This window comes from Aythya fuligula, chromosome 3 (genome assembly GCF_009819795.1).
Source record: "Aythya fuligula isolate bAytFul2 chromosome 3, bAytFul2.pri, whole genome shotgun sequence".
Lineage (NCBI taxonomy): Eukaryota > Metazoa > Chordata > Aves > Anseriformes > Anatidae > Aythya > Aythya fuligula.
The window spans coordinates 58,731,640-58,875,818 of record NC_045561.1 but is presented as its reverse complement, the minus strand read 5'-3'; the positions used below and the strand labels follow the sequence as shown (position 1 = coordinate 58,875,818).

Sequence of the window (144,179 nt, the reverse complement as noted above, 5' to 3'; positions counted from 1 at the left end):
ATGTCCTGAGAACGTAGACTATAGATTGTCACCATTTGGTCATGGTAGATGCTGAAAAATCCTTCAAATCACACTGCAGAGGGGAGTTTTGTCAGCTTTTAATTGCTGTGACTTTTTTTTTTTTTTTTTTTTTTAATGAGAAACACAGCTTTCCCCTAACTCTTCCTACCCTTGTTCTTTTTTAATGTTGAGACCTAAATGTGATGTGTTCAGCACAGCCTGGGCAGGACAATGATAAAGTAAAATGGCACGTCAGGTTTTCTTGCCTTTTGCTTCCTTCTGTCTTCCATATGGCTCTCACACAAAGCTCCCGTGGGTCTTTGGGCTTTTCCAGTTCTCTCAGTTCAGCTGAATTAATGAGTGGCTGAGTGCAGTCCTGGCTGCTTGCGTGGGCTGTCACGATGTGCACACCATTTGCAGTGTCACCGCTTTGCATCAGATGCGCTGTTTGTGTGACTTATCTCAGAAGCTGTGGGACTGATTTTATTCCAGCTCATAGAGGGGAATTCCTACTGGCTTTCTGGCTGCTGGGGCAGCGCTGCAAACTTCATCTAGCAAGGGCAGGCGAGGCTAAAGGTGGGCTTAGAACATAGCTGCAGGGACTTGTCATTTGGCAAGCACTCGTCTCTTCGTAATGAAGAGCATTAATCTCCCAGGATTTCACTGTACATCTCTTATAGACTCTCTCTTTTCTTGTCATTTACACTGCTTTTCTTTCTGACCCCCCTTGGCTCTCAACACTCCTTTAGTGATGCACACAATGGCAGAGATTAAGCTTAAATTCCACCCAGTGATTGCTGCTGCCACTTTTAATTTTTACATGCTTCCAAACTTCAGTTCTTCTCTTTTAGAGCAAAGCCCAAAGCACCTCGCAGTAAAATTTTCGGTCAGCAGATCTGGGGCACCTTGGAACAAGGAGCAGAAGGAATGTGTTGCTGTTCCCACCACCCACTCAGCTCTGGCTGAGTTCAATATTAAAATGCTGCTCAAAACAGAAGGAGCCAGTTAGCACAAGAAACTCGCAGAAGCTACTCATTAGCTCAGGACTCCCAGGCCAGCTTCCAGCCAAACGGCTGGAAGTGAATCTTACAGGATGAATTCTCCATGTTTACGATCTTGCTTGAAAAAGGTTCGATCAGAGGTTTTTATGGGCACGGAGCAGGGAAGTGTTTCATAATGTGGAGCCCTCAAAGCCTAGCACATCACAGCTGTTAAACACTAACCCAAAACTAATCCAAACGAACCGGGCAAACCTCTGTGACCTGAAAGAAGGGAGAGCCATGAGCAAGCATTTTGTTGTTTCTCATTCTGCACTGGCTTGGGGCCTGCCAACAGAGGTTTAATTTTGAGGGCAAAGTGCTGTCTCCAGCCTTTTTCTGTTCGGGGGCCATGAATCATCCAGCCTCAAAGCAGCATGAAGTCTCTGTATCGACACACTGCCTCCCTCTTGCTTAACCCGTCTCCAAACAAGAAAGAAAAGTAAAGGGCGAGAAGATGCTCTGTAAGGAGCCACAGACCATGGCAACATCAGCAATCTTCAGCTTGCACCAAAATGAAATCTTCTGCTAAGGGGAAGGACAGGAAACCTAATAACTTGGACTCACAGTGAAATCAGCAGTGGATGAAGTTATACAGCGCTTCGGGCCACACTTATTTAGGGATCTAAATGTGGGTCTAGGTGCCTAACCTCAGGCATAAAGACACAGCTCAGACTATAAGCAAGCTCCAACTCATTTTTTATTTAGATAGCAGCTTGCTTATTGTAAAGCCTATGCTCAGTCTTACATTTATAAATAAAACCCCAATAAAACAGTAACTCGGTTGCTACTGAACAGCTCAATACAGCAAGCTAAAAATATCCTCCAATCAATCTAGGGTAGAAAGATTTGTGAAGTTACTTAACTTGCCTATTTTTTTTTCTTCAAAATGAAGTTTTACTTGCTGCTGTCATTCACAAACCCTGCATGTATCAGAGGCAAGATATTTACTGAAATAATCAGGTACATGGACAAGTGAAAAATAGAATAAGACAGTTTAAGGTAAGATGAATTGTACTGCAACTAGCTAGGATATGTGTTTTTAAACATGAAAATGAGATATTACATCTTGGATTTAAAAGTACATCACACATGGTTAAGTTTCAGTATTTAGTGTTTTTATCAATGAATTTATTATGAAAAGGAAATGGTGTGGTAATGAAAACTGGTGTTAATGAAAAGCCTAGAAGTACCATCACTGCAAATGGGAATATCAAATAAAAGAACTTGGCTGAACCTTTAGACTGGGATTACAGAGTGGGAGAGAATTTAATAGGGACTGATAGCATTACAAACTAGATTTGCCATTACAAGATTGCCATTACTAGATTGCCATTACAAACTAGAGATTTATCATGAGGAAAGGAGAGAAGAAGAAATGTGTGATGATCAATCACAGTCCTTTAGGTACTGGTAAAAAAAAAAAAATAAATAAAATAAAAAAAATCTAAAACCTACCAGATTAAATATTGCCACTGCATATAAACAAGTATTAACTCCATTGTACAAGCAGCCATTACAGTCCCTGTGGGAAACCGATTGCAACTCTGGTTACCTCATTTGGAAAAGAAACAACCAAAACAACCAAAGCCACGAACTCCAGCAGCTGTAGGTGCAGAGGAGGGTCACTCAGAAGGTCAGGGACTTTCTGTTATTTTGTGGGAGACTGGAAAGAGCTTGACTGTTCAGTCTGCCAGAGCAAAGTTAGGAAGAGACTAGAGAGGCTGCTTTTGTGCAAAGTAGAGCTGGGGGTTAGTGCAGTACAGCATGAGGAGCTAAGATCAAGGGTCTCCATGCCACAAAACCAAATGGGCACAGCTCTCCATGGAAAAATCTAAGATGGGATTTTGGAGAAAGTTTGCATCCTTCTGGATATAACTAAAGTGGCTTAGAAACTGGGCAAGCATCCACATCATTTTTAATATAGAACAAGATAGATTTATGAATAGGTTTATGCAGCGTGATCGCCAGAGATAGCAGGGGTCTGGATTTGATGACTCAGAGGTGACACAGACTTGCAGCGTACTGCGTGTTCCTCCTATATTACAGGGCTAGAGGGGGTCAATTTATTTTTTTATTTGCTAGCAAAACACCTATTACAAGCCATGCAGTAGACTGTCCGGGAAGAATAGGAAAAAAAGCATGCACCCACCAGCTCTGCTCTCTCAAGAGACTTAGAATAAATGGTGTGGGATTACAAGGGAATAGACTGAAGCTTGTCAGCAGGCAAGGTCCTTTGAACATTCCTCAAAGCCATCTTCCTCCTCAGAAGTTGGTTTGAATATCTAGATTTATTTTAAAGCTGCTTTGCTCCAAGTAACTGAGATTCTCTCCTCTTTATTTTTAAACTTTATCCTGGATTCAGAAAATGCACATTACTGAACCATCTGTATTATTCTCCTACCACTGCTAGATTCCAGGAATTTGGGGTTCTTCTGACTTTTTTTCTCCAGTAAAGCTAGTGCCTTTACCCATCCTTTTTCTATCAAATAAAGTAGATATCTTAATAAAATGCACCTGAACTGAACCTGACTATGGCAAGGAGCAGGGGAGGGAAGTTCACAAAGCAGAAAAATATTCGCTTTCCACAAGGTTTCTCCATTGTGGTGTGTCCTTGCCACCAAACTGCTTCTTTTCTCATTGCAAGCTGAAGATACATATTTACATTTTTATTTATTTATTTATTTTTTCTCAGTGTTAGTGGAGGGGTAAATGACCCTATCCTCTGCTTTCTGGTTAACCCAGTGATACCTTCCTGACACCTGAGTGTCATTCTTTCCACTGTCTCCCCCTAAAAAGGATGCCAAGATATGAAGGAAGAAACTAAGAAGGACTTTGCCATGTGTGGGAAGTGTAGTGGTGGTGAGCAGTATGTTCCAGTGAAAGCTTGACTTGGTGCTGAAATATTTCTCAGTGTACACGTGAAAGGTGTCTCTTGATGCAGAGCCTTCTTGAACAAAGGTGCTTAGCCAGCCACCTGAGACATTTCTTTGGTCATGTCCATGCTGGAGTTGCAGCAGAGGCCTACTTGAGCTAGGATGAAGTTGCTCAACAGCACCTTGCTCAACAGCAGGGCTCCAGTTTAGGCAATGCTGTGCTTATGCAATCTAACTCATTCAGGAGGATCTGTAGCCCATGATGAGCTCCTTGTTACTGCAGCTAAGCTGCTATCAGTCACGGCACAGTTGGAGCAGTGACTGTGTTACAGACATTTTCTTTGTTTGCAAAGCGTGATAAAGTTAGGCCCACAGCTGGTGCGGGGAGGCTGCAGCATGGAGCCTCTAACCCCCTCTGAATTTCTGATTGATGGAAGGGCAATATACTTGCACTGCTTGCTAATGTCTGCTCCTGTGATGCCATATAACAATAAATTGAGTTCTGCATCTTCTAGTTGATAAAAGTTGTTTATCTCCAGCTGAGATGTTGGACTTGATTTATATTAGACTGCTTTTTCTATTTCTAAAGTTATCTACAAGACAAACCACCCAGGGAAAGGAAAAAAAAGCTTCCCCCCCCCCCCCCCCCCCCCCCCTTTTTTGTTTGTTTCTTTTAAGGTCTTCCTCACTGCCTCTTTATACAAATGCTGGAGAATGGACTCAATTAGGTTTGTACTGTAACCCAAATTTTAATGTGTGTTCCATCAAAGGTCATTGAACACAAGACTGCAAGAACACATGGTTAGGTAAGGCCTTACAGCATTTCTTAAGGAGGTTTGGTTACCTTCCCACAGGCTTTTACTGATGGACTACAGCACTGACACCAGTTAAATGTTCCTGGGGCAGTTCTCTGATCCTGAAACCAAAAGGTTTACACTTTGAAATTCTCCTGCCTTGTCACCATGGATGCTTCCATTGAACATGTCTGTTGGCAATGGTTCTTGGCCTATGTGAACTGCCAGACCACACCTGGGAACCCTTTGGGGAGTGTTGATGGACACAGAAAAACCCAGGCAGTCATCAGGGGAGATGGCTTAGTGCCCAGTTTTAGTATTGATGAGTTGCTATTATTGACATAACCTACCTCCTGCATTGACAGAGATTTCGTAATCTCTCAGGGTCATCCTACTTCCTTCTCTCCACTATTATCACAAAAAAGCATTCCCTATTACCAGACCTAAATAGTGTAAAGTTAGCAAGAACAACTTTCCAAACTGAACTTCATTAGTATTTTTATTTATTTATTTATTTATTTTTCTCTGTAGATCTCCTTTACTAAACCTCCTATTGCTCAAATTTCCTTGTATTTAATTTGACTTAGCTTCAAGTGCAAAATCCAGGCCTGGACATGGTGCTCCAGGCAACCCTTTGCCAGCATTCTTCATAATGGAGGAAACTCCTTCCCTGTTTCATAATATGTATCATTTCTGTAACACTTCCCAAAAGGAGAGTTGTCTTCCTTCTGCTAGACTGCTGTATCTCTACCCTTTTGTAGCCCCTGTAAACCCAGCTCTTTCACTGACACACAGCTGTCTAGCTGATTGTTATCCCTGTTGATTTGCTTTGTAATAGCTTGCCAGGAATAGTGCCTTCACATTTCATTTGAGGCGAAGATGGGCTGAATTCATCTTGTTGATATTGGACAACTACATTGCCAGATCATTTTCATTTTCAGATCTTCCACAGCTTTTGCCACCCTATAGCTGATCATTAACCAGGTTACAGTTCTTCTTTAAGTAAGTAATTAAAATATAGAGTAGAATGAACAGAGGAGAGACTCACAAGGAGTCACACTCAAAATGTCTTCCCACTCTGTCTCTCTGAGTGCGAACTGCTTTTATGATGTTTTAATCTAGACCTGATTTCCTAAGGTAGCTGTGGAAAGGTGTGCCAGACAACCCTGGAATTCGTCCCCTAGCCCAGGCATGTTGTAAAAGCAAAGTATATTCTTATCTTTTTCACTGGGTATGCATCCCAACCTGGAAAGAAAATCCTTTTCCTGCACAAGTTTCTTCCTGCAGGGAAGAGGCAATCTGGATGTGCAGTTACTAGTTCCAAATGTTCATCCTGGTAGACACCTTAGAGAATGTTTATTTGGGAATTTCAGTTAATACATGTTGTGTTATCTGCCACGGGATACAGTTTCTCATTGCAGAAGATAGCTGGTTTGTGTTTTCTGTATGTAGTAATGTTGTGGTTGGAGCTGTGATCCTCTGAAGATCAATCTTTTCTAAATTACAAACTTTGCTTGCCCAAACAGGTAACATTTGTAAGCAGGGGTAATATCTTATATGAAATTGGCTGATATAGCTCCTTTATAAAATAAATTATTACTATAACAGTAAAAAGAAAGGAAGAAAAGAAATTGTTTTCGTGCTATTATGGTAATGACTGCATTAGAAATGCATACAAAGAGCATCTCAGTGACTTAAGCAATTGCTCATGTAAACTGCTAGCTCTCACATTACTTTTATGGCTTTTCTCTTTTCTATGCAGTGCTTCTCAAAGTGCTCTAACCCTCTTTATCTGAGCATAGAACCTGGGGCCTTTTCCCCTGCAGTAGAAGGACTGTGAACACTATGTTCACCCTCCCAGGAAGGAAAAGGCAGGCTGCTTGTGACCATTGGATGCTCACTCCAAGTAGAAACCTGTTCTGTTAGCAATGACTCTCACAGGGAGATACACTTTCAGTTTTTCCATTTGCCCTCTAGTTGTCTGTCTGCATTTGAGAAGACCACAAGAAAACACGAGGTCAGTGACCAAGGAAGAGGTTGGCTTGTAGCCTGGTTTGCATGTCACTTAAGCCGTTTAGGATGCGATGTTTTCTCTGATAAACTGGATAGATGGCTCAGAATGAGAAATGGGGCCAACTGAAAATCTGAGGCCATGTAAGAGGCAAGTGGACATTGAAACATTAGTCCACCTCACAGCAAAATCAGTGCAGCATATCTTGACAGGACATTTTCCATATGCTTGTTGTTTATGGGATATACTTAGTACACTAATTGTTCAATACATGCACACCCCTGGGATCTGTTTACTACATAACTGAGACTCAGAGAGAGAGTGTTTATATGCAGCTGCTCTCCAGTGTATAAATCACCTTGATTAAAATATCTGTCACCTTGACAAAAATGTATGGACCTGGTTCTTAGAAACTATGGAGTGCTGAGTGTGTGTTGACATTCTTTGGACAAGGCTTTAGTCCATGTTGCTTTGACAAGATTAAATGACAGGAAGAGATTCTTTGCCTATTTCTGTTCTTCTGCCAGCTTGCAGATCTCAGTACACAGCGTGTACTATTTTTGTTCTTGGGATGTGGTACAAACTTAACAAAACTACTAATAACTGCAGTTCACAAAGCTCACTTCCATGCTGTGATGTAGAAGGTGCTATATTATTTCTTTCATCAATTAAACCAGAAAACATAGATTTAAGGGTTGCTAGAAGGCAGGCTTAAACCAACAAAAGCCAAATTGCAATCAAGACATGCATTTTAACTCATTCATGGTTCAAGACTCACACTTAGAGCACTCAAGATGCAATTATGAGATGTTATAATGTAACTTAATCCCCTTTTATTGTTCAGCCACTATGCTGTGACAAAAGTTACATTTTACAATCTATTTATACTATGTGTATATATATATTTTTTTTATTTTATTTTTTCTTTTTCAAAGGGAAGGGCTGGAAGGGCTGTCTCTCTTGTTGGAGAGTTTGGCTTGTCTAGAGTTCTTTATATGGCTACAGTTGAAAAACATTTTCAATTTGGAGCTGTGTGCAAGTGACAGTCTTCTGACACATGCAGTCTTTCTTTCCCATCTAGTCAAGGGTCCCCTCATCATAATGACATACTTCTGTGTACATTGTCTTCTTTAAAGATACTTGTCAAGAATTTACATGTGCTCACACTGGTGCTCTTGATACTGTGCCTGTCTTGCAAGTTAGAGCAGTTTCAATTGTTTGGAAGAATAGTGTTTATGCTCCCTGAATTTTTAACTGATTGATCCTCCGAGCTGTAGGCAGTTTATGGAGGTCCTTGCTAGTCAAATCCAGCTTCTGGTGTCTTGCTCTTTCTTCTTGTAAAAAACATATGAAAGGACTATGAAACTGGATTTCTCAGTAAGATGGGAAAGGAGATGATCAGCATTTAAATACCATAACATACATTCACATGAAAGTTCGTGTACTTCTGTACACTGTCCTGTACATAGTGGTGCAACATTCAGCATGAGGTTTTGTATGGTCCTTCAACTGTGCTGGAGTAGACTGCACATTTCAAACCCTACCTTAAAATGCTGGACCTTGTTCTGTTTGTTGAAATTCCCAGCCCATCACTCCAAATCCCATTTGGAGTGACTGAAGCAGAACTACCCCATTCCTTTCCCTCTGCTTCCAGGAGTTTTGCACCTCCAGCCTTGCATGACTAGGGCTTTGCAGCCCTAAAAAAAGAAACAGCCAAGAGGTCCTGCTGGGCAGGGAGTGGCATGGAGGAGGTTGGAAACTGTTGCTTATGATTCCTTCCAGTACAAGAACAGGGGACACCAGGGAGAGACAGAAAACTGCAGGTTCAAATGGCTCAGAAGGGAGCCTTCCACACAGTTCACATGGAAATGAACGTGTGAAAGGGATGTGCTGAAAGGTTGCCCATGACATGCTGATGGGTTGCTTGGGCCTGAAAAGCAATCACAAATCTGCGGCAGAAAAATCCAGCAAGGACTCCTACTTGTAATCATAGTACTTGAGAATATCTGGCTCAGGGAAGTTCCTAAACCACAAATTATTGAGCTTAGAGAGGTATTCTGGAGAAACTTTGGTATAGGTTTATCTTGTTATATACTTCTCCCATTTGCTGATATCTTCTAGCACAATGGATGCAGAGGTAGATCCAAAAGCACAATGATTAACTAGTGGCATCAGTAGCTGATTGGGTATGATGATTTTAAAGGTACAAAGTTCAGTTTTGGGAAAAATTAAAAAACAAACAAAAGAAGAGATAAAAGGAATGGGAAAAACTCTCCCCATTGCCCAACCATGAACAGTGATGAGGTCTGGGTTGATAGTCCTCCATATGGACTACCCCCAGAACTGCAGAAGTCGAGGATGAAGGTAACAAGGAAAAGATGTGCCTTTTCACTACAGCTGTATGTTTTCATCAGGACCTGCCCAGGAACACATTCCTGATAATGCTTCAATTAGTGCTGACTGCGCTGTGCTGATCAGATGCAAATTTTGCACACTGATCAGTTGTTAAGCTTCTGTGCACATACACTACTGCAGCAAGCAGGACCTCAGCATTAGTAGTGCTAAGGCCCAAAGGTGTCTTGAGCACTGGCCAAAACGTGGTGTGGAGCAGGAGGGAGGATGAGCACCCAGAGGAGCACTAGCAAGCAAAATGGCAGCAAACAAGGAGATGTCTCTTTGAAGCAAAACAGTGTTCCTGGTTTTCAGATACCAAATAACATTTCAAGGAGAGAGAGAGAAAAACATGTTGTTTTACAGTACTTATGTTATAAGTTGCCCCCTTAATTAATTTTCAGAGAGCATTGCATTAATAATAGAAAGGAATTTATTGAGTAAGCAACAGCAAGCAAAACAGCGCTGGGCGGCCGGGGAGTCTCGGCTCCACCAACGGCGCGCACCTCATCCCCCCCCACGGTCCCTTTTTATATCTTGGTGATTTCAGGATTACGCAGCACATCCTGGTGTATTCTGCGACTGCGCGCGCTGTTGCTAGGGGGTCGTCTCTGTCCCTCTGGTGGTCGTGAAGATGAAGGCCGTAGTCTTCCTCAGCGTTGTGGTTCAACTTCTTTCTTTATTTGGTCATGTTGGCCCAGCGTGAGACAGGAAGGCAGGATGTTGATACACTAGTTTAACAACTTATCAGGAGATGGTTACATGAACTTTGCAGCAGTGGTTTTTTAACAAAAGAGGCTACTGAGATGCAGAAGGAGAGAAGGGGAGGGGGTTCTCTATTTTGTTACGTTAAGCAAAAGAATTTTCATAGTGTCTAGCAAAGCATTATACAGCTCCTTACTTCAGCAGGGAGTTTTCACAACTCCTGTTCCTCAAACAGAACTCCTTGTTTTTATAATACAAAAGACAATGAACAAACATTTATTGTGTATTACACTTAAAGGTATTAAATAAAAGAAAAAATGCACAGGCAAGAAAGGTACATTGAACAAGATTCATTTAAACTACAGTGTATATACTGAACATACATATAATAAAGAATTAACAATCTTAAGAATGAGTTTGCCTATTAATCTGAGATCAAATTAAATGCCCCTGGTTTTCTCTTGCAGAAAGACAATTGGTTTCAGAGCAATTCAAAAAGGAATAAAAAAGTTGGAGTCTTCTATTTTCTTACTGACTGTGCCAACATGAAAAAATCTAGCCAGGCCAACTTGACATTATGCACCATTTGAGCTCCTAGATATTGTTTTATCAAGTGTTTATAATTTCATATTGAAAAGGCTGAGTTTCTGTTACACAAGTGGTACCAGGTGCTTAAAAATAAAATACTTCATCTTTTTAGCCCTATCTCAGGGCTGATGAATTTGAATATTTTTTTAAACAGCAGAAAGGACAGATTCTCACCTTTCTAGACCTTGTGTATTTTCATTCTCCCTGAAGCTTTCTCTGCAACAAACTACGTATACTAAGTATGCTGAAGTCAAAGAGAGAATCAGTGACCTGATCCAAGTGGATGCCTGCCTGTGTTTACCATCTATGTCTGGTTTTACCTTGTGTGAATGTAACACATAATAATATTTGTCTTAGTACAGGTTACAGATAAACAGAGACAAGCTTTTGGGACTAACAGGGTCAATGAGATGCAGGAACACACACCTACATTTGTGATATGCATAAACTATATTTTAAAATACTGTTTTGATGTCTTGGTTTTACAGATTTCACACACTACAATAAAGAAAAGGGGCAAAGATATCTACTTAATTTCTTAAGAATGGTAGCCTTTGGGATTCCTTGACAATTATATCTAAGTCAGGTGAAGGGTTTTATCACAGCTCAGTGGTATGAGCTGACAGTTTAAGAATAAGCACAGCAGACTAAAGAATCAAGATCCTGGCATTCTTCTGAGTCCTGAGAAATAATAAAGGCAGGGGGAGTATATTTTAACAGGAATAGTGGTAGAAACAGTGGAAATATATATGTGTGTATATATATATATAATTATTTTCTATGTGTTTAAGACAGGATTTTCAAGTATATATGAGGAACTATTGCAAGAATATAGATACATGAGTATATGAGTTACAGAAGTAGTACAGCATGTAGGCAGATAAATTCTACACCTGGCCCTTCTGCTTGTTTGTTCTTGTTTTGACAGCTCCCACAACAGTTGCAGAAGACATTTAAAAATATTAGTATACAGAATCAAGGTGAAATATTAATTCTTTGCTCCAAAGCTGGACAGAGACACTGATAGGAATACATTAACTCCAGTCTTCTTCCAAGCAATGAAGCAGCTGGAAGCTGTGACACACATGAAAGGACAGAACATGGTATATTGAAGAAATTTGTGCTATCTCATGTTTGGAAATAACCAGTCTTTAGCTACTTTTGGACCCAAATTTTGTTGTAGGATTTTCTTTGTTTTCCATCCCGTTCTGTGAGTGGCATTTATACCTGTTACCATGTCCAATACTGCAACACAGCTGAATCTTTTGAAAACCCTTCAGATGGCAATAACTAAATCAATAATGTGACCTAAGAAAAACCATAGGTCAGATACTGAGTCCTGAATACACAGCTCTGAATAGGATTTAGGGGTCACAGTGAGCAAACAATTCAACATGAAATTCCAGAGTGGTGCTGAAGCAGAAAGCGCTTAAGACGCTCTTTGGATATGAAAGCAAAGAAGTAGCACACCCTAGTAGGATGTAATTTTACCTCAGTACATAGTGTTGGTGAGCCCAGCATCAGAAAAACAGGCTGGGATTCATCAGCACTAGCTTAGAAGAGATTTTTCTCATCCGGAAATAGATACGTGAGCTGGGAGAAGATGACTTATCTGCTAGCAGAAAGTGATTGCAAAGGGAACCTCTCAGAGCTTTGTAGCCTGGTGAGATGAGTCCCATCTTTGCTGTTCATGCTTTGCTTGCAGGGTGTTGAGAGGTTGGAGGCTGGTCAGAAGAGGGCCATGAAATGATTTAAGAGCAAGAGAGTTATAGTTACAGGCTCAATCTGTTCAGTTTATCAGAAGGAAAGTTGGAAGTGACAAGATTAGAGTGTATATTGAGGACAGAAAGTACGGACCCCGAAAGGTTCTTCATTTTAACAGACAAAGGCATAAAAGGAATAAATGGCTGCAAGCTCAAGCTTGTTAAATACAAATGAGAAACTAAGAACATTCATTGCTTGTAATCAATGGGAAACAAATTACCAGGATTGGTAGTGGATTCTTAATTTTCAGATAACTTCAAATTATGACTGCGTGGAAGATATACTTTAGGAGAACACAAGTTATTGGGCTTAATACAATCAAGAACTCTTCATTTGCTGTTGCTAATAGGAGCATTAAATCTTTTCAGTCACTGGGGTTCCAGGATGATACACTATCTACAGATCTTACTCTCATTTCTTTTTATTCAAAACACAAAATGTAATTTTGTTGTTTGTTTGTTTTTCCAACAATGACTGCAGGAAGGAAATGTCTGGGAAACTACAGTATAATAAATAAATAAATAAATAGCACATATAAAATGCATTTTCAAATGTGGCTCTACTTCCCCTCAAGAGGCTTGAATCTAATATTTGTTCCAAGCTGAGGATTTCAAGTCCTTCAGCAAAATTCATGCTAATAGATCCCATAGCTTTGGATTCTGCCTCCACCACCCTGACATACTCAAGAATGTCATATTTAAACAGCAAACACAAGAGTAATTCCCATTATTATTCCAAGTGAATGAACTGCCTCAGAACCAGCAGAACTAATGTAGATGCTGTTATATGTATTTATTTACTGCAGTACTTTGTTTCATCACCACACTAAACTTGCATTTTCCCTCTACCCATGCCACAATAACCCTGAAGTCCCTCAGGTCCTTGCCTGGCTTCCCCCACATTATCTCTAATTTCCCTCTTCCTTTGGACACAGAATAGCCAAAGAGTACTCTGTGTGGTCCATCCTCCCATATCCACAGTACTCTTATATCTCGGTTGTGTCCCTTTCTCTGTGCATGGGTTGACATCACGCATGTGCCTACTGACCAGGCAGCCAGTATGCGTGATGGATTTGTTCTCACCAGGTTGCTGGCAATAATGCTTAGACTCACTCTGCAGCCTTTCCCTCTTTGCAGGGCATTAATTTAGATCTCTCATCTGGCCTGCCACAGACTTTCATGAAATTTGTAGGAAATTCTTTGTCATTGATATCTTACCTTTCTGTCACGCTGGGCTGTAGTCAGCACATGATGGAAGGATGGGCCGAGACAGCAAGATCGCATAAACTGTATTCCCCTGGGAAACCAGACCGAAAACACATAAGGTATGTGTTACAGAACACACTGCCTTAACTTTTCTGGCCTGTAAATGTGTTTAAAACATAAATCTGCCATGGGAAATATGCAAGTCAGTGAGAAGCAGAACAGAGTGCACAGAATGAGTCCAGGATGATACACTTAGTGTCTGTACTTCCAGAAAGTTAACTCTGCTTCTTTCCATTGACAAGTACTTCTTAAATATTGATTTCCTTAGAGTAATAACATATTTCATACACCATTAGATATTACAAAAATTCCTAGAAATTCCTAGAAAGGATTTCAGAAGCTTCATTCTTCCACCATTTATAATCTGAAAATAGTTATCAAACTTTTCTTTCAAAAGGCTCAAAAATCTGAGTTAAATATAGGGTTATGTGAAATATATTCTTCTTTTCTTTATTGTTGTATTTTTTCCTGGGTATCTTATGTGCATTTTTGTCATCAGCAGGACATATGAACGTAACTGAACATGGAGCAAGTGATAAGATCAGGCCCAAAATCTGCAATGCTGGTAGCTTCTATTCTAAAATTAGAGTTGGAGACAATAAGAGCCTTTGTACAGTCTTTGTACACTCATTTAAATCAAATGTAAAGTAACACTGTTTCAGCTGGACTGAGTTACTACTAGTTGCTCTAAGAATATGTGAAGTATTAAGAATGCAAATAGTAACAATGAAGTCAAAGATACGAAAGTCTGCAGTAGGCTGCATGAAGAACAACTTTACATCAGGAAAATGGCTTTGGCAGACCAACTTTTGCAAATTTCTCTGAAAAATGATTGTTAAAGATGTTAAAGTACAGATAATGAACGCCACTGTGAAGTCCACTTTGGAAGTAATTAAGCCGATGTGCCCTGAAGTTCTTGGAGGAGGGGATAATGAAGCAGAACCTAGAAAACCTAGATAACTGATATAAATGTAACTTGGATTTGAACTGATAAAAAATAATTACCACAGTGTATAAATAAGCCAACTTTCTAGTCTCCTACACAGACTAGATGGCATAAAGGACTATGTAGAGCCAACTAATTTAATTTAGGTATTTCATATTTGCTTCCATATTTTTACATGGCTGTATTTTTTAAAAAACTGTTGTCATGGAAATAAAGATATGTATATATATTTTTTTCATTTTATTTGATTTTTGACAGGCAATTTTATTTTTTTTTAACTAGAATTGTTCTCTCTCTGCCCAATGACCATTTCTTTCCTCTGTCAAACTCATTTTAAGTAGCTAGCAGGGCAAAAATATTGCATGCTAGTGAAAATGGGTACAATCTCTAACACAGCTGGCATGCTAGCTGATGTTTTCCTAAGAAAACATTACTCTCTGAGGAGAAAAACAGATTATTTATTTATTTATTATACAGGTCCTTTCTATATTGCACATCCTGAGGAATTATGACTTTTTAAATGCTTATCTGTTCTTCTTTATATGATTCAAAAGAAGACATTTGATTGTTCCTGCTTCTGTTGGCTGAGCTAAGGGCTAAAATAAGGAATAAAGAACAGGTACAGAAGAATTTTAAGAGGCTCTACCTACCTGTGAATATACACTCAGCACTGCTCTCTTTTCTAGGTAGACACTAACGAGAAATGTTGGAACAATCACCTGTCCTGCCAAGAATTTTCTGCGAAGTCAGATTAAGTCTAAAGGGCGTGATCTGCCATGCTCTCAGCTCTTCTGAGAAGAAAAAAGAAGTTTAAAAGGATACAGCTGTAGAAGAATTAGTCAAAAACAAGTGACAGATTTGTTCTGGGATCAAGAAGAGCTATACCAATTGGTTACATGAACTAAAACAGCCCCATCAGGAGCCTACATGAATGCTTAAAACCATTTCCTATGAATGAAGCAGAGTAGGACCTTTGGCCTGGGTCTCCAATATCCAAGGAGCAACTTCAAATGACTGGGATGATTTTCCCTGTCAGCCTGTTTGGGAAAAGGCAAGAAGCTGACACCAGATCCACCAAAGTATTTAGGCTTTCAGCTCTCACTCAGAAGCTCAATAAACTGCAAGGGTGATTGCAAAATCTTGGCCCCAGGGTAGGAATAACCCAGTGTACTAGTATGAGCTGGGGCTAACTGGTTTGGAAGGCAGCTAAGCAGAAAAAGACATGGAAGACCAGGTGGACAACCAATTGACCATGCACCAGCAATACACCTTTGCAGCAAGGATGGCCATCAGCCTCCCAGGTTGCCTTAGGAGGAACATTTCCAAAGGGTCAAGGGAGATGATCTTTCTCCTCTGTACAACACAGTGAGATAGATGTGGAGTGCTGCGATCAGGTCTTGGTTCCCTGGTACAAGAGAGACATGAACATACTCAAAAGAGTACAGTGAAGGGCCGTGAAGATGATGAAGGGACTGTAGCATGTGACAGGCAAAGAGAGGCTGAGAGAGCTGGGACTGTCCAGCCTGGATAAGGAAAAACACAAGGAAATCTTAATAATGTGTATAAATACCTGATGAAAAAAATTATAAATAAATAAAAATTATGGAGCCTGTCTCTTTTCGATGGTGCCCAGTAACAAGACAGAAGGCAATGGGCATGAATTGAAACAGGAAATTTAATTTAAATTGAGATTTTTTAAAATTTTATTTATTTATTTATTTATTTATTTATTTATTTTTACCATAAGGATGGCCAAATACTGGCACAAGTTGCCCAGAAAAATCGATGAGTCTCCCTTCTTGGAGATATTCAAAACCCAACCAGACATGACTCAGTGTAACCTACTCTAGGTGGCCCTTCTGGAACAGGGAGACAATTCCTATTCTGGAGGCACTGGGTAGCCGGTGATCACGATCTTCTCTCCTGGCATATTTTTAGTGTTCCATAGTAAGTAAACTAAAATATAGTTTAAGCAATTTTCTGTTCATTTTTAACATCATTTCCCTCTGCCTTTATCTTGGCTACCACAGATTTTCATGTGGAACTTTTCAGTCAACACCAATTAGACAGATCTCAAGCAGGGAAGCCGCGTTAGGCCTTCACCTGTGATGTGAAAGCATTATATAGACTAAGAGCTGACAGTCCTCCCTTGGGAAAATGTGAAAATTGGGCTTAGAGCCTCAGTTTAAACTTGGATTTTGCTTGTTAAGTTCCCAGCAGGTCAGTGATTCAGTATATGCACTCAGATAACCACAGACAAGATATCTTGAAAATGACACCTTGTTACTTGCAGAGTGGAAAACATGGGATGAACTATTAACTTTCCTTCTCCTTCTTCTTCCTATTATTAGCTTAACTAGCTCATTTCTAACTCCTGTACCTATCAAAGGAAGAAGAAAAAATAACAATACTTATGTTCTGCATTACCATTGCTGTGACATGTTCCAAGCACATTCATGGACCAGGTAACCTAGTTAAAGTCTGGTGATAGACTGCATTCAGATGCTTCACAGTCCTTCACAATGCACAAGCAACCTTTTCCATTGGCTCGCCATATACAAGCTGGTGCAAAACCAATAGCAAATAATTTTTAAAAGATGAGAAAGCTTGCACCGCTCAGTGTGTTTTGTTTTCTGTTCTGTTGGTGAGGGATGTGCATCTCCCTCTCATTGATTAATGTTTATTTTTACCTTTGCAGGGACAGCCCAGGGAGTGCAGTCATCCTTCTTCACCACACAAAGCATTTGCCCCCTGTCTGCATTTCACGTTAATTTTAATTTACCTGGCTTCTGCTATGATGCAGATCAGGGGCTTGAGCCCCTGATGCAGGTGCTCAAGCAAAAATCACCCGGAGCCACATTTGGCAGCATGCCTGAGTCCCCATGCAGGTATGGGGAGAGGTGGCTGAGGTGACAGGAGGCACAGCACAAGCATGTCCTGATACTGGGGAAAGTCAACAGAACATTTTTGAGGATCACGTAGCATATATGCAAACATATAGGTCAGGGCTGCTTGTATAAACAGTGAGGCAGTCCCCAGAATGTTGTTTTAAAATGCCTTTGATTTAAACAAGACTAGCACATAGAATCATAGAATCGGGATCATAGGATCATAGAATCATAGAATCATGAAATCACGGTTTGGGTTGGTAGGGACTTAAAGCCCAACCAGCTCCACCCCCCTTCCATGGGCAAGGACACCTCCCACCAGACCAGATTGCCCAAAGCTCCATCCAGCCTGACCTTGAACACCTCCAGGGATGGGGCATCCACAGCTTCTCTGAGCAACCTGTGCCAGTGCCTCACCACACCTGAGTAAATAACTTCTTCCAAATATCTAATCTCAATCTACTATCTATTAGTTTAAAGCCATTTCCCTGTCCTATCTCTACACCCCCTGATGCAGGGTCCCTCCCCAGCTTTCCTGTAGGCCCCCTTTAGCTACAGAAAGGCCTCTATAAGATCTCCACAGAGCCTTCTCTTCTCCAGGCTGAACAACCCCAACTCCCTCAGCCTCTCTTTTTGTAAGAGAGGCACTCCAGCCCCTTGATCATCTTTGTGGCCCTCCTCTGGACTCATTCTAATAGGTCCATGTCCTTCTTGTGCTGGGCACCTCAGAGCTGAACATGGGACTCCAGGTGGGGTCTCATGAGAGCAGAGCAGAGGGGGGAATCACCTCCCTTGACCTGATGACCATGCTCCCTTGATCTTGCTGGTCACATGCTGGGTTCCTTTGAAATATTATGATTTCTGCAGACAACTCATTTGGTTATCTCCAATTTTCCTCCATTGCCTTGCAGGCTAAATCTCTCTTTTGTTGAAAAGTTACAGACCAGATTTTCAAGCAGCTACTTGATTCTGTCAGAAAGGCTTCTTACAAACAAACAAAAATCAAAACTCAGGAAGACTATCAGAGGAGGAGCTTCATGCCTTCTTAAAGAGAGACAGATCAGGAAATTCCTTCTATGGCAAATTCAACTGGATATTTGTTCACAGAGAAACTCATGTTCATCCCCTTCTAAGTCCTACCTTGAACTTGCAGGACTGTATTCCTTAATTCTATTCCATTGCTCCCCTTCTTTTCAAACTCTTGTTTTTGATAAACTGTGTTTATGAAAAAGAAAGTGCAAGCTAGAGCTCAATGAATAATGAAAAGAACTGAATTGAATATATTTTATTTAAACTTTTTTGGGGAAAAAATCCTTCTGTAAGTTGTGAAAGTAATAAAAAATGAATAATGTAGGGAAAAAATATCATTCAAGGCATTGAGTGACTTATTTGAGAAATGGTATTCAATAATTCTTAGGGAAAATAAAAACCACCTCACATGCCAGGCTTCTAACCTGACATACTTCGGCTTTCCTCATAGTAATCAAATCTTTAGATGCTGAATTTGAGACTGCAAGTGGGTAATACACCAATGGGCAAAAAGACATGTTGGTAATGACTACTGTGGGAGGTAATTCTAGGAAAATGAGGCCCCATGCTCCTTGAAGGTGATCATTTCTTTTATTTGCCACAATTTTATTATCTTGTGTACTCTCAGAGCATTATACAGAGTCGTCTTCTGTATCTCTGTCCCCTGTATACTTGTGAAATGATCTGGGAAATCCTAAACTTTGTGGCAGCCTTTGGAAAAATCTCCCACTTTGAATTCTTCTTAGTTTAGTATTACGGGCTCTTGACAGACTGAGGGCAGACTTCCTGGAGCTTGACAGAGCAGGAATGCTTATTTAAGTGTACTTGAAGATTCTGTGTTTTGAAGTCTTAATCTCCCTGAATGTCAGTTTTTTATCTGTAAAATATGCTCAACGGCCCTTCCTTTCTGCAGTCCTTTTCTGTTGTCTACTAAAACTGCAATGTCTTGAGGACAAGGATTGTCTCTTTTCTATTTATTTGTCTATCACCAAGTGCAATGCAGCCTCTGGATGCTGTCATAAGACATTTTAACAGGGTATTACCAGACTGAACTCCTAGACAATGCAATGAAAATTATTATTACCCATCATAAACCTGACAATATTACAAAATAAAATGGTGTAGACTGGAATATGACATTGGCCTTTGAATAAACACTTGAGATTTGATGATTGACTTCAAGAAAAGGCTTAGTACGGAACTTGCAACAGACAATGCAGTGGAGCTGTCTATCTGATGTATTTTGATATGAAACTAGTTAATCCCCTGATACTCATTTCTTGTTTTGCTTGTTGATGCATGAGGACAAGATTCAGAGTGTATATGGCTGCTCATCTCTCCTAGATTTCCTTTTCAGTCCTCTACAAAGGATCCTTGTCAAAACTAGGTACAGTTGCTAGCAGCAGGTTGACTGCACTTAAAAGCACATAGTCAGCAAAACCTTTTTACCAAATACATGTGCAACAAGCTTTTCTGGGGATTAATTAGAGCATTTTCAGACCAGGGCTTTAGTGTTGCTAATCAGTGCTGCCCCATTCACCCAACTCATTCTTGAGAAAGGGCTGCAGCCTTAGCTATGGACCAAGCCTTATTACCATTCACAACACTAACCCCCAGATTAATTTTCTCTTTGTTTTCTCATGCACTTAGCTACCTTTCAAACTCAGCATCCTAGCTTAGAGTCTAAAAGCACCTTCCTGACATCAGAGTGCTCTCCAGGGCAACTGCCCACTGGGTCTCTGGGCAAAGAGATCCTTTGGGTGAGCTACAAGAGGGAATTTTGCATGTACCTTAGCACAGAGACATAATATTTCATTACTTCTGATGTTTTCTTTTATATAACCTTCATATGTTTTCTTTTACATAACTTTCTCATGTTTTCTTTTGAATTTTTCTTGCTTGAAACATGACAGATATTTTCTTGGTAGACCCTTGGAGGCCCATAGAGAGGCGAATTTGATTGTGGTCACTGCTGTTGGCTGAAATCTAATTCTCTTTGCAAATCCTGTTATTTCATATCTACTTCTGAAGTGAGAGGCAGATTCTCAGAGGAAGACCAAAATCTTCAAGGGGGGCAGTTGTATGCCATTAAGCAATAAAAATAGTGCAAACTTCTTAACTGTTTTGTTTGGTTGGTTTTTATTGATGTTTAAAGCAATTACAGCACTGTCTTGCTATCCCCTGTGCCAATGTGATGCAATGTGTGTTGCTCCATAGGCAGGTTGCTGTAGCTAATTTTCTCTAGCATTTTTCTTTGGCACCAACAGCATCCCTCATTAGTTTCTTTATTAGTACATTTAAATACCTTCTTAGCACCATTAAGTCGGAAATGGCTTTATTCTTCGTTCAGCAGTATTTGTGTTCAACATATTTTCTCAGCACTCCCTACAAGGTTCCTTACAACAGATGTTATGACGCACTTGAAGGAACGTGAACCAAATTGTAGGTAATGGTCCGTGCTTATTTGTTTTGTGTAAACTGTGGTTTCTATAGCTACTGTACATCTGCTTCATGCCATTTGCTGATCATTTTCTGTAGCTGTCTCAGTCTAGATATTTAAAGCATGCTGTACTGATAATGCTCAGCACAGCAATCTGATAATGGCTTGACATGTGAACCAAGTTACAAATTTGGAAACATGTTTGAAAACAGCTGTTAAGTCTACATAGTAATTGTCTATCTACTACAGGCAAAATGGTCATCTCACCAAAAATCGTAGCACATGGAGGTCAGGTCTCAGCAAAGGACTCAAAAATTGAGAGCAATTATGCAAGGTCTCAAGCTGGTGCCTAAACAGGGCTCCTAGCATGGGAAGCCAAAGGCAGAGACAGCAAATCTCTCTGTAGACTGTTCTTCTACCAAAACAAAAAGACATCCCTAGCTGAGGCATATAGTCCTGCTGGGGTCAGTGGAATTACTTGAGACATGCCCCAAGGATAAATTTGACTCTGTTTTTCTACTGAAGTGTTTTCTTCTAGCATACAGTAGTGGCATCCCAGCCTTTCAAACTTTGCCTTTATTAAAGGAGTACCTTTTCTGTACTAAATGCTCTACTTCTCTCTCTTTGACATTGAAAATTTGGCTTAAACTACTGGTGGTAAAGAATGACATTGAGGGCTTTGTTAATTTTCTCTCTCTTTTTTTTTTTTTTTTTAATTTTTCCTTCCTCGTGCCAGCCTCTACCAGGCATCCTAGCTACTTTTTCTGGTTTAGGTAGGTTAGTGTGAGTTCATTTTTCTAAGTGTATAGTGGAGGCAAAAAAGCTGAGTATATCCATCCTGCCTTTATACCTTGCTTTTAAGAGGAAGTTGGGCTTATGTGATCTGTTTTTTCAGGTGCTTTATAATTTTTCACGTCAGCTAATTTCATCTGTATTTGACCAAAACGGTACAGATTTCAAAAGTACTACATGTCTACAGATTACCTCTCTTGGCTCTTTTTCCCCCTATAAAACACCCAGATTAGTTCCTCCACTGACAGAAAGGCTGTAACACTCCCAATGCTATGCACCACTGCAACGCTGTGGTATTGACAGCTGAGAATCCACCTGGCAGACAATTTCTGGGAACAGGACTGCTGAAATACTGCCATACACGAGCCTGCTGGTTTGGGATAGTGCTAAATGTTACCTTACTTTCCCAGGTAAAACTTTGGGTGTTCTATTCATTCTCAGCATTTTGTGTGTGTTTTTTTTTTTTTTTTTTTTTCCAATGAATTTTAAGGTATTAAAGACCTTTTCCAATCTTTACAGCAACACAAGAAAACCTGAATCAGTTACAGAGTGCAAAAGTTTCTTTATATGAGTTTAATAAGCTTATTAATTTATATTATGATGAGAAGGCACCCAGCACATTAATTGCCTTCAGCAACTGTCATGTAATAACTGGCTGGGTTTTATTAGTTCATAATACTGGTCCTTCTGTCATAATCTGACATTATTGATTTTCTACATAAAATGAATAAAAACAAATGTTCCTTGCTCTCCTTTCTCTCCTCCTAGAATTTCAGATGCTCTCTGTATTTTCTTTCAGCTCTGTCAGAGCTCATGGAAAACACAGTTTGTGGGGAAGCGGAAAATGTTTGTTGTGTATCACAGAATCATAGAATGGTTTGGGTTGGAAAGGACCTTTCTGAGATGTTATAGCTCCAAAATAAATGACAAATTACATCCAGAATACAAAGAGAAATCAGATTCTTTAGGAAGTGTGTGAAATTTGGCAAGAAGAAAATCTTACAAAGATGCCACTTGTATGGTAGAAAGAGTTTGATGGAATTAATTATGCACATTTTAATCATGGAAACATGAGTTTAAGCTAAACATAGGTTAAGCAAGAGAAGTCCATCTGGCTTTGCACCCAAGTTAGAAGCATTTAGACCTGTGCTACCTGTTTAGTGCATCACCATGGGCCATGGTTTGCACGGCTGCAGTGATGATCGTGGCAGGGTTTTTCTCCATTTTGCTCAGAAGTTTAATTTTTCACGCAGGAGAAGTTTCTCTGGCTCTTCTCCAGCAGCTTGTACCATTGATGTGGCAATAAGGCGTGTGACAGGCTTGCTTGTCATGCTGCCAGCAGGAGCTGCATGAATGAGGCATCCCCCAGGGAGAGAAAGGGACGCCGGGTGCTGCAGGAGGGAGATAAAACTCTTTGCTCCTGGGAGCAGCCAAGTGCCACCACAGGGCACAGCGGGGTAGTTCCTGCAACAGCAGCAGGAATGGGTAGGAAATGTGTCACAACTCACTCTCAGCTGCTTTTTGTTTGCTCAGGTGTTTGGTACAGATAGGTCCAGCTGTGCTGGCCATGGTGCTGCTGGTTGCCCCCCTCAAAAAGCAGATGGGCACCAAGGCAAAGGCAACTTTCTTAGAGGAGTCATTGAGCACAGTCAGTGACGGGGCTGTTCTCCAAACTCTCCCTGGACCGATTATTGTCCTGTTTGCTGCTCAAGACAAAGTGTGTTAAATGTAACCCATTTGCTCTTGTCAGCCACTATGTAGTTCAATATGGCAGACTGCAGAAGGGGGCGGGTGAAGCCGATAAAATGGTATTTGCTGCATGAGGTAGCAACATTGACTCAGATGCATGGATCAGATTTAATACTCAGTCTTTCATTTTCCTCCTCCCTTAGCAGCATTGCTTCTAATCATAATATATCGTTGGTTATCCCAATATGAAAAGGTGCTAAATGAGGCAATGATTATTATTATTATTATTATTATTTCTTGGATGCATAGAAAATCCTGGCTATCATAGGTATGAATGAATAAAATGCATCATGATGCTAAAGAAGCACAACCTGATTTTATGTCTCTCTTTAAACCAGAATATAGAAAAAAAAAAAAGTTTTTTATATAAACAAAGATAATTCAAATATTTGAAGCAAAAGTTTTCTTCCGTGTACATCACTGATGGATTTAAAGGAATCACAAGGTACTTGCTTGCTGAAATTCCTGACCTCGCTGAAAAAGCATGTCAGTCTAATTTTTTTTTTCATTTCTATTTTTTATAATACCCTACAGGGTATATAATTACAGTTTTATAGAAAAAGCATCCAGGCTATCAGTTATATGTTAACCAATGTTTCAAGAAAAAAGACTATATTGCATTTATATAAATCTCTTCTTCCAGTACTGAGCTAACTCTCACATTTTCCCTGCAGCCAGAGAGACAATGATCCAAAGCGTGAATAGACTTAAATGCATTTACTTCAAGCAAAGGGTTATGACCTGGTTTAACTATATCCTGGAGACTAGTTTGACTGGCAAACATGTCAGAATTTGTAGGGTTGGTGTTTTAATCCTCCAGGCCTTTCAGTGATATCTGATATTATATTCACTTCTTCAGGGCTAATAAATGCCACAGTGGATGATTACCTTTAAATATTATAGCTGTTGAAAGTAAATTATTGATGGGCTTTACCTCATTTCATTGAAGACAGCTTTTACTTACATTACATTGAAAAATAAATAAAATAACAGATGGATCAGATAATCTATCTTCTTATCAATGGAAAAAAAAGGTATAACTGGAGCTGTAGATACTTAATTTGTATGTGTATGCTAAACTGAATTATAAAGCTATTTTTGACAATTTCTCTTTATTCTGGTATTTGATTTTTCAAAGAAATCAATATATTTTTTGTTTCTAGAAAGTAAAATGGCCAGACATACATTGGTGAATCATTTTATGAATTAAATTTGTAAACTGCAAGTAGGTGTTGCATAGCTTAGTATTAAAATGTGTGCTTTCTGGTGCAAATTAGGCAATTTCTTGAAGAGGGTGATTTTTCTTCTCACTGTATATTTGGAAGAGTGTAAATACTGGAAACACATGCATATTTCTACACACAGAAATACCGAAGAAAGGAAAAATCTCTTTCTTACTGTTAAAAAGAAAAAAAAAAAATGGTTTGAGGCAGTCAGGAGCTCTACCTTTGCCTAAATTAAGAATACAGAAAAGGAGCCAAAAACACTTGTTCTGGAAGGAGAGTGAAGTAGCCACCTACATGGTTGGCTGCAGGAGGAAACCTTAGGCTACCTGTAGTGAGACAGTGAAGTGCTTCAAAGTGGTGCTCAAAACCAACTTATGTACTGAGCAGAAAACACACCCAGTGAGAAAACAAGGAAAGAGAGAATCTTCCCTCTTTGGAGCTTATGCCCCTGACTCAGAGATAGAGAAAAATGTGTCTCTTCATTGAGGATTTACACACCACAAACCTTCCTTTCTAGCAAGCACAATGCTTGGCCACACACAGTGTTGGGCAAATCCCTTGCTCTCTTGCAGCGACTGGGGGTTACAGCATATAGCTCAGGGGTCAGCATGCAGCAGTATGGGCTTTGCATAAAACTGATGGGGAAGCCTTGGGAGGGCACTGAGCTCTCCATCAGCAGTGCCATTGGGACATCCCACGAACCTGGCATCCTTTCTTTCAGTGCCAAATCTCTCTGAAACTCTTCACACTCTCTACCATAAATTGGGACTCAGAGCCAGAGCATCCTAGGACACAATTCTAATGTCTGCTAATCTGGGAGAGTGCAATTCATTATTTTAGTACCAGAAGCACTTAGCACAGCATGGAGAATCAAGAATTATGTTTCTGTATTTCAGATACTTACTCTGCATGAATTGTCCTACAAGGAAAAGCAGGAATCCCAATAGATGAAGAGATTTTCCCCTTCCTTTGCCCCTCCAGTGCAATCATACGCTGCCTCTCCTCTTTGAAGGATGCAAGGCTTGCACTCTGTGATTCCTTGCCTTACTGAGGCAAGGGTTTCTGCTCCCCAAACCTACCCTCTGCCTCAGTCAGTCACTCCATGGGAAAACCTCTTGGCTTCAAAGGGTGCAGAAGATTGAGAAGCACGTGAGAAATGCTGAACTGTTAAATCACTTAGTTTCTTTATTCACCCTTGCAGCCTCATTAGATATAATCTAGATTTTTTTCGGGGGGGGAGGGGGGGGGGGGGAGGGGGGGGAGATAGTGGTGGTTGTTTTTCTGAAGCAAACCACTTAGCCCTCTCTTTAAGGAAACATCTACAAACAATTGGCAGAACTTTTCACCCCACTCCAGGACAGAGTATTTGGGTATAAAACACACCAAGATTGTCTCTCTTCATTCATGATGGCCTTTTAACATCACCCTAGCAGGCACTGAACACTGTTCAACCTCCTTCTCACACCCAGGCAGTGTAACAAACCACTGTCATCATGCAGCCAGACCTTTCAGTTGCTACATGGAAGTCACTGGAGTGCGGGGCCAAAGGACAACCCCATGATGAGGAGATACCACATTTATGGTAATGCTGCATTTTACAAAGCTAGGGATTGTGATGCTGTTCTCAAACAGGGGTCTGAGACTTCGAGAGCACCTGCTTCCTCCTTAGCACTTCTCCTGTTACAACATTATATATGGAGAGAAATTGTTGGTCCATCTGTCTGCCTCCCTTCCTGGTTGATACAGGGATGGACAGGCCTTGCACCTGGACCAGTGGCCACAGGGCTTGGTGTCAGGCACTTTCACTGAAAATAAGTATGTGGCAGCTGCAGGAGGAGCAGCCAGAGGAGGCCTGGTGAAACAATGGGGCAGTGTGTGTATGGGCAGTCTGCTCCAGCAGGAGCCACCCCAGGCAGGATGGGCACTGGCCATTCCGTACCTTCTCTTGGCCTGGGAGCAAGCACTGTTCACTGGACCAAAGCCTTTAGCAGTGTAAATGTAGCCACAGAAGGAAATGGTTCAGATGCTCATAGATGCCCTCAGAAGGTGCCCATCCCTGTTGATATGACAGGAAGCCTAGAATAGCCAGTGGATAACAAAGATGCCAGAAGTCGTTGAATAAATATTGGCTCCCACATCCCTTCTGGGTGCACTGCCTGCATAGAAAAGCAGGCACAATCGCTGTGAAAAACCTGATTGAAAGCGAGTAGAAATTGCCTCTCCATTTTTTGACTGCTGATGGACAATTTGTAGGCAGTTGTGCCAGATTCTCAGAATAATCTACCCGAGGTTGTGCATTATTAAAATAATTAATCAGACAACTAAACAGCTTTTAAAATTTATTTCCTGTGATATATTTCTTCTTCTGGTATTATAGGCAATTACCTTCTAGAAAGAGAGTAATATAAGCCATGGTGCCTCCGGACACCTTTTTCCCACCATTTACTTGCTGTAAGAGATCAGTTATGCACATCACCAGCAAGGCTTGCAGTTCCTCATATGCATATTGTACTTTCTTAGACATGTCTGCTCTGCTCTCTTCCTTCTGTTTCCTCAGATGTTAGAAACAACAAGATCATATCCCACCTCACAGTCTCAAGGCAGGTAAAAATAACAGCTGCCCTGCCTTCTGGGGACAGATCAGGACACCATTATCTCACATTTCTTCCCTTTTCTTGTGTATCAGTACAAGCCCAAGTGCTCCTACTCCCATCTTCAACACACACAAAATTGTTGAAATATTTTTCAGAATCACAGTACTGATTTTATGTATTTCTCAATAACTACAGAAAGAGGCAACCCTTTCAGGGTTTGACATTTCTTTTAACACAGAAGCCCAGGCCTTGTCTCTGTGAGTAGCAGCTCTCAGTTAAGGTTGCAGAGTACTCAAAGGAGGGCAAAAAGAAGCAAGGAACTGCACTCAAGCCTGGAAGCTGATGCTTCCCTTTGGGCAACATCCTATCCATTAACCATTCTCAGTGGTTTCTGGCTCTTGTTGCCTTCTGCAGGTGCTCTGGCAAGCCACCGTGGGTCAGCTGGTCGCTTGTGTGCCAGCAAGGGGCTTGGAGAAACCTGATGGGGAGCATTGCCACACTCAGCAAGGTCCATCAGCTGTGTCTTGTCTCATACAATTCCTCCTGGCATTGCAGAGCAGACTGCTTGCACAAAATGATACTATTTGGCCAAAAAATGAGATGGAGGGGCACAGTTATGCACTCATGTCTGAGCATGAGGGACGGAGGATATAGAACACGTGAGTGCAGGAAAGCACTTGGTGCTAAGCACGTTTTCCTAAGGCTACTGAATCAGACCAAAGCAGCTATATCTAGCTCAGATAATTTGAACAATGAAATTCTGAGCAACTCTCTCCAGTCTTCCTAGAAAATAGTCTTCTGGTCACTTCCTCAGCTATTGCTTTCTATTTATGAGTACATGTTCTTTTGATGAATAATTCAGCAGTTACATTTATTTCAGAGTATTAGACTCCCAGAGGTGTTCAGATGTCCTTTCTCAAATTCCCAGAGCAACCTAAGGAATTCCCTTGGGTCTACTCCTCTTTAACATCTCTGCTCCAAAATTTAATACATGAATGACTTTAAGATTGTAAAAAAAATAATAGCAGATATAATATCTTCAAGCTTGGAAGGATCAAGTTTTTTAATCTATATTATTGGATTCCCTATCAAAGTATTATTTTTGCTCTTGATTTTTCTGACTTGTATTAGTTATATTGGACTTTTTACCCTACAGCTGCTTTATTTTTGCTTTAGTATCTCATTTGAAATGGTTAGTCTTTGAATCATCAGGCTGTTCATGAAACCACACGAAAAGGGTAGCTAGACTGTAATTCTCAGTCTGAATGAGGAGACTAAGCCATTATCAGGTAGTAATAAACTTCTCATTAGGAAACTGATTTTGCGGTTTACTTCTCCCCAGTAGACTCCCCAAGTCTAGCTTTGCTACTGTTCTTGGTCTTTCCAAGGAGGATAATGTCTTACCTTATATAAAACAGGTTAATAGTGAAATACATCCAAAATAACCTGCAGAAGGGAACTCATCACCCAACAAAACATGATGCAGTGATTGAAGAACAGAGCTCTCCTACAATGGTCTGAAGTTTACCACTGTGCCACTTTCTATTGAAAGAGACTGCAGTATTACATCCAAGTTTGGAGACTCTGGAGAGGAGACATCTCCAAACTCTATTTCTCCAGTCAGAAGCATGGACAGGATAAAATCATGCTTGTTCTCTTCTCTGCGAGATCTGCCTGTAGATTTATTTAGTACGAGATGGAGCAGAAGCAGTGCCTATTATTAAGGTGGCTTAATAGTTTGGTGAGCATCCTGCTCAGTGACTGTACAGCAAATCTTTTCTGGGCACTTCTGTCACTGCTGAGAAATGAGTGATGCCACCAGAAGGAGTGGTTTGCCTTTATGTGAAGACTGCTTTGTTGGCTTGGCTGGAAGAGATGATAATAAAATACGCATAACACACCCTGAGAAACACAATATATGGGCCTTATGCTGCAGCAGCAGGATCACCTTACTCCTGCAAAGAGTATAGAAAAGTGTCAGAGGATGTAAGAGGCTACAGATCAAACTTGCTCCATGAGCTACCACAAGAGTGAGAGCAATATTGTACAGAAGATCTTCATCCACTGCACCAGCAGCAGTCAGTGTCAGCTGTAGGACAGGCAGCAGGGCTCCTGTAGGCTGGGATTGGGTATTTCCATTGTCTGAACCAACCCTGTGCTGGAAGCTGTGAGCTTTTGTGGGGGAATTAAAGATAAATTTCTGTGTCTAAAAGCACTCAGAAGAAAAAGGTGAACTGTGAGTCTTCAGCCTATGTTATAAGGAAAGCAGAATAAAATCTACGTAACCCTTAGTTGAGATTTCTCTGACTTAAACTGCCTGCAATACTATAATTTGGGTTTATGAGTATAAGAAATATCCTCTGTGTTATTTTTCACCCCAAAGCAGTTTGTTGTGCAAGGCAATGCTGCTCCCTCGTTAGAAACACGTAGGGGGGCAGTGACAGGTCACACTAAATAAAACTCGGCAGGATTTTGTACTTGGAGTATGATTTACTCTGAGTTTCCCTCATCATCTGCATCAGAAAACGCATGAAATTTCTTCTTTTGTACATATTCAAACTGGCCATAAATTTTTATGGCTAAGTTTACTGATCTTATACAAATGATACCAACAGAAGAACAAAGAGCACTGGTTCTTCTATCAGAGGTGACTCATGTTAGCTAGCAATTTATCATGGGATCTTCTGCAGGCCTATTTTTGGTCTGTTCTCTACACACAACCTTATTGAGGGCTCCCAGGTGTTCTTGCTCAGAGCAATGTGATATTGTGGGGATTGCCCTGAAACAAGGGAATGTGCTCATTAAAAATGATTTCTGGTATTAAACTAAGACAACTGGCAGTGAAAACATCTCCTTGTTTTGACCCTTTTCCTCTTTGTGGAAGTAGGATGCACAAATGTATTTCAGAGTAAGGATAGCATGTTCTTAGAAAGAATGAGTGGAGCCTGGAGGGAGAGGAAGAATTTTGTTTGTGTGTGTTTTCTTCAAGATATATATATATACCTATCTGCATAACTGAAATTGCCTATTAATACTCAGTTTGCTCTGGAGAAATTTTCATTTGTGAGTACACAAGAGGAATTGACATCGACTAATCAAATCAATAAAATGCAGCATCTCTCTGGGTGGATTAAGATGTAATTAAAATGGGATTTCTCTTTTAAAACTATTCCTTATAAATATGTGTCTTCAGATGGTAAAACTCAGCATAAATTGGGCTGGGATATAAAATTCTCTCCTCAGGATACCAGATTAAGAGGTTGAAGTAAATGATTTTTTTTTATAAGGTTTCATTTTACTTTTACATTATTGTACTAAATTTGATTAACTTTTCCAAGCATAATTAAATAAAGTGGATGTTCCATCATGTGCCACAAATTTCAGTACTAAATGAGGAAATTCATGCACCGTATATGTTATTTAACTGTTAAAATACAGATGTTACAGGCAAATAAATGAAAAGAGATCATTTCATGGTTACAAAGGCATATTAGATGTTCCAGCTGCTTGTTTTTATGTCTCTAGGCTCTACCCTTGAAACATGAGGCGTGGTCTGTCTTGAGGCTGGACTATTCAGTTTGAAACTCAGAGACAGCTGCATGTGATAAAGTTGTAAAAATATTTTCAGCAGTTTATCTCCCACCCAGGTTTTAAATGGGAATTACTGTCTCTATTTATTTAATTGCTTTGAAATATTTTAGTCAATAGAAATGACCAAAAAACTTGCTAACAAACAAAAAATGCTAAAGCAAGACAATTACTGCTAACTTTCTCTGTTTTTCCCTTTCTTCTGGTGTACTTCTCACAGGGAAGCATTAAGAAAAAAAAAAAAAAAAAAGAAAAAAAAAAAAGAAAAAAAAAAAAAAGGAAAACCTGAAAATTCCTCTCTGGAAGCTTTTTAAAAGGGAAGTTATGAATGTTTTATATCAGGTATTATGGTATATCAGGTATATTTATATGAGGGTATTATGTTGTTTCCTCAGGAGGCTAGGTCTCAATGCGTACCTTTCAAAGCTCTGTAGGTTAGTTACCTGCTTCCGCATTTGCTGTTTTCATGATCATAATGTCCCCTTTACTAGCCATGAGGCAATGAGTGACAAGGAGAGTAATGTCTTTGGCTGTAAGAGCATCTCCCTTAGAGACTATTATATTTGCAAATGAAGTGATCTTTCTGTCACCAGTATTATTATTTTTTTTAATCTTGCTGGTGATCACCCTGAGAAGTCTTTACGGAAAACTCTCATTTCCATTCTAAAGGTCTTCTTGCTCTAGTCATTAAATTATTAATTTAATTTAATTTAATTATTAAAGTTATTATTAAACTATATTTATTAAGTTGTTAAATTAATAATTATATTATTGAGTTATTAAGTTAGTAAATTACATTAAAACATATATATATTTATACATATATATATATAAACTAATGAATCCCGTTTTCTCCCTGAATGTCTGTCATTCACTCTTTCTCTATACGTTTACAAAATTCAAAGTGGTTTTACATCAAATGTCCAGACACCTTATGCATCAGTCAGAAATAGGAAGAATACTTCTTCTTCACATTTTTTTTTTTCTTTTTAATATTTTATACCTGGCTACACTGGGACTGATACCACAGCTCTTTGTCAAGCAAAAGAACTGTGAGTGAACAGAGCTCTGAGTGGAAGCAGAGGCACCTGTGGCCAAGGACTCATCTCCTAACAGTTCCCTCTGGAAAACTGAAGGCTGCCCTTGCTTGGCTCCATGCAATCCCAGCAGACGGCTCTCTGCATCATGTGAGAACTAATTGGGCAGCACAGTCTCCAGATCCCATTCCTTCCCACTTCTCTTACTTTAGTCTCTGTGCTGATATCTTTATTATCAAAACAACACTGATGTTGGAGAGGGCTGGCACAGATTTTGGCCATGGTATTTCCAACATGTGTCAGTCAATAAGGCATAAGAAGTGAATTGCTTTAAATACATCCTGGATACAACTGTGATCACGGACCAGGAATGTTGGGGAGAGGTGAAGGCTTAAGTGTCAGGTCTTGCTGTTCTGAATATGACAGGTAAAAAGTAATTTGATATTACTGTTCAAACTTTAATAGTCTTCGTTAAACTTCAGAGTTAACATCCCCAGCTATTAATGAGAATAGCTCCCATCTCTTAGAATTACATCCAGGGAACTCCAGGCCACCCTGCATTTGCAGATGATCTCTGTAACTGTAGAGGAAAGGTATTAATGGAAGCTAATTCATTAACTAAATCATGTAAGCTAATTACGTGGGAGCTTGAAAGGATCTGTGGAACTCCATATTGTGGTTGCATTACTTCACTGAACATTGAACTCTGACTTGTGCATACAGGCTTAGGGCACTAGACTATAGGCAGCTCTTACAGAAAAAGGGAGAAGAAATTTATCACATTTCACAATTATCTTTCCTTTAATGATAAGTTTTGGTTTGTCAAAAAACTTGTACAAAAATACATATAAATTTCATATGTATATAAATAACAATACAGCTTTTACAGTTTCATTTATTAAGTGCTTTAGAAATACTACCAGTGAACAACTCCATTAGGAAATGCTAATGAAACACGAACTGTCCATTACATACTTCACCACTTAAGAAGGTTTTTGTGCATTGTTTTGGAACTGAAGGTGGTGTTTGTTCTAGACTTTTTCTTTCACAGTGACATGAGATGTTGTTTTGACAGTGTATAGCACTAAAGTACGCATGCATATGGCCTATAGGACTGCTGGAAAAGTCCTCACTAAAGACTTTACATTCACAGAATCTATGTAGTGTATGATCTGTCAGTTCAGTGTAGCTATTGAACTAACCCAAATGCTTTCCTCTCTGTGTCAGGACCAGGAAGAGAAGTTCTTACTGAAGCCACCCTGCAGAAGGGATAAGTGCCTTTACTCCACACGATCCCACAGCACAGGCCTCCTACTTAAGTGTTCAGGCCATCCCTCCAAAAGACAGCAAAAAAGATGTGTCTGTAGGAGTGGGCCTGGGCCAAGAATTGAGTCCCAGGGATGAATTTTCAAGAGAGCAACTTCATAAGCAGGGGCACACAGTCGCTGCAATTGCAGTTTGCCTATGTCTTCAGCTCACAGACACAAAAATCTCCCAAATGCATTAGATGTCCTCTAAGACACAGTTGTGTCCTGTGATTATTTCAGTCTTTCCTAAAAATATGCTTGTGTGTGTGTAATTATGCATGTGATATATAAATTTAAAACATATATATGGAAAGCAAATTAGCATTTATGTTGTAATTTGATGAGCAAATCATATTCACCTCAGTGGTGGAATTTTTAAGGATATTTAGCCATACATAGTACAAGAAGATGACTCTTAGGAATTAATGGGGCCTTTGGGTGATATAAATGTCTAAAAATTTAACATAAATTACATCATTAGAGGAGTACTGTAATTTCATTTTACTAAGAAAGTACTAACAATTGGGTTTAGTATTAGCATTAAATAGTATTAAGAATATTTTCTAGTGATGACTCAGAAGAATTATGAGCTAAATTAAGATCTGCTCTCACAGAACAGAAAATGATCTCAGTTGCCTGTTCTCTCCAAGTCTTCCCCCCTCATGAATTAAGAAACATCACTGATGTGAGGTAATCATAAGCAGAGTATGCTTGAACTATTTGAAGATAATTGAGCTACAGCGTCCAAGGAAAGCACATCTATCTGTTTTCCTTTGGAGTGGATTCAAAATTTACCAAGCACCACTATGAAAGGGAAAGCCAGACCCTACCTCCTGCTGCTATGTTAAGGCTCATTTACTTGGAAAAACAATGCATTGCTTTGTGCGTGTGTCATTCTGAAATTCAGGGCAAGCCTATGTGGCTGGCCAGGAGTACGAAGAGTTTGCTCAGGTATCGGACGTGCCTTTCTGAGCTGCTACCCACCTTCAGACACCTCACGCCCAACTCCCACTGGAGCCTATTATAGCTCCACAGCCAGAAGCAGACCTTGGGAGCTCCAGCTCCTTTGAGGAGGGTAACGCAAGGTGGCTTGCTGGAAAAAAGGGAAGAGACGGAGCAGGTGTGCACCTGCCTCGCTCAAAAGCCTGGTTGCAAGAGCTGCTGTGCACTCGGAAGAGCTCAGCTCCTGTGGAGGATAAATATTTGTTACAGCTAACAGACATCTGCATAAAATTAGCACATTTGGAAGCATGTGAAAGAAAATAAATGAAGGAGAAACACCGTACTGTTTACATTACTTTGATACAAATACTTCACTGCAGACTAGCTACAGCCCTTCAGACTTAACAGTCCAGAGCATCCCACAGAGGTTTCTACAAGGTCTTCTTGCACAGATATTTTTATCAATTTTTTTAAAAGAGGTAAGCTCACGACCCCATTCACTGCTTCACTACTCTGTGGGGATCTGGCTCTGAGCAAAGGTGCTGTGATGACTGAAGGACTGGGCATACATACCTCAGGGAACTGTCTCTCTTTCCAGAGGGGTGGTGGAGTCTGCTCCTTGGAGACCTTCAAGAGCCACGTGGGCCTGGGCAGCCTACTCTGTGTACCTACTCAGGTGTCCCTGTTTGGGCAGGGGCTGGAGCAGGTGGCCTCCAAAGGGGCCTGCCAACCTCGGCCCTTCTGGGGTTCTGGGATTCTGTTACCAGAAAAGACAGCATAGCTTAACAGAGCAGGGGTTGATGATATTCAGAGGACTCCTGCAGAAAGTGTATTTCTGGAGCAATTGAAAGTACCTGGCGTGTTCTCATCCTCTTCGACTAAAGTCTTTTAACAGCTGCAATCTCAGTCAATAGATAGGGATTCGTTAAAATTATTTCTATATGAGAGTTTTGTCCTTCATTAGGCTTTTCTATATTTTCTTGAAGAACTGTTAGGACAAGAAAGAAGGCTTTGTTGTTGCTGCTCTTGCAAGAGGCAGCATCTCCAGCAGGGTAAATTCTCTCACAAGGAGTTCTGCAACGCCACAACCAGACTTCTCATGTGCATAACATTGCGTTTAAAGCCAGCTCATGTTTCTCTACATTAAACCATAGGGTTTCCCTGGTTTAGTAAGCAGTATTTAGCTGTCTGAGGAATTCTTAGGCCCGTCTCAAAGTATCTCATTTAAAAATCTCTTTCCTGGCAGAGCGCTATTATAATGTTGAGTGCTTTGTGCCGAGAAGGTGTTATTTACTTCATGCTAAGAACTGAAGGAGGATGCCTGGGTGTTGGGGGGTTTGTTACACTATCCCAAATGCACTGGTTTTGTTAAAACAGTAAGTGTACTGAGCAGCTAACAAGAAAGTGTGGTGCACTGCTTTGCATAGCGCTACCATTATTTATTTTGCAGCAACATTTGGATGCTCCTGACAGAGATCTGCAACCCAATGTGCCAGGCAATATAGAAATACGGAACAAAGCTAACCTCTACCCCAAAAAGCTCACAGTAAAAATGACAGCATGCTTCCGAACATATTTTTCTCAGAGCATTTAGAACGCCTACCTACTACTACTTTATAGAATTTTATTACTGAGTCAAAAAGTTATGATAATTTTTGCAGTATTAACAAGTCTCACTTTGCAATATCCATTAGCAAAAATGAAGCTGCAAATGAAATGAAAAGTGTAGTGCCTTTTCTCTCCCTTTTTCAATGGCAATCTTATGTTGTAGTACTTTGTGCCACCAAAAAAGAAGAAAATAAAAAAAAAAAAAAAGGACTGTTGATGGGATTGATGGGCTAAAGGAAGCTCTGAGAGGAACCTAGTGAAAATAATACCATGGAACATTTCCCCTGTCACCACTAGAGATCTGCCTCTCTGAGCAAACTCAAAATATCTCTGCCAAGAGTGATATACCCCCAGGGCTCAAGAACATACCTCCAAATCTTCCATTCTCCTCGTTGGAGTGCCCCAGGTCCCCCTAAGAGTCAGACATTTTTATAGTTTTGGAATAAGGACAGAGCTCCAGCCCTCCCATGTAATCACTCCTTTTGATGTCCCTTCACCTGTACAAAACAGCCACAAAGTCAGGATTACTGGCTGAAAGAGGATCACTGACATTGCAGAGAGACCCTCCAGGATCTGAAGTCATTGCTTCGCCACAAATGGGCAGTGTGACAGCTCCGGGTGATGGAAGGCCATGGAGCCGTGACACAACTTCTGGCACCTCTGTTCTGGCGGCTCTTGAGAGCTGAGAAGCATTGGCCTAATGCAGAGTCCTCTCCTTTACTGCCCAGCACATAGGTGGTGCAGTATTAGGGCAACTCTGCATCTTGAAGTCACCTCTGTGCACAGGGGTACCTGAAAACCAAGACCAACCCTTTCCAGGTATACAACCAAAATGTTACACCCAGATAAAGCGCTAACCATGCTAATACCCTTCCACGAAGCATAACTACTTGCATAGAGTATACCTGTTCTCCTACTGCTGAATGGTATTTTTTCCTGCTAATTATCCTTTGTTTGTTTTGACAAGAAAATGCAAGAATATCCCAGTCCCTTGTTCTTTTTCTCTGAAGGCATACAATCAGACGGAACTACACAGATTTTAAAGAGAAAAAAAATGTCAAAATATTGGCAGCATCTCCATGCTGAAGAAGCAATAAAACCCAAGTGGAGGCAAGGGAGTATTTTGTGCTAAACTATTCACCCAGGATAGGCTTCTGTCTGACTGTTTTACAAGTTATGAATTCTAAAGCTACTCATAAGATGTAATAGATGCTAAAAATTGCTGTGCTAACCTGCACTATCATTCCTGTTATCAAAAGTATTTATTACAAAATTTAACTGCAATAATGAGCTCTAAGGCATTAGACTTATTTCATTAAAAATAAAAAAATAAAAAAATACAGTGACCAGAATGTAAATAGCTTTTGTTTACCATTATTTCTAGAAGTCTGATCATAAGATAAAACTGAAATATTAATTTCCAACGAGAACTGCATGTCCATCCCTACCTGTGTATAGGGAGTATGTGTTTTCATGCATATATTTAATCTAGAAAGAAGTTATAAATTTTAAAATGTATCATATAAATCTAAGTATATATATATATGTACTTGTACATAGATATATAAATTGAAAATGTATAAAATTAATTTTATTTATTTGTGTGCTCATGAGGTGAAAAACAAAAGACCATGGGGATGTTTTTCCCTTTTCTTTTAAAGGCAGTAAGAGCAATTCCCAAGACAATGAAGTTGTCTGCACATCTCCCCTTGCACTCCTCATACACCTAAAGAGATTGCAAAGCTCGGATCAGCACATGCTGAGTTTTGGCTGATGCAGAAGAACACTAAAGCAACCCTGAGGTTCAAATGTTGCGTGTCCAGGGAGGCAAGGGGATGAAGTTCATGTCTTTTGTATCTGGATGGTGATCTGTTCCACTCCCCCAGAACAAGGCAGGCTTGGGCAGTGCAGTCTGCTGTGAGAAGCTGCAGTCACAGGCGGGAGGAAGCCCTCTGTGAGCAATACCACGGCACCAGCAATAAAATGAGGGGAGAAGTGGCTGACTGGCAGTTTTGGGTTAGAGAGTTCCTGTCTCCTACATCCTGAGATAAGGATTTGGCAGGTCGGGAGAGTGGTTTTGTACGGTGGGAGGAGGGGGGGATTCAGCCTGTAGGAGATGACAGCACCCACACCTGAGTGCTCTGGATATGGCCTGGCATATCTCAAGGCTCAGCACTGAAGGAAACCCTCGGAAAGGGCCTAAATCTGAAGCAAAACTCATGTTTTACTGTTGAACGAGTTTGTCCTGAGAGCTGGCTTGATCCTACCACCGGGGTGCTGCTGGAGTGCTGCTGCTGCTCTGAGGAGCAGCAGGGATGTCTGCGGCGGCGTGAGCTTAAGAAGGATGCAGGGGGAGTGGAGTTGTTTACTCTGAAGCAATTTAAGACCTTACTTAGTTGGTATGATTTTTGCTCTGTATTTCTTCACTGCTTCTAAACAACTATTTTCCTGTGGGCCTCACCAAATTTATGCACAGTTTATGTTCTACTTCATGATGCAAAAGAAAATTTTAAGACTATTATATTCCTTTGGAAAGATGAACATTTAGGACTAAATCAAAGAGAAGAAAGTGTCTTAAACAACTTTTTCTTTGCAGACAAAAGGTTTTTTGCACAGGAGACAAAACTCTCCAAGCAGCAGGCGTTCCAAGGGATATTACTTTGGATATTGCAAATATCATTTGGAAAGGATAACACCTCCAGGATTTAGGAAATATATAAAACTAGTCAACCTTCTGCTTTAAGTACTAGGTGCTTTAATTTGCTTCTCTCCAAAACATGAGGCAAGGCAGTGCAGACGCTGTCCCTCAGACAGGGTACACGCTCCCCTCGGGAGGGAAGGAGGGAACAACAACTGCTTAAGGCATTGCTGGAAGGCACAGAGTGCACCACAAAGATAATGGAAAGAAAATGTGTAGCACATCCTGGTATCGATATCTGCTGGTGAGCTGGATTAAATGTTGATATGTGAACTAGCTGTGGCTCCAATAATACTCTGAATAAACCTAAGTAACCTGAAACTTCTGAAAGAAACTGCACCTTCCTCTGCTGCAGAATCTTTACCATTGCCACGTCATTCAGCTGACATTACACTAGGTTTTTGGCTCTGCCACGTTTCTCTCAAACCGTTTGTTCTGTCAAAGATCTCTTTTCTACTTCTCCCCTCCGAATGGCAAAATAATGTAAAACAATACTGGGAGGGTCCTGAGCAGCTCCTCTGGAGCATCCACGTGGCTCCAAGCACTGCATGCAGCCCCAGCACGTCAGTGTTAATGATGTCCAATGTATAATGAAGAAAAATATATTTCTAAGATAAAATTTTCTTGAATTCTCATCACTAATGCAACTGGTAACTATTATGATTTAAAGATGAGACACTTTTTTGTCTGTTAATTTGACTTTTGCTGTTTGTTTTTTGATTTTGATTTTCTTTCAGTTGTCGTTTGCTCCAGTTTTCCTTCTGAATCAAAAGGCAAACATAGTTTTCTGTGAACTATTGGACAATTTGTATATGAACAAACCTAGAACTGCTGCCAGGAAGCAGGCGTTTTGCCCCTGTATCGAAAATGTTTCGGATATCCTATATGCTGTATCAACTGCTAAATGATGGGGACGTTTTGTAGTGACTAATACTCAGTTTTGAGTTTTTTTTCTTAGTGGTTAAAACAATGATCTAGCCAGTGGAAGTACCGGTATCACCTGCTCTAAGCTGGTGCACCGCAGCATCATGTGTTTGAAATAGGTCAAATCAATTCATGTTGCTCATTGTCATTTATCAAATGCTATCTGCTATCTCTGTGATTTTCATCAGAAAAATTGCTAAAACTACAAAATCTAGAGCGCTTTATTAAGAACAACAGTAACCCCTACTGGATTGTGACTGTCTCCCTGGAAACCTATGGAATAAAACACCTTGCACTGCTCTGTGGGAAGGCATAGCCTGCATAGCTACCAGGAGAAACAAGTCATTCTTCCGTTTGCAATAAATTTCAGTGTCATCATATCCTGGATTAAATTGGAAATCCTGCTGAATTTACACTTGAGCTTGCTGAAAGACATCTGTTCCTTCTAAATTCAAATTTAGAGCCTTTTTTTTTTTTTTTTTTTTTTTTTTTTTTTTTTATTTACAGATAAAACCAGGCTTATGCCAGCTAGTTTGTTTCTGTGTTAACACTGACAAGCACGAGGATGTGTTTCTTTATGTGCCTGAAAAAAAGTGCCTTCACATGTGATTATTAATCTAAACAGAGCACCACAACCTGCTGAATGCCTGTCTGACACTCATCTGAGCCCTTGTAGAGTTTATGGGGAACTATAGGAGGTTTTGGGGAGGAGACACCAGAGCCGAGCTGCTGTAAGCTATTGTGCTAGAAGTCTCCCGATCCACTTAAAACAGCACACACACCCATACCGCAAATTCAGCACTCAGTTTCTTTCTGCATGCGTAGGGTTTCTGACAAATGAAGACTGCATAAGCGGAGCTATTTTTGGTGCCATTTTACTATCCCGGGTGTCAGAAAAGTTTGAGTACTGTTTCAGCATATTTATTTTTTTTTTCTAGACTATTTTCTCAAACTGAAATCTTCTTTTGCCTCTGGGCTTCCACAGGAGTTTTCTGGTATGCTGGAAAACCAAATAGAAAGGGGCAGACAGGAAAAGAGAAAGCCATGTGCAAGATAACAACAGATATCACCTACTAACTTTGTGACAAACCTTCAATATTTGATTTTCTTTATTTTATTTGACTTGTTTCATAGGAATTGTACCTTTGCTTACAGAGGCAAAGTAATCAAGCTTGGCACAATAGAGAGGTGATGGAAAAAAGGGTATTTGAATCACAGATGATTAAAAAAGTGAGCTGGAGAAGAGAGAGGATATTTTGCATAGAGGTGTTATGGAGATCTCAATTAAACCAAGAAGCAATAAAGAGCAAAGACTGGGGGATTTAAAAAGCTCTTACATGTATTTATAGCATCTCTTGAGTATATACCGGACACATGCATTTTCACACTTTTTTTGTTTTTTTTTTCCCACTTTCAGTTCAATTCACCTTAAAGAAACAACCAAACAACGTGATTTTCTGAAAGGTGTTCCAACTGCTTTTGAAAACAAAGCCCCTTAAACTACCTTGAAAGCCGAATCCCAATCACTTTAGAAAATGCTTTAGAAAACCTTGGCTGCTTAACCCTGATCTGTGCCAAATTCAGTGCCAGTGCTAGTGTAAATCCCCAGCGCTTGTCAGGGGCATACTTACCCCATGTGGACACTTTGATTCCCTTTGCAATGTGTGTGGAAAACTAGGCACCTAACCTAGCCAACAGAAAATACTGAAGATATTGGTGTGGCTCGGACTTTACTCCGCTGTTGTCTCGATTTACATCATATATATATTTATATATGAAAAATATGCATGCATGTATAAATAAAATGAGAATTCTTGTTTTTGATGTTTAAGAGCTCTCGATCTTCTTCAGGCTAACAAAAACACACATTCCTGAAAACACAGAAACAAAAGCACTGGGTAAAACCACTGGCTTAAAGGGACTCCATTTTTTATCTACAGGATTTGGCTACTATTTGTTCTTAAGCTGTTTAAGAGAATGAGTGAAGACACCTACCTGAGGATGAAAAAACAACTGTCAATACAGTAAGTATTTCTCTTTCCTTCTTCAAAACAATCTTATTATGTTGTTCAAATGCCCCAAAGTGGTGTCAGTCCAGGATCACTTACAGCACTCTTGAAAGGAATGGTATTTTTTATTATTTTGATATTTCACTTGCTTTTACTCAATGCTCTTACATTGCCAGCATGAAGTATACCCTGGATTCTGTTAAAATGTCTATGTGACATTTGATAATGTCAATTTGACAAATGAGTTCTTTATTGCATAAATGCCCACAATTTCATGCAAAGCTACTGCAGGGTATTCCACATATGAAATTTATACTGGAACAAATGGAGTAGCTAAAGTAGGCTGTGGACAGATATTAAGACAACAGCCTGAAGATAAAATCTAGGATAGATCAGCCCATTCCTACTAAAACTGAACATCCTCCCCTGTTTGGTGTCCCAAACAATGTGAAAAAACAGCAACAGCATGCAGCTTAAATACACGGCTAACCAAGTCATCAGGTATACTACTGGGACAGCCCCCAGAAATTGCTCCATCCTGCTAAAATTTCAGACATCTGCAATAGCTATCTATGACAAGATGAAATGACATCTGCCCCCTTGAATTTCCACGTAGTCACAGTCCAAGTACTTACATTAAAAGAAGTTGCAAGAAGAAAATAGTTTGCCACCAGAATGCTTTTTTTTTTCTTTTCTCTGAAATTTTCTATTCATTCTCTGTTTTCATTCATCCTCTATTTCAGCAACACTTTTCTTTAATACTTCCATCACAGTAAGAAAATGCATGACAACAATAAGAGTGCCTCAACGTTTCACTATGTAAATAGACATTTGAAGACTTCAAAATACACAATTTGATATAGTCATTAAAAACTAAAAATCCATTACTGTTAAATTTAGAATCTGCAATGAACTTGAAAAACAGTAATGCATATACAAAAAAGAAAAAGCTATCAAATCATGTCCAAAAATAACAAGAATGGTTAAATCACAACTCCTTAAATTCACTGACGAAATTTCTTTCTAGAGAAAGTAATCATACTGCCTAGGTGGAAGTTGCTTTTTCACTATTGTGTCATGCAAATTCACAGTACAATAATCACTTTGACCTATAGAGAAAACACTTAGCAAAGACCTCAATATCTATGAGGACTTACAATAATTAAATCAACACTGATAACATATAACATTAATAAGCAATCTGATAGACATTTTATTTTATTGAGGTATCATTTTTTAATTATGAAGTAAAAGTTCAATCTGAAAAACTCACAACAGTTTCTTGCATATCTAAAATGTCTAGAATAGCGAAACATTCTAGAACACTAGTTGGATTTCAAAACTTTTCATCACTGTATGCACTGAAACAACATTGCTAATTTATTCAGATGCTTTCATGCATAATTACAGGAAATCACGAATCTGTTCTGTTATTTTGTTAGTCTGTTATCAGAAAGGAAAAGCTATCTAATGAATACTTTGAAAAATATAAGTAATTGCAAGTATTAGATTATTAACTGAAATACAAATAGTGTCTAAAGTACCATTTTAATTCTAATTCTCTTAATAGTTCCCTATTTCTATTTAGGATAAGATTGGGAATGCACAGCCTGATTTCAAGCTTTGCCTACACTACAGATGACTTCTGGCATAGCAAGGTTTTCCAAGGATGCAACGACATGAAAATTGTAACGCCGTTGAGAAAGCAAAATTCATTTTTAAGGACATACTTATACTGCAGACCTATATTCCACTTTGAAAAGCTGGTGATTTTTTTTTCCTCCAAGCTGGGAGAGGAGTGCTATTTGGTTTGTTGTGTCGGTACAAGGCACCACTTTTCTGCTACTGCTAAATTGACTCAAGAAACCAGAGGAATGCATTTAATTCTGCATCAGTAAAGGACCCTTGCCACCCACATGGTTTGTTTCTCTTCTTTAAGCATGTATGAGATATCCAGTAAATGTCATACTCCCCAAACAGACTGTCTTTCCCTCTGCTTTGGTGGGCTTTCATTTAAGTCAAGAGCTTTGCAACCAGCAAGCAGCACATTTATGAAAACAGAGCATGGAGCTGAGGGCCTCATTTAATCATTATTAAATCAGCAGAAACTGAATTAAATGCAATCTTCTATTATAACCCCCCAAAACACCTGCCTTGCAAATATTATAGGACGTGACTCCACCTGTTAGCAAAAACTCTATTTATAGCAACAGGAAGAAATTAGAGCCATACCCATAAACCATGACCATAACATAAAAGATACAGATTTTTCCTGTCGATAGTGTTCTGATTTTCAGTGCTGATATCTCTCTTTCCTTTATAAGCCTCTCCATTCAACTGTCTCTTAAAGAATATAAATGCCATTTGGAAGCTTGAAACCGAAATGTTTTTCTTACCAAATGCTATTTTCCTTCATCATATGCTGAGAATGAATGGTTCTTCTTGAACATTCAGCTGCTAAAGAAAAGGTTATCACTCTGTCCACCTCGACAAAGGCTCTTTTTCATGCTAAGACATAAAGGGAAATGAAGATGCAAAACCATAAATACAGGTGCAGTCAGACTGATTTTTCCACCTGCGCAGATTCATGATACTCCTTTTAATGGATTTCTTGGGAAAATGAGGCAAAAAAAAAGGAAATTATGTAGATGCACAAAGAACAGAGTATACCACAGGGAAAATGCTGGTAGAATAATGAGAGTTGGGATCTTGGCACAGTCATCTTGTGAATATTTTGTCACGCCTGTCTTCAGTGACATCTCAGTCAACAACTGCATATGGGTCTGAACAGGCAGCTTCACAAGCTACCATGTCGCTGGGGATTGCCACTGGTTATTAAAAGGTAAATTACCCAGCATAAAGGTTTAAAGTAGTTGCACAAAGCTTCAAAGTACTTTTTGTGTGTAAAAATTATTGGCAATATTACGGCTTGCTAAGAGTAAAAAACATCAGGTGATCTAACACTGAACTACCTTGGGTAAAGAAACATTTAGGGAATTTTCTGTTTCTTACTTGGCAACTGGGCGTATAGAAAATATTTACATATGATACATTAAAACAACCTCAATTCCTTGTGTTACTTCTCTAAGAAAGTTTTAAGCTCATTACAACAAAAACTAGTTTCAAGAGAGCAGTTGACCCTTTGACAATCCATCGTTCTTGCTTCTTAGCTGCATTGCCTTCCCTTCAGATTTACCCACTCCTTTGTTTTACTCGAAACGTCAATGACAACTATGTCATGCAGAACTTTGGGGTTTTATGTATACAAAACACATTTTAGAGGCATTTAGTACTGCACGTGTTTTATTGAAGAATGAATGAATAAAACAGCCTGGCCAATTAAGCTGCTCTGGAAATAGTAATCAATTGAAGTTTTAGGTGTCAAAGCAGAATAAAATATGCTTCAGAAGAACCCTTAAACTAATGATATTTTAAATTAAATAGTTTTCAACCAAGCTCTGAAGCACTTTGGGAGCTACTTTTTATATGTCTTCTTAGTACCACTGTAACTATTTCGTAATAGGAAAGGAAAACAAATTTCAAGCACTGGTTATAGAAGGGGATTTAAGACCAAATGCATTATACAAAGCACCAAAGCATTCACTGTCAGTCAAACACTGTAAGAGAATGTCATCCATCACAATATTCACACATGCTAACTGTTATATCCTAACAAACGCACATATAAGCAAATGGAAAAAATAGTTTAAAGTCTCCATCACCAGGTCTCTAATTAAAGTCTATTACAATGAGGTTCCATGATACAAAAATAATAATAATCTTTAGAATAATAGGTGTGGTACAAGAGTTACACTTCTTCACTATACAAATACTCAGTCCAGTGGTGACAGACTGTGATTCAAGTCGTTGCCTATCCTTACACGGTTCTATAAATGCATGTCTGTTACATTAACACATTACAGACCATAGGTTTTCGCTGCAGTTACTTGAAAGCATCTGTTAAGAAAACAAACAAACACGAAATTGCCCAAGAAATGTCTTTGTTTGTACATATTTTACCTATAACGTTAGAGGAGCATCTTAAGCAATGATGACACTCCTCTCCTCTTGGCACTGTATAGATGAGTGTAAATTGGTAATCTCCAAAATGACCAATACAACACAGCACACTGCATAGCTATTGTAAACTCTACCTTTTTGTATAAACTACTGGATGTATGCTAAGTATGAACAGTTTGCATAGTTGCACAGTAATAATTATTCACACCAGGCTCTTTTACACTATTCTTTAAATATGTGCAGCTAACATTCAGGCCAGCAGTTTGCTTTTAAGAATCCACAAACTTAAATTCATATGCTGTTATTCAGGTATTGCTCATACATTTAAATACAGCAGGAGGAATAGGCTATTGTTGAACACACATTAATTGTAGAATACACTGATTTATCAAAATATTGATTGTACTTAATGTTCTTTTTTACTTTCAAGGGCAAATGTACAAAAGCACATTGAAAAAAAAATGCTGGTATTGAATAAAGCCCATTTAAAGAAATAGAAAATTAGTCTAAACCAACTTGTGCTACTTGTTTTGACAATATCTGAAGTTACAAGGAGAGAAAAATGCATTTGAATAATACTGATGCCCCAGATAGATTATATTTCTTCTGATTCCTTAAGGACTATTTTATATTTATGAGCTCTTACCAAAGGCATATATCTATGACAAAACTGTCATTTTTGAAAATGAAGGAAAGTTGCTGCTAATTCATAAAATTTTAGAGATGCTTAAGAGCTTCCATTAACAATGACCATAGAAAAAGCTCCACCAATATAGTGACAGATACCAATTTACATTACACTTTCACATTCGGTGTATTTTTTTTCATTAAAAATCTAAGAATGTATTAGGAAAAATGCATTAATTACTAACGGCCATTGGAAGGTTCTTGCTAACCTTTCAATATGCCTTCAGAATTAGTTAGTAAATGATGCATTTCTGAAGTTTGTCTTTGCATGCTTCATATATTTACATGAAAAAGCATTCCCAAGCAAGTAATAAGCATGAGAAATTACACAATACTTAAACATACCTGTTAGAAGTTTTAAGATAAATGCAAAGTTCCATCGAATTACTGAATGTAGTCACTACAGGATCGCACCGAGAGTTTAAAATCAAACAGCAAGAACTTAATTTACTAAGTGCTGCACTGACTTATGAGTCTGAAGCTCACTGACTACACGACTGAGCTGCATTTAATTTAGTTCAGGACCTGCAAGCATATCTTTTATAACAAACACCTCCATTCCGGTACAATTTTCTTTAGCTTGCAAACTCTGCAATTTAATTTGAATGTTTTTAAATTTGGTAGAGAAGAGCTTATGTAAATTCTATTAGCTTGTACCTTCCCAGCTAGATAGACACTAGCATCTGTCTCGACGTTTTGCAGTTGTTTCGGGAGAGCAGACTGGGGCTTTTGTGCCACGTGGAACTACTCTCGCCGTTGATCAGTGTAATTCTTAAAGCCTATTTCACAAAATTGTCATAAATATTTATGTCTCTAAGCTACATGTTCATACAAAATTTTATTCGGATTACTACCGTAGGGCTATTACTCCAGAGAGTCTAAAGTTATTAACATTCTTAGATGTCCGTACATTTCTCATTAAACAGCAAACTTCAACACAAGTTCTTGTAAGACTGTTTATTGAATTTAATGGTTCAGACGGAGTCTAGATGCAGCTTATATAGAAAAAAAAATGTCTTTTCAGGTAAACTGCAATCAAAAATAACTTAGTATAAAATACTAAGAGACTAACTGAGATTGTAGATTTCCTAACATGTAAAACTATAAAGTATTTGTGCATGCTCACTATTTGATTTCCTTTGTTGTTACAGAGGACTTGTTAAAAGGAGTTTCTTTGTTTTTCTGAGACTCAGTGTAAGTCTATGAAATGGAATCATCGTCATCACAATTCAGATATACAAGACCAAAACTGGCACAGAAGATCGAAATCTTTTTTCCCAAAAAGTTGAGGCAGCTTTTGTTGAATGGTATCTGTGTGTGTATGCATATATATATGTATATATAACATAAACTCTGGTGGCTTTGGAGCATCACAGAGAGAATTCTTTTTTTCTTTTGAGATCTTGGAAAAAGCTTCCCACAAGTACCAACGAAAACAGGTAAGGAGGAAGAGAAGTAGCAGCTTGTTTCTTACATACAGCCCAACACCATGCGCAGCTGCCCAGCATCTCAGAACGAAGAGAGAAGGGTAATGAACATCATGTGGAGGCATATCCCCCTCGTGTTGCAAGCACGTCTGAGATTTCTCTGGGGAGAGGGAAGCAAGCACAAGGGTAAAGCATCAGTCTACGTTTCATGCATAGCTACTGTGCGTTGCCCCGCTTCCGCGGCGCTCTGTCAGACATCCGAGTTGGAGCTGAGGTTTGTTAACCTGGGGTCGGCATTGATTTCGTATCTGTAGTGATATCCCTCCATGTGATCCCTACAGGCATCTCGGATGTTGTGCATCCACTTTTTGATTCCTTTTCGGTTCAAGTACAAAACCAGGAGAAAGATGGCCCCGATGAGAGCCAAGACTATCCCTAAGAAGACGTAGGAAGTCTGTAGCTGGGAAGGCAGGTCTATGGGCACGGAGCAGTTCAGGTCTGAGGCATTGATCTTCAGCAGGGCTTTGCCCTGCATCTTCTCGGGGTGGGCGCAGGTCAGGGCCTCCTTGCCCTCGACCTGGTCGCTCTCCTTGAGCCAGGCCACCAGGTCCTCGATGGCGCAGTCGCAGACCCAGGCGTTGCGGCCGAAGCCGATGCGCCGCAGGGCGGGCAGCCCGCGCCACTGGGCCAGGGTCCCGTTCCTCAGCACGCCCAGCGAGTTGTCGCTGAGGTTGAGGCTCTGCAGCTGGCCCAGCCCCTGGAAGGAGACGTTCCGCAGCCCCACCAGCGAGTTGTTGCTGAGGTCCAGGTGCCGCAGGGCGGGCAGGGCGCCGAACATGCCGGCGGGCAGCAGCAGCAGCCCGTTATCGGCCAGCTCCAGGCGGCTGAGGTTGCGCAGGGCCCCTGCCTGCAGCAGGGCGGCCAGCCCCAGCAGGGCTCCCTGGTCGCGCAGAGCCCCGCGGAGGGCCAGCTCCTCCAGCGGGCTGCCGCCTTGGCCGAAAGCCTGCGGGCTGAGGGACGCCAGCGGGTTGCCGCTGAGGTCCAGCTGCCGCAGGGAGGGCAGAGCCGAGAGGGCGCCGGCCTCCACCACCCGCAGGTGGTTGCCGCTGAGGTTGAGGGCGCCCAGCTCGGCCAGGCGCTGGGCGGCGAAGGCGCCGGCGGGCAGGCGGCGCAGCGGGTTGCCGGTGATGAAGAGGTTGCGCACGTAGGGCGGCAGGTCGGGCGGCACCTCCGTCAGGTTGCCGTTCACGCACTTCACCGTCTTGGCCGCCTCCGAGCACTCGCAGCCGGCCGGGCAGCCGCCGGGCTGCTGAGCCGAGCCGCAGCCCAGCAGGACGTGCAGCAGCAGCCCCAGGCACAGCGCCCCGCCGCGCTCGGCTTCGCGCCCCGACATCGCTCCGACTCCGGCTCCTGCTCCGGTTCCGACACCGGCGGGCGGCGGCGGCCCGGCCCGCGACGGGACCTTCCCCTCCGGGCGCATTCGGCTCCGGCCGGCGAGGAGAGGAGAGGCGAGGCGAAGCCGGCTCCGCTCCGCGGACCTGCGGCGGGGAAGGAAAGGCAGAGGGCAGCGCGGAGCCGCACGCCCCCCGCCGCCCCGTGCCTCGCCCGCCGCCCCCGACACGTGGCCGGCCCCGGCTCCGACCCCGCGGCTCTGCCCGTCCACGGCTCACGGCGGGGCGCAGGGCGAGACCCCGCTCCCCGTCCGGGGGCCCCGCGTCCTGGGGCTCCCCGTCCCCGGGCTGCCCGCCCCGGGTCTCCCTGTCTTGGGTCCGCCCGTCCCCGCACTCCCCGTCCCGGGGCTCCCCGCCGCGGGGCTCCCCGCTCCCGGCTCGCCCCGACTGCCGGTGCCGGAGCCCCGTCCCTCACCTCCCGCCGCCGCGTCCGGAGCCAACTCCACCGCCGCCGCCGCCGCCTGCCCCCCGGCCCCGCCGCCAACTCCTTGCCCACCCTCGCCGCGCCTGGCCCTGCCTCCGCTGCCAGGAGAAACCAAGCGCCGCCCCGGCCGGGGGGAGCCCACACCGCGCCCGCCCCACGCGGCCGGCACCGCCGCTCGCCCGGCCCCAGCCCCCGGTCCCCGCTCCTCTGCCCCGCTCCTGCCCCGGGGCGGCCCGAGCCGGGCACCCGGCGGCACGGAGGGGCCCGCTCGGAGCCCCGCTCCCCTCGGTCCCCCCGGCTGCGGTGGTGCGGCCGGAGGTTTACCTGGCCGCCGAGCGGAGCCCGGGGGGCCCGCGGCCCCGTGCCGTCGAGGGGCAGGGATTGGGGTGCCTGCGGGGAAGGGGCGATGCCTGCCGGGGAGACCGGTTGTGGGGAGGAAAGTGAAATAAAAAGGGGCAGCAGTACCGCCAAAATGTCCCGAACAAGCCCCAAAACTAAACGGAGATAAAGCTGGCGGGACCTTTCGAGGCCCTGGAACAAAGGAATAAACCGGAGTGGCAAAGGGACAGCTTGACACTGAAATATAAGTTATACTGTGCTAAGGCAAAAGCCTCAATACCCAGCCACGTGGGAAACACCATTTCCCCCCCCCCCCCCCTATATATCAGAGTTATCTTCCTTCTGCTTTCCTGGCCAGCTAGATTCCCTGCGTGGCCTCTCTGTTCTTTGTTTTTTGTCTTCTTTCAGAGTTCCTCCAGCAGGTCCCCCATGATCTGTGGAACAACCAGCTAAAGCCCCAAGTCTGCAGGACCGCTCTCCCCTGGTGGCATGGGGGTCCCACCAGACTGGGGTGTGTTGGATGGGAAGGTCCCAGGGAAAATGAAATAGGGAACAGCAGAAGTGATGGGGATGCAAGGCGGGGTCTTGGAGTCACGAGTGATCCCAGAAGTTTGGGAAGTTGCTGCCTGGATGTGTAGTTACAAAAGCAGTGGCACTACACTGCATGAGTTTTTAGTTTATTAAAGGGAATGTGAGTTCTGGATCCAAATGGCTGTAGTAGTATAAAGCTTAGAGAAGTGGATAGGTAGAGAGCGTCTGTGTTTTGTAAGAGAGGCATGCTTCTCTAGAACACTTTGGAAGTGGAAGTTAGAACACTTTGGAAGACTTAAAAGAAAAAAATAAAGTTGGCCTGTTAGACAACAGTGGAATTTGGTGGCCAGTAAGAAGTTTCCAGGAGTTTCCTGAAAGAAGATAGCCTGTAAAATAGTTAACAAAAAATATTAACAATTCTGAGGTCACACATAGAAAAAATACTTACTGCGTGTACCCATATTTTTTTTTTTTTTGATAAAACGTTTAGATACAATGTCAATTTTAATGTAATAATGCAAAGAACAAAAATACAGATCATACTGTGCTGACCAAAATTGTTCTTGTGGTGCTTCATGAGTGTCTAGATGCATCTGCGTCTCTGAATAGAGTGTTAGCTCCTCATGCAAGGAACTCCTTGTTCCATGTTTGTCAGTGCTGCTGTAATGCAAATAATAAATAACAAGGATTTTCCTATTAGCCAGTGCTGAATTGCACCTGCTAACCCTGCTTATGTTTGCAAGAAGAAAAACACTTTTTAATCTGCTCTGTTCTCTTCTTGTTTACATAAAACAGCTTTTCTCTGATGTGTACTCTAAGAAGGAAACTGCTTTCTGGTGAATACAGTTTTATTGAGAGGATTTCCTGGATGTGTTTACAATCTGTGCTTGGAAAGAGAAGAAGGAAAAAAATATAATAATAATAAAAATATATATATATATACATGTTATGATTGATTGATTTGGGAATTTGCATTGCACAGCCCATAGAATCTCATCTCTCTCTCTCTTTTTTTTTTTTTTTTTTTTGAATAAAGCTTATGCAAAAATTTGTACTGAGATAAACACAGTATTTGAAAAGACACAGTCTGGACTAGACTCAAACTGGAAGACAGTTTACCACAAGCAAATTGTTCCTGTGTCTTTTATTCCTCTGGGTTGGCTGAGAAGCTTCTGTTAACAGGAAAAATCAGTACTCCAGTATTTCAGCTCCCCCAGCCTGAAAATGTGATGCCTGCCTAAAGGAGTGCAGAGAGTTGTAGAGAGAACTGGCAATAACTGATAGGAAAATTTATGCTTCTTCTGTGAAGTGTTTCTACATTGCCTCTACAGTGCTTGAAGATACTCATAGGAAGTGGCCTTGGAAGGGTGGTGTTTGTGGTGTGCTAAAGTTTATACACCAAATGAGCAATAGCACAGGGACCAGAATTCTTTTCTTTTACCAAAAATATCTTCCCACAAGAAAAGGAAGAACAAGCTGCAAGTTCCATCTGCTTCCTCACATGGAGAGATCCAGCAGGTCCTCCAAAGGATACCTTCTGTTTCCCTTGGGACTCGGCTTCATTTGAAGAAACATCATCAGAATACTTAAAATGGTGCCGTAAAAATACTTAAGCAACCAAATTCTACCTTGAATTCTTTCGTGAATGCTTTATTCCGTACTCACATGCTACACACATAAACATTTATGTTCTGTTTGTCTTAAGTGTTAAGGTACACTTAAATTTATATGGTAGATTTATATGGTAGTTATTGGTTTTTATATAAATTGAAACAATACAGAATACAATCTTCACATTCTTTTTAACTAGCACTTAGTTCCAGACACAAAAACACCCTGCCCTAATGATCTGGTGACCTACTCTGGTTTTCACTGTCTATATGACAAATGCAGGATAAATCCTACGATTATTTTTGCTTCTCTGTGGAAATCATTCAGTCATTAGTCACTATACAAGATAAAACCATGTTTGTATTTTCTTACATACTGTTCATTTTTATGTTGAAGAAACTAGAAGCCAGTCTTATACAAACAATGTCAATTTTTAATACATTGAAAGCGTATATTAAATTTTCCTGGTACTATATGAAAAAAGATTTCAGCTATAAGTAACGTTTTTGTCTTAAAACATAAGTAAATTGGGAATCTCTAATAATGCACTCTTATGAGTTCTGGGGACTCCGGCATCCTTTAGGTGGAGATGGAAGGGATGATAGCAGACAAAGTGTCCTCACCTGAATATAAGCAACACCAAAAATTGTTAAGAGTTATAGAGATACAGCTCACCCCATCAGTTTCCACAAAGCCCATCTCTACTCCTAGTAGTGGTAGTAGTTTCTCAAATGAGGATGAATCTATGGAGACTCACCATCAGTGAAGCCGGCCACCTGAGCTGGGGTCAAGTATTCACTAAGAAAAAAGACCTAGGAGGAGAAGTCGCTGGGATCCAGGCTCTGCTGTTGTGTGCACATCCCTCTGTCCTACTCTGGCTCTGCATGACACACTCTTCCATGTTTGGCAGAGTACAACTGAGAATTCAACATGCTTAAACGGGTCAGGGTAAACGTTCAGTCTTGCTTTATTCTTCCCTTACTGAGGAATGATGCAGGCCATTTACTTTCTAACTTCCTTTGATATATTGCTATATGTATTTAAGAACGGTATTTTTTTTTTCGTTATGGTGTATATGAGTGGGCTTCAGCTGGCATGTTGGTGTATTGGTCATGTCCACCTGGGATGTGGGCAGAGCAGGTTGTCTGCTGGATCAGTGCCCCTCTGCACTGCAGTGACTGCCTTGCTGCACACAAGCACTCTCAGCAGACACTGAGAGCTCAAAATCCCATTTCTTGGGCCAACTTTGTCACAGTTACAGTATGTGAGGGAGGCACCTGGTTGGGTCAAAATGCTGGGCTCCAGCTCCCATCTGCTGCAGATATCTAGGAGACTGGAAGATGGCATAGGTTAGGGCATTTGCAGCTGGGGACAGGAAAGGAGAGCTGAACTCTGTTCTCTCCTGGCTCTGACAAGCAGAGCCCCAGTCTGCAAGAAATCTGGGCCGAAGTGTTCCTCTGGGCCTGCTCGCTACCCACCTGTGGGCAAGAAACACAGGGCAGGAAAACATGGCTGTGCAGGCCCACGTTTTCACAGCTGTGGGGTGCTGCAGAGTTCCCCCATTTGCCCTGGTTTTCTGGTGATCAGTAACAAAAAATGGCATAGAAAAGGCTCAGCAGGTTTGGGAACACAGTGGGTTTGATTCCCCACCATCTTCTGCGTTGTGTTGCTGTCTGTGCTCTGGCAAGGTGAATGCAAAGGGCAGCCTGGCTGAGTTAGGACTCGCCTCCCCTTAGTGACAAGCATGACTGAAAAATCATACTTGTATGCAAGTATGCAGGATTTAAAAGCCTGGTGAATCAGTTCCCGACCTCTTTTCCTCTGTGAACATTGATCCTTTGCGACCTGTCTCTGGCCACTGTGAGGTCTCTAAGCTCTTGAGGTGTGTAAGTTCCTCGTCTACTGAGCTCTTTTGCTTTGCCTTCCCAGCCTTCTCCTGCTTTATCTCAATTCCTCGCATCTTAGGGTTTCCTACGCCTGTGTTATGAAAGGAATGTGTATTTAGGAACTGGAAGGGAATGAGACCAGGAAGACAGCAAGACAGCGTTGTTTTTTCACTCTGCATTTGTATAGTGCATTCAGACAGCTAGGAAGGAAGATGATACTTTCCCTTCCCTCCAGCACCAGCGACTCCACCTGAAATACTGCATTCCATTCTGGCATCCTCCAACTAGAAAAATTACAAGAAAGAGTGAAGAAAGAAAGAAAAGAGCAGTAAAAGTGATTCAGAGGCTAGATGTATGCTGACTTATGTGGAGAGACTAAATTAACTTTAAAAAGCTTGCACAAGCAAAAGGCCATGGAAGATATCTCTGTCAGAAAGCAGACTGTAAAACTGAGTGAAGAAGGGAGTTGCTTATAGTTAGTTATTCAAGGTAGGGATGATGGGATAAAATGCAGAAAAGAAAACTGCATGACTGGTATAAAATAAGCTTGCCTACATTACAGAGCTGTCTCCTAGCATACTGTGCTACTGGTATTCTATGTTAATTAATTTTAAAAAGTACTTCAGAATTAATTATACAATCTCTGTGCTATATTCAACTGAATAAACCCGTGAAGACATGACCAGTACATACCGGTGTTTCTGCCACGCTGGGAAAGAGTCTTAAAGACCATACCAGCTGGTGAGTGTTGGTAAGTCTTGATGTATGAAAGGTAAATCTTGGACTTTTCCTGACCACTTCTTACAGGTTTGGGAATTTCTTTCCCTTAGATCATGGTTGTCAACACTTAAAAATTGTATGCAATTTCTCACAATTGCTTCAATCTAAGAACCTCTTCCTTAGGACCAATCTTTTTATCCTGTGGAAGTCCACCATTTGTCTTTAAGTCCACTATGGTGAGAAATAGAAAGGTTATGCAGTAACTGAGTGTTTTGAGAGGAATACATATCCTCAATTTTCCCTTTGTCTACTGCTGTGACACTGTGGCCAAAAATCACAATGTCCTCAGAAATTCCATGTAGAGTCTATTATGTGTCCATTCTGTCACTCTCATTCTGATAAAACTAATATCAGGATCAAAATACATCAGCTTTCTCTGTCCAAATTTGTCTGCTTAAAATACAGTAGTTATATGGATTTAATACAATAATGAACCTGATGTGTGTCATCACCAGCTAGCCATTGAAAGTTAATTTTACTGCACTTACTGAACAATTTTAATATCTTTTATGGGTACCACATGCATTTTACATTAGAAATTCAGTTATAATTATGAGCCTGATGTCATAAATGGCTTGAGGTCTGCCCCATTAGGTTTATTATTCATGAATATAAACTGGAAAAAAACTTCAGTCACAGATAAGGAGCCAAAGTCTTGCTCTGGATTTGGAGCAAGAGTCCACCTAGTTCAGCATTTTGCCTTTTATGGTGCCAGCACAGATTGCTGAAGAAAGACTGTAAATTCCATGCAAACGTGATCTCCTCAGTGCTTCCCAGGGCAGAGCTAGAAAAATGTCAGAACATGAGCACTGTTAGCTGATTTTTTTTCTGCTTGAAAGATCTTCCCAACAGAAAATTCTTTCTTTGGTGAAAAATGGACAACCTGTCTCAAAAAACAGCTGAAACCAACCCTGTGGTTTGGACAAGAACCAAGGAGCATCTGCGTCTGCACAAAGGCAGGAAGTCAACCAGTGGTGATGAAGAAGAGTTATCAGCCCTCATTCCCATGACCCCCTGGCGACCACCACCAAAAGGCACTGTGCAAGTGCAGACAGGAGGAGTTTATGGAAATGACTTCTTGGAACTAATTTTAATATGAAGTGGGGATAGGTTATGCATATGTATAGGCATATTGGGAAAGTTCATGAATACGTAACTCTTTACGGCATATAACCAAGGCAAGTTGCCGCGTTAAGGTGTGCATGCCTTTGGGAGCTATCCCGTATGTGCCCAGTGCCAAAATAAACCACATACCTACTTTATAACTCATTTGCTTTGAGTTGTAGAGTTCTTCCACGAATCACTTAATATTGTGGATGTTTAGAAAAAAAGTAAATCAGTTAAAATTTTACAACTTTTTTTTTTTATTATTTTTTTTCAGTTTCAAGCTCTGAAAGGTTTTGATCTCAGGAAGGATCAAAAAGAATGAAAAAAAATGGAAGTGTAGCAGTGTATCTAATGAATTCGATTACAGTCTGTAGCCAAATAAAGGGAGAGACATGAAAATAATGGGCAAAATTATAATTTAAAAAAAAAAATAATTTTTGAACAGGAAGAGAAACAGAAAACATTTAAAAATTATTTTTCATCTGTCTTTCCCTGCCATGTAACTAACATGACAAGAAAAACTATTTGAACATGTTTCTGAAAGATTTTTTTATTTTATTTTTTTGACCATTTGTAGTTATGAAATTCTTTGTTCGCCTGCATATGTTTATTAACAAATATTTATTAATAAATTTAAAACTTCCAGCTCTTACAATTCAACTGATGCCTTAATGCCAAGCCCATTCACTTTAGATTTTGATCTATACATGGTTATCAATGCATTTCAGCTCCGTAGTGTGTGCTTGATATTGTTGAGTAAACTCTTGGGAACACACACCATGTAAGTGCTGCAGATAAAATTGCTGGGTTGTTTCTTTGTTTTATTAGGACTTCCTTGTGCCATACTCACAGGGTAAATGTGCCCTAATGGGTAAAATGGCTTTCTGAAGCCTCCTCCCTTCTTTGGGTGCAGATGACCTCCATGGAACTGTGATATGGACATGCAAGACATCAAAGAATAGTATTAGGGTGAACCGTGTGTACCTGCAATTTCTTTTGTGACGATTGAGGAGAGCAGAAAATAACTGAGACTGCTCTGACCGATATTTGGGACAGAACAGTCACAGTCTACAGTACAGACTAGGGCTATCATTCCCCACGTCCCTTTTCCTACTGCTCATACCCAAGAAAGTTAAAAGAAAGAACTGAAAAACAGCTTCCATCTGCTGCTAATCTCAAGGCAACATGAGCATACATGGAGTTCCCACAACTGGGAGAAATCTGCTTGTACAAGATGTTTTGAAATGCTGAATTAAAATATTTTTTTTGTGATCTCATGTTGAAAAAAATAATAAAAAAAGATGTATCGCTTAAAACACAGCAGAGCTGGCAGTGTAACAAGTGCTGGCCTGGCTGAGCCTCCAAAGGTGGTGGTGCAGGCAATGTAGGAAAGATGTTCTTGCTCAGACTTTCCTGCTTGCAGAGATTTATGGCACAAAATTAGATCCAAGCTGACAATAGTTGTTTCTTTTACAGCTAGGTAAAATTATTCTGAAGTTCAGGATGATGATAGCAAGTAAATAAACGTGACATTTTAAAATTAATGTGGTGCCAGGGAAAATGGCCAGGAAACAGTTGTTAACATGGTTAAATCATCTTTAAGTCATACTGAGAAAAAGATCCCACTGAAGTTTTCAGTGCTGGAAATGTTTTATTGTTTTTAATATAAATCTGCTGATGATGGTTATTACCATAACTGGGGATTGATCACACTGGGTTGGGAGGTCTTGGGTTCATTTAAGCCGGGGTCAGGTATTAGGCTGCCAATGCTGTCTTGAATGGCAAACATTTTCAGCATTTACTATCAACTTTACTGTGAAAAACCCAGTTCTTAGTATTTACAAAATACAGGGACATGGCTTGTTACATTTATATGTTCATATTCTAGTGAATAGTACTTTGGCATTAGTGAGGCTACAAGTAAACTTTTTTTTTTTTTTTTTTTTTTTTCTACAATTCTACAGTCCCAGAAAAGCAGCCTGCTCACTTTTTCACACTTTCAGTATTTCATTTATTCCTTCCAGTCAATTTGTCCTTTCCAACATGCTTAGGCAAACTGCAGACTCACGTATCTTCAAACAACTGCTGCAAGCCAGAACCAGATGAGGCAGGAAAAAAAAAGGACCAGGATGCATTCATTTGTTCTTCACTGTGTTTCCAATGGAAACTCAAAAAAAAAAAAAAAAAAAAAAAAAAAAAAAAAAGGTATTAAAACGTAATCTTCTGTTGCTTCTACATAAGATAAAGGTAGCTTTTATATGCTATGACAGCTGAAGCTCCAGTCAGTTGGTATTTTGTCCAGCATCCAGTATCAGTGTGAAAAATTCCTCCACTTTGCCAATCTCACGTTGCCAAGTCACAGTTCAGGCTCACAGGAGAACAAAAGCAAATTCAATAGCTGGAAAAATGCAGGAGAAAAAAGAGTGGCCTTGGACAAAATTTCATTTGACGCTGCTAGGAGCTCTGGTGTTGGCTAGACCTGCTTCAAAAGCCTGTATTCTTGTGCTGTTCCTTCAGGAAAGAATACATTTGTGGACCTCAAACCCAGAGGAGCCACCCAGTGGAAAACCAACTACACAATGCCCACTGCCAGAGGCTGATCTTCGGGGCTGCGCTGAGAGCTCTAAGTATCTCAGTTGACTTGTTTTGAACCAATTCGGGTATCTCTACCCTTACACTGAAATGTACAGTAAAGATTGAGGCTGCTTCATTTATGCTTCTGACTTTTGTTTTCAGAAATGAATGACACCTGCCACCCCTCCACCCACTGCTTGATAAGTGTGGTTTCACTGCAACATAGGCTCTTCTTACCTGGCCGTGTGAGAAGTAGCACTTTGGGATCACTCTCTTTGTAATGCTGTTCCTTGAGTTCAGAATGGTCACCAGTCTTTGGGATCTCAATCAGTTGTTCCTGGTAGAAGGATTAATTGGGGATCAGAGCTTTGTGTGTCTTGAGTATCATACTTCATCAAGTTCTGGCAGTTCTCTGAAATGAAGACTCTGTGAGTCCAGCCATGTGGTGGAAAAAGAGCCCTGAGAGCCTCTTAGCTTCCCACCAGGGTGCTCAGCTGTTCCTTCCATTCCTTCCCACGCAGGGCCAGGCATAGCCTCTGCTGACTCCTTTACTTGGGTATGTGTGGTTTGTCCTGGGGAAGTATTCCAGATCACAGCTTGACTTTAAGTGCTATCATTTACCCCCACACAGAGGTTCTTTTAATCGCTTTTATCTTGAAGTCTAAACAAAGAGCGGCATTTTCAGGGATGGGTACTTGTAAAACCACACTCCCTTCCAGTGACAGCATGGTGCTGCCTTACTGGAGCATACACCACACTTTTTACGAGCCAGAGACTTTAGTGCCTTGGTAAAGCAGTAACAGTTCCCCCCAAAAAGGTGGGTCACTGAAGATTTTGTGCTTTGCCATAACTCTCAGCATCTCATTAGTGGTCTCCTAATTCTCTCTGAAAGACAGATAAACCCTGGCTATGTGATGCCTGCTGATGGAACATTACCTACTTGTATGCTTGTCTGACATGGCACGTGATTATTTTTTAAAGGTGTTGACCAAGTGAATAAAATGAGTGAGTAAGTAGAGATGGAAAACATATGTAGAAAATCTCTCAGGAAAAGCTTGAACTGGCATCTTAACCAAATGTGCATGCGACAGACAACACTGTGGAATCATGAATGCCACAGGTAATGTGACACTGCAGGTGTTTTTAGTGGGAGCAGGAGCTCAGTAGAAATGTTTTCATCTGATTACACAATTATTCACATTGTAGGCTCAGAATTAAATAGTTTTTCAATTCAGACAGGATGAAGTAATTCCCAGGTTTTTATTTTTTTTTAACTTTTTTTTTTTTTTTTTCAGATCCTGATTTTGTGTGAATATGAATTCATGCAGAAAACAGAAAAACAAACAAACAAACAAACAAAACTCTCACCTTAACAAATGTTAACCTTTTGGTTCCAGGAGTTTAATTTATTCAGTGTAAGTAGATAAATTCTTGAGGCAGGGCACTTTTTAAGACTTCTAACTATTTCTAGGTTACAGAGGTACTTCCATCCTGATATTCACAGTCAGCATCTCTACAAGGCTGATTTATACTGGTTGCACTTTCCTGATGACTAGAATAGCACTACTTAAGAAATTAATATGCTATGTATAATATCAAAATATCTCCTTTGGGAATAGGGAAAAAATAGAACTAGCATTTTTTGTTGTTGCTTAAATTTTACTATTCAGCCTATAATGAAGAAAAAAATATATAAATTGGGTTACACTTACTAAATCTCATGCTTTACCTTGCCAAATGTAGTCTCCAAGAAGGTTTATTCATTGTTTAGGCAATGTCTTTAATAGTGAAACATGAATGGGGAGAATGTATCCTGGACTTATTTTTTGGCAGCTTCAACTCTGAGACAGAAAAAAAAAAAAAAGAAAAAAAAAAAGTGTTTAACTCATTTAATCTCAAAATAAAAATAATTTGTAGAAAGCAATACTGATTGTGTGAGAAGGTCAGACAATGTTCAACATTCAACATTCTGTTGAACTTCAGAAGGCAAGAGATCTAGTCATGGCTAGGTAAATCGTAATTGTGTATAGTGCAGGTCTTTAGTTGGATGGGGAAGAGAACTAGTTTTTCATTCAATTAATTGAAAAAATAACATTACCTCAAAGTTTGGGGAAGATCTGAACAAACCATCTTTTCTGTGTTTGCATTATGTTTGCTAAAGGCTGAAACTATTTTTTAAGCAAAAATGTCAAGTGAATTTTGTGAGGAGAATTTTTAGTTAAGACCACTATTGACTTTCTACATCTCCGTGGTTGGCTTGTCTACCTGCAGGAATAAAATGTTTCTGGTTCGGGAAAACAGTCCTGTCTTATATTTGCACAATCAGACTCAATTATATTTTTGGATTAGTACAAACCTACTTTCTCATGGATAAAGCCCCCTTATTTTAAAGGAGAATGGGTCCACATACACCTCGATTGTATGTGGAAGAGAGGAGGTCTGTAGTAGAAAGCCTTTGCAATATGGGTATCTTAGCCGGTAGCCGCAGCCACTACACAGGTGCCTTTTTGCAGTACACACTTTCTCACTGGCAGTGACATTTGCCTGCCTGAAACTGGACTTGTTGTGAAACATGGAAATGTTGTTTTCCCATCTACAAGCTATGCTGGGCTGTTTCATGCACTGTCAGAGAGCCTTGGCAATCAGTGAAGTGGTCTCATTCTGTAGTTTTTAAATCAACCAGAACTTCTCATTTTATTAAAATACATCACTTACACTGTCTTCTTTTGTTTTCTATACTGTTTGTTCTCTATTGACCTGCTACAGCTGTTTTCATTTCTGATGCATGCCAGATTGCTTGGACTGTGTATTATGGGACCAACTACTTTTATAGGAATGGATTGCAGTTTTCTCTCTCTTTTTTTTTTTTTTTTTTTTTTTTTTTTGTAAGCATGTAAAATAAAATAAGATACCTTGTTCACCTGTTTCTTACTGAAATATTAATAACTTTGAATATTTTTCATTTTTGATGAGGTAGTTCTTATCATGTTCATTTTTGCTAATGTAGCATTTCTTCAATATCAGATACAGCTGCTATTACAGTTTCGATTGACTTAATTATGGAAAGGAAATAACTCTGCTAGGTCAGAATGGATTTAAAATTACAGAAGTTTTTTGACTAAATTTCAAACTGCTCCATATGTTACATTTCAGTTCCTAGCTGTGTCCCATGAAATGGGCTGCATGCCATTGGGTAGTATCTCTCCAGAGATAGAAAGATCAGACCTGTGTTGGCATTTGTATCAACTAAAATATATCTACTTGCCCCACAATAAAACTTTCCTCTAGGAAAAAAAAGGCAATGAATAAGAAAGGATTACAGGTGCTGCTTTCAAAAAAAAAAATAAACAAACAGAAAACCCAGACATCTGCCACGCATTGTTCCTCTGCAAGGCAGTGATTTCCATGCAAGCAGAGTCAGGCTAATGCTGAACTTTTTAAATCATCCCTATCCCTTATGAGTTTCTCCCTTCCACTTCTGGACTTTCTTGGGAGCCTGACTAAATCTGTTCACCAGATAGCATTGCTTAGATCATAACATTTTGTTACTGAAGTTTTTTTTGTTTGTTTGTTTTCAGTATTTTGGTATTCTGAATGTGTCTACAACTTCTACAGCTCTCTGATACTCCATGCTATGTGTCTACAACTTCTACAGCTCTCTGATACTCCATGCTCTGACAAAGAAACTTGTCAGCTTTTAAAAAGGTTCTGCGGCAATGTGGAGAGCATCCTGGAGATAACCAATGTTTTCTTTAACTGACCATAAAGTTAAAGAAAAAAGCCTCTGGACAATATAAAAGATACATAGATGCATGAAGTATTAATGTTTCATAGCAATCAATAGATCTGTGAACACCGTAACACAGTTGAGTCTTTTTTTTTTTTTTTTTTTTTTTTACTATCAGAACTTCTCCCAGGATGGCTTCAAAGCTTACATTTTGGAAAAGTTGACAGTTATAAGCTTGTGCAATTTATTTATTTATTTATTTATTAATCTATGTCCTTCATAAAGAGTATTACGGTTTATGTGTTTATCCTGAAGACTTAAAATGTTGGTATATTTGGTGGGCAGGGAGGAAACAAGAAAGTATTTTGAGGTGAAACAGCATTAAGGGCCATAGCTGTCACACATTGGTGGGTGACAGTACATTGAGCCAGTTCTGTTTAGGGGCCGGTATAGCATTTGTGTATATGATTAGATTATAAACTGTATATATGTACATCTGAAATATGTACAAACACCATAAATGAGAACTGCTGCATGAGTACTACAGATACTGGTAAAAAAGACCAATTAGGCATGTGAGAGGGTCACAGACCCGAGCTTTTCCCAGCAGCTCAGCCTCACAAGAGTCTGTCTTGTCCCCTTCCTTTGCTCTCCTCCCTCCCCATGCAAACAGCACAGGCAGCTGGCAGATCAGTTTCTTACTCAGAATCTTTCCAGTACTTCTCTTGCAGCTCGATAGAGGCACTGGGACTATTCTCTCTTGTGCTGAGAGAAGAAATTAGCTCCCTACCAGTTTTTCAGGTGCATGAGGCAGATGCCTAGCGTTTCAGCTATATTGGAATAGGCATTGCTGTGCTTGCTGTCCACAGATAAAGACTGATTAAGTGCCATGTAAGCATGCTAGAGAATGAATCACTGCTGCCTCCGAGAGTGACCTAGCACTCTGCTGAAGGTAGGGGGATCACGATGGTTCATATGCTTTCAGGAAGAAAACTCCTGAAAACATTTTAATGGACTTTCTTACATGAAATACTTACATCTTGGGATCTGTGAAAAGCAGTCGTAAATGAAGTGTCTGAGTCCACTACAGATTGCTTTTTTCTGCTTCCTTGAGTGATGGGAGAATAATAGTTTTGTTTATCTCCTGCTGTCCTAGTTGGCTGGCAATTCCTATTCTCCTTTTCTCTCTAGATTGTTTTTTCCTCCTGCAGGACAGATGGGATACAAAGACCTAATTTTCTCCTGCTTCATATCCCATGCAGCCACTTACAGGTGTGCGTGTAGTGTCACCTTACCCAAATGGCAATGTTTTACAGAGGTATAAATTAGAAGGTACAAGCAGTACAAGCAATATAAAGAGCAAGACAGCAGATAATCAAGTCCCGGCATGAGAGAGAGACTATGTTTAAGTCTGATACCATCTGGACATGACTTTTTGCAAGTGCTTATGAGTTTAAAATATCTGCAGGTGCTGAGGCATCTGAAGGTTCAGTGGCATATGCCATTTTCATGTGAGAAGCAGCTGAGTCCCAAATCGGAGATTTACTAGCTGCTAACGGGAGACATTCCGTAAGAGACTGGAGCAGACAGATTAACCTTCCTATGTTTCAGAAGAAACACCCTTTATAATTTCTGTTATTTTCCTCTCCTTTAGCCTGGCCTTTGCATAAAGCCACGCCAGCTTTGGTATCGGGCTATGTGTGAGGACAGGGAAAACGTGGTTGTGCAAGGATGTTGTCTGCACTGGTAACACAGGGCTTTTTGTCAGGAGTTGAGAAAAACCTGTCTGTAATCTGCTCAGGCTTGAAATGGCTGAGCACAAAGCTTTAAGTCACATAAAGGCAGGATGCAGAAAGAAAAGGACCCAGAGGAAGGCTTGTAACAGCAATGTCCTCCAGGGTAACCCGTGAATCATCACACACTGCACATTATCATTAAACCCCATCTATTTGGGTCTGTTTATTACAAAAATCTTGTATTGTGTCTCATCCCTTTCACAGCAGGGCAACACCAATCACTCGAAAACTCCTTAATGTGACTCTAAGCTCCCAATACCACCTTTGAGTATCTTTTGCCCCAGCCTTTCCTTTTCAAGTGCTTTGGTGGAAGAACAGCATAACGTCACTTAGGCTAAAATATGCCTGCACTGGTAAGGACATAATAAAGGTTTTGTTGTGCTGCTGTGTAGCTGAGCCAAGACATAAGACAATGCTGAGGTGAGACATTGCTGAAAACTTTTCACTAAGGGAACCAAAAGGTGTACAAAAATAATTTCTCACAGGTCAGCTCATTAAAGATGTTACCGAAGTATAGGAAAAAAACTGGCTCCTGAATTACATTGCTCCTTTCCTTTTATTTATTTATTTATTTATTTATTTATTTTTGGGGGGGTGGGCCGAGGGGAAGGAGAGCTGAATCAAATTTGCTTAATGAACTTCGACATGAAAAATGATCTTTTTTTCTTCATTTGGATTGTTTGCTACAAAAATAGAGCTGAGAGAGCAAGGAGGGCTACCTTGCAAACAATTAAGTCTAATCACTAGGAGAGAAAAAAAAAAAAAAAAAAAAGGAAAAATAACACTTCCTACTGCTTCCTACTGTCTCTTCCTTGAGATAAAGCAAGTGTCAGGACCCAGCAGGGCCAGGCAGTGGGAGCCGCAGGCGCTCCCTGGGAGCAGGGCAGGTCCCTTAGGTTTTCTTCTGCCTCTCCACCCTGTCCTCTGCCCAAGATGCTCACTCCCGTGTCCGTGCTGCAGTTTGCTCTGCTGTGCTAAATTAGGTTTGTGAGGCTCTGGTGAAAACAAGATTTGGTCTACTTTGGGTTGAAAAGGAGAGTACTTTTGAAATCCACATCACTTCAGGATGCAGTGTAGGTCTTGTGATGTGGGTCTACAACATCCCCACTGACCTGAGCAAGTGCTTACTGGTTTGGTAAAAACTTAATTTGATCATGCATGTAATCTGCCCTCCCAGGTTTATTCTGTTTAAAAAGGTTTTAAAAAGCAACAAGCTGATTAGACTGTTTTCAAGAAGTAGCAGCCTCATGTTCTGGAAGCAATTTGCTCCTGACCAAATTCGTGAGCAGCAACAGGGAGGATATATGCACAGATATATTTAAAAGTCTTTAAAAAAATAAACGAAAAAAAGAATAAAAAAAAAAAGAAAGAACAAAGAGAGAGAGAGACTTTTAAAATGAAGAATGAATGAATGCCTCTGCATTTTTACCATCTTTTAAAATTTGAAATACTACAGCTTTTATTTCACTCTTTGAAGTAACTTTCATTAAACTGCTACTTAGAGATTTTGAGCACAAGTCCTTTTATTTGCCTCATTAAAACAGCACTGTGTTTGCTCAGAATGGGATCAGAATTACAGCACGGGGTTGCTGTTTCCCTGTCTGCACTTCAGGTCAGCCTCCTGCTCTGCCAGACCTCCTGAGGCTAGAAATGATCCCGCTGCCTGCAGTGCACCTCGTCAAGAGCTGAGTAATATTTAGCATGAGGCTAGCTGTTCAGATAACCACTAGACCAGACAAATGTGGGAATGTGTTGACACATCTTCATTCAGAACTGCACATGACTAAGGGGCATTTGCAGTTTCCAAGGTCTAGAAATAGGATTGCAGGTTTGCTTTAGATAATCTAGATGCATTTAGATGCACCAGATAGCTGATGGAGTCCTTCTACTCCATGCAAAACCTGCAGGATAATGGGAAATTTCTTATTTTCTTCCCTGTTGGGAAAAGCAGGGGGAAGAATGGTCCAGTTTATGGGCTCCTTTCCTTTTCCCCTGGCTGCTGGTTATTAGCTCTCTGTCTTATGAGAAGGAATGGGAGTTTCTCACCCAAGCAAGGAAGGCATATATTCCCAGACAAGTGGACCTTGGCAAAAACTAGGGAAGAACTAACATTAAATAGAAATCTCACTTTCTGTTCCCAATTTTGTATCTGTAATATTTGGATAGGTAGTGATTAGGTGAAATGAATTCACTGGCTCTAAATGGTACCACAACTATTTAAAATGGCTAAATACAAAATGAAATCATTTACTTGCAGTAGTCTGAAAAGAATATTCCTTTGTTCTTGTTCAGTACACTATACCATATTCACTAGAAAAATTATTATTATTATTTTATTATTTTGGTTTTCTTGACTAACTTTGGAGAAGCAGGATGAAAAGAAAGCAAATGTGTCTCGACAGTGGCATCTAGTGGCTAACCACTGTACCAAACACAATGAACATTCAGTAGCATACGAAAATGAATTTTTCATGACGAGAAAAATACTCATAAATTTTCAGTAACCTTGAAGACGGTAGCCACGGTTCTGTGGTGATAAAAAATGTACAGTGTATATTTATGCACTGTAAAGCAGTGGTTCATAAATACGCTGCTGCTTGGTATTGTAGTTAGAATCTGCAGCAGAAAAATCAGACAGATGCATCAAAATTGCTATAATCAAACTTGAAATCCATAACAAAAAAAATCAATAATGCATTTATTTTTCAAATAAATATTCTATATATTTCCTGATATATTGTCTGGAATATAAATGTGCATATGCATGACCTTTTTAAAGTGGTCCTAGATGATAGCTGGGTAAGCTGGAATTACTTGAGAGTGGGATTACTTTTTAACACCCCCCTTTCCTCTGCTCTCCTCCATTTTGGCACAGCTTTGTTTTAAAAACTGTAGAAAAAGAAACTTTTCTCATGCCTTTTATATTTTTGCCTGCATCTTCATTTGTACTTTCATTATACACTAAAGCAAGTGAATCTCAAAATGTAAGTAGTGAAACGTTTATTATTTCATATACAGCCTTTCATTCACAGGTTTCAATACAATTTTGTACAAACAAAATCATATTCCATCCTATTTTGCACTGAGTCAGTGATCAGAAACTGGCTCATACAAGGGACGATTTAAAGCAGGTAAGTTAAATTCCTGTTTTGAGCAGTCCTAGCTGAGGAGCCTACTCTCTCTCGGATTTTGTATGGAGACAGATCATGCTGGGAATGAGGAAATATGAACATGCCCCCAGTATCTAACACAATACTCAGTGTGCCACTGGCAGAGCTGGGATTAGCTCAAGAGAAGATCCTTAAGTCCTCGGACACTCAATAAGCTCCGAGTATGAACAAAACAGCAGTGCTCTCAAGTTTTGTTGCAGAATTACTCTGCTAACTCTGAGCTGCTAACCAAATAGTACTGTGGTGTCATCTGTGTGTCACACGAGTTTTTAGACTGTAGATGGCACTGCAAGGTAAGTGCAAGGTGTGTCTACTGGCTGTGGAGATTTCATTCTCTGTACATTCTCTGCAATTCTGTACAAAGGCAGGACTGCTTTCTTATTGCACATAGTTTGCATTGCTTGTGACTGTTTCTGTGTGTCTGGACTAGCATAGTAACATAAAATATACCTTGGATACCAGAAATGCTGTCAAGGTCTAATTTGACACTCTGGAGATCTCACACATTAAAGAAGAGATGTTAGAGTATCTGACATGCCTTGGCTACGCTGGAGTTCCCAGTCTTGCACGGTGAAGAATCTGCTTTGCTGAAACTCGTTGAGTGATAGCTCCTTGGTACTCACTGCATCTTCATTTCCTACTTTACCTTCACAGGGAAGCTCTGAAGCAGACTGAATAGACTTCAGGGAGTCTCCACACGTCACCATCCTCCTTTCCATGCTATTTTATCCTCAGACTTCTCCACATTTTCTCAGACACTATTGGTATATAGAATTCAGTAAACCTGTCTCTCTGATTTAATAGGGTTTCTTAAAGCAAGATGCACATTTGTTTATGGATTTGGACATCCTTTAGTGGTAATAAATATAGCTTTTTTTGAATGTGTGGCTATCTGATAAATATTTATTTATTTATTTATTTATTTTTCATTGCAAAGCACAAGCTTTACCTACTAAAGGGTGCTATAGTGAATCTTCCTCTGTTAGCTTTGTAATACAAATTTCCAAATATTTTATATTCTTCTGCTCTTTTCAAGTTCATAAAGCAAAAAGATCGCTGGAAACTTATTTAGTATCAGCAGTAGATAAGCCTGGAGTTGATTATTTTTTTTTCAGCGGAGAGTATTACTGCTGCCAATAAGAATTATTACTCAAGGCTCCAGAGGACACTGGTAATAATTAGGCCATCCGAGGCACATAAATAGAAATTTGAAGGCAGAAATCCATCAGCAGATTCTTAGTGTAGCTGAAATGGAAAAAGATTAATTATGTTCCTTTTTGATATATAGTCTGAACTTTTGGATTACTGGCTGATAAAAGTAATTACTATCTTTTTTCAACATTCAGAATCAATTTCAATAATCTGTTATGAGATTGTTACAGTGATAGCACAAAGTGCAGAGTACATTTTTTCTTTACAACGACTTACACCTTCTCCCCTAATTCCTCCATTGACCTAAGCTTGGTGCAGCAGAAAAGGCATAGAACTTTACCTCAGTATTTCAGCAGACTGTTCTGGATGGATGGAAAGGATTCATGGATTGCCGGAAAGCTGCCTAATGGGATAATGTCTGCCCTATAGCCTAGGTTAATCTCCCCTTACCTTAAATGAGTATACACATTTGGAGCACAGTCAATCTACAGCTCCCTCAACAGTCAATGAACTGAGATGCATACTAACACAAAAAAATACACTCTGGAAGCTAACTAAGACTCTAAACTGTTGCTCCTCAGCAAATTATGGAGATGGGTAAGTATACTGTTTTTCCTTTTTAAGTATTAATTTTTCCATTTCTGAGGGATTTTTGGCTACAAGTCTATTCCTACTATAAAAGGTAACAGCAATGGTCAGAGACACATTTTTTCCTATCCGACAATTACATGTTTATTTGTGATAATTCAGACCTTGCCACCATAGCCTGAAACAAAAACAAAACCAAAAACAGTTCCAAACTCTCAGATGCGTACTACACACTTCAAGAATCCCAAAATCTTGATATATTGGATCATCCACTTAGAAAATACTCTTCAGTGTTTTGCTACAGTCTTTTAATACCCACTGTTTGGAGATGAAGCCTTCTGAAAGGCTTAAAATAGTATATTTTCCACAACGATGTTGTAATTTTCCATTGCTGAAAAACAAAAACAAAATGAACAAAAACAGTAATTTAAACAGAGGTTTGAGTTAGCTTTTTTTGTTTAATTACAAGTTATTTTATTGCCTCAAATCAAACTACATCATCCTGATACTGTGAATTGCATTCATTAGTTGTCTGCTCTTGCAGAGGCAATGCAAGATAGAAGGAATTTCTACTGCTGGCCTTTGAGCTGAAAGCAAGTAGAAAAGCCTCAACAATAAACAGTAGGTAAACTAGTTAATATTCTGCCTTTTTACCAAAATATTAAAACTCCTGCAGAGGAGATCAAACTTTTGCTTTGAAACCCGTTGCTGAAAGACTGTTGGTTATTCTGCCAAGGTTTAGTCTGACCCAATGGACTACATCAGGTCCTATTCACAACTCATAATTATTTTCAAAGTTTTCTGTGTCCCCTGTAGTTTTCTATTTGTTACAATTGTATTTTGAGCTGTGTGAAAGAGCAAGTACCTAAAAGGCACTCCAGCATGTTAGAATTTTTTTTTTTTTTTTTTTTTCCATATAGAATTTACCACTGTTGTCTTGGGCCTTGTTCTGTTTTAAGCTCCTTGATCTTTCCACTGTGCTGTTTACCTCTCCAAAGGATGCCTGCCCAAGCTATTCACTTGAATTTATTATTGTACAACAAAGCATTGTTTATGGCTGACTTCAGCTGTATTTGGACCTCTTTATCTCCCCAGATGGTCATTTCTGTTTGTAGGCCAGCTGGCAGAATACTTGTAGCAAGGCCACCTCTGAGACATGTTCATGACTGAAGCAGAAAGAAGCTATCACTAGGAAAGTAATGCATAAATAAACCTCACACAGCATGCAGGGTTAGTTACGAAGAGGAATGACTGCTGGCAAACTGAACCTTTGTACAGTGAAATTCAAAAGGCAGACTGCAAAGTTCACATTAACTGGGGCAGATGGCCTGAGTAAAAAAATGCCTGTGATTCACCTACACACAATTTATACTCAATTTTCCCCAAATTAAACTGCTGCTGAAGAATACACATGAAGTTTTTTTTCAACTTCAAATGTTTTGTGGTTAAAAAACAACTAGGTTGTTTTAAACTCCTTAATGCTTTCACTACTCTGGTGATAAATTTGTGGCTTTAAATAAATACAGAAAAATTCTGGCAATTGGCATAAACATTAATATAGCCTGTCTTTCCTTTCTGTTTTGGAAAAAGTGATGTGCTTTTTTTTTTTTTTTCTATTTTACACTGGGTACTACTTGTCTGGTTCCTTGCTTCCCACCCAAAAAGGCAAAACCCAAATCCTATTCCAGATTAAACTGTAATATGCACCTCCTATTACATCATCCTTCCCCCCTCCCCCCCCCCAAAAAAAAAAAAAAAAAAAAAAGAACAGGAGTTTACTTCAGATACTTTCTAAGTAGGTGATTTAGAGAATTACTTTGCAAGATTGGTATCTGAAATCCTTGTGTACAGGTTTGCTTATGAGACCGCCCTGTGGGTTGGTGTCAAAAGCCTTACAAAGATCAAGTCGTATCATATAAAGTGGACCACTCACAGTGTCAGAGTGAGAAATTACACTGGTTTGGGAATACCCATCTGGATAAAGCCTTCTGGATGCTTTCTCTTAATTCTTTATTTCCTAGAGATCCGCAGATGGGTTATTTAATGATTTGTATTTGAGACCTCCCAGAGAGGTACTGCCCTGTCAGCAACCTTGCTCACATCCAGGCAAGCTGCATCTCTTCACCTTCCTTTGGGACAGCCTCAGATGTTGATAATAATTCTCCCGAAATGGTTTTAACATTTTTCTTAGGCAGGGGCCCGCATCCTTTGCCTGTTTCATTCTACCAATCGATAGTGTTTCACGACATCGCAGCCAGCACTTCTAGCTGCGTGGCCACAATTTTCCTTTTCCCATGAAAACTGACATGAAAAACCCCTAAAACACCTCAAACATATTTCCTCCACCCTCTCCTTCCCGACGACCCTTCCCCACACTCAACACCCGCGGCCGCCATTTTGTTTAACCCTTGCGCGCCCCCCCGTGGCAGCACGGCGGCCATTTTGTTTAACCCTTTCACACCCCCTCCCGTGGCAGCACGGCCGCCATTTTGTTTTAACCCTTTCCCACCCCACCGCCGCGACGCGCAGGCCCCGCCCCCTCCCTCCCGTCCCTGTCACTCAATCCGGGCTCCGCCGCGGGCGGGCCAATCAGCGCGCGAGCCGCGGTGGCGCCTCGGCCAATCGCCTGCTGGCTTCTTCAGGGGTGCGGCGGCCACCGTCGCTTCGCCGCCCGTTGCTCCGCTGGCACCGGCCGCCGGCGCCGCCTCCTCCCGCTGAGGTGCCGCGGTCCCCGCAGCGGCCTGGCCCTGCCCCGGTGTCACTGAGGATGAGCCCCCGCGCTGCCCAGCGCGCCTCCCGCCCCGCCCGGCCGAGCCCATTCATCTAGCGACTGGTAAGGGGCGGGCCGCCGCTGTGTCCGGGGGGACCGGGACGGGGACAACCGGGAGGGGGGGGGGCTCCGCTGAGGCAGCTCCGTGGCTGGTGAAGCGGCCGCCGGCTTCTCTACCGCCCCCCACAGCCTCCGCTCTCCTTAGCTGGAGGTTCCCGGGAAGCCTTTGCTGTGTCTGGCCCTGCCGGGGGTGTTTGTCCGCTGCTTGTGGTAGCAGCTCACGGTGTTGCTGCCGAGCCGCAGCGTTGAGCGCCGGGGAGTTGAAATCGCCTGGCTGGGCCACAAAAATGTCAGTGCGTGGCTCTGCTGGGGCCGGCCACCTGATCTCCGGCGTCCGGCCCTTTCCTTGCTGACGTGGTCAATGTGGTTGTCTGTCCTCGGGGACTGCAGCTTGGGGCTTGCAAAAAATAAATATAAAAGTACACAGGAACATCTGATGGGGGTGCTTTGTAACAACGCTTTACTAGAAGTTCTGAGTTTGTACAGAAAAGTCTGCTAAGTCTAAGACTTAATTTATTTATTTCATGGGGCTTTAAGTACAGTGAAATTCTAGAAGGCACTTTTGGTTCATTACTCTTCACTTTTACTGAAAGACAGATAAACTTAAGATCTGGAGCAGGATCCCAGTGTATCGTGGAAATGGCTGTAACTGTGCTTCTGTGTTACTACTTTCTCTGTGTTTTAATTTTTTGATAATGTTATTAAATTGTGTAGTTTTCATTGCTTCCAGAAAAGCGAAGCACAGTATTTCACAGTTTCCTGTTTGTGAACTGTTAATGGAGATACCTCATAATTTCTGACAAACTGAACTTCTCTGAGGTGTTGCAGCTGAATTTAGCCCTCAGTGTTACTTTGGTGTTTGTTTGACAGTGTCTGCCTTCAATTCAGAGTGTTTGTTAGCAGTCTTAGTGGCAAATGGGCTGGAGTTGTTGGTATTCTCTTGAAGAAAGAAGTTATGTTGAAACGCTGGATCACTGATTGTCTCATCCACATAAGGATTGTGCTGTCCACACTGTGAAGGCAGAAGTTGCAGAAAGTCTGGAGAACACGTAAAAGCCACCAGCTGCAGGGTTTCTAAGCGGTAGCAGAGAGGCCCCAGCCTAGTAAATGTAGCAACTTGGATCTGCCATGGCTGAGGGAACATAGGGAACCTTTTTTTTTTTTTTTTTTTTTATAAATGCAATTGGATTTCATCCGTATCTGTACTTCTAGGCAGGTGACATCTATTTAAAACTTGCCAGGTTGCTTGCCCAGTTCGTTTTGAGAATACCTGTGGGTAGCCTCATTTGTGATCAGTATATCTTTTGAAAGTGATTCCTGACTTAATCTTTTATGAAGTTTGAATGAATGAGTACTTACCCATTGTCAGGGGTAACAGATTGATTTTTGTTCTTTTTGTAAATAACCTTCCCGTTTGAAGACTGTGGTCTGTAGGAAACACAGCTGAGGGATAAAACAGATCCTGTTTGTTCAGGCTGTGCTCACAGGTTGTTTTGTAAACCTTTTGAATGCTAATCGCTCTTTCCACAGTCTTGTGGAAAGTCAAAGAGCTTGCCATGCCCGATTAAAATTACTGAGAAAGATCTATGTTTTTATATTTGGGACCATCTTATTTCCAAATCACCTGGAGATGGCATATAGTTTAAATTTCTTAGATTTCCCCTTTTTTGATATTCAGATGCTTTTCCCCTCTCCGCCCCCCCCCCCTTCCCCCCCCCAACATATTCAAATAATATTTTTCAAGGGGTTGAATAATCTTGATTGATATTCAGACTTCCAGCAAATGTGCAGAGGATTTCAACATGGGTTAAATGCTTTGTGGAGATATAATCTCCTGAGTAGGAATTAGTAATCTCGCTCTTCTTTAAAGCCTTGGTCAATGTGCTGCTTATAGCTGAAGGGTGCGTTTGCTGTTATTTATCTAGGAATTCATCTGTCTTCAGTGGGTTCTTGCTATGTATCCTTGGGGATACATTGCTTAACGTCAGTGCTCCATTATCACCTAGCTTCAATTTGCTAGTCCCTTTTATCAGATTCTAAACCACTGCTCTAACATGTATTGGTGTCTTTAAGTAAGACTTCAGTCATCAGAAGACCCTGGAAAATCAGTAACATGCTAGCAAACAGCCAGTCTTCAATTCTATAAACTGTAATCTCTCTTTTTTTTTTTTTTTTTTTTGATTACTTCACAAGGCAGATTACTTGATTAGGAAAGTTTTTAGGTTTCCCATGCTGTTATGTCTACAGGTCTTCAGTGATGTTATGAAACCACTGTGAATGGACTAACTTGGAGAATATTATTAAATGTCAGCATACAGGTTCAAAAATCAAAAGAAAAGCAAAACACCACCCTGGAAATCTTTAAGAACTCTCAGTACACGTAGAAGGTTGGATTTACCTTACTGAAGTTTGATGTTGCCAGTCACAACTCTTTGTTTAAGCTTCTAGCAATTTATCAAAAGTTCAAACTTATCAAATGATCAAAAGGAGTGAATTAATTTTGCATCTTCTTAAAAGCAATGTTATTTACACTAATAAAAGGAGGGATATTAGTCTTGACAAAGGAAACTCTAGTCTTCTTTCTGTTATGAAAAATAGAAACTATTACATGCTTTGGTTGTAGGAGAGCCCAAACTCAGGTAGTTTTTTCACCAAGTGCATCCTCGATGCAGTTGGTAGTTAGAAAAAAATCAATACCGCTTAAAAATAAATTGAAAAGAAAAAGAAACAGTGAATGAGTGGATAAGGGTAGGTTATGCTAATTTAGTGAGTAAATAAGGTCTGAGGAAATACGTTCCTACTAAAGCATCCAGAAGCTGGGTTTCAAAGCCATATCGCTCTTTTAACAGTCGAGTTACTGTAATGCAGTGCACATGGGAGATGCAAGCCCAGCGATCTGTTCTTGTGGAGCATTGAATTTTCCCTGCTGGAATCTCGTCTTGTTTTCTCTTCTGTGCCAGGGCCATTGTCTTTTGTGCTATTGGGAACAAAACAAAAAAAACACCCAACAGTTGGCACTGCCTTGGTATGGCGTCCACGTCCATGTTAGCCAGATTTTGCTAGATACAACACTTCTTCTTGTAGACATAATTTCTGATTGTTCGATACAATAGGCTGTCCTCAGGAAGAATCTGAAATACCATAGACGTGAATTCCAGTATCAAATGCGTGCCAGTATCAAATGTATCCTAGGCTGGCACTTTCAGTGTCTGTTTCTGGCAAATGCTAGGTAGGTGTTGGTTGCTCTTCTGGGAGCACCCCTGTACTTTTAAGCCAGGTGTGTGTGTGGAAACACTGTCTAGAGAAAAAGGAAGTGCTAATGGAGAATAGGATAGTACAGAAGTGGCTATGAGCAGTCTGTCATTCTCCTTCATCCATTAGTTCGTGATCTCTCTGTGCTGACTGTCAGCGTTCCAGACATCACAAAAATGTTGTTGGAGACGCTCTGCCATGGCTGGGTTTGGCTTCTGAAGACCGTGACCAGGAAACAGGGAGTTCCGAAGGCTGCTTCTATGCTGGAACCTCTTTTCTGGCTTTATTGTTCTGAGATATATGTTACCAGAATGTAATTGATTATATATTTTCCTCTCTTCTGGGAAGTTTAGATAATGAAATAGCTCAACAAAACCCTTGGACCAGAAGACCCCTAACCCACCAGTACTCCCTTGTAAACAGATTTGATATGTTGCGAGATTTCCAGAGCTCCCTAGTGGGAAGCTGCTTCTGCCTGCTTTGTTTATTGTTCCAAAGATTGACCAGAATCTCGATATTTCATCTCTGCACTCTGATGTTTGCAGGAATAGAAATGTACCATTGTCATCCTTAGTTGTTACAGGATTTCTTAGCTTACTCTGACAGATGTGTAGAATCTTAGTTTCATACTTGGAGGGAGAAGTGACAGTCTTGATCTTAGACCTCTTAAGAGATACACATTTCTGCCTATTTGTAGCAACTCCTTGAAAGAAACAGAAATTTGGGACAGCATGTAAGGTAGAGACTTTCCCAGCTGGAGGAGTTCTGACTCTGTAAAGTCAGAAGGCTCCTCTCTGTCTATAGCCCTTACACTGGGTAGCGTGTAAAGAGAAATCATTCCTTTAAAGCCGCTCTCTTGGAGGGAGGCTGGCAGCTGAGGTGTGGTGCTGCTTGGCCCTCTCTAGGGGAAGAGCTGAGTGGGAAGGCTCTTCTAGGAGGCCAGATACCGCCAAGGCTTTGTTCCTGCTTTCCAACTGCCTATAGCTTGGCTGTAATCTTTTTAAGTTTTCTTGGGCTGTGAATACATGTATTATACTAAGTAGCTCATGTCTCTTGGGGGAAAATGCAGAAAACCACTTGCTGCTGAAATAAAAACGTCTTCGAGATAGTCTGTGTGTTTTTCTAATTCCTCCATTTTGTGTCAACTTTTTTTCTCTAATGAAAATGATAATTAAGAAGAATTTGAATTCCAACCCATTGTATCATACATAAAAACGTTTAAAAGGTGTTAACCTTACTTACATATTTGCCTTTCAATAACTGCAGTGTTAGGAAGATACTAGTGTTATTACACGAATTTAGATAATGGTGAAAAGTCTATAGAAGTATCTGCAAATATCTGCTGGTACTGTACCTATTTTGAGCTTGTTCTCGGTGCTGGTTGTTCAGCTGAGACATATAGCAGAACTAAGCATTTTGACAGCAATCACAAGATTTTCACACAGACATGAGCATCACTTCACAATTTTAAAGTTGAAAGGTTTCACTTAAAGACCTACTTCGTATTTCAAGATAGCTGGATCTGATTGTTAACTCCTTTCAGATATTGCAATAACGTGACTGTTATTGGTGTGTCATTGTTGTGGAGGGTTGAAGCCGTGATTGACAGCAATCTGTCTTGAAATGCAAGGTGCATGTATCAATGTACCAATATAGTATCTAGTGTTGTAATGTTTATAGAAAAGGAGGGCTGGGTTAGGATGACTTACAAAGAAGTAATTCAGCAGAGTCACATTTCACATAGCTGCAGTAAGTATCACCATAGTGGCATTCATGTCAGGGTTGTGTCTGTTTGCAGACTTTTTATCCTTTTGATAATTGGTTTGTTGTCCACAGTGTTTTGGTGTTTGGTCTCTTAGGCTAGAGCTCAGGTGCTTTAAAGGAGCAGTTTTTCTCTTGCCCCTCTGTTCCTTTCTTGTAGTGGCACATGTGTTTTTGGAGCCAGGATGTACATTCTCTTTTTACCATTTACCTGTGCAGTTCAGTGCTGTAAATAGATGAGTACCGAAAGGGTTTGTTAGACATTGGAACGGGCTGCCCAGGGAAGTGGTGGAGTCACCATCCATGGAGGTTCTTTAAAAGACATTTAGATGTAGAGCTTAGGGATATGGTTTAGTGGGGACTGTTAGTGTTAGATCAGAGGTTGGACTCGATGATCTTGAGGTCTCTTCCAACCTAGAAATTCTGTGATTCTGTGAGTATTTGCTGAGGGAAGGCACACCATGGGGCATGGCGGGGCTGCTGCCTTGGGTGGTGGTGCTGTTTCATTCCACTGGGCCTAACAGATTAGTCAGCTTTATTCATGACTTCCCTGAGGATTTTTTTCTTTGTGCTTTTTATGTTTATTTTTCTTCGTAGCACTACTAGCAATGTCTTAAAGAATAATATGTAAGATGTGCTTCACAAGGCATGAAGTAAAATTCCTACTTCTTCCACAGCATGATCTTATTGCCTAGTGGAGTATTGATGAAATGTGACAAATTGGTTTGAAGGTAATAATAGCACTTGTGATGTTTTTCCTACAGATGTCCAACTAAGTTTTAGAATGATTGCTGTTTAGAAGAGTGTGTGATGCACTGGCAATCTAAGTCTGAAACATTTCTAAATGTTGCTCCCAGACAGAGATGAGGGACTGAACTATAGGGAATAAAGACTATTTTTTTTCCATTGCTCTGAGAAATTGTTTTGAAAGTACCTAGTGAACAACTGTGATCTGTAGATTTCCTAACCAAGTATTTAATCCCTTCCGAATGAAGAGGAAAAATAATCATTGGAGGCTTTGTCATGAGATGTTTAAATGCCCTCGGATTAGAACTATGGGTTATTTTTGTTTGTTTATTCTCTCGAAAGTTTAGATTCCATCACTAGCATTTGTTTTAAACTGTGATGCAATCCATGATCATTCTTAAAACAGGAGGAGGACTGAGATTTCTGATTTTTTCCTCCAAAGTCATTTTTCCTTGACATATCTTTTCAATAGAGGCAGTAGCAAAATGCTGTTATATGTTCAGTGCCTGAGAACAATGGAAGCTGAGATGGACAGGCTTTTGGGGAGAGGGCAAGGAGTGGGGTATGCATGGCTATACCTATGCAGGTCTACATTGACTGCTGAGCTGGAATGATGGCAGATTTTTTTTTGGGAGGGGGGAAGGGAGGTTGTTAACACTTTCATTTATCCATCTTTCATGGTAGCATTCTCCTGGCTTTTTGGAATATTTTACTCATTGGTAGAACGACTTTAAACTGCGGTTTGAATAGCGAGCAAAACCATCAAGGAATTTGATGTGATTTAACACACCTTGACTCATTTTGATGCTTATGCTTGAAATGCTAGTGTGAAGTCTTTTGGGACTGAATAGCAGTTTGCTTTATGCAGTGCACTGGTGATGCATGTACTTCACTTTTTCTATTTTAGATGGTTTTATGTGTAATTTTTATTCTCTCAAGTTTGTGTGCTGTGACACTTAAATTTAACTGCAAGTTTTTAATAGGCTAGATGAGTACTTCTGTCAGGCTTTGCTTACAGTTCTTAAAGTATATACCAAAGAAGGAAGGTAAAATACATGTAGTACATACGTAATAATGAACATGTAATACATACAATATGCTAAAATACAGTAAGCATATCCATAATCTGCATAAGAAAGCACACATAAATAAGTGTGCAGATGTGCTCCATTCCCATCCAATCTAGACCATCATTTCTTCTTGCCAGTTCCAGGAGCTTTCGACCTTTGCCTTGCATGACTGCAGCAGTCTGAATTCAGTCTCTTGTACTAGTCTCTTGTACTAGTTGCTTTTCTTTGCTTTGTTGCTATCCTCCCTCTCACCTTTGTTAATAGCTCTGGGAGTGGTGGAGAGAAGCCTGCTTTGTGGGGAGATGGGTGGAAGTTCAAGCCAGGGAAGACAACCTGAGGATAATACTTCATTGAAGTTGCCAAAGGAGACTGTGGTGGTCCCTCCCTTTGGCTGGCTGGGACTGAAAGCTTGTGTCAGCCAAGATGTGCTCAACACCTGTGTGGGTTTTTTGTTTCATTGTTTTCCCCATCTGTCTTTGCTTTCTGATCACAAAGTAATAATATAATTAGTAAACTGTTAGGGTCCTAAGGAGGCTGGGAAGGAAAGGGTTATTTTTTTGTTGTTGTTCTTTAGGTTACTTTTTGCAGCAGTTCACTGTGTAGCCTCAGACTTCTGTCAAAGGAAGGGAGGAGGTATTTTCTGGGGTGGGGAAGGGAGTCATGGCTTTTCAGACTGGCTGAATGCCTTATTTAAGCTCAGATGGCATGAGGAGTCAGTTAACCCTTGCCACATTGCTCTTGTAAGCTCTAGTTATGCATTTAAGTTGGTATAGTTGATGGGGAAAAATTTTCAGTTTACTGATCTGTTCTGTTTTGTTCTCTTTCAGGTCTCCCTTGCAATTATGGAGTTTTAGAAGAATAAGGGTGTGTGGAGGGGGAATCCCCCTCCCCACATGTGAGGCCGTTCTCTTTGGAATTTTTTATGGACAATATTTGTTATATATAATGGTGAAATAAGACTTCTTAAAATATATATTTATAAATATTTATTTGGATCAAGTGCCAAACATAAGTTTTCTAATGGCAGCTCAATAAAACTGGATTTACATCCTTGGAGTTACAACTTTTTGAAGGCACTGTGTTGTATACTGAATTGGAGTGCCTTGATATACTTGATGGTTGTTCCCCTTAAGGAGAGGAGCAGCCTCCGAAGTGAAGATGAATTCTCTCATGCCAGACTGCACGTCAAAGTGTCGATCTCTACAGCATGCTCTGGATGTTATTTCTGTAGTAACCAGAGGAAGTGAAGGCCAGATCAAGGCCTTTCTCTCTTCTTACTGCTACAATGCTGCAACTATAAAGGATGCCTTTGGTAGAAACGTTCTACATCTTGCTTCGTCTTGTGGCAAAAAAGGTGTGCTAGACTGGTTGGCTGAGACCAAAGGAGTAGATCTCTCAGCAAAAGACAAGGAGTCTGGATGGACAGCTTTGCACAGAAGTATATTCTATGGGTACATCGACTGTGTTTTGTCATTACTGAAGGTGAGTAATTTGCAGCTGCTGTTTTCCTTGGTAGCTACAATTTTTAGAGTTGTATCACTTCTAGAAATGTAGATCTTTAAACTTGATGGAAAGCCTCTTGAGACTTAGTCTTAGTGCACTGTGATCTCAACATAAACTGATTTTCTTGAAACTTGTCTTTGTATTTACCAAAGGCGTCTGTCTTTGCCCATACAGAAATCAGCACTGAGTCAGGCTCCTTGATCAATCGTAGACTTCCTTAAAGACTGGTTTGTATGAACAGTATCGGCACTAGGATCTGAAAAGTGCAGAATGAACGTGATGTCAGACTAAAGACGTTGCAAAAATAGACCCGTCAGTAATTATACCAATTAGTATTTTTAGAGAGCGTGAAATAATGAGCTTGAAAGGGGTAGTAATTAGCAGTGGATCTTATGTTTGGGAGAGAAGCAGTTCAAGATGCACAGCATTTTATTAAGTGAATCCCCATTTCACTTATATGTTAACCAGGGCTTTCACTCAGTCCCCTTCCTTCCTTTCTTGCATTGCTGTTTTTTCCCTGCTTCTTAACAAGAATAAATACATATTTCACGTGCTGTATTCCTACAGAGAGAAGATGTTTTCTTTTCAAAATAAATGTTTTTAGGAGAATTGTGATTCTGTTCTTTAGAAAACTCAAAGCTGTATGTAAAGTTTGGAAATGTATTCTATCCTCTAACATGTGTCTTTGTCTGTATCTTTGATACTTGCTTATATGTGATCTATGCTGTTTTCCCCAAATGTATTCTTCTTTTCTATCAGTTGCATAAGTGAGTGAGGTTTTTGTGATAGGTGTCTCTGTGTTGATATTCCTCTAAGAAGCAGAACGAGTCATGGAGAGTGCTCTACCTTCCAGTTCCTTAGCCAGTCTCTCTGCTCTACTGTGTTATTAAGAGCGAGTGTTCTTAAGGTATTATAGCAATGACAGGAAGGGATTATAGAATATAATTATAAAATAGCTGAGCTAGAAAGGGTGATCATCTTGTCCAAACATCTGCATTCTGGTGTTCTAACACCAGGCCAATAATAATATTTTTATACGTTTAAATTGAATTTCTTATATTTCAATTTGTGCACATTGCCACGTGGTTTATCACTGGGTACCACTGATAATACCTCTTCCCCCATCTCCTATCAGGTATTTTTTATACCTGTTGATAAGATTTCACCTCTCCCTCCCCCCAGTAAATCTTCTCTAGATTAATCTTCTTGTCTATCTGGTCTGGCTATTTGCATCCTCTTGCTTTTTTTCTCAGCAACTGTGAAGTATTGTTCCCTACTTGTTTTCAAATTCATGGTATTTTTTTTCAAAATTTTCACTTCTCTAGCATATCAAAACTTTTAAAACAAAAAACAAACAAACAAACAAAAAAAAACTTGACAGTAGAAGAAAATGTATTTTTCAAAGATGATAAAAGCATTTTTGGTAAGTAGTTGCCCTCTTGCTCTTTCTAGATGGCAGTGCTTTACTTTCATTCAGGTGAGTTTCCTCTGTGTTTCCCTGATTCTTATTGCTCAATCAGTTTTCATGCAGTAATTCCTCAGTTAATGAACCACCACAAAATGTGTGCAGCTGAACAGAATTAAACTATTGGTGTTTTGTTGTGTTATTTTTTTTCCCCAGATCTACTTAAAATTAACCATAAATATTCTGAAGATTTTATTTTATCAATATTGAAGTTCAATTAAAGATTTATTTAGCTTTGTAAATGTTTACGTGGTTTACTTCAAGCTGTGGAGTTAACCTTAGCTTTTCTTCTCTTCCCCTTCTCTGCTTCTATTTCAGCATGGTGTTAGTCTGTATGTTCAGGATAAAGAAGGCTTATCAGCCTTGGATCTTGTGATGAAAGACAGGCCAATCCATGTGGTGTTCAAGAAAACCGGTAGGAAATCAAATAACTTAAATTGTATTTTACAAGGAGATATATGTCAACAGCATATTAACATATATACCAGCACAGATGCTATTTTCAGTTCCTGACTAGAATCTTATAAGTTATCAAATACCTGAAGATGTGGTGTCACTGATGTCACAAGACAGTAGATGCAGAATGTAGATGCTGAATGGACAAATAATCACTGGTTTAGGGTGTTTTGTTTTGTTTTTTAAAGGGAGAGTGGCCTGGGGGAGAGCAAGTGATTTAATAGGTTGCCCAGAGACATTGTGGAGACTGACCTTGGAGATATTCAAAACCTGAGAAGGATGTGGTCCTGGGCAGCCAGCTCTAGCTGACCGTGCTTGAGCAGATAGGTTGGACTAGATGGTTGCCAGAGGTATCTTCTAACCTCTGCTATTCCACAATTTTTCTCTTTATCTCAATTCAAGTTACCAGAGAGGCTATCAAGTTAGCAAAGACAATGTCTTTGAATTCATCAGGGTAGTTTACATTACTTCTATATCTTTTGTGAAAAGAGAGGGAATATGTTCTTGAATCTTCAGAATACATTTAAGGTAAGATAACTTGGTACATTAGCTACAGTCACTCTAAATACAGTAACTTGAAATAGGAAATGATTGAGTAAGAATAACTCATATCACACAAGCTTTTCTTGGACAGGAAACAAGTTTTTCCGGTGTTTTTTTTTTTACTTACTTTTATGCTGTTTTATTATATTTGTACCCCTCTTCTAGGTTCTTTTCTCCATGTCTCCAAATGTAGTGTGGTTGTACATTGAAAGTCCTTTTCAGCTTTTTTTTCCAGTCAATTTAAGTGGTTTTGGTTCTGCAAATCCTGAATTTCATGTATTAATTTTACATTGCAATGTATTGTGAAATTCTTTAGTTCTTATAATAGTAGTGCAACATGATCGAATGTGCGTTGGTTTCCTGGATGTCCCTGTAACTGAGAGGTTATTTAAAAAATAATAAAAGATAATGAAGGTGCTTATGGCTTCTGTGCACAAGAGTTTCTGGGAAAGGCTTTTTGCTAAATTGAAAAAGAAAAGCGCATGTAACCTAAGGTGGTAGTAATGATCTTCTGAAAACATCTACAGTAAATCTACTGCTGTGGAATGCTTGCATTTTATGCAGCTGGAAAATAAATGTGAGTAGTGGTGGTTTTCTGTATGTTGTAGTCAAAGTATTTTGTTGTAGCATCTTACTTTTCATAAGAATATCTTTTTAAACAACTTTTCTCTTCAAATCTTTAATAGAAACAGCAGGAGTTACTTTTCAAATTCAGTATGCATGAAACTGCTATGTTGACAAGCTGCAGAGATAATATTTTTCATTGCAGATCCCACAGAAGTTTACACCTGGGGAAACAATATAAATTTTACTTTGGGTCATGGCGGTCAACAGAGTAAACATCATCCTGAATTGGTGGACCTCTTTCCTCGGAACAGCATTTATATCAAGCAGGTATTCTAGAAGTCTTATGTAGGCATCTTACTCCGTGAACCTGGAGGGGTGTGTAGGGGGAAGCAACTATCAAAAATGTCATCAACTTTTGAAAGTATACAGAGGAATAAATTGTTGGGTCTGATTTTTATTTTATTTATTACATTTTTTCTTCCTAGTTATTTTTCAGCAAGCAGTCTCCATTGATCTGGTAAGCAGCTTAGAGCAGCCAGGAAATGCTTGACTTGGCCTGCTGTATTATGTTTTTGCTGCTCTACATCCCCATATCCCCCAATGGGAATTATGGTTCTCTGTGTTTGGTGGGGAGAATGTTTTTTGATAGATATTGATGATTTGCCTTGGATATATGGCTTGTAGATGACTAAAATAATTCAGAAGTGTGATGCTTCTGTAAATGTTTTAAGTTTCTCACTTCTAATGCAGCTCCCGTAGTGAACTGAAGTGGGACAGTGAACTTGTTTGGTATGTGTGGAATTAAAAGTTGTCTTGTGTTGAAAGCAGCTTGTGCTGTTACAGCACTTCTATTAATGTAGTTTGTTCCTAATAACTTGTGACTTCAGTTTAAGAATAGTTTACAGTACAGATTGAACAAGCATTTAGTGCAAAATGCAAAATCTGCAGCAGTTTTAATGTGTTTCTTTCAGCAAATCTGAGTCGGTATTGTTGCCCTTAAAACTGAATCTTTTGGGCTTCTACTAGCCTGCAGGGCCATGCTTGAACAGATTTTGATAAATACAAACTCTTGAAATAAGTTAAGGCAATATATATTAAATTTAAAGCAGGTGTTTTGTGTTCTTTGTGACTTGATATGGTACTGCCTGTGCTGTAATACTGGAATCTTACCCATATTTTCATGAAAAGGTGAATCATAACCTTAGAGAGTATTTGTTGTATCATTTAAATCTTAGCTTTTAAAGAGGTTTACTACACAGGTAAAGCAGTGAAATAACGAGAAGTGTGCCTAAATCTTGTTTTCTGTACCTGAGTAACAGAAAATCCTGGCAATAGTTTTATAAATTGGCCTACTTCCCTATACTGTGGCCTACACTGTAGTTTAATCTGTTCTGGGGACTCTGTGTGCTGTGGCCAGCCTAGTCATCAGATTTGTATGGAAAGCTGCAGTAAATTTGCTATCTAAGCAGAGGTCAGGGAAATGCATGCAATAGATGCATTTCACTTTCAGTTGAATTCTCCCTTTCTTTGTGAGGTTGTTTGTTGTGGTTATAGTGGTAATAGAAAGAACTCATGTTGGTTAACTGAACTAACTTCAGGGCAGGTTTTGCAGGGGGCCAACAGCGTGAGGCTGTAATCATGCCTCTTCATTGTGTTTTTACCTATTCAGTAGCAACAATTTCTCTTTTTTAGTTTGTTAGCGTTCACATGAGTAATTATAAAAGCATGCTAGAAAGGATACCGTAGTAACAGCTTGGATTATTTGCATTTTTGAAAACACTGCCTAGGTTATTTAAGCCTTGGGTTGAAGATTCTGTATTGCAGCATTGGATACGGATTTACGAGTTCTGTTTGTATTATGATAAGTTATCTTTAATAAAGTTGGACTTGTTCATGTGGTAGTTTTCACAGGTGTTTTGGGACTATCTAAGAAAACTAATGTGTCTTCTTTTTTTGTCCCTTTTCTTTCAGGTGGTACTCTGCAAATTCCACTCAGTGTTCCTTTCCCACAAAGGTCAAATTTATACGTGTGGACATGGACAAGGAGGACGTTTGGGTCATGGTGATGAACAGACATGCCTGGTATCTTAGTCCTGTCTTGTGTGTAGTCTAGCATGATATTTCTTTGATATCAAACAGGAAGTCTGAATTAGAGTTTCTGTGAGTGTACTCTTAACTTTTTTTTAGTCAATTTACTGTTGATTTTAAATAAAAAACATCACCTTTCCCCACCAAAATAACAGAAGAAAACTGCTACAGTACTAGAAGTGATGTGACAAAGAGTAGAAGAACAAACATTTAAATGTATTATAATTTAAGATAATTTTATACTGAGGTGAAGCTTTTGGGTTAGGTTTAAGTTGGTCCAAAAGGTAGAGGATGCCAGATAAGTGGAAGCAAATGGTTTTCTGCTGGGCTGGTCTTTTAAATAGATTTATGATGCTGTCAGATAAGTGTCAAGACTGGCAGAAGCAGTTCTGTGGAGTTGGTAGTGATGGTAGGGTTGCTTCTTGTTAGACTTGCACGGCTATTAAGTGAACTCATCTGAGTAGTAGTATTGCAGTATGCAAAACCAAAATTTGAGAAGACAGATATGATGGCAATATAACTCAGATTTCAGTATCTTATCCTGTGTACCTGGTAATGTGTATTTAGTTTACAGCACAATACTTCTAATTTTTAAGAATTACTAATATTGAATATCTGGTAAAACTTGATACTCTGTTGCTGGATGCTATGGTGAAGATTGGAGATCTCTTTTGAACGTTTTTTTTAAAGGATACAGTTCTAGAAAATGAGATTTTCTTTTCAAAGGGGATACAAACTGTTTACAAAATGGGATGTTGCTCAGTCAAATAAAAGAAAATTCCAGGTAGAGGGTATAAAGCGTCAAAGATACAGAACTGCTTCCTTATTCTGTGTAGTTTTCTTTGGATTATCCTGTATTTGGGTGGAAGGGAGAAACCACTATTGCTCACTGTAATTTAAAAACAAAAGAACAAAAGATCTAACAGTTAATACACTTCTACCTTCCTCAAAATATAGTTCCCACCCTGATTTCAGAGCAGGTAGTTTAAAATCTCTCCCTTGATAGCAAAGGATGTGTTTCACATACCTCATGGAAAGTAATTTGTCTCATTGCATTGGATTGTGGGTAACTTTGTTAATGAGTATATTGTATTTTCACATTGATTTTCATCTGTATTTCAGTGTTTTATGATGTTCTGTTTGTGTCACTGTAGTTAATTATGTGGCCAATGACTAATATAAAACTTTTTTTTTTCTTGTTTAGGTTCCAAGACTTGTGGAAGGCTTAGTTGGCCACCAGTGCTCCCAGATAGCAGCAGCTAAGGATCATACTGTTGTTTTAACAGAAGATGGATGCGTTTACACGTTTGGTCTAAATACTTTCCATCAGTTGGGTATTCTTCCTCCTCCTGCTAACTGCAATGTTCCCAGACAGGTAAAAATAAAATTAAACCATGCCACAAGTTTTTGGCTGATGTTTTGTTGTTTTTTTGTTGTTTTCTTTTAACAGAAAGTGAAATAGAAGATGATATAAATAACTTTTAAAGTTTTTCAGGACCGTAGAATGGAATCTGAGTTCAGATAAAATCTGTTACCATACATCTCAATCTTAAATACTTACTTACCTATGTCCTGATTTACATCTCAGTTTGTAATCTGGAAAATGCTAAAGTTTTTAGTAGCAAGTACAATACAAGCTCCAGTTTACAAAAACCTTTCCCCCCAAATAGTTCTGTAGCTGAAATGGACTAAGAATAATGAGTATCCATTACTTGAGACTAATAATCCTAAAACTTTTTGGATTACTGAATGATGGATCTAAGAGTTTGACGATAGTGTACTTTGCTGGAAGCACTGATTCTGGAATTGTAGTACTTTGGGAAGAATAGAAACGGGGAGGAGAAATAACCAAAGAGAGCCCATGAGGCTTCAGGAGAGGTTAAATACTTGCAACTTCACTATATTTCTATGCTTGATCTATATATATTTCTAAAGGAAATTAGAATTATTTCACCTTTTATTGAAAAGAAGTTTGATCTGGAGTAAAAAAAGTAAAATAAAATTGTACTGCTAGTATTATAAAAGTAGGGAATAATATTTGGCAAAAGTGCAACAGGGTAGTGTTTTGGGGTGCAATGGGATGCCCTTCAGTTGTGTAATGATAACTGTTTATCCACAGTATTTACTTTAATCTCGATCACCAAGAATTATCTGGAATACCAAATCAAGTTTGACATGTGGAATTAGTATTACAGTGGTCTGCAGTGTGTTTAGGGCATTATGGCTTACAAGTTGAAACTTTAATTGACACTTTAGCAGCACCTGAGTTGTCTTTGCCTGTCTTACACGTGTGCTGTGCCGTCCTGTTTGGCATCTTACATATGAAGACAGCCTAAGAAGATTAGATTCTAGTTTTGATGAGATACTGAAAAGAAAGATTTTTTCGGTCTCAAGTGTCCCACTTGACAAACTTCTGAAATAATCCTGACTTATTAGACTGTACATGGATACTGTACCAATACTGTATTCTTAATGACTTTGGGAGTTAAATGTTGTCAGAAGTTTGTACATGTGAAATTCACCCGTTGCTGCTTAATATTAAGATGTACTTTGGATTTGTGCTTAGGTTCAGGCAAAAAACCTGAAAGGTAGAATGGTGATTGGAGTGGCTGCAGGCAGATTCCATACAGTGCTATGGACTAAGGAAGCAGTGTATACCATGGGGCTGAATGGCGGCCAACTAGGTAAGGTAGAAGTGTTCTGAAAGTAAAACCCAGCCATTAAAAGATGTTACTCATACTAAAGCTGTTGTTTGCTTCTTACAACAGAAGCTTGGTTAAAGCTTTCTCTCTTTATTTTTTTTTTTCCTCTTCCAATCTGGTGATTTCAAGCTTCCACACTTCTTTTGGAGAATATTTTTTATTACTGGCAATCACTTGCATTTTGAGATGATGGGAGCTAGTCTGACTCGAGCTCTGGCATTTGAATTCTTTATAATTCATTTTCTTCCTGTGTATCTTGAGTGGTTCTGCTACTGAAGCCATTCAGGAAACAATGTTACTGTTTGTGTTGCAAATTACCCCAAGTCTCACTGATACTGTCCTTAATAAATCATAAACTAGCTTTTATCAATCCTGCCTATGTCCTTTTTTTCCCCGTGCGCTGTAAACAAGCTACTGATAGCTTTTTTTTATACTATCTTTTTGAAGTAAAATGCTTTCCCGTTTGTAGATTTTTTTTCAACATCATTACCAGAATCTTCACTTAATTCAATCTTATTCTGAAGGAAAGAAAACGTTAAAAAAATATATATATATTTTGCCAACTAGTGAACTTCCTAATTTATTGTACGAATGGGATATTTTAATTGCATTTGTCTTTTCTAATAAACAGATGTTGCAGTTTTGGTTTAGATTTTGCATTTCCACACTCCTGTATCTTTGTGCATACAAAATTTAGCTAGCTTGGTACTTAGTTAATGGTACTTAGTTAATCTTTGTCGCTTCTGACATCAGGTTCAGACATTTTTGTATTCAATTTAAGATTAAAAAGGCATGTGAAAAAACATGTCTGTCTGAGAAGTATCTTACTATTGCATATTTGTTCTTTTTTTTTGATGCATTTTTGTATATGCATCTATCACATTTCTTTGTGGTTGCGTGTGCTGTTGAGATTCTTCTGATATGCACATGGCCCAGTGCAGGACCATATGGAGACAGTAGCTTGTATCATAAGTGGTATAGTTTTATCAGCTGGGAACCATGATGGATCTGTGGTAATAAACTTCCTCCCTCTATAGGAGGTTTGGGCATAGCGCTACCCTGTCAGAACAGGGCTGCTTTCATCTTTAGAGGTAGATCTGCTGCATATTCCTGGATTTTTGTACCCCAGTCCACTCTGTGGTGCAGACATAAGTGCATGCAAAGCAGGATTATGCTGTGTACCTTTTCATAGATTATTTGTTTTAGGATTCTTAATGCAGCAGAGCAGTAATGACATGATTTTTTTATGTTTTCGGAGTTCTTACATTACAACTCCAACCTTGTCTTTTCTTTCACATTAACTCCCAGCCTTAATTTATGCCAGTGTGATAGTACTTCTAGTGTCATGAACTGTAATGTGATCAAACAAACGGTCTTTCTTTGGAATGAAAGGCAGTACGACTGTAGAGTCTAACCATATTAAATAGCTGGCCCTGTAGCATAGGTCTTACTTTATTATTTGTATCAGATCTTGAATATTTTCTAGTATGTGTGGTGCATCTGTTACCTGTCTTACTTTGAAGATAAATTATCTAACTACCGAGAAAGTCTTACAGAACGTAAAAAGTTCTTGAAAGTAGCATAACAATGTTCTCTGAATGAACAATGTGTGGAATGTGAAATGATGCTTTTGGGGTGGGTTGTATTTTCTAGGTTATCTGCTGGATCCTAATGGTGAAAAATGTATAACTGCACCTCGCCAAGTTTCTGCTCTGCACCATAAAGATACCTCTGTGTCCCTGGTGTCTGCAAGTGATGGTGCTACAGTATGCGTCACTGAAAGAGGAGATATATATCTGCTTGCAGACTACCAGTGCAAAAAGATGGCTTCAAAGTATGTGTTACTTGTCTAATTTGTCGTGAATTATGAGGTGTAGATTTCACTGTAGTCTTATGCTTGCAACTATTTTAAAGACTTTTGTGTATAAAGTAGGGCTAATACAATGTTTCACCGAGTTTTCTTCATTTGCAGTTCTTACATATGAACCGGAGCCATCCTTTTTTTTTTTTTTTTGTTATTAGATGAGCCTAAGATCCACTCGTAGTACACCGAGGAAGTTTAGAAAAGCATATTAACAAGAAATATTCCATGCCGTGGGTTTTAAAATTTTGAAACTGGTATTTCTTGTTCATCTGTTGACCTCAGTTTGTATATATTTGTCTTGGCAGAGGCACTGAAGGTGTGCTGTTGTATTTAGTTATGTTGTTATGATTTTGAGTCAGTAAGTTTGGCTCTGTATTTAATAAAGAACATGTGGATGTATCATGCTACGCGGAGTAATTTTGGTTTGAAAGAGTGACCTTGTGAAGTCATCTGGTCCATGTGCTAAAACTGGAATGTAAAACCTGTTGAAGAAACTAGGCCTATGACTCATAAATTACTATTATTAAATCATATGGTCCCATTCTCTCTGACTTAGTTTACATTAACTATTCAGAAGAGGTGATTAACAAATTTTGACAGCTCCCAGTTATATCTTTTCAGCTATGATTAAAATTGTAGCAATATTCATATACATGTGTTAGCTTAAGGGTTATTTTATACTTTATTTTTTACATGTTAAATAACAGTGCTGATACTTGGAAAAACTTAACTCCATTTACTACAGTCTTGTATTAGGAAACTGAGAAGTGTTATCTTGCATGGTTCTGATCAGTTAAAAACAATGCCCCCAAAGAAAGTGAGAAACAGCTTACTGGGATAGAATAGGTCTTTTAATGCAAACTGCTAAATAAAACTCTTAAGACTGTAGTTTTTGTAATGCCTAAAATCAAAGCTAAACCATACAGTGGTTTTCACTCATGGAATTCTGTGAAGAACGTGTGGATAGGATGCAACTTACTTAAAAAAAAAAAAAAAAAAGGGGGGGGGGGCAAAAAATGTAGTCCACTAATAGTATTTTATTACCAATTGTTAGTTATACCAGCAGGGGATAAGTAAACTTAAGTAGCTGTTCAGTGTCACTACTTCAGCGAAGAAGAAATACTACTTTAATATTTTGCGTTCTTTCAGACAGCTGAACCTGAAAAAAGTTCTGGTTAATGGGGGCTGCTTGGAATACAAGGTAGATACCCAGCATCTTAAAGAAAATGGGGGTCAGAAGATTTGCATTTTAGCACTGGATGAAGCTGGAAGAGTAAGTTGTGTTCCTAAAATTGTTATTATATAGTAAGCTGCATAAATAAGCTGATTAATAAGAATGAAACCATTTGGGCTCCCTTGGTGAGCCTGTGTTTTGATTTGAGAATTGAAGTGAAACTTACCTTGGGTAGGAATTTAAAATGCATGCTGAAACAATAACCAGATAACTGTATCTTTATTGTTCTACTTTAAACATAAGTTGGTGGTACAAAATCATTCATAGAGAATATGCAATTCATTAAAAACAAAACAAAACAAAACAAACAAAAAAAAAAAAAAACACAAAAAAAAACAACTATGGGATGAACTGTGTAAGTAATGTACAGTAGTTTATTTTTAAATTTGTAAACATCTGATGTCTTTTCATTGGAGGTTGAAGCTCTTTTATTTCTGCCTGCAGAAGTGGTTATAGCATGCATGGTCTTTTTTCTTTCCTGTCTCCTTTTATCCTGCATCCCTGGTCACTTTTACACCTTCCAGAAACAGTTTCAGAAATAGCCTCTGACATGTTTGCTGAAAAGCAGCATTTCTGTAGATGAAATGTCCCTTGTATTGCAGAGAAGTTACAGCTAAACCCAGTGAATAGCTTAGGATTTACAGCTAAATGTAGACACCGTGTTTTCTTAAAACTGCAGTAATATGGAAGATTTATTGTTTTCTTCCCTTGTTCTCTCACAGAGGAGTAGTTTATGGGGTACTTCAGTAGCCTTTTCTAGCATAGGTCTGTTCACTGGGAGACCTAAGCCTTCAGTGCCATCTAGTGGCATTTGAGAAAACATGTTGTTACTGAAGTGCTGCCTTCAAGAATGTTGAAAAGTGACTTTGTGTATCAAAATAGAGATCAGTGTGTGTATTTTCCTTTCTCTCCTTGCATTTATTTGAATAGATCTTATCAGTTTATTAGGTCGTTAGTTGTATCAGAGATGATAAACTGCCAGTTCAGTATTTGCTCATATGGGGCTTAGCATCTCTAGCATCTGTATTATTGGTAGTGCCCTTTTGACATTTTTGTGATACTACTTTGACAGAGAGAAACTACTTATCTTCCTGCATCAGTGGAACTGTCAACCTACCTGGCATACTTCCCATGCTAAATGCTGGCAAATGCTAGGATTTGTGATTTAGTGATGTAGGCATTATGGAGTAAAGAGAGGGATGGGATCTTAGTACTTCTTTTTGCTGTATCAACACTTCCTAGTCTAGTACTATCTTCAGGAGAGTGCTTCTTAGCCAAGAGAAGAGAGGCCTTGGAGGGAATCTCAAGGACGTTCCCTCTGAACATCAGGAAGGTTTTTCACTGTTAAGGTGACTGAGCATGGATGTAGGTTGTCCAGACAGATCGTGGAGTCTCACACCTTGAATATGGTCAAGCCATCTGGCCATGGTTCTGGGCAGCCTGCTGTGGTTGGCACTGCTTGAGCAGAGCACTTGGACCACTGATTCTGCAATGCACGAGAGGGAAACAGGTCAGATTCCTTTGTCTCTTCCTTACGTAGGTATTGACAGACCTTTGCACCTCCTTCAATGGGGCAAGAAGAAAGCCCAACTTTAGCATCACTGATGTCACATCTGGGCTTACTTTCCACAGGATTGTTGCTGTGTGCGCACTTCTTACGGACACCCACGGTACACCTGTGTATGGGGTCCTGCTGTGCATAAAATCATAGAGTGGTTTGGATTGGAAGGGACCTAAAAGATCATCCAGACCCAAACCCATGCTGGGGGCCAGGACACCTCCCACCAGACCAAGTTGCCCAAAGCTCCATCCAGCCTGGACTTGAACACATCCAGGGATGGGGCATCCACAGCTTCTCTGGGCAGCCTGTGCCAGGGCCTTGCCACCCTCTGAGTAAAGAATTTCTTCCTTATATCTAATCTGAATCTACCCTCTTTTTGTTTAAAGCCATTACTCCTTGTCCTATCCCTGCACTCCCTGACAAAGAGTCTGTCCCCAGCTTTCCTGTTGGCCAACTTTAGGTATTGGAAGGTTGTTCTAAGGTCTCCCCAGGTCTTCTCTTCTCTAGGCTGAACAACCCCAACTCCCTTAGCCTGTCTTTATAGGAGAGGTGCTCCAGCCTCTTGATCATCTTTTAGGCCCTCCTCTGTACTCATTGTAGTAGGTCCATGTTCTTCTTGTGCTGGGTGCCCCAGAGCTGAACATGGGATTCCAGGTGGGGTCTCATGAGAGCAGAGCAAATGGGGAGAATCGCCTCCCTCAGTGTACTGGCCACGCTTCTTTTTCATGCCTGTAGTCCTTCATGTTTGTGTTGAATGTTTTCATGTTTTTATTTGTTTGTAGTCTCCGCTGCAGAACCTTGGATGCTACAGAGAAACTTAAGATTTTTGTCAAACAATCAGCAAGAAATGTTTTATGTTTTTGCTCTGTTAGCTTTGAATTTCCCCTGATTTCTAAGCAAACCAGGGGAAAAAACTTGTAAATCAAGAATTGGATTAAGCTTGTTGCTTGACTTGACTTGTTACCTTTTGCTGTCTGTACTGAAATGGCAGTAAAAACTGTCCTGTAAATAAATGTTACAAAGATGTTTAAATAATCAGAGAAGCTTTTCAAATGCCTTTTGTGGGCAAATAGATTAGATATCGTAATAGGGTTTCCCCATTTTACTTGTAGGTTCTTTGTAATAGATGCTCATAATGTTTTAGGATAAGACTTTAGAGGACATTGTTCTCTTTTTATATGTGACTTTGAGGTGGCGTGTTCTTGTGTTTAAAAAATACTGTGTTGTATAATATCAACTGTCTTTATATTGTATGGGTGTTTTCCCATTCTCTGAAAAAATGGTACTGATGTTACAGGTTTTTTGCTGGAAGTCGTCTAACAATTCCATGAAGCAATGTCGTTGGGTGTATGGCCGGCAAGTCTTCATGTCCGATGTTGCTTTAAATAAGAATGAAATGATGTTTGTCACACAGGATGGTGAAGCCTTTACTGGCAAGTGGCTGGAAGAAGGGAAAAAAATGTCAGAAAAGAAAGGTTAGTTACGACTTTCTAATTTGAAGTACTTAAAATCAATAAAAAAAAGTTTGATTAAACTTTTACAGTCTGTTTCTTGCTGCTTGATCTAATGGTACTATGTGTCAAGTTCTTTCTTTTCTACATGGTTGGTACACTGACCACTACTGTTTTCTTTCATCAGTAATCCTAAGGCTTACGCTTTGGTTAACCTTCAGGTGGAGATTTCCAGGAAGAAGAGTACTTCTAAAAAATCAGTGATAGTACAGGTGTCCAGCATAACAATTTTGTCACACATTAAATGACCAGTCCTAGAAAACTAGCATTGAATTAAAAGAGGAGCATGTACTTGCTTGTCATTGCTCAGCTGGTGAAACCTTATTTTGCTTCACAGACCCTTATCTGAAAGTAGTATGGTCTCCAGAGCACTTTCTTGCTTATTCACTTGGCTCATATTGCTGAGAAGAGGTCCTAATGGATTGTTTTTCTGCAAAGAACATACCTCTCTACTACAGGATAGGATTTCAATTGAAACTGTGGTCTCTATTTATTTAGATATCTTAAAAGCCTGTAGATAGCAATGGATCTAGTCCCAACTTGGGATGTATTTGAGCTTTACAGATTTATTTCGTAGTTCTGCCTCATTTGATATCTAGATTCCATCTTTAATTTTATGCAGAAATTAGCTTATTTTTTGACAGCAAGAAAATCCTCTGTTGCTCATTGCAGAGTTGCGTACTAGTTTTGTTCTGTCATTACTTTCCTTTATTCTACATCATATAGTGGTTCCCAAACACCTTTTTGCATTATTTGTCCTGGTGCTGCTACATATCTGTAGGCACTCTGTTCTTTCTGCTTATTGATGTTCGTTTTGTAGCTTTAGTATCTTTAAGGAAGCTTCAGAATTCAGATCTGTTGACTGGGTGAATGCCTAGTTGACGTTCTGATTGCTTTGTAATAAATTAGAGCTTTCTATGTATTACTGTTTTTTGAAAGTTTTAATAAACATGTTGATATGTGAGCTGAAATCTTCAGCATAGTCCAGACTTTATCAGTGACTGCATCAGTGGACTTAAAAGAAGGCAAGATTTATGAAGATTTATGACTTCTTTAGCAGTTGCACATTTTAATTAGTTTGACCATCTTGTGTTCTTTTTCACATCTTTTTTTTAGCAGAACTTGTATCAAGCCCTCAGAATGCTTCATGTGAAACACCTTCTTCATCCGAAACAAACAGCGTCTATGAAAGAATTCGACTTCAGAAACTTACTTTTGTCCACCGAGCAGTTAGTGTTGCTACAGATCCTAATGGATGCAACTTTGCTGTTTTACAGTCAGATCCTAAAACCAGGTATATTTAAAATACCAATGAATGTATTTCTTCCTCTGTGTGTCTGTGCATGTGATAACAACTAAATTGTTCTGCTTTTCAAACAAGCCTAATTTTCAGCTCATATAGAACTCACAGTATATGTGGTTATCTATAGTGCCAGAGAATAGCACGTTAGTAATCAGCTATGTTATACAAATGAATAAGTTGAGTTCTTTGAGTAATTAAGATAGGTAGCATTGATATCTTATCTGAAGAGTTTAAAGCAAGCATTTACAATGTAGTTCTTAGTAAGTTCTTAATACACTCTGAGAGCTAAGCACTGTAGAAATTCATCCATTCATCAACTTCTAAATGAAAGCGAAAAGTGGATCTCTGTTTGGAAAAATGAATAGACTACCGAATTATGTTCCTTGCACTCCTGTAATAGTTTCTAATATATCTGATACAGGAGTAGATATTAGCTTTTTTCCTACTGCTTTGAACTGTAATGTGAAATACAGCAAATATTTGTGTCCTGTTGTTGGAAAATTGAGAGAGATCTGAAAATACATGAATACGGGCTTAATTATGAAGATGAAATGCTGGTTTTGATACTCTGAAACATGATGGATTTTACATATGTGGTTTAATAGTCTAAGTAGCATATTATTGGTTCTTTTAGTAAAGAATAAGACATGAAATTGGTTAGTCCAGCAACGTAAGAAAATAATAATAAAAAATTATTAAAAAAAAAAAAAAAAAAAAAGAGAACACCCTCACAGCTCTTCACTAACCGTACTGTGTAAAATTTTACGGGATTGTAAAAAGTAGATTTTCTTATGGGATTAATTTTTTTCTAGTCTCTATGAAATTCCAAGCGTGTCATTATCAAGTTTTGGAGAGGATTTTGGCAAGCTGTTAAATGAAACAGATGAAATGGACAGCATCCATGATGTGACTTTTCAGATTGGCACAAGAACTTACCCTCTGCACAAATACATCTTGGCTGTACGCTCTGACTTCTTCAAGAAGCTGTTTGTTTCCAGTGATGATCAACTAGACACTCCAGATGTCTACCGTAAAGATGAAGATGCTGTTGGATGTGACCTTTATGTAATCGAAAAAGTTCATCCAGATCTGTTCGCATACCTTCTGCAGTTCATTTACACTGATACTTGTGATCTTTTGACTCACGGTTATAAACCAAAAATCCTGCATAAAGAAAAATCAGAAGAATATGAGAATACTTTAATTTCTAACCTGAACAAAATGAGCTTCGAAGAAGATATCAACAGAAAGTCTTCATTTCAAATTTACAGAAATAATCAAGTGCAAGTTCTAAATGAAAAACAGAAGAACAAGCCTAAAAAAGGCAAAATTGTTGGTGAGGAATCTAACCTCATAAAAATGCTGCAAAGTACTGCAAAAAAATTTGGACTCAGCAATTTAAGTGGAAGGTAGGTGAAAGGAAATATGGTTATATTCTGGCAAGCTCTTCGTGGTGTATTATTTAAGCTGATTTAACTTGTTATTAATGTTGAAGACTAGTTAGGGTTGCTGAGTCTGCCTTTTTTGCTTTTTTATGTTTTTAAGTCTAAAAGCTTACAGCATACGCTATGTCACCTCTTTGAAGCACCGTCAGTTTGTTCTGATCTTTCGTAAGACAAAGCATACATGACTTCTTTGAATAATGTCAGAAGCAGACTTCCTTAGTGCAGTCCTGTACTTAAAGCAACATTTTCCAGTAAGCTTCTACACGCTGTGAATGTACTGTTGGCCCTAATTCTAAAGGCCAAGACTCGACATCTGATGCAAATGACCTGACTTTCCAAAATGATTGTCCTAAAACATCTCTTTTGTAAGAGTCAGCGGATCTGATTGAGTTTTGAGTTGATGGATTTCTATGCTGTGGTCCATAGTCTACCACTTTTTTCCACAGACAACTTTGCCTTGTTTTATTTATTTATTTTGTCCAAATTCCTGTTTAACTGATGCACTCTTAGTGTTGAAACTAATGGAAGTGATATCAAATATTTCTAGAATTACATTACTCATTTTTTTTCCTGCATTTGTCTTTCTGTTTTGGAGGAGGTAATGAGCTGTTTTATGGCAGTTGTCTTCACTGTATTTTTCACAAACACTAGAATTAATCAGCAAAGATGTAAAGCTGCTGCTAAATCTGAGTTTCGAGGTAAAATTGCCATGATAAAACATTTTCTCATTAAAAGTATATTGCTGCGTAATCCACCAGCAACACTCTTACATCTTCCCCATTCCAACTCAAAATCTTTTTTATAAATTAGGATGTTAAAAAGCCTGCGCCGAAACATACATCTCTTCCACACCACTGTCTTTGCTCAGATAACTGACTGGTAGTAGAATATATAACTCTTAGATTTTTGGCTGTGTGATATTGGACTTTGGCCTTAAGTATAGCTTAAGTATAGTGTTCACTAAAGATAAGAGTGCTGAGGTGTAGAAAGGTCAGTTATATTTTACAACTGGCCCTTTGCAGTTTTCTTTGAAAAATGGTTTTAATTCTTTTTCATGTTTACAGTAGTAGCCCACTGAAGTGCTATTAATTCTTGAAACTGTTTTTCTTAATAGTTTAGACTGTATACTAATTATATTACTTATAACTGATATTAATGATTTGCAGATTGGATGGAGTCAGATTAGAAAATGGAAAAATTAATGTTATCAACAGGAAGAATGGGAACAAACTGAAGTTTAATCAGAAGAAATGGTAAACATTTAAAATTAAGTTTTCCTCAGCTCTGCCATCTTCTTCTTCTGTCATCTCATTACCTGTTAAGTGTATGCTAAAGTTGATTAGGTATGTTTTTAGCTTCTGGTGTACCCTTGTCCCCTTCACGGTGATGGGTATTTGGAAGTTCTCTAGATACGCTGATCTGTGATTTGGTAATCTGGGATAGGTTATATATAGTGTATATTGGCTTCTTTCTCCTGTATGTTATTATGTTGTGTTGATTAACTGTCATAGAATACTATTGCCAGGAGAAATCTTGTGGGTAGTTTGACTTCTTGCAAATATGCTTGCTATGACACTGAGATTACATGGATTTGGAAATAAGCAAATGTGTGATGTCCTTTTCTAAGGAGAAAAATCTCTGGAATATATTTCAGTAGAAGAAATTCATTACCCTTATAAAAGGGCTCGTTGTTCTTTAATTCCCTTGGTATGATTGGCTTGAATAGCCTGCTTATGTAATTAATAAAAGCTATGTTGTGCAAAAGTAACTTTTTTTTTTTAAAGAAGTAGGGTTACTTTACTTTCAAAATGCTTTGCCAAAGCTTGTAGTAGGTATTAATTTAACAGAAATAACTAACTTAATATAGACCACTTGAGATTAACTAAAATTAGCCATAATTAATTTGGTCGTAGCTGTTTGGAATAGTATTTGACAAAGTTCTGAAGGAAAAACCTGAGATGGGATTACTGCCTTTTGTGAATCTTTTCTTTGCCCAAAAAAACTTTCTCCCTTGAAACTATCATATCTTTACTGTTAGGTTCATTTTATTTAATGTTATTAAAATTCAAACGTACTTTATGTGAAGTCCTAACTTGCTCAAGTAAGAATGTATTTGTATAGTATACAATTGACAGTCTCCTGAACAGTCACGGTTCTGATCCTATTAAATCTCTTCTAGCTCATACGTCTGTGATGTGACCCTGAAATCTTCAGATGGAAAGGAATTCCCATGTCATAAGTGTGTACTTTGTGCAAGACTTGGTATGTGTCTCTCTGTATATTAAATTTATATATTTTTTATTATTTTAAACTGAACTTTTATTGCATCTTCAACTGAAATGCCTTTCTTTACAGATTATTTTCACAGCATGTTAAGCAGCTCGTGGATTGAGGTAAGCTTGCCAATAAATGTGTGTGGTAGTATGTTTTGTAACAGCAAATAAGTGACAGCTTTTCAGTTTTTTCTAGACTAATGTGTCTTCAGTAATGGGGGAAGGGAAGGGCTGGATTCTTGGCTTCTGTTTGCAAGAAAAAAATGTTTGGTTAATTGACATTTGTACTGTTGATTTTGTGTTATGAGAATAATAAATGTAAGAATACATATCAAAGGAGATCAAATTATTACTTTGTTTGCAGTTTATTTTGAGCTAGTTCATAGGTTGATGCTGGCCTGTTCTTATAAGATACTGATGCCTTTGGTTGTATTATCATATCTTTTTTGTGAAAGATTTTACAATATAAGTAGTATGCATTTTTGAATAGCTCTTCACAAGTAGTGAGTGAAAGGTACAGTAAAACTGAAAGTCACTGTGTAGAATCTCTATTTGACTTCTACTGTTAATATAATAGAGCATATCAAGGGCTATTCCACTAAAGTCACCAGATGCTGATTCAAAAGGTGTTGGTATTCTATATGTCTTAGTTTCTATTTGCTAGTTGTCTGTCAGTGTCTTTTTGATCCTGAACATCAGGATTTTACTAGATGCTTCTGTTTAAGCGTCTGTATACTATTGATAATTTTTAGTGGATGAGTGGAAAGATGTAGATGGATGAGCGTCTTTTAGAGACTGAAAGCTGAAGCAATGTTCAAGACTTTTTTCTCAACTTTCCGTAGCTTTTTGCCAATGCTTGAATCTAAAAACCTGGTGAAATACTGGCAGCTTTTTGCTGAGTAACAGAACTTTACAAATCATTTAAGTTACTGTGCTGCCTCAGTCATCCATGAGAAAACTTATCTGAAACACTGGGAGATAAGTGATTTTAAAAAGTGTTGAGCGTCTGTGTTAGTGATGGCTGTATCAGCTGTATGTAGATTGTCAGTTGTCTATTATTTCATAAGCAAATCTAAATCATACTATATTCATAAGTAAATCTTTTGTGAATCAAGTGCTCTAGTTGTTGTATAAAAATCTTAATGTCTGTATGAGTTTTTTAAACCTAAGGTGGGAAATATGTCAGTACCAGTAGTGCATTCTTAAGCAGAAGAAATCTTTTAGTATCAAACTTTGTTTCAGCACTGACTGAAATAAAGAAGTTGTTAAGCAGTGACGTTGAATAAACTTGAACGGTGACAGTTACATGATTTAATGGCTAATATTTGCTCATATAAAAGCTTTGCCTATGTGGTTAGAATGGTTCTTCAAATGAACAGTTTGATGAGGACCTTATTTTCTGTGGGATTAACAGTAAAAGCTAAATTAACCTTACAATTCTTTTCTTAAGTGGCAACTTGTGATTTCACTAGATCTCCTACCTTGAAAGGAAGGGAGTTCAGTTCTTTACTTTTAAACAGTTGTGGGTAAAATAATTAGTTATAAGAGGATTGTTAGAGAAGACCCTTGAACTGACAGAAAGCACTGAGCAGTTTCCTGGTTATGCAGAAGTCTGGGCCGACTTAATTGTTCTGCTTCAATTAGTTCTTAAAGAACTTGAAGAGATTTTGTCCAAGTGCTTAAATAATTGTTTAACATGGAAAATGTGAACCTTTGCTAAATATAATTAGTCTTACTTCTTTATTTTATTCTAAGTAGTCAACTTATTTTACCCTTTTTTTCCCTCTCCTTTTGCATTTTAGGCTTCCTGTTGTTCTGCTCTGGAAATGCCAATCCATTCTGACATACTGCAGATAATTATAGATTACCTGTATACAGATGAAGCTCTTGCAATAAAAGGTGCCAGTAACATATTTTCAACTCAACTGCAGTTCCTGTATGTTTTATATTTTTAAAATAGAAGTTCCATTCTTGCATTAAAGTTTTATGTAGAAAATCCAAATTGGTATGTCTTTATTTTGAGACTGTTTACCCCGAGCTTTGTTGTACCTTTTTTTCCCAGTTTGTCAGACACTCCAGTTTCCCTTTTCCCTTCTTCTTTAGCTTTAAAAAATAAATAAATCACTTTATGCTTTCCTATTTAATTCCTTGTGTTGTTAAAATCTCCAACAGAATTGGCAGAGCCAGTACATTTGTCTCCAGCTAAAATCTTGCTGAAGCTCTGTGTGTTGTTCATGACTTGCCCCCATTGTCTGTGATGCTTTGTTTTCCAGATTCTCAACATGTGGAATTCATATGTAATGTTCTTGTGGTAGCAGACCAGCTACTTATATCCAGACTAAAAGAAATGTGTGAAGTAGCCATTGCAGAAAAACGTGAGTTCTTCCACTTCTGTTATAATGGTTCAGAGATGGAAATACACTTTTTTTTTTTTTTTTTTTAGATATTAAAGTTCTTGCCTTTTTGTCTTTATCTCAGCATGGAATTCCTTGCTTATATTTCTTTGCTGTGGTTACCTTCTGCCGTTAATTGCACAGTGCTAACTGTTGCTTCTTTAGTTTGGGTGAGGTTCAGGATTAGCATAATCAGTATTTCTTTAAGCTTCCTTTTCTTCATTTCACCATCTTCAATTATTTAAAAAAAAAAAAAAAAGGAAAAAAAATCATAACAAAAACCAGACTTTCATCAGAGCTTTATTTCTGCCAATGTCTGTTCTCTTTTCATTAAATTCAAATTTCTTGTCTTTAAAACATTACAAAATTTATTTTGTTTCTATTTCTGTCCTTGCATTGAGTTCTCCTAGGTATTCTGTTTAGTTGATGCAATAGTGTTCCTACATGGCTATGAAGTTCTGTCTCTTCTAGAAAACATTAGATGTTGCTCAGCTTCATATGCAAAGTCAGCATACAATTTTTGCTTGTCATTTCTTGATGACTTCCCTTTCCCCCCAGCTTTTTTTTCCTCTCTCCCACCTAAAGGGAGATATGGAGATTAATGAAGAGTTCTATGCTCTGTATATGAAACTTGCAGTTTTTAACTTTTTTTCCCCTTTATAGTGATCCACTGAATTTCAATATACTGAAATTAATTCATAGGTAGGACCTCTATATTTCTGTGAAGTAGCCTTTGCATTCAAGCTACTATGAAGTTATGTGGAGCTTGCTGTAGTTTATGACTATTTGAGCATTAGTGTTTTTTCTAGGAAGGAAAAACATTTCTTTTCTTGATGTTTAACTTGTTTTTGCTGTGCAACAAGTCTGAAAAAATGCTACATGAGATAGCAACGTTTTCCAGTTCGCTGTGATTCTATTTAGGGTTGTGGTGTAGTGGGGAATATTGGTGGTAGGGGGACGGTTGGACCAGGTATCTTGGAGGTCTTTTCCGATCTTATCCAGCCTTTATGATTCTATGAGTTTAGTTTGTTGTGTTTTCTCTTTGCAGTTACTTTAAAGAATGCTGCTGAGCTGCTGGAGTTCTCAGCAATGTATAATGCTGAACAGTTAAAACTGTCCTGCCTGCAGTTCATAGGACTCAATATGGCAGCTTTGCTTGAAGCAAGGTAAGGAGAGACGCATACATGTTTGTGTACTAGCTGTGTAATTCAGGTATTGCAAAAAGGCAGCTTTTGCAAGAACTAGAAGGAACAGTTACATGTTGATGTGCAACTGAATGCTGCTCCTGTAAAGGAAGTCTCATTTTTGCCAAACGGAGACAAACTAATTACATATCTGTATGTACTCTACAAGTACAAAAAACTCTTACAATCTTGCATGAAAAGCCTGAATTAGAGGGAGAAACTTCTATTTACATCTTCATACATATGAAGTCATGCCCAGTCATTAATAGGTAGCAAGAATTCTGATCTGGTTGACCTGAGACAAAATTTAGCCATTATAGCCTTGGGCAAGGAGAGCTGTTCATGCAGGCAAGATAGAATTTTGCTACAGAACTTGTTATAGTATTACTTTCTGGCATAAATGTCAGAGGATATTGTGGCTGAGTTTTACAGAAGAATTTGCTTAGACTTGGATGTTAGATATGTGTCTTTCTGCCACGTATCTATGCAGAAACAGGTAAGGCAATAATCAGTTCATAGTAATCTAACTACGTAGGTCTGTGTTGGCTGTGGCTTTAAGGAAATGCAGACTGTCTGGAAAGGTTAGGGTTTTAATCCTGCCTTATAACAAGAGCATTAACTAGTTTATACTTCTATTTGTGTGACTACTATGGATGTGTAATAATGCATCTAAGTGAGATTTATTTAGGACATGCATTTGAGCTTTTCATTAATGTAATTTTTATTTTTATCTTTTTCAAGCTAAACTTATCTTAAAATAAACTTATCTTAAAAGCTTGAAAAAGCAGTATTTGTTTTTTGCTTATTTTTAAGGACTCTGGATGTCTTAAGTGATGAAGTTGTAAAGGATCTTTCTATTTATTACAGGAAAATGGTAAGTTGAACAACTTGAGTGTAAGGTGCTCAGGTTTAAAGTGAGAACAGGTAATGGGTAATACATACCTGCAGGGTCTATAGGTGACAGGTTGCAAGTGGAACATATGACTCAAAAAATGAAGGTTAGCTGCTGCTATTACCACTCTCATGGAGCTCATATTGCCTTATTTATTAGCCATCACTACAACAGTATAGTCCTATAAATCCATTAAAATATACCTTAAATGTATTAAATAAATGTATTAAATGTTCTTTAACAGTTGTTGTGTGGGGAAAAATTAAGGAAGATTTGTGGAAAAGGACATCCCTTAGAAGAAAAAGGAAATCAGTGAAAAGTACAGTGTTCTCGTTAGATCTTAAGGGTAATGAGAAAAATAATGTGAAAGTTGAACTTCTATACGTAAGGGTCTAAGCAAATTCTGATTTGTTCTTAAAAACCTGAAGCATCTTCTGTCAGGAGTTATAGGCAGCTCAAACATATATATACATTCTGAGTCTATCACTTAAATGAAAGAATTCTTCTGTTCTACTTAGAGAAGTAACTCAAGTTTATAAGCTGGTTAAATAATCAGTTACTTAATCTATAAAAATGTTCTAAATAACTGTCATTTTTGGTCCTTCCACAAGAGACCAATTATTTACTAGCAAGCAATTTAAGAGCAACAATTTTAACAGCTTTTACAACTACAGATTCCAGCTATGGTCAGGAGGGTAATTACTCCATATCCAGATGGACCTGATTTGAGTTCGTTTGAGCCTGAAGATGGAGAGAACTTTGTTTTTTTAAAGGAAGAAATGAATACAGAACAAAATTCTCAGTAAGTATCTGTTTTACATCAACATTTGTAACTAAGTGAGGTACATATGGTATTTATACCCCTTTGTATGGTGCCTGACTGACTCCCTGGATAGGGAAATTTTCTTTTAAAAAGAAAAATATTTTAAGGTTACAGTATTGATGCAGGAATGAATAGGTTTATATATATATATATTCCCCCAAAGTAGAGAAGAAGTTGGGGGTACTGTAGCTGTGATTCGCTCAATTGTGAATTTCTAGTAGTATTGTTAAAATAGAGTCCTTTCATTTGATTCTGTTGTCCCTAATATTGTAGGGTATGTTGGAACGACTGACATTTGGGTTACATGACCACATACCTACTCTTGTAGTTGTAGTGATAATTTTGTGTCAGCATCTGTGCTGGGCATAAGAGTTACTTTGCTTTCTGCCAGTTGTTGTGATATGTAGCAAGCTTAATCTGACCTAGGTGGCAGTGCCAGCCTATGCAGCTGCTGTATCTTCCACTGTCTCAGCAGAAGTGTTTGTGCAGTGGAACAGATCAGAGGCTAGATCTACATAAGAGAGAGTTTTTCTTTTTCTCCTGTTATTTTCCCCCATGAATCATTTAGTAAATATTTATGCCAACACATGAACAAGGGTAATGCCAGAGGAGGAAGAAGCAGCTAGTGACAGCTGATGGGAGCAACTATTACTGCTTAAAGTATAACCATGGCTCTTGCCTGAAAAGCTTGACATTGATACTTCTGAAACTAGACTTCCTTGATGGTTTAATCCATCTTGTATTTTTCTGTTTTTAACAGGGAAGCCCTTTTCAAAAGAGCAAAAACTAAGGCAAAAAAGAAGCCACGGAAACGCTCTGACAGTTCTGGGGGATATAATCTATCAGATATTATTCAGAGCCCAGCCTCTACAGGTCAGTAGGAAAGAGTTTCCTTTCAGGTATTAAAAACAGAGCATAAAGTTTAATATCCAATGCAATTTTTATACTTCAACCATTAAAACTTACAAAGATCATTTGTCTTCTAGTAAACACCACAGCTGAATTTGAATGGTGAATTCCTAAGACTAAGTTACTTAAAGGGATGGTTGTCGTCTTAAGCTTGTGTGTGAAGTTTTCTGTAAAAGCATGGGTTTTGTAAAAAGAGCGCTAATGGACACTTTAATGTAACAAATTATTTATTTTTTACCCATGCTATGTAGTTAATAATTTTTGCTTTGCTTTTTTTAAGCATTGTTTAGTCCTGCTTTCATGATATAATAGTTTTACTTCCTGTTCTTATTTCTTAGGCTCCATAAAGCTGGATAAAACTAACTCTGTAGAATCGCTTCCAGAACTCCTAACCTCTGACTCTGAAGGTAGTTATGCAGGAGTGGGTAGCCCCAGAGACTTGCAGTCCCCTGACTTCACAAAAGGATTTCATCCAGAGAGGACTGAGGTTGGATCTATTTGTTCCTAGCAATTTATTTTTATGTTTATCTAATCCATCAAAAGCAGGGCTTGCATCTTTGGAGTGTTTCTGAGAAACTGTCATCCTTAATACGGAGAGACTTGCTTAACTGGCAAAGAAAAATAATTATAAGTTAATTCTGCCTACATTAAGTGTTACAGCTTTAGAAATGAACATCTCAGAGTAAATATTCCATTAACAAGATGGACTTAGCTTGATTCAGGGTGAAGTGCGAAGTAAAAAAAAAAAAAAAAAAGGGGGGGGGGAAAGGGGGGGGGAGGGGTACAAATAATAGCCTGAGCAAGGATTCACTTTTTTTTTTTTTTTCTGAGGGGAAAAAAAGTGAGAATATTTGGAGAATATTCATGCAACATTTTTTTGGTCTTTTTTTAGATAAAAGACAAAGCATGTAGTCAGTCCATGAAAGCCTCTCAACCTAACAAGGAGATGAAGTCATACAGGGGATCGTCAGCAGTGGTACAGTCTGTTCCACAGTTCATTCCCAGTACCAAAAACAACTCTGCAACCTCTCCCAATTGGGTAGCAACCAGTTTCAGGTGGAGTAATAGTTGCAACCTGTAACCTATATAGTTGTAACCTAAGTTACAGTCAGTAGTCTTCATTTGCTGGTGAATGCTATTGTCTGCAAAGTTAATTGATCTCAAAATGATCATAAGTTACTTGACACATGTATTAAAAATGTTGGTAGCTTTATTGAACTGGTATTTCGAGAATTTTTCTTTGAGAAAAGCTAACTTTGAGTCTTACCAGTCTAGACTTGTGCAATCCTATTTTAAAGAGGCCAGCTTCATTAACCTCTTGTAAAATACTTGGCAGTTTTCTGTCAGATGATGCTTGGAGCCATTGGAAGCATTATTGTACTTTGGCATTTTTAAGCCATTCCTTTAAACTTAAACGGTCTGTGAAAATCAACACCTCAGCTTTAACTGGTACAGTAATAAAATAATTGAATATGAATTTTTTAATCTGTAGTAGTATCTACATATGAAAGAGCAGCAGTACTCTAATGGGCTGAAGCTCCATCCTGCTTTATGTCCGGGCTCTGACAGTTGCCAATAAAGGCTGATGAGGGAAGAAGTCAAGGATTTAGGGAATTATATAGCGATAACTTCTCAGAGTTTTCCCAGCCTCTGTTGGTTTGTGTCTGATGGGCTTTGTGAATGCAGGTGATAAAGCTGTAGGAATTAAAAATCCCAGCTCTGAAGTACATGATTCAGCGTGCAGGGTCCATTAGGTCTTGGCTTTTGTCTTGTCACGTAGTCTGTGCAGAGAGGGTGACCATCCCCCAACTGAATCTTTAGTGTTCAGACTAGTTGGAAGAAGTACCCCCTTCATTTTCTGCCTTACACTTCTTCTGGGATATATATATTTTTTTTCTTAGAGTTACATGGAAAGGGAACAAATAAAGCCAAAGGACTTTGTTTTAATATCCCTGTACCTTTATGGGTTTCCCTTGTACTCCTTGGCTTTTTCTTGTACTGCTAGTACGTGGTATCCAAAAAAAGGCAGGCAGCACTGTTCTGTTGAGCGTTTTAAGGATTAATAGCGTAGCATATTTGGTTGAAGTACTAATAAGGAGCAGTGATGACAGGGTTTGGTGTGACTTCCTACTGATTAATTCACTACTTAGTCCATGGCAGTTGGTTTTATGTAGAGAGAGAAAGCGCTGCTTATGTCTGATTTCAGGGTCTGTCTTTAAATGTAGTTAATTTATAAAATCTTCAGATACATAGGTTTTAATTTATAGTTTTACATAAACATTGGAAATGCCTGGATTCAATTCATGTTCGTTTCTATGGAAGTTTAAAAATAGGTAATTTACAAGAAAAAAAAGATTCCTAAAGTTTGACAGTGTAGCTAGTATTTGTACAGAGCTTTAACTGGCAAAGAAGGTTCTGTGCCATGTGAAATATTTTTAAACAAGTTCTTCAAAGAAAGATATTTCAGCCTACATGAAGAAGCTATGAACAATGCTCCTCTAATACTTAACACGAACAGTTGGCTACTAAATAAGTATCCTGGATTTAGGTTCCTAATTTTTGAAAGTAATCACAGTTCACATCTTTTTGTTTCATAGCATAATGAGTTTGAGAGTATTTTTACAGTACGTTCTTAAATATGTATATATTTATAACAGTTTTGTCAGGAACATTGTGTTTGAGGTTTGCCATAATTGAGGAAACAGACACAAATTATACATCCGGTTACCAATCTTATGTATGATTTAGAAGATTTCAGTGAAGGTTGGAACTGTGGAATGTAAGTAAAAATGAGTGCCTTGTAAGGTAACTTTTCATTTTTCATTTAGTCCTGCCAGCCCTCCTGCTATGGATCTAAGAACTATCATGGAAATTGAAGAAAATATGCAGAAATGTGGAACCATGCCAAAGACAAATTCAAGGTTGGTAAAAAACCAAAATCTATAAAAGAAAAGTGTGATGGAATAGGCCATTATGAATTTACTTAGTGGTTCTGGCAATCCAGAGATGAAAACGAGGAGGAGAAAAGATGTCCTCTTTCTTTTTTGAACAACTTTGTTTACTCACATTACAGTTCATTATAGTGTTTTTTTTTGTTTGTTTGTGTTTTTATCATTCAAAATGTATCCCCTTATTTTCACTGTAGTCTTGCTTGGTCAACTACTGTGAAAACACGTCCTAGCTTTTGAAATGAAAAGCAAGAAAGCAAGGAAGTGCTAGGAAGCTGCTGTCTTAAATAATTGGTTTGCTCTGCTGAACTTTACTATTTTCAACCAAAAAGCATTAACTGTTGTACATAGGACTTAAGAAATTACTTGTGGACTATATTGTAACTGATTATGAAGTTTTATCTTGTCTCACATTCTTTCTGTTACATTCTATCCCCCATCACCTCATCATATCAATATGTTGATACTGACAATTCTTAGTCAAGGGTGGTTCTTGCTCTGAGAAGCACCTCAAAGACATAGTGAGAGAATTAACCCACGCGTTTATTACATGGTAATGTATGGAAGAGAACTGGAAATGACTTGCATGGCCTTTGAAGTGTGACATTCTTGTAAAGGAGAGCTAGGAAAAGAGTCCTAGAGCCCTTTTATCAAGTTCTTTCTCTCACGGGAGAGAAATTTATTATTCAGTCAATAATATATGCTTATGGTAAATTGGAAGAAACTATTTGTTGTGGTCTTGTTTTGTTGTTCTTTGAGCCAAGTAAAGGATTGCTGTGTAGGTTGATTTAGAAGCTGTGAACCAAACATCTGAGAATGAAGAATCCAAATAATTTAGAAAACAAATTACTACACATAGGAAAAAATGGCTATATTCTGTTGTGTTCATTTAAAAAAAAAAAAAAAAAAAAAAGAATATTTTTGGTTTAAGGGAGCTAAATTTGTCAGTCTAAAAAGTCACAAAAATTGTCTTAGTCTGGTGGAGGATCTCTCAGAATTTTTCCTACCCTATATTTTCTTTTATAGGAATTAGAATGAGTTGTTGTTTTATGGTGCTTTTCTTTCTGTCGCTCTTGATACTGATCCTCCTTTTGCTCCCCAGCCAACCAACCCCTCTGCCCATTGTCACCCCACTGGATAAAGTATTTTGGTCTAGGAAAGAAATTTCTCAGTTTAGTATGCAATTTTAAAGGCAAATCATCTGAAAGGACACTGATCTTATGTCTTTCTTTGCAATATCAATTCATAGCAGAATGGCTTCTCATGGAATCAAGCTTTCTCAGAAGCAAAGGAAAATGATTGCCTTGGCAGCAAAAGATAATGGTTCAGTAACTACCAGCACGGAGCCTACTCCACTAATAACTGCACCACCCACACCTACAAAAGTTGCAAGACTGGGGAACGCATGGTATGTTACAAGTCAAATATCACTTCTGGGTTTTGGAGGGTTTTTACATCAGTGTTTTAAAAGCAGTTTCTTAAATAAAAATGACCTAGATTCCGTTCATTAAAAAGATTAATGTTATTTGTATCTACATTTGGTAGTAATCTAGAAACTTGAAGGGGGAAGGGAAATGCAGTGGTTGCTATAGTGAGTCAGAGGGCTGCATCCCATCTGGCTCTTGCCTGCGTGTGATGTGGTATTTGCAGATGTTATCAAAGTGACGTATAGAAAAAGAAGGTAGAACATAAGCTCTGAAACTTAGTCAGGAAGAGGTTATTAGTAACCATTAGCAATGCTGTTTTTCTTTGTCAGGAAAGAAAAAAGTAAGTTTGTTCTTCCTGGGGGAAAAGGCTAAAATGATTTTGGAATAGAGTAAGGGAGTGATGGATGCTGCTATTAAGGATCCCTTAAAGTGGGAGGAGGTATAATGTGTGTAATCAGTATTAAAAGTCATTTTAAACACAATTTAAATGTTCAAGTAAATATCAGTATATCAAACAAGAATGGTTTACAGTCTGCTCAACAAACTGAGTTTACAGCAGTGAGCGATTACAGCTAGCCTGATTCACAATTTCTTTTTCACAATTAGAATTGGTGTTGTATGATGCATAGAGGCATAACTGAACAAGTAGCCATAAGCTTTGTGAATTTGGTGTGTTGAATTACTACAGAATAAATGCTTATGTGCATGCTTTCATGTGGAGGCAAGTGTTGAACGGTTCTCCTGCTTTCCTCATTCAAGGAGGTTTTTCATTAAAATTTGCTTCTGTACTTATACAGAATACCTAGGAGAATTTAAGGTCATTTACTTTCTCTATAGTTTACCTTTTTGTGCCTCAGTGGGAATAAAGCTTGCTGCATACCCACTGCAGTAACCTTTTTTGTTTTTAAATGAATCGTTCCCTAGACGGTTTAGCTGTTTTAAAAACTTATGTTGTAGTTTCATATTGAATAGATATCAAAGTAAAATTGCAGTATGTCTTTCTAAGGACAGACATGCTTTCCACAGGTAGAGCCACCTGCCTCTTGTATCTTCGGACTCTTTTCTTTGATCCTCTGTATATACTGCTTTCTTCTTTCAGAAATAAGAGTAGTGTGCATCTGCTGGAATCTTTGCCTGTTTGCTATGTAAGTTGAAAACAGACATGTAGCCTGTTAGCTATTTAATGAGTGTAAAGAGAAGAAAAAAAATCACATGAAGAGCTGGCTGAGGAGAAGATACTGCCAGAAAGCAGCGTAGTTGCTTACTGAGAGTTATCCTGTGTCAAGAGATTCACAGTAACATCTAGAACTTCGTGCTTCCTCTGTTCCATTTCATGTATTTATCTCATCTTTCTTGCACAGATGTTAATATGATAACCACCTTGATTTTGGAGTGCCCTTAGATTTATTAGAGATTCCACATAGATTTATTGGTATGCTGTTACCGTAGTTTTAGACCACAGTAAAAATAAAAATATTCTTGAACATAAATAGCAGTAGAGTAGAGCTGGGGTTACAAAATATTTATCAGTAACTCACGGGAAAAATTTGAGAGCATGTTGTAATCATCTCAAAACCATGCGCTTTAAATCAGATAACAAGTGGTTCTAAAAATAATATCCTACTTCAGTTATGGCACCAGAACAAGCTTTGCTTCTCTAGTGACAGCATGTAGTACATTCAGCCTTATGGTGAAAGCGCATTAGTATTTTATAGGGCCTTTCAAGGGTCATGTCAGTCTGATCTGAAATGGAGTACTGCATAGTAGATCAAGGTATTGTGGCGTGAAGTGTGACGCATCCTTTAAATAGTAATTCTGACAAAAAGTCTCCTCTGTAGGCATCTGTTTATCATGCGTTGATTATAACTAAAACATAAATTGTGGCGTATATTTCCAGTGTCCAATGTACAGAGGTATGTTACTACAATAATTTTTATGTACTCTTTTTAATCTGACTGCTGGTGTTACAATTATTCATAAACAGTGTGTGTAACCCAACATCTACAGTGATGATGTATGCAGTCTTAGAACCACAAATCACTCGGGCTCACTTACACGTCAGTTTACGTGTTCTTAGAAACCCACCACATTTGTACCCATCAGTGACTCAGTGTGGCAGCACCAGGGAAATGATGCTCTTGTGCACCAGCCAGTGGGTGACTTGGGGGATGACCGTGCTGCCATCTGTATGGGCATCTGTCTGTCTCTTCTTCCCTTCATACACAGCTTTTTAGATACAAAACCTGAAGTAGGCTTTAGAGGACATACATGTAGAGCAACTTAGAGTTACCTGAATTTCTTCGGAAGTTTGTGTTCCTGAAGTCCTATCTCTTCATTGTAAGATAAATAACTAGAAGTATTTGAGTCAATGAACTGAGCATGAAATGGGTGGCTTCTAATGAAATTATTTACTTCGGAATACAGGCAATGAATATCAGAGAAGCACTGATAAAAGGTGTATCAAAATATACAATGTAACTTCATTTGTTTGACATCTGAGTAAGCTATTATCACTATTCATTTGCTCTCCTGTAGATAATTCTTTACTTACTGGGTTTTAAGCTACCAACTGCCCATGAACTGTTCCTTACATTTAAAAAGCAAGTATGGACTGATTTTTGAGTATATCGAATAACTCTCTCCAGAAAACATACTGCATTCTTAAGGTTCTGATTTAGCAGGTTTTGAAAGTAGCGGGGCTCTACTGTGTTACACACAGAATCCGAAGAGGAAAGGCCAGCGTCTACTTCAGAAGGATGGAATCCAGTCTAACGCTCACCACACACGATTCTGTATGTTCCTCAGCAGTGTTCCACTGGCTTCTGAGCTGGAAAATGCTGCTAGCTCAAGCAAAGAACCAGTGGGAGGTATATGAATATTTAAATGTATGCCTAGCTGCAAAAAGAGCATTTGTTGAAGAAACTTTAAGCAGCTTCAGGCAAGCCAGCAATTATTTGATTGCCCCTGCTAGTTGTTCAAAGTGTTTTTTGTATGTGAAATAGAAGGGTGTTACTGATCTGTGCTAACACCATATTTGCAAAGTTCTATTCTGTAGATTCACAATGGACTGTTAGAGTGTGTCTGGCAATGGAGTGAGATTTCCATGCATGCAGTATAGTCAAAGCCGTAGAACTCATGTTCCAATGAAATGAGATACTTGTCTTGGATGCACAGCGAGAACACTTGCCAGAAGGGTGTGGGACCTTCCGGCTCTTTTTTCGTTGACTAAAAGGCACAGTATATCTTCTACCATGCCCTACCTTTTCTACCAAAAGTAACCTATGGTTTCATAGTTTTGGGGGGGAGTGAAGCTATGCTACCTTCCCCAAAGAATGGTGGAAATTTAGGGGGAGATGAGGTGTAAGAATAAAAAAAGAAAAAGACAACTAAATTACTTTGATCATGATTGTGGGTGGTTATTTTTTGTTTGCTTGGTTTTTAAATTCAGGAGAGCCAATGGCTTTTCAAGAACAGAAGCATAGAGAAATTCAAACTTTCTCTTCAGAATTGATTTATATGATACTTGTCTATTTTAATGTCTAGGTGTTCGGCTTGTCAGAATTTCAGCTTACTCTGAAACATCAGCTGTCTTGGAATTTCATGCTTTGATGTTTTGCAGTTAAAACTTAGAGAAGCTTTTTTTAAAGGATGATGTTTAAATTATTTTTTAATGTTATACTGTCATTTCTGTCTAATTTGTATAAGGAAGAGCAAGCTTAAACTTAGAAACTTTCCCAACAGTATCACCTCCAAGAGTTTAAGCCAAACCATTTTAAGCCATCTGTATTGTTTTGGATAGGATCACTGGAGAATGACACAGTTGGGTTGTGGGTTTTTTTGGTGGTGGTGATGTGTGTGTTTGTTCTTGTTTTTTTTGGTGCAGTATTGCAAATGGATCTGATTGCAGTACAGAATTTTCATGAAGATAGGTAGGCTATTTAGATGGTATCAGAGGAGGCTTCTGTGACGGCATATCCTAAGAAAACCATTTGCCTACTCAGTATAGTAAGTTTTGGGAACTTCTGGTCAAACACTTGCCCAGACTATTGGATGCCAGCTGTTAGCACAAACAGAGGATGTGGGGAATGGCTCTGAGTCCTATTTGGTGGTTCCCATTCTGCTTTATGTGTCTACGTATAAAGTGTATGGCATATGTGCTGCTGATGCAATAGGGGAAAAAAAAAGCAAATAACGCTGGGTAGTCTAATGTGGTTTAGATATCATATATTGCATTCAGATGCTTTTGTTGTAACGTTTTAATTGCCTAATGTTTTTCTTAATTTATATACCACATTGATGTAGTTCAAACATCTTTGACATCAAGTGCTTCCCTTCTTACAGTAGTTGCACAATTAATTAGCATCGTATAGGTAGCTTGTTCTACTTCAATGGTATTTATAACTAATCGTATAATTAATCTGTTATTTCTTTGAGTAGATGATGAGCAGATGGATTCTAAAATGTATTTCATGTTTTTGATGTCAATGTGAATATTTGTTTGAAATGAATGGGACTTCTCTGGTTAGTAAGGTTAAATGTAAGCACATATATATAGAGTTAAGTCTAAAGCCTTAATGGGGAGGGGTGAAACTGAGGGTAAGTACCTTAATTTCTGTAAATAAATCTTTGGATCAGAAAGCGTTAAGAGTAGCTATAACTTTAAATTGCTGTGTTTTCATAAAACTTTATTTTTTAATGATGATATGCAGGCTCTAGTTCAGTAGCAGTGTATGTTATGCTTATGCAAGTAAAAGAAAATGAAGCGCATGAATTTTGTGAATTTCTTCTTAGGTTAAGGGATTTTTACAAGTAACTCGTTCAGTATCTTGGTTCTGTTTGACAACTGTGTCTGTTAATTCTGCGAAAGTCCAAAATGCTTAAGTACCTTAGAGTAATGAACTTATCTGATGTTTACCTGTTTGATCCAAAGTGACGTTTTAGTGGATGGGGTCTAGCAGGCATAAGGGTTAGATGCAGAAGCTAAGATCTATTACTTTATATGTGTATGTATTTATTTATGTATTTATTTAAAAGGTCATCTTCATCATGTTCTGCTTTGCCGAAGTCATTCCGTGATCTTGTAATGGAAGAAGAAAAATGTGTGAGTGTGAATAATTCACCTGGTACTGGTATCAAAAAGGCTGGATATAAAGGAACTGAGGATTCACCGGTCCAAAACACCATAAAGTAAGTCTTTTCCTAATTGAGAACTCTTTTTACAAGAACCACAATAACCTGTTTAAATTTTTGCTGGAATGTGAAAAGATGAAATTGCCATTTTTTTAAATCCTGTAAGCATTCTTCTAATGATTCTAATGGCTTTAAATGTCAATAGGATTTCATGAAGGAAATACTATGAATTGGAAACTTAAAATAGACTAAAAGAATTCAATGCTGCTGCTAATATTTTGTTTGAAGTGTTTGTCTGTACATATACACACTTTGGACTACAAACAAAATACGCATCTGTATGTAAATAAGTACTGGTGGGAGAGAGATGGGATTTTTTTGGAGATTGTGTGTGATGGAGCGGTGTCCTTCAAAAACAGGAATAAAGCTGAAGTTACTGTGGTAAGTGGAGATGCAGGAAATAATTGAAACACAAATCTGAAGAAATAACAGGTGTCAAAAGTTTAATTGCTAGCAAAATAGCAAAGGTTTTCATCCCATGGGAGATGGCGTGGCTGGTGATAAGGGAACTTGCACAGGATGCCATTGCTAGTTTTGTCACATGTGGTCTGTGATCTCCATAAAGTCACTTCATTTCCTTTTGCTTTGCTTTGTATAGTCTGTGGAGTCTGGCCTGTCTGCAGGCTCGCAAACTGGATTCTTTGAGCTGAGTCCAGGCATGATACGTTAGTTGTCTGAATATGATACGTTAAGCTAGTGGGAGCCTAGATGACCGACTATCATCAGTCGGAAAAGAGGGCACTTCCAGAGCTATTTCAGGTTGTTTTGAATCGTCTCTGAAGATGCTTATTTCTCTCTATTAGGTATAAAAAGCCTAGGTGACTAGCTCATCCATCTGAAAATTAGGAATTGCATTTCTACTTTGAGGTAATTTTAATCGTTGATTGTACAGTTCTTGTCACAGCAGGCTCTGACTTCTGCCAGTGGCATTCAAGAACTATTTCACTGAAGATTAATTATCCGCATCCTTTCCTCTTCCTTTTTAAGAAAAGGAAATCGAATGTGTGTAGAGCATAAGTAATTCTCATCTCTCTCTTGATGTCAGACTTACTGATACTACACAGCTACTGTTTCTGCTTTTTCTTTTTTTTTTTTTTTTTCTTCCCTGGGTAAGCTGTGTAGTAATTAAACTAAAACTTATTAAGTCTTAAATCTAAGAAATTTTGAGGGGTTGTATAAATGTGCTTCCATGCACTGTCTCCTTCCAGTTTCTGCAATCCAGAAATTTTCTGTAGATGAACAATGTCATGAATGTGGAGATGTGAACTGGATGGGGTCCAGAGGCAGATCAGTGTTGTTTCCAGGGACAGCTCAGCCTTGGGAGTTACGCTGCGCAGCTGTGTGTATGTAGCTCATAATGCAAGCTAAAAACATAGGCCTGACATGACTTAACTTTGTTGTGGCAGCCTGGGTTGTCTTCACTGTGTTACTCCAGGGAGCAGTGAAGAGTCTTAGTGGAAACATGTCTCTTTGGCTTCGCATGGGAATGGCCTACTTTTGGCTTGGCTAATATTGAGCTAATAACTAGTGCATGAGTGATACGGTACAGCAAAACCCAAGAGGTTCTGCAGGAGACCAGCCTCTGTGTTCTTTTTCTGAGAGCAGTCATTAGGTCACGGAGGCACCAGACCTGACATGGCTTCAAGTGAACAAATCCTCAAGAAACACTGGGAAGTCGAGTGTTGGGACATGTCGGTGGCTGTGCAGGAGTCATGGCAAGTTCAGCCAGCTGGGTTAATCAGGCTGGTTCAGTACTGATATTTGGCTGCTTTGTTTCCATGCAGAGCCACTTACATCTCTGCATCAGTCTTTAATTTTCGAGACTTCCAGGTTTCCAAGTTTGATGTTTTTAGGGCTCTTTTCCATTTTTCTATATATCCTTGCTTCCCGTTTCCCCTCTGTTCCTTTTCTCCTAGTCATTTTGGTGCCAGCTAAGGAATTAATCTAGCATGTTGAAATATCTGCAGTTGATTTAATATCTGGAATAAGCTAGCAAGAAACACAGATGTATGTATGTATAAACAGCTTCAAAATATCTGGACTTCTTCCTACATTTTAAAGCCCTACTTATATTGAGGTAGATGACACAGGTACTTAAACTTGTCATTTAATTGATCACTAGAGTGTGCTGTGACACTGGAACTGTGACTGGCAGTTAGTGGAAGTTTGTGTGTGTTTTCTTTTCTTCCTCCGGAGAAAAACTCTTTATGCTCTAACAGACTGGTTAAGTACAGCAGTCTATCTTGACTTGTTTATGGTAGTGCTGTGAGTTCTTTGGATTTTGAGTGGGAAGGAGAATGTCTTTCAAATGGGCTGGATAGGTGCAGATTATTGTCGATGTGCAGGAAGGTGAGCATTATTAGAGCGGGTGGAAAAAGGGAAAGTAGAGATGACACCAGAATAAAGGCATTCAGTAAGCTGTACAAACATGCTCTTAATTAAATGAACTAGCAAGTTCTAAATTAACTAAATGAACTAGAAAATCATCTTTTCCTGTTCTCTGCCCTTCCTTTTCTTTGATTCTTTCCTGGTTTTTATTCTTGCTTTATTTTTATGATCTGTAGTAAAATCTGGAAGCTGATTTATCTAGACTTCACACAAAAGTAGTCCCCCTGTATTGAAATCATAGAACAACTTATAGAATAATTTAGAATCTGTAGTCCAGCCTCCTGCTCAAAGAGGTCTAACTAGATCACGTTGCTCAGGGCCTGGCCTAGTTGACTTGTGGTATTTCCAAGGATGTAGATACCCCAGCCTTTCTGGGCAACATGTTCACGACCATCTCCAGGGTGTGTTTTTTTCCTTACATCTTACTTGGACTTCCTATTTTGCAGCCTGTATCTATAGTCTCTTGTTCTACCTCTGTGCACCTCTAAGAGGATTCTTCTTGCATCTTTCCTCAACCCTCCAGTGAGGTAGTTGAAGGCAGCAATGAGATCTCCCCTTTGTTTGCTCAGTCCTAGAAGGCAGCAGTTCTTTCAGAGTGTTTCCTGCCATGTGTCCCTAATCTTGGTAGCCCTCCACTGGACTTTTTCCAGCATGCCAACATCTGTCTTGTACTGAGGAGCCCCAGAATAGGTAAGATACTCTGTAGCCACATAAATGCAGCACAGAGAGGAAGAATCATTTCCTTTGATTGTATGGCTATTTTTGCTAGCCCAGTATGTCATTGGTCGTCTTTGCTGCAAGAGCATGTACTGGTTCATCTTTACCTTGCTGCCTGCTCAGACTTTGCAGGTCCTTTTCTGCAGAGCTGCTTTCTAGCCAGTTAGCCCCTGTCCTGTACTGCTCTGTGGGGATATTCTCTTCCAAGTACGTAACTTTACATTTGCCTTTGAATTTCATCAGTCCTCATTTGCCCATTTCTTCAGCCTCTTGAGGCCCTTCTGAAGGGCAGCCTGGCATTCAGCACGTGGACTGCTGCATGCACCCCCAGCCTGGCCCCATCCATCTCTTTCTTATTAGGAGCTGAATGTGCACACCATCCTTCCTTCCAGATAACCGAAGACATGAAACAGTATTGGTTCCAGTATCAGTCCCTGTGAACCACTACTAGTAATTGGTTTCCAGTTGGACTTCATATATCTGATCCAGCACCCTTTGAGCCTTGCAGTCCAGCCCATTTTCCACATATCTCATAGTACGTTTACCCAGTCCATATTTTTTCAAACTGATTGCAAGGGTGCAAATTATGTGAAGGCCGCATATAACTATTTGGTTTGCAAAAGCAAAAAAGAAAGATAATGACATCATCTGCTTTCTGGTTGTGTCTAGAGCCAGTCACTCTTTCATAGAAAGCAGGTTTCCAGATAATTTGCACTTGGTGATAAATTCATGCAGGCTCTTCCCACTCACCATCTGGTCTCGTGTGCTCAGAAATGACTTGAGGAACAACTTACTGTACAATGTTCCTGGAGATAGAGGTGAGACTGATCAGTCTGTAGTTCCCCACATCCGTCTTTGTGAAAAGTGGGTATTAGAACATTTAGCTGTTTGTAGTCATCATGAAACCTCTGTGGTTGATTGGTTGTTTTTTCTTCCTGTTATTATAGAAGCACTTCTCTTTGCCCCATACATCTACTGGTTGCTTCAGCTCCATCTGAGCTTTTGGCTCTTACAACTCTGTCCCTATACAGTGAGGTAATGTTTCCATTTTCCTCCTGTGTAGTCTGTCCCCGTTTTGACTGTTGTCCCATTTGTATCTGAACTCAGTCTAGAGTTGCCTGCTCATTCATGCCAACCTCTGCCATACTTACTTGCACTCAGACACATTGGAATGATTGGTTTTGTGTCTGGAGGAGGCTGTTCTGAAGATCAGCAATCAGTCCAGATCTTGTCTGCGAAGTACAGTTGTATTCCCTCTTTTTTTTTCTTTGCAAGGTTAGAGATTACGTGTAGGCTCTCAGAAAATGATCAATGGAAAACTCAATGCCAGTTTTTCCTTCTCTGCATTTATGACAATTTAGATTGTTCTTCATGGAATCTAGAAGGCAATAACTGAAAGCTCTTCCAAATAATATTCGTCCTGTGTGGTATATGGTGGCAGAAAGATTTATTTCAAATGGAAACTTGTCCAACATATTTCTGAGTCAAGATTTTTCTCCCAGCCACATACTTCTGATTCGTGATCAGTACACCATGGATTCTCCTCTTTCTCTCCAAGCTGAAAAATTCCCATCTTAAATAGCTGCACTTCACACAGTCTCTTTTGCTTGTACTTCTGAATTTTCTTTCCAGTTGCTTTGTTTCGCAGGCACTCTGTTTACATTATCCTTTCCTAAATTAATAGTAACTATTAAATTGGTTTATCACACTTACCTGGCGTGACCTGATACCTTTCTTCAATAAAGTAGGACTGTCTATCCTGCTATTAGTTTTCTTTAACCAAAGATAAAACAGAAGAAAAAAGTTACTGCTTTTCTATTTCTTTTCCCCCATCTATTCTTCAATCCTTGTGGAAAAAGAATTAAAATTAATAACATCACTTACTATAACTGTGACTCTATAGATACTCAGTGTGGAGACTGATAAAGCAGATTTGACCTCTTTTGCCATGCAGCTCTTATTTGTGTCAGTTCCTTCTAATTTCTGGAACAGTGGTTATCCAGAAACACTCAGTTTGGAAAGTACCACACCTTTTTGGCTTCCTCTCCATACAGTGTCTCACTGGCTGTCTTGCTAGAGTCTGATATGATCAGCATTACTGAAAATGGAGGCAAGTGATCATCTTGGCTCATATGAACTGTACTTTTCCAGTGGAAACACAGAAGCAATATGAGCTGGCAGAAGGTAGATCTGCTGGGTTTGATTCATGGGAGTGACACTGCAGAGATCCTCTTTTGAAGTCCAGTGTTGTGCCTTGGCAGATGTTAATGTTTGTGTTCATTCTGTTTATTGAGTATTTGGCTGTTCGGTGGGCAAAATTAGCTTTTGTGACGAAAAGCTGGGCATGGTTCATTTAAATGTCACTTTTGGTGATGGATGTTTCTTTCAGCTTTTTTGACATCCTGCTCTCATTGCTTAGCAGTAGGAATCGTGCTTCTTGTTGTCCTTGGAGTTTTGTTCTGGGGAAAAAATTCCAGGCAGAGAACTTAGCAGTTACTGGAATTCTCTTAATAGATAGCATTCTATAGATGTTTCCTCTTTTCCAAGAGTTTGTGGCCACTTACGAAGGATTACCAAAGCCTTGAAGAAAATTGAGACTGATTTATTGAAATACCAACACCATTAGAGTACTTCAGCGCCATAGAATAATTCAGAAAAAGTCTGCTAGCATTTCATATTATGCTATAACACTTTATTAGACTTCTGGAAAGTGCACATGTTGCCAAAGATTTTAAATAACAAGAATAGGTTTCTCTCATCTTACTGATGTAGAATTTTTTTGACACACATACTTGTCTCTTAAGGCATAAAATACACCAAATGTGATTTCTTTTTGTAGACAGGTTAACATTTTACAAAGGAATAAAATGTCTTCTTGTTGGGAACTCTTTATTGGTATTTCAGGGTTTGTTTTTTCAATTCCATAAATTCTAGTTGTATGCTGTCCTTAATGAATATAGGAGGTGTTTGCAGGCTACACACTGAAAGTCCATAATTTCTGGTATTACACTTCAGGAAATAATTTGCCAGTGCTTTTATAGTACTGGCTCTTTTAATGTTTTGATTTGAATACAGGGGTTTTTATACCTTAAAGACATACTCTTTCCATGTGAATTGCAAACAGATCTATACTAAATGCTGTTAGTGTATAATTCAGTTGACTATTTTCCACGTTAAAAAAATAAAAAATAAAAACAAAACATGTTCAAATGCTCAAAAGTTGGGAAATGCCAGTTAATGCTCAAACTGAAAATCTGTGAAGTTCTGGTAGTCAGAAATGAGTATCAAAGTGTCCCCACTAGCCACAATGTCACACTTAAAGCCAAACTCATCATTACTTCGCAATGACTATCTTATGGAGGAAATAAATAAATAAAAATTTGTAACTGGCTACTCTGAATTCATAATTCATTATGATTTAGGAGAATGCTTCGTCAGTGACTTCTCCTTACTGCCTTTTTCCAGGTGGACAGCTAGAAGTAGCCCAAGTCTGGAAGACCATGTTCTGGATTCTCCGCCGCTAGAGAATCATAAGTAAGGCATAAACTGGCATAAACTCTGGTGTTTGCTTTCTGTGTTTTGTGCTGACCTTGTTTCTGATGTTGCCTCATAATCATTAGCTTTTTTTTCTTTGCAGTCCTTGGTTAGCAACATCGCCAGCTAACTCTCCTGTGATGGCACCCGTCATGTTTGCATCTATTGTAGAGGAAGAGCTCCAGCAAGAAGCTGCTCTTATTCGGAGCAGAGAGAAACCTTTGGCTTTGATCCAGGTAAAGTGCTAATTTACTGTGGCTGGGTAAACAAGGATTTTCCACTGGTTGTTACAGAGATGAGTTTTTAGGACTAATTATGTATTGATACACTCAGTATCATGTATATAATAGTAAATATAATTTAATAGCTTCACATCGCTGTTTGATGAGGCAGGCCTACATTAATGTCAAATTGACTATTGAGCCCACAACTGATCAATTCATAGAATCAAAAAGTGGTTGAGGCTGGAGTCTCCGTAAATTGTCTAGTCCATGTCCCTGCTCATAGCAGGATCAGCTGGAGAAGGTTACTCAAGGCTTTTCCCTGACAGCTTTTGAATATCTCCAAGAATGGATGGAGACTCCACAGCCTTACTGGGAAGCCTGTTCCTGTATCCAACCACTCTCAGTTTAAAAAAAAAAAAAAAAAAAAAGCTTGAATGCAATTTTCTGTATTTCAGACTGTCACTGGACACCACTGAAATGTCTTGCTCAGTCTTCTTTACTCTCCCATCAGCTGTTTATACACACTGCTTAGATCTGAGTTTTCTCCATGCTTAGCAACTGTAGCTGTCTTAGTTTCTCTCCCATGTCAGATGCTCCTATCTTTTTGCTGCTTTATTGTTGCCTTTCATGTCGCTTGCCAGACTCAACTCCATCTGGCCTTCTGCTTTACTAAATCTGTTGTGCATGCTCAGACAGTGTCTGTGTTTTTCTTCTGGGCCATCTGTCTCTGCTTCCACCTTGTATGTGCTTCCTTTTTGTGTTTGTTCTGTAAGGAGTTCTTTGTTATTGATGCAGCCATCCTTCCATTCTTGTTTGACTTTCTGTTCATTGACAGACCATTCTTGAGTTTAGAAGCAGTGATCTTAAAATCAAACAGCTTTTCTGGACTCTTCTTTCAAGGGCCATGTTCTATGATTTTTTTTCCAAGCACATCTTTTATCAAATTGTCTGTTCTCCTGAAGGTCTAGGGTGTTGTGATTCTGCTATTTGTCTTGGTCCCTTCTCTTGAGATCCGGAAGTCTGCTGTCTCAGGGTCACTGCAGCCAAGGCTGCCCTTGAGCTTACCATTCCTGAACAGTCCTTCCTTGTTTGTGAGTCTGAGATCCACCAGTGTGATCAACGTCAGCTGGCTGATCACCTGTATTAGGAAGTTGTCACCAATGCAAATGCCCTAAGAGCAGATATTAGGGTGGCTTAAGTTTCCCATGAGGACCAGGGCTTGCAGACACGAGGCTTCTTCCAGTTGCATGAAGAAGGCCTCATCTACTGTTACTTCCTCTTGAGGAGGTCTGTAGCAGACATTCTCAGGGCCCCAAAATCCTGTTTGTAACTGTGGTGTAATTACTGGTATAAATGTAGATCTGGCACTGAAATACATATTCTTTTTTTCCTTCCAGATTGAGGAGTGTGCTATTCAAGACCTATTAATGCACTATGAAGCTTTTGACAACCCTGATGAATTTGTGACTGTTGAAAGGGCTCCGCAGGGACCTATGGCAACACCTATGTGGAACAAGCACTAATTTGTACTGTTCACAGTCCATATTATATGTGCACTTCTGAAATCCTAACTCTTTTACAATTAGAATGGGACTGGAAGAACACAAATCATGTAACTTTTAACATCAGCATTAAAAATTGCACATAATCAGTAGGTATTTGGTAGAGAAAATGGAAATAATTTGTTCACTGTGTCCTTTACCCACAGTATATATTGTATGTATGTTTTGAGAGAATTTCTTTAACAAGGCCTATTATTAGTAGTGTCACATGAAGCTGTAGATTGGAAATGCGTTTGCTAATTTAAATTGTAAGGGTTTTTTTGTTAAATTCACAGGTGGCTGAAAAGCAAGTGCTTATTTTGTGATTTAATGTGGAATTGATTGTGCAGAATTATACATCTTTAAAGTTTTTTGGGGGGGGGGGGGTTATGTTCTTCAGAGCATTCTGGCAAATTGGGAATATGATAAAAAGTTTGTGCTTGACCTTAATGTAAAAGTACAGTTTGATAATGCAGTTTTTCCTTAACTTCTGTATGTAAGCACTGGTTCTCTTACTGCTGTGACCAGTACTCTTTACTGTTATGCTCCACAACGAACCTCGATGCTGTACCTAAGTGCCCAACCATTGCCTGCTCTCAGTTCAGTTGTGCATGTTTTTTTCACTTGTTGTGAGACTGGCCTTAGAGCAGTCAGTTCTGTTGTGAAGTAAAGTACACAGTTGAATGCAACATGGTGGCACTTAATTAGCTCATCTATAGTCTTATTCTGGTGAATATGGTACAGTTTTAGCACCACTGTGTTTAAGGTACAATTCACTTGAAGTGCTGAGGAAGTACAAGACCCGTTTGTTCATTGTTAAAGCTATGGGGATGAATGCTTGATTGTGGAATTTGCAAACTCCTAACCTGCAAAGAGTATCATAGGTGCATAGGTGGCTTTCAGTATTGTGTTTTCTGAAGTTCTCTGTGCCTGGTTTAAACAAATTATATATATATATATATATATATATATATATATATATATATATATAAAGAAAAATGGGGAAAAAAAGAAGGATAGCCTTATCTACAATATTCTGTCTAGTTTGTTTGTATAGGTGTGTTTGAACTTCCACTTTTTCAATAGTGTCAGTACTCATGAACTCTGGAAAACTGGAATTGAGAGAGCTACAGAAGATGAACATAGAGAATTGATCACTGTGTGATAAGAGTTGAATCTTGAAAAAAAACCAACTGTGTAGATATGTCTAATGGTTTCAGGTTAAGCTACACCAAAAATCCCCCATGGAAGTTGTAAACAAATGCAATAAACCATAAATTCTTGATTTACACAAAGTTAATGTACTTTTTTGTGCTGTTTATGTATAATCAATGCTTTAGGTAACTACAGAGTAATATAAAAGTTTCTGTGTGTGAAACAAGAACTATAGGATCTGTGGAGCTACACAGAGAACAGAAGATGCAGATGTTAGTTCTGTTTTAAATTCTACTGCTGATTCATCGATACATTGATGAGGATACTTTCATTAAGTGCTTTGCTTGATGAACTGCTGTGCCTTAGGGCCTGCTGAAACTATCCTGAATTAAAAGAAAGCTTATGTACTGTGAGAAATAGCTATAAAAGCACCAGCCTTTTCCAGATACGAACCCAATTTGTTCTCAAGTATAAAGTAGTCACTGTGTAAAGAACTCACTGGTTCACTTTGGGGATGGCTTATACGGTACACATGAAAGCCCAAACAAAAATCTGTTACCTCAACAGACAAAAACGTCTTTCTGTGGAAGTGGTAGAACTTTAAATTCTCAGTTGCATACTTTGCTTTCATCTAAAGCCAATATCGTTTCCAGGGATTAATGTGATGTAGGTGTATATATTTTATATAGACATAATAATCACATCATCAAGACTGAGTGGAACCTCTGGAGATTGCCCAGTCCGAATGGAGACTCCACAGGTTCTCTGGGTAATCTGTCTTATGTTTGACCATCCTCACAGTAAAAAAGCACTTTCACATTTCAACAGAATTTCCTGTATTGCAGTCTGTGCTTTTTGTCTCTTCTTATGACACGGTGTACCTTTGAGAAGAGTCTCTCCGTTTTCTTCCCTGTCCCTCCCTATCAGTTATTTACACACATTAAAATCCCTCTGAACGTTCTCTTCTATGGGCTAAACAGTCCCTGCTCTTTCAGTCTCTCCTCATATGTTGGATATTAGGAAGAACTTCTTTACTGAGAGGGTTGTGAGGCATTGGAATGAGCTGCCCAGGGAAGTGGTGGAGTCACCATCTCTGGAGGTCTTTAAAAGATGTTTAGATGTTGAACTTAGCGATATGGTTTAGTGGAGGACTTGTTAGTGTTAGGCCAGAGGTTGGACTCGGTGATCTTGGAGGTCTCTTCCAACCTAGACGATCCTGTGATGTTGGATGCCCCAGTCATCTTTGTGGTCCTTTGCTGGGTTTTCTCCAGTTTGTGCAAGCTCATCACGAGAGGTGTTTTACCAGATGTCTTCTGAAAAAAATATTCAGGAGGTATTTTAAGACTTCTAAAACTTGATTCTATTTATACCTGTTTGATATATAGCACTGGATCTGTATTCATCCAGTGAAATGTGCTGAGATGTGCTGCTCACTTCATTCAATAGGTAGGTGGCTGTATGATTTTAATGATCTATGTAAACGTGCCTGTGGACATTATGCTACCTTCTTCTCTAAATGAATTTTCGTATGACCTTTGAAAATTTGATGTCACAATCTTTTTTGGCAATCTTATTTTTTTTGTTCTAGTCTGTCAGAATTCTTAAGGCCAAAGAAATAAGTACATTGTATATAAGGAGGAGATAAAAGCAGAACCATTGAACTGGCTAGAGATTTTATACATGTTAGACAAACAAATATTCACAGTTTAATTTCTTCTAGTTATTTTTCCTAGACAAATTAAAAACAAAATCCCACAGGGACATTTTCCTGGGTGTTTTACCTTGATAAAACTGTTTTTATACGAAGCAGAAAGTGACAAGCTGAAATCATAGTTTAAGTCATTGACAGGCATCCATACCCAAAGCTTGCATGTAAAGAAACATCACATTTTAGTTGTCTGTGCAACTGCTCTCTTGCATCCAGTCTACACAAGGAAAATGCTCAGGTTTGAGGGAATAGTAACCAGAAATTAAATGACCTAGTGCGTGTGCTACGTTTTCAGCAACAAAATCTGGCATTTTCTAGCTCAGATGCCTACGTTTGAGTTTTTTTCTTGTAATGTTAAAGATGAACTCCATCTTTGATTAGCTCTAACAACATCTAGTCATTTCTGAGCATGTTAACTCCTTTAGCTTGCATCAGAACAGCATCTCTATCAAAACTTGTTGCTAAGTCAAGGGTGGAATTCCCAGGTCCTGATGAACATAAGGCACCACGTGGAAGGCTATTGTGAGAATTGTGTGTGTATATAGGTAGCATGTTGGTGTATAAATTTCCAGGAGATACTTTATAGCTACTTGGCTCAAGAAAAATGAAATTGGCAAAAGCTTTCTTACGAAATAGTTGCTATATTTCAAAAACAGACCGTCAAAACTTTGTTGAGCACAGGTAAACGCTTTTTTTTCCTCATAATTCATTATCTCAAACTTCAGTTGCTTTTTAAAAAAATGTAAGGATAAGTAGAACTTCAAAATACTTTAACATTAAAATTGAGACAAAATTGCATCTCAAATTCTAATACTGCTGCAGTGTCTTCAGCACTTATTAAAGTCTGTGGCAAGGCATTTTTGAAACGTATAACTTCTCCATTGTGTATTGAAATGAAAATGCAGGAAAAGTAGGTGACTTAGTCAATTAAAGAACCCTTTTGAGCCTTTATTCTCTAGGAAGAGAGGCTATTTCTAGAGAATAAATGGACTAGAGTTTTGTTGAATGGAATCTCTGTAAAGACTGATTTTGCAATTTTTCATAGAAGAGCGTTAAGAGAAAATTACTAATCTCACTTGTGTTACAAGTCTGGATAATACCTTCTTAACGCATGCATTTTAACCAAATTTTTACAGACCCCCTCAGCCCACAAGAAGGGTAAATCTTATTTACAAGTGACAACAGGAAATTTTAGCTACAAATTCCTAAATTTCTTTATAAAGGCTCTAGCAAAGCTTTCTGTTGGAAAAGTGAAATTACGGTACTTCTTTAAATGTTTTGGGACTTTAAATGGTTTTGTCCCCCTGTCCCCCCCCCCCCCTTTTTTTTTTTAAACACTCGGAATATAAAAATGATACAAAAAGTGACTTTGTGTTCAACTTGAAAAGTTCATTTTTTGTTCCATTATTGCGAAGGGATTGGAGAATGTCATTTCAAAATGAATCTTTTCCAATGCCCAAAGAAATGCTTGCTCTAATGCTTACAATTTTGCTCTAATGCATACAATTTAAGTCAGGATAGATCACTGGATTACTAGATCTTGTTCTAAACATACAAGATTTATACTGGAATTAAGCAACTTCAACCCTGAATATTTGACTTGGGTGATACCATCTGAGGATGGGCAAGATTGAGGTGCTACCATTACAAAGACCTTTGCAGTAACAGGGAACTGGTTAGGAAAGGTAAAGCTCCACCAAAGAGCCTGTTAGGTTACCTAAGGGAAAAATCTTTCCTTTACAAATTCCAATGCCTGTGACCCTGGCCAAGTGAGTTATGGATGAGGTATCCAAAAGGTGAGTCCCTCCTGTCTGGGGTCTAGCTGTGGCAAACCTCAGAAATGCTGAGAGGGAAGGGACCCAGCATAGCCGGCCAGTTGTGCACTGGAAGACGGAAGTCTTTCTGCCCATGGAGCAGTATGGTGAAACACAGAAGTTCATTGTTAGTGTATTTCTATGCCTGCAAATGCTTAAACCCAATGAAAGCGATGTAGATATATTTATTTCTATGTATGCTCTTGAAGGGATGTTAACAGGCAGGATCTGTTGGTACATTCAAGTTAGTTTTTGGTCTTTCATAGTAATCTGCCTTAGAAAAGCATCTTTGAGTGTCGCAATGGTGATTCCCATAGGAAGCTGGGTGCCTGCACCTGTACTTGGTGTAGGTGGTGGAACAGCCTGTCTGTTCTCTGATGTAAAACTGGAAGATTAGATTTGAAGTAGTAATTACCATCGATTCTTGAATGGCTCCTTTTGGCTCTTACTCATCATGTTATCTAGAAGCAGCAGCTTTTCATACAGCAGCTGCAAGAAACCATGCCTGGCAAAAAACACATTCCACTGTCATCTTGTGTGTGTGTATATATTATATATCTACATATTATATATATATATATATATATATATATATACATATATTTTCCCCTTGTTACCTGCTTCCTAGGTTAAAGTAGCCTGGAATGCTTATGCTCCTTCTGGAATTATTCTTGTAGTGTCATTTCAGGTATCTAGTAACTGCTTTCACAAGGTTAATTGTAGAAGGTTGATAAATTCACGACTGCAATATATGTTTTATATATGTATGATAATGTTTTAATAAAGCAAAGGAATTCTCTTGAGTTCAGTCTCAATTTAAATCAACTCTTTATTGGTCTATAGAATTTCTTTAAAATGCATACCTTTTAAAAAACATTGCAGGCCAATTTTCCCAGTTCTTATGTAAGCTTTTCAAATAGCAATGGGAATAACACTGTTAGAAGTCAGTCTTTGGTTATAATTTTGTTACAACAGTTTTTTTTTATAACAGTTTATAACAGTTTTTTTATAATTTTGATTTCCATCACATGTCAAAAACTGATCAAAACCAGCAAGCACACAAAAAGCAAGTTTATATAAGAGCGCACTTTAGCAGGTCCACAGGGTTTTCTCTGAAATAGTAATGTACAGCTAGGAGGAAACCAAGAGTTGGCTAATGTTCTCTTCTTATACAAAAAAATAATAATGAAATGTTTTCAAATAAAGTAGCAAGCAAGGAAAATTGACACAAAAGTGACGTTTATGGTTCTCTGTGCTTCCTGCCATTTTCTTTCTTCCTATTCCTTGAAAGTTTATTCTAGGAAGATAGGGGGAATGCAACAACCCAGAATGCCCTGAATTCTCAATCATTTTCTTTGGTGCTAAGCCGTTTACAGATCTACGTCTCCTCCAACTGAAGGGGCATTTAAGTAGATGAGCCTTAACCTAATCATTTCACCATCCTGTAATTCCACAGAAATATGTCATATCCACTCTTCAGCCAGTAAACCCTGACCCCAGGGAAACAGCTGCCTGATTTGTGGGTTATGCTGTTCTAGGTGGGAGAATGCTGGTGCTCTTTGCTTTACGCACAGGAGCTGTGTCTGCTCTGTGAGTCTGTCCGTGATCTCTGTACGCTAGGTGAAGAGTTCATGAGAACTGCACTGCGAATACGAACAACTTGCTGCGGCTCAGTGCTCTACAGACATAGCTGATAAATCATTGTTGCTGCCTTGCAGGATGACCAAGCTTTTAGGGTTATTCCTGTCTATAGGTTTGTTGTGAAGCAGGTGCTACCTCTCTTCTGCTAAATGTCACCGACTGTGGCACAGTTCATTGAGAGAACTGTGCTCGTGCCATCTGCTGACATGATGCCTGGAACAACCTGGCAAAAAAACAGACAAAATCAACAAAGAAAAACAAACACAAAGGCTATTAAGCACAAAGGTATCTCGTTTTCCTTATGGAAATTTCCTTAATTTATGGATTTTGTTTTGTTTATCCTGCCTTTTAAATGCTATCTTTATTGAAATGGAAGGGGAAATTTATATATACATGTATATATATATATATACATATATATATATTTAAAATCCTAGTCCTTTTCCAACTGTATATTTTAAGATGTTTTCAAGACACGCTGCCCACATTCAAGCATGCTGTGAAGATGAAATGAAGCTGTAAGGCTGTGAACACAGCAGGGTTTTCAGGATCCCATCTTTGTCAATGTATTGCAAAAATGGCCGATAGCATCGGGGCTGACAGAGGATGTGTGTGCATAACCAGAACTCTTTGTCTGATTTGTTTGTACTTGTAAAATCGAATTATTGCACCGCTTCAGCAAACGGTTAGTATGTTATCTGTTATCTCCATCTTTATGTACCGAGTAATCTTTTCATTTGATAGTGCAGGCACTAAAACAGCAGACTTTATTTTTCTTAATATACATAAATTGGTAGCGAACCTTTTCATCTGAGCTTTATCTCTGCACTTCACAAAGCGAGGGGATCTGCTGCCAGAAAGTGCTTGTCTGGGCTGCCTGGCCTGGGCAGCGCCTGACGGAGCCACACGCCCTTCTCAAGCTGGTCAAGCCACAGCTCTCTGATCCTGTAAACTAATATTCTTGTAAAAGAACCATTTGAGAAGCCTGTGATGATTGTTATCAGGCAGTTTTGGCGTGGTGGTTTCACTTTAAGCAGGGACCGGTGGGGATGATTTCCTGGGAGGAAGGCACCGAGATGTGAGGCCCGTGCTGCTTGCTTGGAGGGGCTGCTCACGGCATGACTGAGGGTGAACTGCAGGGACAAAAACTGAGTTTGTGTCCTCTGTGGCTTCCTGGTGACCATTTAGAAAAATCTAGTGGAGAAATACCTTGTGAATCAATAAGAGATTTTTTAGCAATAAAATCAAAATGATTACTAAATACTTAAGCTGGGCTTGAGGACACTAATGGGGGAGGGGGAATGGCAAAACGATACAAATGTAAAATCATAAGCCTGATTTCATCATTTAAGAAAAAAAAATAGTATTTGGTTACTTTTCAAAGCATGTGTTGTCACTGGATCTGTGTGAAGTTTCAGAGCAGCCTCAAGGGCTGGGCGTCGATGCAAGTGGACAGGGGTGGAAACCACTCCCAGGGCTCTCCTCTGGCTGATGGCATCAAAAAGGAGGTTTTGGCTGGGTTTCTGAAAACTCAATGTGAATTGCAAGCTGCAATTGTTTATGCCGTCCCATGATCATTCTCATCTTACAAACTCCAACCTCTCCTTTCCTAGAAACACTAATTCTAGGATTTACTCAGTCCTTTTCTCCCTCTTTTGCAGCTTTATAATGAACAGCAATAACTAAATCACAGTTTTCATAAAGCTTTGGTGGAAAAGCAGATGTGATGATTTATGTGACACTATGCAGAGCAAACTTGTTCTGTGGAGCCTACTGGATATGTTAAATATGCACTAGTTGCTGCAGTAGTTGCAAGGCTTTGATGGCAATGATGAAATGTGTATGTGATTTTGTTATTTTTATTGTAATTAAAGAGTGGACATAAACAGTTCCCAGAGATTACTGATGTTCCAGTAGGAAAGTCTTCTCTGCATACCTGTTGTTAAACTGTGCAAATTTTACATTGTTCAGAAACTGAAGCTAACACTTTAATTTCAGTAATGTCCAAGTACATACGGCTCTGAAGCTGGATTTAATTTCTCCTGGGATGTGCTTTCATTCATCATATACTTAAAGCATAACGAAGTCTCCTTCTTTGATGATCAAAAATTCAGATCATTAAGGGGATGAGATTAAAAAAAATAAATAAATAAAGAAGGAGCTATATAGAATGACATTTACACTAAGCAGAGGAAAGCCTTTATGAAAACAAAGTAGCAAAAACCTGCTGGATCAGAGGCAGAGTAACTACCTCCTGGCTCTCAAAGGTGCCTTTCTCCTTGTCACTCTAGAGCCAATAGCCTTGGCATGGTGTCTGCAGTGCTGGATATTTCAAATTAGCTCTGTCAATTTGTGGCTGTCCTAGTAGTTTTCTTCTGAAAGCTCTGATGCTTTCAGTCCGAAATATAGGAGGTGCTTGCTGATCCTCACTGGATGGACACAAAGAAATCGAAAGGCACACTGATGTAGCAAGGGGCAGCTCCTGCCCTGGGTGCAGTGGAGTCTATCTCCGTCACAACATCATAAATCTAATGGTTTTTGTTGTTGTTTTGTTCAGCGGTGTGCAGTGGTGGTGTAACACGATAGAGTTTTTATGTTTCCATGAATAAATTTGTGCCGATGCTCTCAAACCTTGCAGAATGCTGAAGTGTTTCTGCACTTGTGCAGCGGCCCTCGGTGCTTGGGCTGAGCAGAAACAGGGGGCTTGGAAGTGGAAATTACACAGCCTTCATGAGGTAACAGGCTTCTTTTCTGCTCTTAAATGAATAATGACCAAATATTTCCCTCTTGATAACATTACCTTCATAATGAATGAATTTTTTGGTCCTTGTTTGTATGATACTGTGTTCCTGTAGCTCAGCTGCATTATTTTCATGCATGAGCATATGTGTGGGTGTGCATACACACAGAAATCTACCAGGAAATTTCTAGTTAAGATCTCTACCTGCTGCAAGCTGAACCACTACTAGAAATGCCATTGGAGTGTAGTGGGCATCCTTAGAGCCATTACAGATAGTATCAAAATGCTTTTTCAGTTTGTGAGATACTGAAAGCTGTTAGTCAGCCTTCTCACCCCAAATGAAATTACAGGTGAGAAATGAGTGAGAGATGTCCGCTCTGGTTAGTGGTTGTGTAATGGCATATAAAGAGTCTCTTCCCACTTCAGCTGAAGGAAAAATTTGGCTAGTTTAAGTAGGAGTGGGATTGAGTTATGCCTTGCATTATTACTTGTACGCTTATTTTCAGGGAGGATAATGGGACCAGGTGAAAACCACTAGTGATGTCACTCTGTTTCATTTTTGTCAGTTCTGACATTTGGTAAGAGAAATGAACTGCTGCATGTTTTCATTCTGCAGACACTACTGAGAGCTCAGAGTAGCTAGAGGGGATGCAGTAGGTAGCAGAGGAGACTGTGAACTCACTGCAGTTAAAAGATTTGTCATAGAATAAAAGCTGATGATCTTTTGTTTATTGAAAACTAATTAATCAAAGCCCATTCTGGAAGGAGGAAGATTTTTTGAATAGATATCAAATATTTCTTTAATTAACTCATTAAAAGTCACAGCACCATGCTTGGGGTTGGATGTTTGTAATGCAGTATGCTCACATCCGAGAGACTCCAGAATTAACATTTTGGTTCCCACTCTTGTCTAAATATTTCTAATTTTTAATAACATCTCTTTGGACTTTACTGATCATAGTGTCATGGTGATTAATTTCAGTTGCTGGATGTTAAATTCCTTTTAGCCTTGTTGAACAGTTCATGGGGAGAGAAGCTAAAGTTTAAGTTTTGTGAAGTTCAAATGTCAGATACAGACAGAAAATGAATCCATAATGCTGCAAAATCCCACTTCCTTTTTTTTTTTTTTTTTTTTTTTTAATTTCCCCTGACCTGCTGCTGGTACTATGAGTTGTCAGTCTCTCTTTGCCACTCAGCCTGACTTCTGCAAGTACTATGTGCACTCCATCCCCATGGCCTCATTAGAATTTGGTAATTCTGGCTTTTCAGGACAGTGTCTCTTTTTATGATGCTTCTGTTCTCGATGAGCTACTCTACCGTTTACTTAAGGCTTTCAGGTTGGCTCAGTTTGTCCCTACAGTTCACATCTTTATGGGAACAGACAAGGCTTCCTTCCTCTGCAGGGTCGGCCAGACAGAGCGATGAATACAAGCACATGGATACCTCTGCTTTATTTTGCTGTTTTGTTCCGGCACCAGCCTTGAAACTGTTATTTAAACTGTTGTTTTATGCTGCTTTCTATTTGATTGAGAGTTTCACGTTCTGCTCGGGTGATGCATTCTCATATAGCAGGGCCGCTCAGTCTCAGCAATCAGCTAGGTACCTCTCAGTTCCTTTAGTGAAGTACTTGTGTTGTTTGTGGTATTTTTGATAAAATCAACTAAAAACCCACAACAAACAAATAACCCCTCTTACCACCCCCTCCTGTCCTTCCGCCCAAACCCAGTAATCAACTAAATGAGAAAGCAATGAAAACAACACAAAAACAAAAAATCCCTCCCTTTCTTCCACTGGCTATGCTCCTTCTCTGGCAGTTTTTAAAATTCTGGCAAAGCTTTTCTCAAGCAGGCAGTTGTTTCAAGATGTTCAAGTATTTTTTGATCATCAGTTGAGAAGGAAATTGAGGTGCAAGCCAGCCAGTCTCTGCCTCTCAGTGGCGCGGTGCTTCTGCTCTGCCGGGCTGACTTCACGCTGCGTGCTCATGGCCTTTTCACTCACCGCTTTATTTTTCAGGATGTGGTAGCTGGCTTCCATCTCCTTTCAATACGCAAGTTGCAGCACGCTGAGGTAGTATCTTGTAGAAGATTACTCCATTTGTTGTCACAGGTGGAGAATGTGCTTGGAGGTCTTTGAGTATCAGACAGCTTGAAAACCCCGGTGATTATTGAGCTGATAATGCTCAGGACGGGTACCCACAGTAGCATTTTTACTTCTTCAGGGTTGATGAGCAACAAATCTTTCACTTCTGAATTTGTGACTGACTCACCATCTTGCTTCTGTCTGTTATTTGTCTTATATTAAGTTTAGTGCAAGTAAATATATCCACTTTGCTTTTGTTGGAAGGTCTGACTTCTCCTCCACCCTTTAGGAAATTTCAATCTTTTTACCTTTTGGCATGTCTAGTAGTTGTTTGAAGATCCCTTTACCATCTTGTTGTACAATTTTAATGTTCACTAATTGGTACAGGTTTAAGCATGCTGCAAACCTTTCATTTTTCTCTCGTTGGCTTCTGATTCCTTTGCTGCTGTTTTTATTTTCTTTGTTTGGGGCCGACAAACCTTTACCTTTTATTTTTGCAGTATCTTACTTGAGGAATTTCTAAGTCGCTGACTTTTTTTTTTTTTTTTTTTTTTTTTTTTTTTTTTTGCTTGTTTGTTTGAAACCCTTTACAGAATGACTCTGTGTAAAGATTATTCTCATTAAGGTTTCCACAGAGCAAGAGCATCACTGGTTTTCTTCTTGTGCTCTCTTTGTATCTTGTACATTTGGTACTGAGTGAGTGCCAATTTATTTTCCATGCTAGTTTATTTTCACTTGCTTGCTGCCTCCTCCTCGGTGTATTGTCTCTGCCTCTGTTTGATTTGTGGCTTGTGTTTGCATGTAAGCTTGTTTATCAAGTTGGCTTGATACTCTGGTGTAGAGTTTGGATGAGCTTTCTGTGCTTTCATTTCAGCTACTGCCTTTTCCATTTCTGTTACTAATGCCATCTGTTCATCTCTGAAAACTGGGTAATTACATGAGTCAGCCATTTCATGTAGCTTGGTGAAATATTATTGTGTGGTTCCTTCAGCTTCTTGATTACACTGTTCAGAAAAGTCTTTCATGCATGCCATTTTTTTTGTGGATTTAAACTGCTTTTGGAGAAATCCCAGGGTTCCCCTCCCTTACCCCCTGCTATCTCCTGGTTTATTTAAATGCTCTGGTGTTATGTAGCAGCATTTTTAAACTGCTGCTCCTTCTTCCACTGTGTTTGCCTCCCCCTCTCTTTTTATCTCCTCTTTCTGCAATTTCATAGTGTCTGCCATTAGCTAGGGAAAACTTACTTATTAAACATTTTCCCTGTAAAGTTCATCTGCTTGGAAGCAATTATCAGATCAGCTAGCAGATTCTCATTGGTTATATTTTATTTACATATGCCTTTGCAGTATTCATAATGTCTGTTTTCATGAGCGTTTCTGGGACTTCTGCAGTGTTGTATCTAGCTGTATTTCTACCTTTGATTTGTTGTGAAGCCAAAATCATGTGCCAGCTTTTCTCTAAAGCAATGCTCTCCTCCCCTCCCCACCTCCCATTTTAGCCCACATTAGTTTTTTTTTTTTTTTTTTTTTTTTTTTTTTTTTTTTTAAAACAATTTAGAAACTGGATTAAATTTTGCTATCTATTCTGTTCTCTGTAGAAAAGTCTGTACAACTGCAGTTGGACATGTCTTGGAAACAATATTCTGTTCCCACAGTATTTTGGTGATGACAATCCAGCACACCCACCTGGCAATCCTATACTATACCATCTCACACATATGTTTTCAGTAGTTAGTGCTAGTGGTTTTAGTAGCTTAATTAAGTATACCTGAAATGAAATTAAGAGAAGTCAATGACATTTGAGTGAGATAATGTGAATCAATAGAGGAACCCTGCCAGCCCAGGAAACTAAAACAATCTTTCAGCAACTTCTATTAGAAAATTGCCAGCACCAAGACTGATTCCTGCATTCTGACTCTTGTACAAACTGACATAATTTTGGAGAAAGGAGATCCAGGTTTTTATGAGCTGATTCTGGAGGAGCATGTGTCAAAATTGTTATGGGAAGCACAACAGTACTGTCCCAGAAATGGTGTCTGGCCATACTGTGGGCAGAAACAAGTAGTTCAGAAAGTCTCTGCTGTGTTGTCTCTCCTTGTGGGCCTGACTGCAAGGTGTAGGGAAGGGCTTTCTCCTGTGCTATGGGATACTCTACAGAAGTCAGAGATGTTTGTTTTTTTTTTTTTCTTTGTTTTTTTTTCCCCTCCTGGTACAAGAATAAATAGAGGATCACAGCAGACTGTAACAGGGAAATGAAAGGAGCACGAGCGAAGTTTTGTTGGTTATCAGGACAGCTCACATTAAGGTTTTGTTTGTGATTTAGGTGGAGGCTGGAGTCAGATCCTGTAATGCTTTTGTTTCCTATCTTTGCTGTTTTATTAGTTATTCTCTATCCGTTCGGTGTGTTTGCATATGACATTGGGGGATAATTCATAGACTCCTAGAATGTCCCCAGTTGGAAGAGTCCCACAAGGATCATCAGGTCCACACAGGAGCACTCACACAGAGCATCTGCTGCATTCAGGGAGCACACTGGGCTTTCAGAGCACCTCCTGCTATGCCTCTGCAGCAAAATGGTGGAAGATGGCTGGACTTGCTTTCCTGTGCAGTTCCTCTGGTTGAGATGGGCGCACTGGCTATCAAGAATTATTTCAGGTGTTGAAGATTTCACAGCTGAGGAAAGGCTGGAGATACTGAAGTAGTTTAACCTCAAGAAAAGAATGGTAATGGGCAACGGGAATATACTGCACTGTGGGAAAAGCAACACCTCTCATTGATGTCCATGGTGGAACAGGAATAAATATGCTGGAGTGTGAAGGACTGTGGTTAAACAGTGGTAAAATCATTATAATAGCAAGGATGGTGAAGTCTTGCCATGACTTTGCTAGACTTTCTTAATCACTGAAGTCTTTAAAAACAGGCTGGATTAAGGCAGGTGTAATTAAGCCAACCTCAGGATAAAGAGGGAGAGGTACAAATCCAAACCATTTATTCAATTTCTCGTGCAGATACCCTCCTGATCAGCAGTAAGCCTGAAATCATGGCCAAAATCCTCCCAAAAAGGAAGAACTTTCTGCCTGTGCAGACATCTGTATGAAACAGAGACCTTTGCATAAAGATAGTTATTATGAGAAAAGCTTCTGCATTAAAGACTGTTATTACTACAATGAACTTTTAGTATTTTTTTGTGAGGAGTTTTAATAACAGTTGATATTCATGAATCATGCAGCTAGGCATTCAGACTCACCACTTATTAAGAACACTGACAATTTTTTTAGGACAAATTATTTTAGAGTAATTGATAACAACCCTAGAGAGCTATCAAACCTCCACAAATCTGTGCTTGAGGGGAAAACAATTAAAGAACTAATAGACATCAAAACATAAATCCAATGTGTCATGGTTGAATAACAAGATTTGACTGGCCTACCAATTTTTACTGCTCTGAAACTGCTTTTCTTTAAGCATAATCAGGAATTATTATGATTATTTCAATTTATTTCAGCAAGTGGCTTTTAATATGCATCTATGCATTTGAAGTGCCATTCAAAGCAGCTAGAGCTTGGTGTTGTCTCAATGGAAATAATGTACTAACACTACTATGCCTGTGTGAATTTATGTAAAACACTCATTTTTAAAACCCATTATATTCCTAAAAAAGGGTGACTATGATTTTGAAAATCTGGTGACTTGTAGAGAGAGACAGGTGCTTTTATCTTGGGAATCTGATGCAAAAATGTAGAATGCAAGTACCTGGCTTTTAGTGGAAATGTTCAATAACCATATGAATGTGGAAGTGCATATGGAAAAGTAAAGGAGGTTGATGCAAACAACAGAATACATCTGCTCTATTTTACATAGTTTACTGCATGATCTCTTTAGCCCTGACCTTTTTCATATGCCACCCCCAACTCCCTCAGTTACAGAGTATTAATTACTGGACACCTTGTTAACACCTTCTTTTGTGTCAAATCATCTGCAGAAGCTGAAAACAAGCCATGTTGTGAAAAGTGCCCTGGAGTGCCCAACCTCTTAATTAGGAATTGTAACTGTGTGTTACAGATTAAATAAACCTTCCCCAAGTAAAACACAGGGTTTGATACTGTTTTGGTAAGAAATCATGAGGTCTTTCAGAGTTTATGCTTACAGGACCTCATAGTTGGCTTTCTGGTGACCTTTGCATGAAAACAATCAAAAAAAGAAAAATATATATATTTAAACACAGTGATTTATTCCCAATCACACTTTATTGTGATATTTTTATTGTAACTTCATTTCTTGTGGTGTTGGCTTCCTGAAGTTTTTTGTACTTGGTAGCATTTATGGTTAGCTCAGTCAAAGTAACTGTAGCTTGGTTCACTTTTTTTCCATTAAGGAAACGCAAAGAAATGAAATCTACATGAGGGAAATAAATTAATATTTCTTGAGAAATGCAAGAGTGAAGCTGAGAAGGTACTGAAGGAACACATCGTTTTATTTGGAGATTGTTCCAGCTAGAGACCATAGCAAGAGCTGGCCAGTATGCAGCACCTGTATGCATTGGTGTTATAGGTTTGGTTTTTACAAGTACAACCAGTATTAGTCCCACGTTATGTGATCTGCTTTTGCTTGATCTCAAAGGGTTGAAGGAACAGTCACAGTGCAGTACAGAGAGGGCATTTAGACCTTACTGTACAGCTGCATGTTGTGTTGGCCTATGGACAAGGCAAGTTTGTGAATAACAGGGAGAGCTAAACAACATGCACAACACACACACACACACAAAAAAACACAACAACAAACAAACAAACAAACAAACAAACAAAACAACAACAACAACAAAAAAACTGAAAAAAAGGCAAGAGCTACTTTAAAAGGAACCCTCTCCATCTTGAGGAAAGCTTCTGTTCTGCCTTCAGATATCTCTTCTCCTTCCAGATACCTCCAGTACTTACATTTTACCATTAATAGCATCTTTTATGTCTGTGCTTTGCAGCCCTGTTTTTTTCCCCTCTATTGTTAGAGTAATGGTAGTTGCAAACTCTGGAGAGATTTATATGTTGCCTGATTTATCTGATTAAAGTGTCTGTGTGGAGGGTTACAAGATGAAGTTTCCTATGGTGCCCCATCACATCGTTTGTGCCCTCTGCTCTTGTGAGGAGATTTAAGCAGACCTCTGGGTCAGGAGCTGCTACTGAGTCTAGGCTCTGAACTTGGAGGTAAACCCCTGTATAAGGTGAAGAAGGATCAGGGGCTGGAGCATGGATCTGGTGAAGGGTCAGTCTCCCTGTGCCAGCACCTCTGACACACACCAATAGGACTGAGAAATCAGAATTTACTTTTAGGGGTCCTCTTCTTTTAAGCAAGGTTGCCTCAAAGGCACAATGGTTAAGCAGGGATATTTTTCATACCAGCAAGAGGATCACATTTACTTCTTGGCCTACCAGTTCGCGGTGCTTTAGGACTGTTTCTCTGTTAATCCTGACTATACCACATGTCTAGAAGTTTGACCAGTTGTCAACACAGGGAAGTAGTGAGAAAAACAAGAAAGCTGAAGGCTAGACATTTCTGAAATGCCAAAAGTAAAAGTTCCTGCCATAACATAACTGCTGCATATGGCAATTTAGCAAGTGGAAATGAGGAGGAGAGCCAAAAAACCCTTTAACCATTCAGCTGTCCACACACCACGAATAAGCAGTATGTTCTTGGTCTGGAAACTGGAATAGAAACTGGATCAGCCAAGCCAGCCCAGAACAAGGGCTTCTTGCTATGTGCTCCCATTGCTCCCTGCCACCACACACACAGGCACACACCTCAGAAGTCACCACTCCAGTTAAAGCCTGTAAAAGGTACAGGCTTAATTCTTAGAGATGTTTTTTCAAAGCTCTATCCTCTAAGTCAGCAGAGGAAAGATTCAGACAGTGATGGTTAAGATGTGGGTAGCTGTACAAGCCTTACACAGAGGTAAGACCCTGTGTATTAACAGCTATTAATAACTTGGAAAGAAAGCTAGCATAATTTTGATCATTGTGGATGAACAAAGTCTGAACACATTCTGCATCTATTTCTGTTTTAACCTGACTTTGAACATTACCTCTGGAATCTAAACCTCTTACAAAACCTCTTTTTTTCTTGCAAAAAGAGTTCTGCTGTGCTCCCTCCTTTTAATTCCTGGTGTATTTTATTTCCTCTTTCCAATGCAGTGTCTTTTCTTTTACGTTTTCTTATCATATTGCTGCATGAAGTGCTTCATCCTTGTTTTATTTTCAGAAATGTGTTTTATAGACAAAAAATATGCTGCAGCTTTCAAAGGTCCCTCATTGCTTCCTCCTTGCTGCTTTTCTGCATGCTACATCTCACATCTCTCACCTCTAGTATCTCAGCAGGTATGTTTAAGATCCTCATGTTCATTTGATATAACCAAAGTGGTTTTACTAAGTCTGATGCAGACACATAGAACGAGGATCAAAGTGTTTTTGCAGTATGTGCAGAGACTGATGGTAGTTGCTCTTGAAAACAACTTTGCTCTCTGCATAACACCTAGAGTTGTTATTTCATAAATTCTGTACCTTCTCTAGAAATGTCAGGGCATAGGGTAGCAGCTGGAAGCCATGGAAAGTTATGGCTGATCCCCTGCTCATTGGCTCTCTGACTGGGTAGGGGTTTGCAGCCACTCAGCTTACCACTACGAGCACATGGAGCAGTTTGAAAGTCTGGGGGAGGAATGTTTCTTCTTCGATTTTATTGCTAAATGGAATTACAACATCTTTTGTTTATGTTTATGCCAATTCATCCCCTGCTGTGGTCTCAAGCAAGCAAGCAGCATCCTCTCAGCATCTGCTGTCTGTGTTTCTCAGAAACATGGATTAGACAGGGAAGGTCCCAGGAAAGAATGAACCTGCCTTTGGCTTGTAGGTCATATCCCTGGCACCCTCAGGATGTGTACCTAGCACCCTCATCACTAGCCAGAGCTCATCACTAGCTCTGGGCAGGAGTAACCAAGGTTGGGTCTGAAAGCAAAGCCATATTTTCTGAATGTTCTGTGTCGTGTTAATTTATAGCAAACCACATTGTGAAGCCATAAATTATAGACTAAGAATATATTCCATGGAGAAGAGCTGTGTCTAAAGCTCCCATCAGCTCCCTGGGGCTGGTGAGAAGAGATCCACAGCTCTGAGTCTATCTGTAATCTCTACCACTTAAGGATCTAATAACTGGTTTCCTGTCCAGCTCTTTTATTTGCATCAAGAAGGAAATAACCTGCCAGTCATTTGTGTAGGCTTCTATAAAAATTTGCATTTCTGAAAAAGTGAAAATACTGAGTCATGCCCACCTACAATGGTCATGTTCATAAACTACATTTTTGTATTTATTAACCATGGTTTATTTTCAGTGCCTTGTCAATTGTCAGATGAAAGGCTGATGTTCAATCAAGCTAGGCAGCAAAAATTTCTTTCCTCACCACAACATTCTGGGCAAATGAGTACTGAAACAATATTGCGTGGTTTGGAGTCAGATTAATCTTGATGAAGCTCATGCAGTACCAAGCCATCAAGCTCTCTACATGAAATCACTGTAGGATTTCTACTGCTTAGAGAGAAAAGCCCCAAGAAGAGCTTCGTAATTTATGGGAGAGAATTTGTCCTCCCACATGGAGAGACTTGATTAATGTGGTAAACATGCTTTGAGAACATTTCTTCCTTATGGATATTAGCCTTACTTTAATGTGAAAGGTAAGAACATTTCAGGCCAAGTACATATAATCATTATCTTAGTTAATTACCCATCCAAAATGCAAACATTTAAGGATAATCACCAGTTTGCAGTTAGAGATGTTAATCTGTTCTTACACTTTTCCTGCACAACACACATCTCTTAGATTTCTTTAAACTTTCTTCCTTTCTTCTGTCACATAATTTGAGAATCCCTTTTATTTCCTTATCAGATTTGATACTGTGTGGGAGAATGTATGTGCACAGAGTGGGTGCTCTGCAGGTGGGTGAGTGTGCAATGATAAATTACCTTACAGATCAACATTGATGCTGATAATGTTAGTGGAATGAGTACTGAAAGAAAAATAATCTTTGCATGTAAACAAAAAATAGTAGAGCCTGGGGAAAGCTATGTGATTGGCAGATGTATAGATAACATCTTCTAATCTCCTTTTCCATGTAGTTTAGTGTTCAACAGTTGGTAACATCACATACAGCTGGAGATGCTTTTATGTTCTTTTTTTCCCCATCAAAGATATCTCATACTTGGTAGTCTTACACCTTTTTTCATAAACTATGTTTTTAAAGTGTTTTTATAAACATAGTTTATGGCTCTACCACTATCTTTCAAACAGACATTCAGAAATCTCTCTAACTTGAGGCAAAAAAAAAAAAAGACTTTCAGTGGAATACAAATAATTAATGGAATAAAAAATATAGCACTTGAAGAAGGCTTTCAGTAATCATATTCTCTGTGTGTTCACCCTGAATGTTAGTTCTCCCTTAGATGAAACCAAATGACTTGTCTGGTGTAGCATTCAGAGCAGCATTGCAACAATCTCAGCAAATCTAACTCTCTCCCTCTTTCACCTGCAAGGCTAGAGTTTTATAATGCCTCATATCCAGATGGCACAGTTATTTTTATTGGTTTTAAAAGGCCCTATTCACTGTCAGTGTTATTAAATAAAACACACTGTGAAATGAGTCTCATGCTTTACACTCAATAATGACCTTACTGTTGTTTTGATGTTTTGTCATTATCTGCAGAAGTGCTCACTTTAATACTGCATTATTCACAAGCTCATATCAGCAGTGACTGATTCAACATGACGAGCTGACAGCCAATGCTTAGCTCCCTACCAGCCAGCTTTGCTACTCATGAATGTTAATAGCAGCACTGTGAAGTGATGTGTGGAAGAACAGGCTTGTGTACAGCCCGCGTTGCTGCAGGCATCTCTGAACTTACCATTTTTATTAGGTTGCTTAGGAAGTGATGAATTTCAAATGCAAAAGATATTTTACAGGGCACTGCTAATAAAGTGTGCTGTGAGATATCTGTGACACTTTTGATTGCTTTAGGGCTATGTCTAATGTCGTGAGCCACTAACTCAAGTATAGAATGTTCCAATGCCATATTAACATTAACAAGCAAACTAAAATTACCAGGAAAACTGAAGACAGTTTGAAAACACCAGTAATTCTTCCACTTGTAATTTTGATGAAGTAATGGCTAACTGGGCATTGAAAAAGTTAGTGTGAGTAAGACTGTAAATTTCTCTTTCAAGCAGTAAATTGTTTGATTTATCAGATTCTTTTGGTCATTTGGACTTTTTTTTTTCCCCATTTTGACTTGAACACCTCTGTATTCTTCCAACATACTTAGCAAGTCTGCAGTGAAATAGCGTACACTTACAAAAAAAAAAAATAAGTAATCTTATTCTTTGAAAATTATTCAGACACAATTACTGGAAATGTTACAAGATATTTGTTATGGAATATATACCATCTCTCACCTGAGTCCACTAGCTTGGAAGTCTGATCCTGCTTTTGTTCTTAGGGCTAGTTGCAGATGATGCTGCCAATCAATGCAGCCGTGGTGGGTATGGTCCTAGAGAGCTTAAAGTTCAGTTGTGTTAGCTAATTAGTATATTATTTTTCATTTATATGGCCTTTCTTATGATCATGAAGTTTTCAAGATAATTTCAGTAATTTACACAACTTACCTCTTAAAACTTTTGCCTAGATTTAGCTCTATTCTGAAAAAAAATGTCTGCCATAAATGGGGAGTTCTTTAACATGTTTTTCAGGAGCGGGGGATAGTCTTCCTTCAGCCACTTAGTTTTCCTACCAGTATTCAAGACATAAAACCTGCATGCCTAATTGGTGAGTGTCCCTGTCTGTCTGATGATAGAGCACCACTGACAGGCAACACTACATTTGAGAAGGAGCTCCATTTTGGAGGCTGAATGGTTCTGAAACTGGTGGCTTCTCGGTCTTAAGAACATTTTGGTAAATCAAACTTGGCAGGATAGACAAGCTCAGAAATGGGTATATCTTTTGTAGAGCATCCCTTACCTGTTTTGAAGGACATCTACAGTCCTGAAATTTCCAAAGTAACTTGGTCCAAATTCTGAACACTCCACATGTGGCCTGTCCTAGATTGGATGCCTTTTCCAGAATATCAAGTTTAAGGAAATCTTCACATGTTTGGAGTTATGCCTCACACTAACTGGTAGGTGGGATCCATGT

At 39.2% G+C, this 144,179-nt stretch overlaps 2 protein-coding genes across 4 annotated transcripts; one reads left to right on the top strand and one right to left on the bottom strand.

Moving 5' to 3' along the window:
- Positions 1-44,930: 44,930 nt before the first annotated feature.
- Positions 44,931-49,235, bottom strand: TPBG (trophoblast glycoprotein). Its single transcript, XM_032185443.1, has 2 exons — positions 49,209-49,235; positions 44,931-48,880 (listed from the first exon to the last, which is right to left on the bottom strand). The coding sequence occupies exon 2, from the start codon at positions 48,820-48,822 to the stop codon at positions 47,593-47,595; it is 1,230 nt and encodes a 409-aa protein (XP_032041334.1). The 5' UTR covers positions 48,823-48,880; positions 49,209-49,235; the 3' UTR covers positions 44,931-47,592.
- Positions 49,236-71,156: 21,921 nt separating this feature from the next.
- On the top strand, positions 71,157-123,780 carry IBTK (inhibitor of Bruton tyrosine kinase). Of its 3 annotated transcripts, none has more exons than XM_032184120.1 (29): positions 71,157-71,311; positions 78,966-79,620; positions 81,425-81,521; positions 82,875-82,999; positions 84,644-84,754; positions 85,965-86,135; positions 87,327-87,444; positions 89,116-89,296; positions 90,476-90,599; positions 93,419-93,596; positions 94,752-94,926; positions 95,748-96,344; positions 97,547-97,633; positions 98,560-98,642; positions 98,736-98,773; positions 100,456-100,552; positions 100,927-101,028; positions 102,095-102,212; positions 103,044-103,104; positions 103,797-103,924; positions 104,706-104,818; positions 105,193-105,341; positions 105,747-105,910; positions 107,683-107,775; positions 109,052-109,210; positions 114,264-114,416; positions 120,990-121,058; positions 121,162-121,294; positions 122,680-123,780. In XM_032184120.1, exons 2-29 carry the CDS (start codon positions 79,297-79,299, stop codon positions 122,803-122,805), a joined length of 4,074 nt encoding a protein of 1,357 aa, XP_032040011.1. In that variant the 5' UTR covers positions 71,157-71,311; positions 78,966-79,296; the 3' UTR covers positions 122,806-123,780. The 3 variants fall into 3 exon arrangements, with proteins under 3 accessions (XP_032040011.1, XP_032040012.1, XP_032040010.1); XM_032184121.1 differs by having other exon boundaries at positions 94,749-94,926; positions 109,055-109,210; XM_032184119.1 differs by having other exon boundaries at positions 94,749-94,926.
- The last annotated feature ends 20,399 nt before the right edge of the window (positions 123,781-144,179 follow it).

What these genes read in the sequence shown, in the direction of transcription:
- TPBG (XM_032185443.1), bottom strand. Translation starts at nt 48,822, where the DNA reads ATGCGCCCGGAGGGGAAGGTCCCGTCGCGGGCCGGGCCGCCGCCGCCC.
- IBTK (XM_032184119.1), top strand. Translation starts at nt 79,297, where the DNA reads ATGAATTCTCTCATGCCAGACTGCACGTCAAAGTGTCGATCTCTACAG. An exon ending in TAAGCAGCTCGTGGATTGAG is followed by an intron (nt 98,774 to 100,455) that starts GTAAGCTTGCCA and finishes TTTGCATTTTAG; the next exon opens with GCTTCCTGTTGTTCTGCTCT. An exon ending in GCAAGACTGGGGAACGCATG is followed by an intron (nt 109,211 to 114,263) that starts GTATGTTACAAG and finishes TTTATTTAAAAG; the next exon opens with GTCATCTTCATCATGTTCTG.